The 144,179-nt window shown below is 41.2% G+C and overlaps 1 protein-coding gene across 1 annotated transcript; it reads right to left on the bottom strand.

The window, feature by feature from the left end:
• Positions 1–37,463: 37,463 nt before the first annotated feature.
• ZMYND10 (zinc finger MYND-type containing 10) lies at positions 37,464–142,687 on the bottom strand. Its single transcript, XM_053689001.1, has 12 exons — positions 142,590–142,687; positions 128,345–128,453; positions 103,402–103,518; positions 92,896–92,949; positions 87,770–87,922; positions 82,981–83,069; positions 70,625–70,725; positions 68,661–68,833; positions 62,491–62,616; positions 61,316–61,437; positions 39,330–39,455; positions 37,464–38,041 (listed from the first exon to the last, which is right to left on the bottom strand). Exons 1-12 carry the CDS (start codon positions 142,685–142,687, stop codon positions 37,942–37,944), a joined length of 1,368 nt encoding a protein of 455 aa, XP_053544976.1. The 3' UTR covers positions 37,464–37,941.
• Between the last annotated feature and the right edge of the window lie 1,492 nt (positions 142,688–144,179).

Here is a 144,179-nt window from a genome sequence, read left to right as displayed (position 1 = left end):
ATGATAAAGGTGACCCTTGACTGATGAGACTGGAAGGTGTGAGGATCATTGAGGAAGTGCAGCCTGCATTGGTTTAGAAAGCCCCTGCAATCAGTAGTACCTTCATACTTGTCAGGCAAGGGTATTCGGGGTATACTTCCAGAAGCAGAGGAAGAAGTCACAGCACTAGGAGTAGGAGCTGGTGGTGTAGCAACAAGAGCAGCATCCCTCGCTGCAACTAGTAAGGAGAGTTGGCGGTAACAGCCTCTAGCTTGGAATCCATATTCTGCAACTGTGTGGTATGGGTTCCCAACATCTGCCACCTCATCTGGCTGCATGGCCCAAGTATAATGTAACGCTCGTGGGATACTCCTATATCAGACCAAACTCGGCCAGTAGTCTTGTTATCCCGGTGTCAAGCCGGAATGATAGGGAATATCCCAGAGCAGAAAAAGTTAGTGAGATGAGGAAGGCTGCACTCACCACAGGCAGGGCAGTCCCCAGCAGCAACAGCAGAGCATTCCAAGGATGAACCACTAGAATGGTCAGGCAGGGTCTGGCAACAGCAAAGCAGTCCAAGAATAACAACTAGAATGGTCAGCCAGGCAGAGTTTGGCAACAGTAAAGCAGTCCAAGGGCACACCACTAGAAGGGTTAAGGCAGGTAGAGTAGTCAGACAGGCAGGTTCAGCAACAGTGATCAATCCAGCAGTGTAAGGGTTAAGGCAGGTAGAGTAGTCAGACAGGCAGGTTCAGCAACAGAAATTAATCCAGCAGTTTAAGGGTTAAGGCAGGTAGAGTAGTCAGACAGGCAGGTTCAGCAACAGCAATTAATCCAGCAGTTTAATGGTTAAGGCAGGTAGAGTAGTCAGGCAGGCAGGTTCAGAGATGATATTAAGAAAAAAAAAAGAACAATGTGTCACACCCAGGAGCACACAAAATAACACCTATACTTGGGCAGTGACAGACCATTCTACAAACATTTAAATAGGCGCAGATTCGCGCCACTGAGCTCTGACCCGGCATCCGGAGCGTGCAGGGATGACGTCAATGCTGCATGCATCTGGAGCCGTCACTGCCCCTGACAACGAGCAGGGAAGGAGACGCCGTGCCCCTAGCAACGGCTAGAGTGGCGCGGTGTGACACAAGTAAGCTTTACGTATTGTCTGCATCAGCCATGATGCCAGAAACACTGCTGTTGCCTTTTGAACCTCCCTGGTACCTGAAAAGTAGACAAACAAGCTAGAAGGTTAAAACCTTTAGTAGCCTTAAGATAAAATTTTAAGACTCAGAGCACATCTAAATTATGCAATAGACGTTCCTTACAGATAGCAGGATTTTGGCCTAAAGAAGGAACATTCATTTCCTAGTTAATGTTCTCAGAAGATACAACCTTCAGAAGAAATTCATATTTAGTTCTAAGAACTGCTTTATCCTGATGAAAAAAACAAATGGGGAGGACCAGAAAAAAGGGATGATATAGTTCAGAAACTTGTCTAGCTGAGGAAATGGCTAGAAGAAAGGGAACCTTCCAAGACAACAATTTTTAAGTCCAAATTCACGCTGTCAAATCAGAGATCTGAGATCCTGACGATACAATGGACCTTGAATCAGCAGATCTTCCCTGAGAGGAAGAGTCCAAGGAGAGAAGGATAACATCTGTATGAGATCCCCATACCAAGTTCTGCAGGGCCACGCTTTGAGAATTACTGAAATTGATTCTTGTTTGAGGAAATAGACAGGCCGTTTGAAAATTGGCATTTTTTGAAAGCTAGGATTTTTTTTAGGAAAGATTTTTGTTAAATTAGGTTTTTAATATAGTTTTTTTTTAGATTAGACAAAAGAGCTTTGAATTTTTGCTAGTTAGGTTTTTTATGATAGATTTATTTAACAAGTTTTTTTAGTATAAGTTTTTTTTTTGTTCATTAGGCAAAAGAGGTTTGATCACTTATGCCCTTTTCAGGGTATTTTTTAAGATAGTTCTTTTCTATGGCATGGAGAGTCCATGGCTTCATTCCAATTACTAGTGGGATAATCAACTCCTGGCCAGCAGGAGGAGGCAAAAAGCACACCAGCAGAGCGGTTAAGTGTCACTTTCCTTACCCATAACCCCCAGTCATTCTCTTTGCCTCTGTCAAGGGAGGATGTGCGAAGATGGTGTCTAAAGATATTTAATCCTTTTATGGGTACTTTTCCCTGCAAGCAAGGATTGGGGCTATGTTGTGTCCATGGCAATCTCCATGGCTGAAGGGTTAATAGGGACTTTTCCTATCTGGCTAGAAAATATTATACATTCTTTATTTTCTATGCAAGGATATGGTTATCTAAAGGATAAGACTTAAGATTACAGTATTCAGTATCAGACAGAAACACATGCTTTTATAATGGCGCAGTTTCTTTTCTTGGTCCGATCACGTGACTCTCCGCTCTTCCGTTTTACTCATATGAAGAGTGGAGCGAGTTAGGCAGTGAGTTTTTTGTGGTAGCGATCGCATTGCATATCTCTGTGTCGGATACTAGATTGATCTAACCGGATCTGCTCGAAAACACAGCTTTCCAAGTCTGACAAGTCTGAAGCAAGCAGAGAGTAACATTGCAGTTACTAGTGGAAACTCCGGTCCCGCTTGCGGTAAGACTCCTCAGCTAGGCTGAGGTATAGAGGTGTGAGGAAATTTCTTAAAAAAAAAACCTTTTTTTCTTTTTGCTGCTCTATATACTGTACTGGTTGTAGAAATTTTATATATATTTAAAACATTTGGAAATCAGATCTGTTATTATAGACTCAGACCAAAATACATCTATTTCATTTGACAAATGTTTGCTTTGTCTGGAGGCTCAGGTTGTACCCCCTGTGCAATTTAGCGCCACGTGCTTATCTAAGACTTTTAAATTTAAAGATAAATTACTCCCTTCTGAGCCATATGTCTCCCAGGACAATGCTGTTCATGATATGCCTCAGCTTTCTCCTCAGACGTCCCAAGCCCTGATAGTTTCACATACAGTGCCTTGCGGTTCCTCTCAACCTCCTGGGGATGGTGGATATTTGCCAGGAGATTTTGCTACGCAGATAACTTCTGCGGTGTCTGCAGCTTTATCTGTTTTCACTGCTTCAGGTAAGCGTAAGAGGAAATATAAACATATTTCTGTTAGTAAGGTTTCTGACCCCACTAAATCTGCGCTGGTCAACCTTTCCCAAATGTCTGATGAGGAGGATACTTCAGAAACTTCTGAAGGTAAGATTTCAGATTCTGACATAATGGGGGAAAATTCTACAGAATCTAAAGAAGTTAATTTTAGATTTAAACTTTAACACCTTTGGTTGCTTCTGAAGGAGTTCCTAGCTACTTTGGACGACTCCAAACCTTCTGTCGTTGTCAACCACAAAAAATCAACTAAACTTAATAGAGTTCATGATGTTCCCTCATCCGTGGAAGTTTTTCCTGTTCCAGACCGTATGTCGAAAATTATAGCTCAGTAATGGGATAAGCAAGGATTCCTTTTTCCCTTTCCCCTGTTTTTTAAAAATAGGTTTCCTGTTGCTGACTCCACAGTGACTCGTGGTGCACTGTGCCTAAGGTAGAAGGAGCTATCTCTACTCTAGCCAAAAGAACTACTATTCCTATAGAGGATAGTTGTTCCTTCAAGGATCCCATGGATAAGAAGCTAGAGGCTAACTTAAAAAAGATGTACATCCATCAAGGATTACAGTGGCAACCTGCTGCAAGTATTGCTATGGTTGCGGGAGCAGCATCTTATTGGTGCGATGCCTTGTCTGAGCTGATATCAGAAGAGACTACTATAGAGAAGATCCAATACTGGCCAATACTTTTATCTTTGATGCCAACATGCAGGTGATTAGACTGGAAGCCAAGATGTCTAGCTTTGCTGTTCTAGCTCGCAGAGCTCTATGGTTAAGATCTTGGTCGGCTGATGTAACTTCCAAGTCCAAGCTTCTGTCTTTACCTTATAAGGGTAAGACTTTGTTTGGTCCTGGTCTGGCGGAGATCATTTCTGAAATTACTGGTGGAAAGGGATCTTTCCTACCTCAGGACAAGAAGAATAGACTTAAGGGTCGCCAGAATTCAAATTTTCGTTCCTTTCATAACTTTAAAGGACAGAAATATTCCTCCTCTTCTTCCAAGCCTTGAGGTCCAGTCAGCCTTGGAATAAAGCGAAGCAAACAAAGCCTTCCACTGATTCTAAATCAGCATGAAGGGTCCGCCCCCGATACAACTTTGGATCAAGAGGGGGGCAGGCTTTCTTTTTTTCGGCAGGCTTGGATATGTGATGTCCCAGATACTTGGGCTGTGGACATAGTATCCCAGGGTTACAGAATAGGATTCAAGTTTTGCTTGGATATGCAGATTTCTCCTGTCAAGATTATCTACAAACCCGGTAAAGAGAAAGGCCTTCTTAAACTGCGTAGAAGCCCTATTGTTACTGGGAGTAATTGTTCCAGTTTCGGTAGAGGAACAGGGTCAAGAATTCTATTCAAATCTCTTTGTGGTTCCCAAAAAAAGAGGGAACTTTACGTCCCATCCTAGACCTAAAGTGCCTCAACAAATTCCTCAGGGTTCCGTCCTTCAAGATGGAAACTATTTGTTCCATTCTTCCATTGGTTCAGGAAAGTTAGTTTATGATGACCATAGATCTGAAGGACGCGTATCTTCATGTACCATTCACAGGGATCATCACCAGTTTCGAAGGTTTGCTTTCCTGGACAAGCACTTTCAGTTTGTTGCCCTTTCTTTTGGTCTTGCTACGGCTCCCAGAATATTCACATAGGTTCTGGGGCTCTCTTGGCTGTGGTCAGATCTCAGGGAATAGCTGTGGCAGCTTACCTGGACAACATATTAGTTCAAGCATCATCTTTTCAACTAGCAAGATCTCATACAGACATGTTGTTGTCTATTCTATGTTCCCACAGTTGGAAAGTGAATCTGGAAAAGAGTTCTCTAGTACCAGACACAGGGGTGTGTTTCTTGGGAGCAATTATAGATTCTCTATCCATGAAAAATTTTCTGACGAATGTCAGAAAATCCAAACTTCTTTCTTCCTGCATTTCTCTCCAGTCTTTTGTTCGCCCATCAGTGGCTCAATGCATGGAGGTGATTGGTCTCATGGTAGCTTCCATGGATATCATTCCTTTTGTTTGGTTCCATCTGAGACCTCTGCAGTTATGCATGCTCAGTCAATGGAACGAAGATCACTCAGATCTCTCGCAGAGAATAGACCTGGATCCCCTAAAAAGAGACTCTCTCTCTCGTCATGGATTTCACAGGACCATCTGCCTCAGGGCACATGCTTCCTGAGATCTTCCTGGGTGAATGTGACCATAGACGCAGTTTGGGGCTCATTAAAAGCTCAAGGCCTGTGGACTCGGGAGGAGTCTTCTCTTCCCATAAACATCTTGGAGTTGAGAGCAATCTTTAATCCCTTGACAGCTTGGCCTCAGCTAGCATTGGTCCGGTTTATCAGATTTCAATCAGACAACATCACCTCAGTGGCTTACATCAACCACCAGGGATGAACTCGGAGTTCTTTAGTTATGAAGGAGGTGACTCACATTCTGCAGTGGGTGGAATCTCACGATTGTCTCCTATCTGCCATCCACATTCCAGAGGTGGACAACTGGGAGGCGGATTTTCTGAGCAGACAGTCCTTTCATCCCGGGGAGTGGGCTCTCCCTCCGGAGGTGTTCTCAAAAAAAACCCTCAGGTGGGGTGTTCTAGAGTTGGATCTGATGGTGTCTCGTCAGAATGCCAAGCTTCCAAAGTACAATTTAAGGTCAAGAGATCCTCAGGCCGCTCTGATAGACACTCTGGCGGTTCCTTGGAACTTATCTCTAGCATACCTGTTGCCTACGTTTGCTCTCCTTCCATGAGTCATTACTTGTATCAAACAGGAGAGAGCATCTGTAATTCTAATAGCTCCTGCATGGCCTTGCAGGATCTGGTTCGCGGATCTGGTGAAGATGTCATCCCTTCCACCTTGGAGGTTACCTCTGAGAAGGAACCTTCTACTTCAGAGTCACTTCCTCCATCCAAATCTAGATTCTCTGAAGCTGACTGCTTGGAGATTGAATGTCTAGTTTTGGCTAGACGTGGTTTTTCTGAGGCTGTCATTGATACCATGCTTCAGGTTCGTAAACCTGTTACTCGCAAGAGGTATGGTGTAAATACCTTTATTGGTGCAAATCTAAGGGTTTTGCCTGGAGTCGGGTGAGCATTCCCCGAATTTTATATTTTCTTCAGGATGGCCTGGAGAAAGGTTTGTCAGTCAGTACTCTGAAGGGTCAGATTTCTGCACTGTCTATTCTTTTGCACAAATGTTTGGCAGATTTGCCAGATGTCCAAGCTTTTGTTCAGGCCCTGGTCAGAATCAGGCCTGTGTTTAAACCTGTTGCTCCTCCTTGGAGCCTTAACCTCGTCCTTAAAGTTTTGCAGCAGGCTCCGTTTGAGCCGATGAATTCTGTTGATTTTAAATTGTTATCTTGGAAGGTTTTGTTTCTTCTTGCTATTTCTTCTGCTTGCAGAGTTTCTGAGCTTTCGACTGTGCAGTGTGATTCCCCTTACCTAATTTTTCATGCGGATAAGGCGGTCCTTTGTACTAAGCTGGGTTTCCTCCCTAAGGTAGTGTCGGATCGAAATATTAATCAGGAAATTGTTGTTCCTTCTTTTTGTTGTCTCTAGGTAAGTCAGATTCTTGTGGTCGGTGAGATTTTGAATAGGATTGGCGGTGCCCTCTAACCAGTGACGCCATTCAGTCAAGGCCATCTTAATGGCTAAGAGTTCACGATTACCCACATTGTAGTTCCTCTCAGCAGGAGTAAAGCGTTTAGAGAAAAAGGCTACAGGGTGTGACTTGGAAGTCAAAGGGTTCCTCTGGGTAAGAACTGCTCCAGCCCCTATCTCGGAGGCATTAACCTCTAAAGTGAACTGTAGGTCAGGATCAAGATGGCGGAGCACAGGAGCTGAACAAAAAGCCTTTTTCAGACAAGAGAAGGTGTTTATAACCTCAGGAGGCCAATGTTTACAGTCTTTGTTCTGTTTTGTTAATTCAGTGAGAGGAGCTACTGTTTGAGAAAAGTTTTTTATAAACTTGCGGGTAATAATTGGAGAAACCCAAGAACCTCTGCAATTCCTTTAAAGAGGTAGGTTGAGGCCATTCTAGTACTGCGGTGAGTTTAGCAGGATCCATGGCAAAACCCTCCTTCCAAGTGCCAAGGTGCGATACTCGATGGCATATTGTGCCACAGTTTGTTGCCTTGGCGGAGATCCAGGAGAGAATATTCCACAGCAGAGGTACGGCCAGAAGTCCTAAACACAGAAGATAAACCTGAAATGAACTCACCAGCATCATGCAGGAGTGTAGCGTTTTGTTCCAAAAGGGGAGAGACCCAGGCTAGAGTCTTGTCCTTTAGCAAGGAAATGATAAAGGTGACCCTTGACTGATGAGACTGGAAGGTGTGAGGATCATTGAGGAAGTGCAGCCTGCATTGGTTTAGAAGCATAGGAAGAAGTCACAGCACTAGGAGTAGGAGCTGAAATATTATACATTCTTTATTTTCTATGCAAGGATATGGTTATCTAAAGGATAAGACTTAAGATTACAGTATTCAGTATCAGACAGAAACACATGCTTTTATAATGGCGCAGTTTCTTTTCTTGGTCCGATCACGTGACTCTCCGCTCTTCCGTTTTACTCATATGAAGAGTGGAGCGAGTTAGGCAGTGAGTTTTTTGTGGTAGCGATCGCATTGCATATCTCTGTGTCGGATACTAGATTGATCTAACCGGATCTGCTCGAAAACACAGCTTTCCAAGTCTGACAAGTCTGAAGCAAGCAGAGAGTAACATTGCAGTTACTAGTGGAAACTCCGGTCCCGCTTGCGGTAAGACTCCTCAGCTAGGCTGAGGTATAGAGGTGTGAGGAAATTTCTTAAAAAAAAAACCTTTTTTTTCTTTTTGCTGCTCTATATACTGTACTGGTTGTAGAAATTTTATATATATTTAAAACATTTGGAAATCAGATCTGTTATTATAGACTCAGACCAAAATACATCTATTTCATTTGACAAATGTTTGCTTTGTCTGGAGGCTCAGGTTGTACCCCCTGTGCAATTTAGCGCCACGTGCTTATCTAAGACTTTTAAATTTAAAGATAAATTACTCCCTTCTGAGCCATATGTCTCCCAGGACAATGCTGTTCATGATATGCCTCAGCTTTCTCCTCAGACGTCCCAAGCCCTGATAGTTTCACATACAGTGCCTTGCGGTTCCTCTCAACCTCCTGGGGATGGTGGATATTTGCCAGGAGATTTTGCTACGCAGATAACTTCTGCGGTGTCTGCAGCTTTATCTGTTTTCACTGCTTCAGGTAAGCGTAAGAGGAAATATAAACATATTTCTGTTAGTAAGGTTTCTGACCCCACTAAATCTGCGCTGGTCAACCTTTCCCAAATGTCTGATGAGGAGGATACTTCAGAAACTTCTGAAGGTAAGATTTCAGATTCTGACATAATGGGGGAAAATTCTACAGAATCTAAAGAAGTTAATTTTAGATTTAAACTTTAACACCTTTGGTTGCTTCTGAAGGAGTTCCTAGCTACTTTGGACGACTCCAAACCTTCTGTCGTTGTCAACCACAAAAAATCAACTAAACTTAATAGAGTTCATGATGTTCCCTCATCCGTGGAAGTTTTTCCTGTTCCAGACCGTATGTCGAAAATTATAGCTCAGTAATGGGATAAGCAAGGATTCCTTTTTCCCTTTCCCCTGTTTTTTAAAAATAGGTTTCCTGTTGCTGACTCCACAGTGACTCGTGGTGCACTGTGCCTAAGGTAGAAGGAGCTATCTCTACTCTAGCCAAAAGAACTACTATTCCTATAGAGGATAGTTGTTCCTTCAAGGATCCCATGGATAAGAAGCTAGAGGCTAACTTAAAAAAGATGTACATCCATCAAGGATTACAGTGGCAACCTGCTGCAAGTATTGCTATGGTTGCGGGAGCAGCATCTTATTGGTGCGATGCCTTGTCTGAGCTGATATCAGAAGAGACTACTATAGAGAAGATCCAATACTGGCCAATACTTTTATCTTTGATGCCAACATGCAGGTGATTAGACTGGAAGCCAAGATGTCTAGCTTTGCTGTTCTAGCTCGCAGAGCTCTATGGTTAAGATCTTGGTCGGCTGATGTAACTTCCAAGTCCAAGCTTCTGTCTTTACCTTATAAGGGTAAGACTTTGTTTGGTCCTGGTCTGGCGGAGATCATTTCTGAAATTACTGGTGGAAAGGGATCTTTCCTACCTCAGGACAAGAAGAATAGACTTAAGGGTCGCCAGAATTCAAATTTTCGTTCCTTTCATAACTTTAAAGGACAGAAATATTCCTCCTCTTCTTCCAAGCCTTGAGGTCCAGTCAGCCTTGGAATAAAGCGAAGCAAACAAAGCCTTCCACTGATTCTAAATCAGCATGAAGGGTCCGCCCCCGATACAACTTTGGATCAAGAGGGGGGCAGGCTTTCTTTTTTTCGGCAGGCTTGGATATGTGATGTCCCAGATACTTGGGCTGTGGACATAGTATCCCAGGGTTACAGAATAGGATTCAAGTTTTGCTTGGATATGCAGATTTCTCCTGTCAAGATTATCTACAAACCCGGTAAAGAGAAAGGCCTTCTTAAACTGCGTAGAAGCCCTATTGTTACTGGGAGTAATTGTTCCAGTTTCGGTAGAGGAACAGGGTCAAGAATTCTATTCAAATCTCTTTGTGGTTCCCAAAAAAAGAGGGAACTTTACGTCCCATCCTAGACCTAAAGTGCCTCAACAAATTCCTCAGGGTTCCGTCCTTCAAGATGGAAACTATTTGTTCCATTCTTCCATTGGTTCAGGAAAGTTAGTTTATGATGACCATAGATCTGAAGGACGCGTATCTTCATGTACCATTCACAGGGATCATCACCAGTTTCGAAGGTTTGCTTTCCTGGACAAGCACTTTCAGTTTGTTGCCCTTTCTTTTGGTCTTGCTACGGCTCCCAGAATATTCACATAGGTTCTGGGGCTCTCTTGGCTGTGGTCAGATCTCAGGGAATAGCTGTGGCAGCTTACCTGGACAACATATTAGTTCAAGCATCATCTTTTCAACTAGCAAGATCTCATACAGACATGTTGTTGTCTATTCTATGTTCCCACAGTTGGAAAGTGAATCTGGAAAAGAGTTCTCTAGTACCAGACACAGGGGTGTGTTTCTTGGGAGCAATTATAGATTCTCTATCCATGAAAAATTTTCTGACGAATGTCAGAAAATCCAAACTTCTTTCTTCCTGCATTTCTCTCCAGTCTTTTGTTCGCCCATCAGTGGCTCAATGCATGGAGGTGATTGGTCTCATGGTAGCTTCCATGGATATCATTCCTTTTGTTTGGTTCCATCTGAGACCTCTGCAGTTATGCATGCTCAGTCAATGGAACGAAGATCACTCAGATCTCTCGCAGAGAATAGACCTGGATCCCCTAAAAAGAGACTCTCTCTCTCGTCATGGATTTCACAGGACCATCTGCCTCAGGGCACATGCTTCCTGAGATCTTCCTGGGTGAATGTGACCATAGACGCAGTTTGGGGCTCATTAAAAGCTCAAGGCCTGTGGACTCGGGAGGAGTCTTCTCTTCCCATAAACATCTTGGAGTTGAGAGCAATCTTTAATCCCTTGACAGCTTGGCCTCAGCTAGCATTGGTCCGGTTTATCAGATTTCAATCAGACAACATCACCTCAGTGGCTTACATCAACCACCAGGGATGAACTCGGAGTTCTTTAGTTATGAAGGAGGTGACTCACATTCTGCAGTGGGTGGAATCTCACGATTGTCTCCTATCTGCCATCCACATTCCAGAGGTGGACAACTGGGAGGCGGATTTTCTGAGCAGACAGTCCTTTCATCCCGGGGAGTGGGCTCTCCCTCCGGAGGTGTTCTCAAAAAAAACCCTCAGGTGGGGTGTTCTAGAGTTGGATCTGATGGTGTCTCGTCAGAATGCCAAGCTTCCAAAGTACAATTTAAGGTCAAGAGATCCTCAGGCCGCTCTGATAGACACTCTGGCGGTTCCTTGGAACTTATCTCTAGCATACCTGTTGCCTACGTTTGCTCTCCTTCCATGAGTCATTACTTGTATCAAACAGGAGAGAGCATCTGTAATTCTAATAGCTCCTGCATGGCCTTGCAGGATCTGGTTCGCGGATCTGGTGAAGATGTCATCCCTTCCACCTTGGAGGTTACCTCTGAGAAGGAACCTTCTACTTCAGAGTCACTTCCTCCATCCAAATCTAGATTCTCTGAAGCTGACTGCTTGGAGATTGAATGTCTAGTTTTGGCTAGACGTGGTTTTTCTGAGGCTGTCATTGATACCATGCTTCAGGTTCGTAAACCTGTTACTCGCAAGAGGTATGGTGTAAATACCTTTATTGGTGCAAATCTAAGGGTTTTGCCTGGAGTCGGGTGAGCATTCCCCGAATTTTATATTTTCTTCAGGATGGCCTGGAGAAAGGTTTGTCAGTCAGTACTCTGAAGGGTCAGATTTCTGCACTGTCTATTCTTTTGCACAAATGTTTGGCAGATTTGCCAGATGTCCAAGCTTTTGTTCAGGCCCTGGTCAGAATCAGGCCTGTGTTTAAACCTGTTGCTCCTCCTTGGAGCCTTAACCTCGTCCTTAAAGTTTTGCAGCAGGCTCCGTTTGAGCCGATGAATTCTGTTGATTTTAAATTGTTATCTTGGAAGGTTTTGTTTCTTCTTGCTATTTCTTCTGCTTGCAGAGTTTCTGAGCTTTCGACTGTGCAGTGTGATTCCCCTTACCTAATTTTTCATGCGGATAAGGCGGGTCCTTTGTACTAAGCTGGGTTTCCTCCCTAAGGTAGTGTCGGATCGAAATATTAATCAGGAAATTGTTGTTCCTTCTTTTTGTTGTCTCTAGGTAAGTCAGATTCTTGTGGTCGGTGAGATTTTGAATAGGATTGGCGGTGCCCTCTAACCAGTGACGCCATTCAGTCAAGGCCATCTTAATGGCTAAGAGTTCACGATTACCCACATTGTAGTTCCTCTCAGCAGGAGTAAAGCGTTTAGAGAAAAAGGCTACAGGGTGTGACTTGGAAGTCAAAGGGTTCCTCTGGGTAAGAACTGCTCCAGCCCCTATCTCGGAGGCATTAACCTCTAAAGTGAACTGTAGGTCAGGATCAAGATGGCGGAGCACAGGAGCTGAACAAAAAGCCTTTTTCAGACAAGAGAAGGTGTTTATAACCTCAGGAGGCCAATGTTTACAGTCTTTGTTCTGTTTTGTTAATTCAGTGAGAGGAGCTACTGTTTGAGAAAAGTTTTTTATAAACTTGCGGTAATAATTGGAGAAACCCAAGAACCTCTGCAATTCCTTTAAAGAGGTAGGTTGAGGCCATTCTAGTACTGCGGTGAGTTTAGCAGGATCCATGGCAAAACCCTCCTTCCAAGTGCCAAGGTGCGATACTCGATGGCATATTGTGCCACAGTTTGTTGCCTTGGCGGAGATCCAGGAGAGAATATTCCACAGCAGAGGTACGGCCAGAAGTCCTAAACACAGAAGATAAACCTGAAATGAACTCACCAGCATCATGCAGGAGTGTAGCGTTTTGTTCCAAAAGGGGAGAGACCCAGGCTAGAGTCTTGTCCTTTAGCAAGGAAATGATAAAGGTGACCCTTGACTGATGAGACTGGAAGGTGTGAGGATCATTGAGGAAGTGCAGCCTGCATTGGTTTAGAAGCATAGGAAGAAGTCACAGCACTAGGAGTAGGAGCTGGTGGTGTAGCAACAAGAGCAGCATCCCTCGCTGCAACTAGTAAGGAGAGTTGGCGGTAACAGCCTCTAGCTTGGAATCCATATTCTGCAACTGTGTGGTATGGGTTCCCAACATCTGCCACCTCATCTGGCTGCATGGCCCAAGTATAATGTAACGCTCGTGGGATACTCCTATATCAGACCAAACTCGGCCAGTAGTCTTGTTATCCCGGTGTCAAGCCGGAATGATAGGGAATATCCCAGAGCAGAAAAAGTTAGTGAGATGAGGAAGGCTGCACTCACCACAGGCAGGGCAGTCCCCAGCAGCAACAGCAGAGCATTCCAAGGATGAACCACTAGAATGGTCAGGCAGGGTCTGGCAACAGCAAAGCAGTCCAAGAATAACAACTAGAATGGTCAGCCAGGCAGAGTTTGGCAACAGTAAAGCAGTCCAAGGGCACACCACTAGAAGGGTTAAGGCAGGTAGAGTAGTCAGACAGGCAGGTTCAGCAACAGTGATCAATCCAGCAGTGTAAGGGTTAAGGCAGGTAGAGTAGTCAGACAGGCAGGTTAAGCAACAGAAATTAATCCAGCAGTTTAAGGGTTAAGGCAGGAAGAGTAGTCAGACAGGCAGGTTCAGCAACAGCAATTAATCCAGCAGTTTAATGGTTAAGGCAGGTAGAGTAGTCAAGCAGGCAGGTTCAGAGATGATATTAAGAAAAAAAAAGAACAATGTGTCACACCCAGGAGCACACAAAATAACACCTATACTTGGGCAGTGACAGACCATTCTACAAACATTTAAATAGGCGCAGATTCGCGCCACTGAGCTCTGACCCGGCATCCGGAGCGTGCAGGGATGACGTCAATGCTGCATGCATCCGGAGCCGTCACTGCCCCTGACAACGAGCAGGGAAGGAGACGCCGTGCCCCTAGCAACGGCTAGAGTGGCGCGGTGTGACACAAGTAAGCTTTACGTATTGTCTGCATCAGCCATGATGCCAGAAACACTGCTGTTGCCTTTTGAACCTCCCTGGTACCTGAAAAGTAGACAAACAAGCTAGAAGGCTAAAACCTTTAGTAGCCTTAAGATAAAATTTTAAGACTCAGAGCACATCTAAATTATGCAATAGACGTTCCTTACAGATAGCAGGATTTTGGCCTAAAGAAAGAACATTCATTTCCTAGTTAATGTTCTCAGAAGATACAACCTTCAGAAGAAATTCATATTTAGTTCTAAGAACTGCTTTATCCTGATGAAAAAAACAAAAGGGGAGGACCAGAAAAAAGGGATGATATAGTTCAGAAACTTGTCTAGCTGAGGAAATGGCTAGAAGAAAGGGAACCTTCCAAGACAACAATTTTTAAGTCCAAATTCACGCTGTCAAATCAGAGATCTGAGATCCTGACGATACAATGGACCTTGAATCAGCAGATCTTCCCTGAGAGGAAGAGTCCAAGGAGAGAAGGATAACATCTGTATGAGATCCCCATACCAAGTTCTGCAGGGCCACGCTTTGAGAATTACTGAAATTGATTCTTGTTTGAGGAAATAGACAGGCCGTTTGAAAATTGGCATTTTTTGAAAGCTAGGATTTTTTTTAGGAAAGATTTTTGTTAAATTAGGTTTTTAATATAGTTTTTTTTTAGATTAGACAAAAGAGCTTTGAATTTTTGCTAGTTAGGTTTTTTATGATAGATTTATTTAACAAGTTTTTTTAGTATAAGTTTTTTTTTTGTTCATTAGGCAAAAGAGGTTTGATCACTTATGCCCTTTTCAGGGTATTTTTTAAGATAGTTCTTTTCTATGGCATGGAGAGTCCATGGCTTCATTCCAATTACTAGTGGGATAATCAACTCCTGGCCAGCAGGAGGAGGCAAAGAGCACACCAGCAGAGCTGTTAAGTGTCAGTTTCCTTACCCATAACCCCCAGTCATTCTCTTTGCCTCTGTCAAGGGAGGATGTGCGAAGATGGTGTCTAAAGATATTTAATCCTTTTATGGGTACTTTTCCCTGCAAGCAAGGATTGGGGCTATGTTGTGTCCATGGCAATCTCTTTTGTAAGAGTAATGGTGGCTATTAGCAGTTAGAAAGCGGCAAAGTAGTCTTTGCTTTATTTCTAATGTTATTGCTACCCTTTTATAGAAAGCCAGGGTTGGTTACTCTGTTCTTTCTTTTTCTTTAAGTCCTTGATAGAGAGTGGAGTATCTGTCACACCAAGGAAGCTGTCCCTTCCCTGCAGATGGATCCAAAGGTAAGTGCCTTTGCCTTCTAGGTACTGAAGGACAACCCTTTGGAGGTTAATGCCTCTAGTGGATCAACATCTGGGACAAGTTTTGACCTTATAGATGGGGTTAACAGTTGGGCAGTTTGGCAGGCACGGGTGTATGTGAAACCTTAAGGGGTTAAAAATTTTAACCCTTAAAATAGAGAGACTGGCTGAAGGGTTAATAGGGACTTTTCCTATCTGGCTAGAAAATATTATACATTCTTTATTTTCTATGCAAGGATATGGTTATCTAAAGGATAAGACTTAAGATTACAGTATTCAGTATCGGACAGAAACACATGCTTTTATAATGGCGCAGTTTCTTTTCTTGGTCCGATCACGTGACTCTCCGCTCTTCCGTTTTACTCATATGAAGAGTGGAGCGAGTTAGGCAGTGAGTTTTTTGTGGTAGCGATCGCATTGCATATCTCTGTGTCGGATACTAGATTGATCTAACCGGATCTGCTCAAAAACACAGCTTTCCAAGTCTGACAAGTCTGAAGCAAGCAGAGAGTCACATTGCAGTTACTAGTGGAAACTCCGGTCCCGCTTGCGGTAAGACTCCTCAGCTAGGCTGAGGTATAGAGGTGTGAGGAAATTTCTTAAAAAAAAACCTTTTTTTCTTTTTGCTGCTCTATATACTGTACTGGTTGTAGAAATTTTATATATATTTAAAACATTTGGAAATCAGATCTGTTATTATAGACTCAGACCAAAATACATCTATTTCATTTGACAAATGTTTGCTTTGTCTGGAGGCTCAGGTTGTACCCCCTGTGCAATTTAGCGCCACATGCTTATCTAAGACTTTTAAATTTAAAGATAAATTACTCCCTTCTGAGCCATATGTCTCCCAGGACAATGCTGTTCATGATATGCCTCAGCTTTCTCCTCAGACGTCCCAAGCCCTGATAGTTTCACATACAGTGCCTTGCGGTTCCTCTCAACCTCCTGGGGATGGTGGATATTTGCCAGGAGATTTTGCTACGCAGATAACTTCTGCGGTGTCTGCAGCTTTATCTGTTTTCACTGCTTCGGGTAAGCGTAAGAGGAAATCTAAACATATTTCTGCTATGCTAGTAAGGTTTCTGACCCCACTAAATCTGCGCTGGTCAACCTTGCCCAAATGTCTGATGAGGAGGATACTTCAGTAGCTTCTGAAGGTAAGATTTCAGACTCTGACATAATGGTGGAAAATTCTACAGAATCTAAAGAAGTTAATTTTAGATTTAAACTTCAACACCTTTGGTTGCTTCTGAAGGAGTTCCTAGCTACTTTGGACGCCGCCGAACCTTCTGTCATTGTCAACCCCAAAAAAATCAACTAAACTTAATAGAGTTTATGATGTTCCCTCATCTGTGGAAGTTTTTCCTGTTCCAGACCATATGTCGAAAAATATAGCTCAGGAATGGGATAAGCCAGGGATTCTTTTTTCCCTTTCCCCTGTTTTTAAAAAAAGGTTTCCTGTTGCTGACTCCATTCGTGACTCATGGTGCACTGTGCCTATGGTAGAAGGAGCTATCTCTACTCTAGCCAAAAGAACTACTATTCCTATAGAGGATAGTTGTTCCTTCAAGGATCCCATGGATAAGAAGCTAGAGGCTAACTTAAAAAAGATGTACATCCATCAAGGATTACAGTGGCAACCTGCTGCAAGTATTGCTATGGTTGCGGGAGCAGCATCTTATTGGTGCGATTTCTTGTCTGAGCTAATATCAGTAGAGACTACTATAGAGAAGATCCAAGATATGATCAAGGCTCTTAAACTGGCCAATACTTTTATCTTTGATGCCAACATGCAGGTGATTAGACTGGAAGCCAAGATGTCTAGCTTTGCTGTTCTAGCTCGCAGAGCTCTATGGTTAAGATCTTGGTCGGCTGATGTAACTTCCAAGTCCAAGCTTCTGTCTTTACCTTATAAGGGTAAGACTTAGTTTGGTCCTGGTCTGGCAGAGATAATTTCCGAAATTACGGGTGGAAAGGGATCTTTCCTACCTCAGGACAAGAAGATTAGACCGAAGGGACGCCAGAATTCAAATTTTCGTTCCTTTCATAACTTTAAAGGACAATCAGCATGAAGGGTCCACTCCCGATCCAACTTTGGATCAAGTGGGGGGCAGGCTTTCTCTTTTTCGGCAGGCTTGGATATGCGATGTCCAAGATACTTGGGTTGTGGACATAGTATCCCAGGGTTACAGAATAGGATTCAAGTTTTGCCCCCTAAGGGGCAGATTTCTCCTGTCAAGATTATCTACAAACCCAGTAAAGAGAGAGAGGCCTTCTATAACTGCATAGAGGACCTATTCTTCCTGGGAGTAATTGTTCCAGTTTCGGTAGAGGAACATTGTCAAGGATTCTATTCAAATCTCTTTGTGGTTCCCAAAAAAGAGGGAACTTTCCATCCCATCCTAGACCTAAAGTGCCTCAACAAATTCCTCAGGGTTCCGTCCTTCAAGATGGAAACTATTTGTTCCATTCTTCCATTGGTTCAGGAAAGTAAGTTTATGATGACCATAGATCTGAAGGACGCGTATCTTCATGTACCCATTCATAGGGATCATCACGAGTTTCGAAGGTTTGCTTTCCTGGACAAGCAGTTCCATTTTGTTGCCCTTACTTTTGGTCTTGCTACGGCTCCCAGAATATTCACAAAGGTTCTGGGGCTCTCTTGGCTGTGGTCAGATCTCAGGGAATAGCTGTGGCAGCTTACCTGGACAACATATTAGTTCAAGCGTCATCTTTTCAACTAGCAAGATCTCATACAGACATGTTGTGTTCTATTCTACGTTCCCACAGTTGGAAAGTGAATCTGGAAAAGAGTTCTCTAGTACCAGACACAAGGGTGTGTTTCTTGGGAGCAATTATAGATTCTCTATCCATGAAAAATTTTCTGACGAATGTTAGAAAATCCAAACTTCTTGCTTCCTGCATTTCTCTCCAGTCTTTTGTTCGCCCATCAGTGACTCAATGCATGGAGGTGATTGGTCTCATGGTAGCTTCCATGGATATCATTCCTTTTGCTTGGTTCCATCTGAGACCTCTGCAGTTATGCATGCTCAGTCAATGGAACGAAGATCACTCAGATCTCTCGCAGAGGATAGACCTGGATCCCCTAACAAGAGACTCTCTCTCTCGTCATGGATTTCACAGGACCATCTGCCTCAGGGCACATGCTTCCTGAGACCTTCCTGGGTGAATGTGACTATAGATGCAGTTTGGGGCTCATGAAAAGCTCAAGGCCTGTGGACTCGGGAGGAGTCTTCTCTTCCCATAAACATCTTGGAGTTGAGAGCAATCTTTAATGCCTTGACAGCTTGGCCTCAGCTAGCATTGGTCCGGTTTAGCAGATTCCAATCAAACAACATCACCTCAGTGGTTTACATCAACCACCAGGGATGAACTCTGAGTTCTTTAGCTATGAAGGAGGTGACTCACATTCTGCAGTGGGCGGAATCTCACGATTGTCTCCTATCTGCCATCCACATTCCAGAGGTGGACAACTGGGAGGTGGATTTTCTGAGCAGACAGTCCTTTCATCCCGGGGAGTGGGCTCTCCATCCGGAGGTGTTCTCAAAAAAAACCTCAGGTGGGAGGTTCTAGCGTTGGATCTGATGGTGTCTCGTCAGAATGCCAAGCTTCCAAAGTACGGTTCAAGATCAAGAGATCCTCAGGCCGCTCTGATAGACGCTCTGGCGGTTCCTTGGAACTTCTCTCTAGCATACCTGTTGCCTACGTTTGCTCTCCTTCCACGAGTCATTGCTCGTATCAAACAGGAGAGAGCATCTGTAATTCTAATAGCTCCGGCATGGCCTCGCCGGATCTGGTTCGCGGATCTGGTGAAGATGTCATCTCTTCCACCTTGGAGGTTACCTCTGAGAAGGAACCTTCTACTTCAGAGTCGCTTCCTCCATCCAAATCTAGATTCTCTGAAGCTGACTGCTTGGAGATTGAATGTCTAGTTTTGGCTAGACGTGGTTTGTCTGAGGCGGTCATTGATACCCCACTTCAGGTTCGTAAACCTGTTACTCGCAAGAGGTATGGCGTAAATACCTTTATTGGTGCAAATCTAAGGGTTTCTCCTGGAGTCGTGTGAGGATTCCCCGAATGTTATCTTATCTTCAGGATGGCCTGGAGAAAGGTTTGTCAGTCAGTACTCTGAAGGGTCAGATTTCTGCACTGTCTATTCTTTTGCACAAATGTTTGGCAGATTTGCCAGATGTCCAAGCTTTTGTTCAGGCCCTGGTCAGAATCAGGTCTGTGTTTAAACCTGTTGCTCCTCCTTGGAGCCTTAACCTTGTCCTTAAAGTTTTGCAGCAGGCTCCGTTTGAGCCGATGCATTCTGTTGATTTTAAATTGTTATCTTGGAAGGTTTTGTTTCTTCTTGCTATTTCTTCTGCTTGCAGAGTTTCTGAGCTTTCGGCTCTGCAGTGCAATTCCCCTTACCTAATTTTTCATGCGGATAAGGCGGTCCTTTGTACTAAGCTGGGTTTTCTCCCTAAGGTAGTGTCAGATCGAAATATTAATCAGGAAATTTTTGTTCCTTCTTTTTGTCCCAATCCTTCTTCCCATAAGGAATGTCTTTTGCATAACCTGGATGTTGTGTGTACTCTAAAATTTTACCTTCAAGCAACTAAAGATTTTCGGCAATCTTCTGCCCTGTTTGCTGTTTTCTCTGGTAAACGTAAGGGTCAGAAGGCCACTTCTACTACCCTTTACCTCTGTTTGAGAAGTGTTATCCGGTTAGCTTATGAGACAGCTGAACAGCAGCCTCCTGAGATAATTACGGCTCATTCCATAAACAGAATTTATGCTTACCTGATAAATTTCTTTCTCTTGTGATGTATCGAGTCCACGGATTCATCCATACTTGTGGGATATTCCCCTTCCCTACAGGAAGTGGCAGAGAGAGCACCCACAGAAGAGCTGTCTATATAGCTTGTCCCTTAGCTCCACCCCCCAGTCATTCGACCGAAGGCTAGGAAGAAAAAGGAGAAACTATAGGGTGCAGTGGTGACTGAAGTTTTTTAAATAAAAATATACTACCTGTCTTAAATAGACAGGGCGGGCCGTGGACTCGATACATCACAAGAGAAAGAAATTTATTAGGTAAGCATAAATTCTGTTTTCTCTTGTAAGATGTATCGAGTCCACGGATTCATCCATACTTGTGGGATACCAATACCAAAGCTTTAGGACACGGATGAAGGGAGGGACAAGACAGGTTCCTTAAACTGAAGGCACCACTGCTTGTAGAACCTTTATCTCAAAAATAGCCTCAGAAGAAGCAAAAGAATCGAATTTGTAAAATTTGGAAAAAGTATGAAGCGAAGACCAAGTCGCCGCATTACAAATCTGTTCAACAGAAGCCTCATTTTTAAAAGCCCATGTGGAAGCCACTGCTCTAGTAGAATGAGCAGTAATTCTTTCAGGAGGCTGCTGGCCAGCAGTCTCATACGCCATATGGATAATGCTTTGCAGCCAAAAAGTAAGAGAGGTAGCCGTAGCCTTTTGATCTCTCCGCTTACCAGAATAGACAACAAACAATGAAGATGTTTGACGGAAATCTTTGGTTGCTTGTAAGTAGAACTTTAAAGCACGAGCCACATCAAGATTGTGCAACAGATGTTCCTTCTTTGAAGAAGGATTAGGACACAGCGAAGGAACAACAATTTCCTGATTGATATTCCTATTAGAAACAACCTTAGGAAGGAATCCAGGTTTGGTATGTAAAAACCACCTTATCTGCATGGAAAATAAGATAAGGTGAGTCACACTGTAAAGCAGATAACTCAGAATCTCTTCGAGCCGAAGAGAAAGCTACTAAAAACAAAACTTTCCAAGATAGAAGCTTAATATCTATGGAATGCATAGGTTCAAACGGAACCCCTTGAAGAACTTTAAGAACCAAGTTTAGGCTCCATGGCGGAGAAACAGGTTTAAATACAGGCTTGATCCTGACCAAGGCCTGACTAAACGCTTGAACATCTGGGACATCTGCCAGACGTTTGTGTAAAAGAATAGACAAAGCAGATATTTGTCCCTTTAAGGAACTAGCTGATAATCCCTTCTCCAATCCTTCTTGGAGAAAAGACAAAATTCTAGGAATCCTAATCTTACTCCATGAGTAACCCTTGGATTCACACCAACAAAGATATTTGCGCCAAATCTTATGATAGATTTTCCTGGTGACAGGCTTTCTAGCCTGAATCAGGGTATCACGCTTTGATAGAATCAGGCGTTCAATCTCCAAGCAGTCAGACGCAGAGAAATTAGATTTGGATGCGTGAACGGACCTTGGATTAGAAGGTCCTGCCTCATTGGCAGAGTCCACGGTGGAACAGATGACATGTCCACCAGGTCTGCATACCAAGTCCTGCGTGGCCACGCAGGCGCTATCAGAATCACCCAGATTGAAGGACCAGGGCACTGCTAGAGCATCTATCAGTACCGCCTGGGGATCCTGGGACCTGGACCCGTAACGCGGAAGTTTGGCGTTCTGTCGGGACGCCATCAGATCCAATTCTGGTGTGCCCCATAGCTGAGTCAGCTGGGCAAATACCTCCGGATGGAGCTTCCACTCCCCCAGATGAAAAGTCTGACGACTTAGGAAATGCGCCTCCCAGTTCTCTACCCCTGGTATATGGATTCCTAAGAGATGGCAAGAGTGATCCTCCGCCCATCGGATAATTTTGGTTACCTCCATCATCGCTAGAGAACTCCGTGTTCCTCCTTGATGATTGATATAGGCTACAGTCGTGATGTTGTCCGACTGAAATCTGATGAATTTGGCCGCAGCTAGCTGAGGCAACGCCTGAAGCGCATTGAATATCGCTCTCAGTACTATAATGTTTATCAGGAGGAGAGATTCCTCCCAAGATCATAAGCCCTGTTCTTTCAGGGATTTCCAGACTGCACCCCCAGCCTAGCAGGCTGGCATCTGTCGTTACTATGAGCCACTCTGGCCTGCGGAAACATATTCGCTGAGACAGGTGGTCCTGAGACAACCACCAGAGAAGAGATTCTCTGGTCTCTTGGTCCAGATGCAGTTGAGGAGATAAATCTGCATAATCCCCATTCCACTGTTTAAGCATGCATAGTTGCAGTGGTCTGAGGTGTAGGCGGGCATAAGGAACTATGTCCATTGCCGCTACCATAAGTCCGATTACCTCCATACACTGAGCCACTGATGGCCGAGGAATGGAATGAAGATATCCTTGGGACACAATTTCTAAAGCCCAGGAATCGTGAACATCTCTTGCCCAAGCCTGAGCAAAGAGAGAGAGTCTGCCCCCTACTAGATCTGGTCCCGGATCGGGGGCTACCCCTTCATGCTGTCTTAGAGGCAGCAGCAGGCTTCTTGGCCTGTTTACCTTTGTTCCAAGCCTGGTTAGGTCTCCAGACTGACTTGGATTGGACAGAATTCCCCTCTTGAGCTGCAGGGGAAGCTGAAGCGGGACCACCCTAGAAGTTCCGAAAGGAACGAAAATTATTTTGTTTGGTCCTCATCTTATTTGTTTTATCCTGAGGGAGGGCATGGCCCGAGTAGGGTCTTTCCTTTGAAAGGGATGTTCAACAATTTAGATTTTGATGACACATCAGCAGACCAGGACTTAAGCCATAATGCCCTGCGTGCTAAAATGGCAAAACCTGAATTCTTTGCCGCTAATTTAGCCATTTGGAAAGCAGCATCTGTAATGAAAGAATTAGCCAACTTAAGGGCCTTAATTCTATCCATAATATCCTCTAATGGAGTCTCCACCTGGAGAGCCTCTTCTAGAGCCTCAAACCAGAAAGCAGCTGCAGTAGTTACAGGAACAATGCATGCAATAGGTTGGAGAAGAAAACCTTGATGAACAAAAATTTTCTTTAGGAGACTCTAATTTTTTATCCATAGGATCTTTGAAAGCACAACTGTCTTTGATAGGTATAGTTGTACGCGTAGCAATAGTAGAAATAGCTCCCTCCACCTTAGGAACAGTCTGCCACGAGTCCTGTATGGTGTCAGATATGGGAAAACATTTTCTTAAAAACAGGAGGGGGAGCGAACGGAATACCTGGTCTATCCCACTCCTTAGTAACAATAGTCACAATCCTCTTAGGGACTGGAAAAACATCAGTGTAAACAGGAACCTCTAAGTATCTGTCCATTTTACACAATTTCTCTGGGACCACTATAGGGTCACATTTGTCTAGAGTAGCTAATACCTCCTTGAGCAATAAGCGGAGGTGTTCAAGCTTAAATTTAAAGGCCGTCATATCAGAATCTGTCTGAGGGAGTGTCTTTCCTGAATCAGAAATCTCTCCCTCAGATAACAAATCCCTTACCCCTACTTCAGAACATTGTGAGGGTATATCGGATACGGCTACTAAAGTGTCAGACGGCTCAGCATTTGTTCTTAACCCAGAGCTGACACGCTTTCCTTGTAAACCAGGCAGTTTAGAGAAAACCTCTGTGAGGGTTTTATTCATAACTGGGGCTATGTCTTGTAAAGTGAACAAAATTCATGGATATGATTGCTAGTATTAAATGGGTCACATTTTAATGGGGTTATTTAAGCTTAACTAGAGCTTTTTGTAAGTATTTTAGATTTGTATAGGTTGAACTCGATGGACTTCAGTCTTTTTTCAACCTTATCTACTATGTTACTATGTTAATTAGACGCACTAGAGGTACTTGGTGTCACTTGTGCGGGCGTTACTGGTTGTGACACTTGGGGAGAGCTAGATGCTAAACCCTCATTTCCTTCTAACTGAGAATCATCTATTGCAATATTTTTAAGTGCTAAAATATGCTCTTTATAATTTATAGACATATCAGTGCAAGTGGGACACATTCTAAGAGGGGGTTCCACAATGGCTTCTAAACACATAGAACAAGGATTCTCCTTGGTGTCAGACATGTTAAACAGGCTAGTAATGTAACAAGCAAGCTTGGAAAACACTTTAATCATAAATAACACTTTAAACAATAACGGTACTGTGCCTTTAAGAGAAAAAAAGCTGCACAAAATCTGCAAAACAGTGTAAAAAAGCAGTAAATACAACGAAATTTTTACAGTAGCATCATAAACCCTTAGTAACTTTACACAACTATGAAAATAAACAATTAACCCCTTAGTGTAAAAACCGGATTGAAAAAACTTCAAAACCGGTAAAATAACGTTCAGCACCTTGCCACAGCTCTGCTGTGGCGCCTACCTGCCCTTTAGGAACGATTTGTGGGGGAAACATAATTTATGCTTACCTGATAAATTTATTTCTCTTGTGGTGTATCCAGTCCACGGATCATCCATTACTTGTGGTATATTCTCATTCCCAACAGGAAGTTGCAAGAGGACACCCACAGCAGAGCTCTCTATATAGCTCCTCCCCTCACTGCCATATCCAGTCATTCGACCGAAAACAAACAGAGAAAGGAGAAACCATAGGGTGCAGTGGTGACTGTAGTTTAAAATTAAAAAATACCTGCCTTAAAATGACAGGGCGGGCCGTGGACTGGATACACCACAAGAGAAATAAATTTATCAGGTAAGCATAAATTATGTTTTCTCTTGTAAGGTGTATCCAGTCCACGGATCATCCATTACTTGTGGGATACCAATACCAAAGCTAAAGTACACGGATGAAGGGAGGGACAAGGCAGGTACTTAAATGGAAGGTACCACTGCCTGTAAAACCTTTCTCCCAAAAATAGCCACAGAAGAAGCAAAAGTATCAAATTTGTAGAATTTTGAAAAAGTATGAAGCGAAGACCAAGTCGCCGCCTTGCAAATCTGTTCAACAGAAGCCTCATTTTTAAAGGCCCATGTGGAAGCCACAGCTCTAGTAGAATGAGCTGTAATCTTTTCTGGAGGCTGCTGGCCAGCAGTCTCATAGGCTAAGCGGATTATGCTTTTTAGCCAAAAAGAAAGAGAGGTTGCCGAAGCCTTTTGACCTCTCCTCTGTCCAGAGTAGACAACAAACAAAGCAGATGTTTGACGAAAATCTTTAGTAGCTTCTGAGTAAAACTTTAAAGCACGAACCACGTCCAGATTGTGTAATAGACGTTCCTTCTTTGAAGAAGGATTAGGACACAAAGACGGAACAACAATCTCTTGATTGATATTCTTATTAGATACCATTTTAGGTAAAAACCCAGGTTTGGTACGCAGAACTACATTATCTGCCTGGAAGATCAGATAAGGAGAATCACATTGTAAGGCAGATAACTCGGAAACTCTACGAGCCGAGGAAATAGCTACCAAAAAAAGAACTTTCCAAGATAAAAGTTTGATATCTATGGAATGAAGAGGTTCAAACGGAACCCCCTGAAGAACTTTAAGAACCAAATTTAAACTCCATGGTGGAGCAACAGGTTTAAACACAGGCTTGATCCTAACTAAAGCCTGACCAAATGCCTGAACGTCTGGGACATCCGCCAGACGCTTGTGCAAAAGAATAGATAGCGCAGAAATCTGTCCCTTTAAGGAACTAGCTGACAATCCTTTCTCCAATCCTTCTTGGAGAAAAGACAATATCCTGGGAATCCTGACCTTACTCCATGAGTAGCCCTTGGATTCACACCAATAAAGATATTTCCGCCATATCTTATGATAGATTTTCCTGGTGACAGGTTTCGTGCCTGAATTAAGGTATCAATGACTGACTCGGAGAAACCACGCTTTGATAAAATCAAGCATTCAATCTCCAGGCAGTCAGCCTCAGAGAAATTAGATTTGGATGGTTGAAAGGACCTTGAAGTAGAAGGTCCTGTCTCAGCGGCAGAGTCCATGGTGGAAAGGATAACATGTCCACCAGATCTGCATACAACGTCCTGCGTGGCCACGCAGGCGCTATCAAGATCACCGATGCTCTCTCCTGCTTGATTTTGGCAATCAGACGAGGGAGCAGAGGAAACGGTGGAAACACATAAGCCAGGTTGAAGGACCAAGGCGCTGCTAGAGCATCTATCAGCGTTGCCTTGGGGTCCCTGGACCTGGATCCGTAACAAGGAAGCTTGGCGTTCTGGCGAGACGCCATGAGATCCAGTTCTGGTTTGCCCCAACGATGAACCAATTGTGCAAACACCTCCGGATGGAGTTCCCACTCCCCCGGATGAAAAGTCTGTTGACTTAGAAAATCCGCCTCCCAGTTCTCTACACCTGGGATATGGATAGCTGATAGGTGGCAAGAGTGAATCTCTGCCCAGCGAATTATCTTTGAGACTTCTAACATCGCTAGGGAACTCCTTGTTCCCCCTTGATTGTTGATGTAAGCCACAGTCGTGATGTTGTCCGACTGAAATCTGATGAACCTCATTGTCGCTAGATGAGGCCAAGCCTGAAGAGCATTGAATATCGCTCTTAGTTCCAGAATGTTTATTGGAAGGAGTGACTCCTCCTGAGTCTACGATCCCTGAGCCTTCAGGGAGTTCCAGACTGCACCCCAACCTAGAAGGCTGGCATCTGTCGTCACAATTGTCCAATCTGGCCTGCGAAAGGTCATACCTTTGGACAGATGGACCCGAGATAGCCACCAGAGAAGAGAATCCCTGGTCTCTTGATCCAGATTTAGTAGAGGGGACAAATCTGTGTAATCCCCATTCCACTGACTGAGCATGCAGAGTTGCAGCGGTCTGAGATGTAGGCGTGCAAACGGCACTATGTCCATTGCAGCTACCATTAAGCCGATTACTTCCATGCACTGAGCCACCGAAAGGCGAGGAATGGAATAAAGAACACGGCAGGAATTTAGAAGTTTTGTTAACCTGGACTCCGTCAGGTAAATTTTCATTTCTACAGAATCTATCAGAGTCCCTAGTAAGAAAACTCTTGTAAGGGGGGATAGAGAACTCTTTTCCTTGTTCACCTTCCACCCATGCGACCTCAGAAAAGCCAACACTATGTCCGTATGAGACTTGACAATTTGGAAGTTTGACACCTGAATTAGGATGTCGTCTAAATAAGGGGCCACTGCTATGCCCCGCGGCCTTAGGACCGCCAGAAGCGACCCCAGAACCTTCGTAAAAATTCTTGGGGCTGTAGCTAGCCCAAAGGGAAGAGCTACAAACTGGTAATGCCTGTCTAGAAAGGCAAACCTGAGAAACCGATGATGATCTTTGTGTATCGGAATGTGAAGATAAGCATCCTTTAAATCCACTGTAGTCATGTATTGACCCTCCTGGATCATAGGTAGGATGGTACAAATAGTCTCCATCTTGAATGATGGAACTCTGAGGAATTTGTTTAAGATCTTTAGATCCAAGATTGGTCTGAAGGTTCCCTCTTTTTTAGGGAACTACAAACAGATTTGAGTAAAAACCCTGTCCCTGTTCCTCCTTTGGAACTGGATGGATCACTCCCATAACTAGGAGGTCTTGTACACAGTGTAAGAATGCCTCTCTCTTGATCTGGTTTGCAGATAATTGTGAAAGGTGAAATCTCCTTTTTGGGGGGGAAGCCTTGAAGATATCCCTGGGATATAATTTCCAACGCCCAGGGATCCTGAACATCTCTTGCCCACGCCTGGGTGAAGAGCGAAAGTCTGCCACCTACTAGATCCGTTATCGGATAGGGGGCCGTTCCTTCATGCTGTTCCAGGTCTGGTTAGGTCTCCAGACCGTCTTGGACTGAGCAAAAGTTCCCTCTTGTTTTGCATTAGAGGAAGTTGATGCCGCACTTGCCTTGAAGTTTCGAAAGGCACGAAAATTAGACTGTTTGGCCCTTGATTTGGACCTATCCTGAGGAAGGGCATGACCTTTTCCTCCAGTGATATCAGCAATAATCTCCTTCAAACCAGGCCCGAATAGGGTCTGCCCCTTGAAGGGAATGTTAAGCAGCTTAGACTTTGAAGTAACATCAGCTGACCATGATTTAAGCCATAGCGCTCTGCGCGCCTGGATAGCAAAACCAGAATTCTTAGCCGTTAGTTTAGTCAAATGAACAATGGCATCAGAAACAAAAGAATTGGCTAGCTTAAGTGTTCTAAGCTTGTCAAGTATGTTATCCAATGGAGTCGCTACCTGTAAAGCCTCTTCCAGAGACTCAAACCAGAACGCCGCAGCAGCAGTGACAGGAGCAATGCATGCAAAGGGCTGTAGGATAAAACCTTGTTGAATAAACATTTTCTTAAGGTAACCCTCTAACTTTTTATCCATTGGATCTAAGAAAGCACAACTGTCCTCGACAGGGATAGTAGTACGCTTTGCTAGAGTAGAAACTGCTCCCTCCACCTTAGGAACTGTCTGCCATAAGTCCCGTGTGGTGGCGTCTATTGGAAACATTTTTCTAAAAATAGGAGGGGGAGAGAACGGCACACCTGGTCTATCCCATTCCTTAGTAATAATTTCTGTAAACCTTTTAGGTATTGGAAAAACATCAGTACACACCGGCACTGCATAGTATTTATCCAGTCTACACAATTTCTCTGGCACTGCAATTGTATCACAGTCATTCAGAGCAGCTAAAACCTCCCTGAGTAAAACGCGGAGGTGTTCAAGCTTAAATTTAAATGTAGAAATATCAGAATCAGGTTGCATCATCTTCCCTGAGTCAGAAATATCACCCACAGAAAGAAGCTCTCCTTCTTCAGCTTCTGCATATTGTGAGGCATTATCAGACATAGCTCTTAAAGCGTCAGTATGCTCTGTATTTCGTCTAACTCCAGAGCTATCTCTCTTTCCTCTAAATTCAGGTAGTCTGGCTAATACCGCTGACAGTGTATTATCCATGACTGCCGCCATGTCTTGTAAAGTAAACGCTATGGGCGCCCTAGATGTACTTGGCGCCATTTGAGCGTGAGTCCCTTGAGCGGGAGTCAAAGGATCTGACACGTGGGGAGAGTTAATCGGCATAACTTCCCCCTCGTCAGATTCCTCTGGTGATAAATTTTTTAAAGACAGAATATGATCTTTATTGCTTAAAATGAAATCAGTACATTTGGTACACATTCTAAGAGGGGGCTCCACAATGGCTTTTAAACAAAATGAACAAAGAGTTTCCTCTATGTCAGACATGTTTATACAGACTAGCAACGAGACTAGCAAGCTTGGAAAACATTTTAAATCAAGTTAACAAGCAAATATAATAAACGGTACTGTGCCTTTAAGAGAAACAAATTTTGTCAGAATTTGAAAAACAGTGAAAAAAGGCAGTAAATCAAACGAATTTTTTACAGTGTGTATAATATGCTAACAGAGCATTACACCCACTTGCAAATGGATGATTAACCCCTTAGTTCAAAAACCGGATCAAAAAAACGATATAGACGTTTTTTAACAGTCACACCAACTGCCACAGCCTTGCTGTGGGCCTACCTTACCCAACAAACGATTTTGGAAAGCCTAAGAGTCCTTTAGAGATGTCCTATAGCATTCAGAAGACCCTTGGAGGAAGCTGGATGTCTCAGTCTGTAAAAGTTACTGCGCAAAAAAGCACTAAACTAGGCCCCTCCCACTCATAGTAATACAGTGGAAAGCCTCAGGAAACTGTTTCTAGGCAAATTTAAGCCAGTCATGTGGAAAAAAACTAGGCCCCAATAAAGTTTTATCACCAAAGTATATATAAAAACGTTTAAACATGCCAGCAAACATTTTATATTGTAAATATAAAAGAGTATTACCTCAGAAAGTAAACATGATACCAGCCGCTATTAAATCACTGTATTCAGGCTTACCTTACATAAATTTGGCATCAGCAGCGTTTTCTAGCATTTCACATCTTCTAGAAAAATCTTAACTGCACATACCTCATAGCAGGATAACCTGCACGCCATTCCCCTGCTGAAGTTATCTCTCTCTTCAGTCATGTGTGAGAACAGCAATGGATCTTAGTTACAACCTGCTACGATCATAGAAATCACAGGCAGATTCTTCTATTTTTCTTGTGTGATATAGTGAGCGCTGGGAAGCTTAAAAGGACTGTGAGGTATGGATATGTTAAAAATGGAATGTATTTATTACAGTTAATATACAATGAAAATACAATATAATACATACAAATTAAAAAGCTTCTAAAATTCTTCCTAAAATCTCTATGGATCCATGGGATATAAGTCTTAAGGATATAGTGTTACCTATATCTGTGGTGTTGGAACAAATATTACGTTAGCTCCGACAACAGTCTAAGACCATAGTATTATGGTCTATAAAGTGCAGTTTAAGCACAGATATTTACAAACAGCAGATGTGATGTAAATGGCCAAAATTGGCGTAGTACAATGTCAATAATACAGATCTCAACAATACAGATGCAGTATAAAAGTATAAGTGATAGAAATACAATATAAATAAAAGTGTAGGAGAAATCCAATTGTGTAAAAATGGAAATAAAATTTGTTGAAAAAAATGAAGAAATTTATGTCTCTCAAATAGTTTCTTAAAAAATGTCTCTTTGGAAAATCACAGTGTTCCAAAAAAAATATATATCGGAGTGTTCCACAAAAAATTGCAAAAGTGTTCCACAAAAATTGTAAAAAATTAATCCACAAATAAATATCAAAGTGTTCAAAAAATATGGTGGGTAAGTGCGTTCAAAGAAATCCTAGATGATTAACTTCCAAAATAAACTCCAATAGCTGTGGTAGACGTGAAGGAGATTATAAGAATGCAGAATATAAAAAATATATAAAAAATGTAGAATATAAAAATGCAGAAGAAAAAAAAAAAAAAAGTACAATAATGTGGCGGGTAGGTCCAAAGTCCTCCTCCTAATCTGTGGGTGAAATAAAGTGCAATAGTGTAATAACGTCTAGATGTGGTATAATAAAATCAGAAATTTGCTCACCAGTATGTCGACGCGTTTCGGCCCTCCTAGGCCTTTCTCAAGACAATACTGGTCTGTATGTCTCTGGGAGCTTTATACCCTAATACCATAGGTGATTGGTTCTATTTTGGCGCCAAAAGTCGGAGTCTGCCCTTTCCTGTTTAGCCCAGTGTTACATGGGAAATGTAGTTTTTCTTTTCTTTTTTTTTTTTTTTTGTGTTTTTGTGTTGTCTCTTATGTTTTAAAAGATATCTGTATTTGATTCACTTCATACGTGTTTATTATTTATATCGTATGTGTTATTGTTTGGGGGCATCTCTTATCTTACTAATGTAATGTATATCAGGCGGTGTATCTTATTTTTGATATCCCCACTTCCGGGGTGTTTAACTTACTATCCCTTCCGGTTCTTTTATCTGTAGCTTAACATCCGGTTTCCAAATCCAATCCGAATCCAAATGGATCTTTACATTGGATTGCCTTTTCCCCAAGGGACTAAATCACAAAGAGGATCTGTCACACTTGCTGTCTTTACGAAAAGACTAGACAGCAAATTCTACTCCTTATAGATGATGCATAAAATGAATTTACCATTAAATATCCTTATCAAGCAAAAGCATACCAATAAAAGCATGTGTTTTCACACTAGCTGGATTGCACGCTCTAGATTGATAGAACAGAAGACAGAATCCGCCATATTAGGTCCCCAGATATTCATCCCTTCCTAAGCACCTAGAATACAAAATACAATATACACCGGAGAGGTTCTCTCCCTGAAGTACACCAGCAAAAACCATTCTCTCCTCCATGTACAAATAATTTAAATAAAGACGTCCAAATTACTGCAGACAAGCGACTTTAACTATCAACATTCATTTATGCCAACTCCAATAGGTTTAACAACCTCTTTAAACTAATGCGAGACCTGACCCCCACACGCTTCCTAAAAAGCCTCTTTATTATATGCAAAACCCAATCCTTATTTCATATACTCTTTTACATCCACGGAACAAATTCTAAGTAAACCCCGCATTTTCAACATGTGACTTATTCACACAAATTTCTATATTTGTGATATGTACATATATAACTTTTAGAGAATTTTTAGAGAATTTTCAGAGAACTTTTAACAACTCTAAATGCCCTTGAAGAGATTTTTTACATATTTTACGATTTTTTATGATATTTTACAGTTTTAAATCCCTAGGTATTTGTGAAATACGCACCGATCATAGCACATACAATAATCAGCATCTACACATATACGTTAAGGCTGTTTTGTATATATGCATTAAAGAATCAAACACTGGCTTATATAGACACAATTAGGACAACGATGGACCCCTAACCCATTATATAGTCATGCAGGCCATATAGAAAGGGTCCAGACAAGACTAAGGTTCCAAATTAGATAAACATCCAGCAATAGTACAACCGGATAAGAATAAATACACACTTCCGGTAAAAGCGAAACCGGAATTAGCGAGAGCGAAACCGGAAGTAGCGAAACCGGATGTTAAGCTACAGTTAAAAGAACCGGAAGGGATAGTAAGTTAAACACCCCGGAAGTGGGGATATCAAAAATAAAATACACCGCCTGATATACATTACATTAGTAAGATAAGAGATGCCCCCAAACAATAACACATACGATATAAATAATAAAAACGTATGAAGTGAATCAAATACAGATATCTTTTAAAACATAAGAGACAACACAAAAACAAAAAAAAAAAAGAAAAACTACATTTCCCATGTAACACTGGGCTAAACAGGAAAGGGCAGACCCCGACTTTTGGCGCCAAAATAGAACCAATCACCTATGGTATTAGGGTATAAAGCTCCCAGAGACATACAGACCAGTATTGTCTTGAGAAAGGCCTAGGAGGGCCGAAACGCGTCGACATACTGGTGAGCAAATTTCTGATTTTATTATACCACATCTAGACATTATTACACTATTGCACTTTATTTCACCCACAGATTAGGAGGAGGACTTTGGACCTACCCGCCACATTATTGTACTTTTTTTTTTTTTTTTTTCTTCTGCATTTTTATATTCTACATTTTTTATATATTTTTTATATTCTGCATTCTTATAATCTCCTTCACGTCTACCACAGCTATTGGAGTTTATTTTGGAAGTTAATCATCTAGGATTTCTTTGAACGCACTTACCCACCATATTTTTTGAACACTTTGATATTTATTTGTGGATTAATTTTTTACAATTTTTGTGGAACACTTTTGCAATTTTTTGTGGAACACTCTGATATATATATTTTTTGGAACACTGATTTTCCAAAGAGACATTTTTTAAGAAACTATTTGAGAGACATAAATTTCTTCATTTTTTCAACAAATTTTATTTCCATTTTTACACAATTGGATTTCTCCTACACTTTTATTTATATTGTATTTCTATCACTTATACTTTTATACTGCATCTGTATTGTTGACATCTGTATTATTGACATTGTACTACGCAAATTTTGGCCATTTACATCACATCTGCTGTTTGTAAATATCTGTGCTTAAACTGCACTTTATTGACCATAATACTATGGTCTTAGACTGTTGTCGGAGCTAACGTAATATTTGTTCCAACACCACAGATATAGGTAACACTATATCCTTAAGACTTATATCTCATGGATCCATAGAGATTTTAGGAAGAATTTTAGAAGCTTTTTAATTTGTATGTATTATATTGTATTTTCATTGTATATTAACTGTAATAAATACATTCCATTTTTAACATATCCATACCTCACAGTCCTTTTAAGCTTGCCAGCGCTCTCTATATCACACAATTGTAGTCACATCCCAAGTCCACTAGGGGACTTTTGCCAGTGAGCATAAGGCTGTAAAATACTAGCGCTCGGTCTACCACACACACGTTTTAAGATTCTTCTATTTTTCTGCCTGGAACAAAATAGTACAACTCCGGTACCATTTTGATTGAAGTAAAATAACAGCTACATTTCACCACTTCTCTCTTACTACCTCCATGTTTGTTGAGAGTTGCAAGAGAATGACTGGATATGGCAGTGAGGGGAGGAGCTATATAGACAGCTCTGCTGTGGGTGTCCTCTTGCAACTTCCTGTTGGGAATGAGAATATCCCACAAGTAATGGATGATCCGTGGACTGGATACACCTTACAAGAGAAAAAAACCTCTTTACAGCCCTCAAATACAGCAGGAATCTCTGGAGCAGTAGCTGGATGCTTCTGAGGTAAATAAACTGTGCAACTGAAAATAGGCCCCACCTCACTCGATGTTATGGGGCCTAAAAAACACCACAGAGTGTTTCTTAAACTAGTGGGTTAATAAAACTTAAACAAGCCACAAAGACCCCTTAAAGTCCCTCAAAAAACGTTTTATTTGTAATTAAACCAAAACGTTTTTTCCTATTAGTGTCACCAGTAACTATGAGCCCTTTATGCAAGCTTCAATTCCTCTTTTACTGAATACAGCTTACCTTTCCCTCATGGGGATATTGCCAGCCTTTTCTAGAAATAACACAGTCTGTCTAGAAAAAAAATAGACTGAACATACCTTAATGCAGTTTAGCCTGCAAACTGTTCCCCCAACTGAAGTTTTCCTATACTCTTCAGCCCTTGTGAGAACAGCAGTGGATCTTAGTTATAAAATGCTAAGATCATCATCCTCCTTGCAGAAATCTTCATCCCTTTTCTGCCAGAGAGTAAATAGTACACACCGGTACCATTTAAAATAACAAACTTTTGCTTGAGAAAATAAAAACTAACATTTTTGTCACCACACTCTTCTTTGCCCTTCCTAGCAGTTAAGCAGGCAGAGAGAATGACTGGGGGGTGGAGCTAAGGGAGGAGCTATGTAGACAGCTCTGCTGTGGGTGCTCTCTCTGCCACTTCCTGCAGGGAAGGAGAATATCCCACAAGTATGGATGAATCCGTGGACTCGATACATCTTACAAGAGAAATAAAGCTTCTGTGGATCAAATTTGCAAGGCGGCAATATGGTCCTCTTTGCATACCTTTTCCAAATTCTACAAAATTTGATACTTTTGCCTCGGCTGAGGCTTCTTTTGAGAGAAAAGTTCTTCAAGTGGTGGTGCCTTCTGTTTAGGTCTGCCTGTCTTGTTCTCCCTTCCTTTTCATTCGGTGTCCTCTAGCTTGGGTATTGGTTCCAACTAGTAATTGGAATGTGTGGACTCGTGTGGGTCATGGACTCTCCATGCCAGAGGAAAGAAAACAAAATGTATGCTTATCTGATACATTTCTTTCTCTCTGGGCATGGAGAGTCCACGATCCCGCCCTTATTTAAATTTAATTTTGCAGTTTTTTGTGTAAATCTCAGGCACCTCTATACTCTTGTGTTCTCTTCCTTTTCCATTTCCCTTAGGCCGAATGACTGGGGGTAATGGGTAAGGGAAGTGACACTTAACAGCTTTGCTGGGGTGCCCTTTGCCTCCTCCTGCTGGCCAGGAGTTAAATATCTCACTAGTACTTGGAATGAAGTGGTGGACTCTCCATGCCCAGAAAGAAATTTTTCAGGTAAGCATAACAATTTTTTTTATTATTTTTTTTAAGATTAGGGATTTTAGATTAGGATTTTTTTTAAAGATAGTATTTTTCTTGCAAAAGAGCTCAATCACTTGCCCAACAAATGCAGTTTTCAGAGCAATCTTTAAAGTAGGTTTTAGTATAGTTTTTTAGTGGGGGCTTTTATAAGGGGACTTTAGATTTAGGATAGGGCATTTACTGCTTGAGTTGTTTTATTTTTGGTATTTTTTTTTATTTTTGGTAATGGTAATTGTCACGGATACCAGACAGCTAAGGCTACCCCCAACCCCCCCCCCCCCCTACAACCTCACCCTTGTTGTTTCTCAGTGGTTTTGGGCTCCTCAGAGCAACCACAATCTCTGGAAGCTTTTGTTTGCTTGTTTTGTGGAGAGCAGGTGTATGACCAGGAAAACCCTCCTAGGCTGGCCGGGCTTCTGGAACTCCCGGTCGGCCGCCTCACAACGGACACCCGCCTAACTCCTCTCAGGCTGGCCAGGCTCCTGGAACTCCCGGTCGGCCACAGGACACCCGCTAACTTTACCCCTGGTCACTCCAGCAGCCCTTTGCCTCAGAGCTCTGCTCTTTTGGGGATTGGTAGCCCCTAGGGAGGACAAGAGCTGTGGCAATTATCAGAGGGGAGCTCCTTTGGGTACTGGGGGTTTTGGACACCCCTAACCCCATAAATTCAACGGACTGTAACTCCGGTCCCCAGTATTGAATCATGCTGATTTTTGGACTGTGGCATCTGGGGACTGAGAGCTTTCCTGGAAGTGCCGCCGCTTCACTCCACTGGAGGGGTGGGAAAATTGTGGGATTGTCCTTTGTGTTATCAAGATGAGCTGTGTGTATAAAAGGAGTGCATGTTTTACAATAAAGTCAGTTCTTGTTTAACCTGAAGGCTAGTCTGTCTAGTTATTTGGGTTGGCTTCAGCTAAAATCACTTTCCTGGGCTACATAGCAGCCTGTTCCAGGAAGAGAAAGCATCATCAAGCAGATCTACCCAGTCTGGGTAGCTGGAGTCTGCCACAGGGTGGGACCCTGAGTACTGATGCTGTCGGGCATCAGGGGTGGCTACAGACTGTGGTCACTTGCCAGCTACATAGCTGCAGTCGGCAGGGAGGAAGCAGGACCCGTTTGGCGGAGCTACCCAGTCGGGGTAGCCGGGGTATACGTCACAGTAATGTTTTTATTTTGTCTAACTTAGGGAGTCTTAGGTTGGGGGTCTTGGAGGAGTTAGCTGTTAGGGGTTTAAGTAGTTTAGGGATAGTTTACGATGGGGTGTGTGGCAGTTAGGGGGTTAACAGGTTAGGGGGTAGTTTGAGATGGGGTATTGGCAGTTTAGGGGTTAAGTTTAATAGGGAGTTTATTGCAATATTGGGATAGGGGTATTGTCAGTATAGGGTTTAAGAAGTGTAGGGATTATTGCAGTGGGGTATTGGCAGTTTAGGGGTTATTTTTGTAAGCTGCGGTACGTTAATTTTGTTGTTTTATACATGCAAAAGGAATCCTTTATTTTACAGTAAAATGACTGTTGGCGATGCTGCCTTTAAACAATGATGTCAGCAGCTTGAAAAACATTTTGCCGGCTTTCTCAACATGCTAACAGATCCCTTTTTAATATTTCACAGCATCACTGCACTTTCGGGGCCTTAATCTTGACAGCCTTATCTCTTTTTTATGTTAAACTCGCAATTTCACGGGAATTAAGATTTTTTTTTTTCAATTGAAAAACTCTCAATCAAGAAAATGTCCCATATCCAGTCAGCTATATTATATATACTTTTTAGTTTACATGTGCTTTGTTTTCTTGGTTTGTTTGTTGAAAAGCATATGTATGTAGGTAGGCTCAGGAGCAACAACTGGGAGCTAGATGGTGACTGGTGGCTACACACATATGTCTTTTGTCATTGGCTCACAAGAGGTGATTAGCTAGCTCCCAGTAGTGCATTACTGCTTCTCTGGAGCGGACTTTAACTATGTATGTAACCCACCTGCTGGTATTAAACACATAGTTATATGCAGCAATAGTGCAATAAGGAAATGCTGTAACATGTCATTACTTTATGCACTTCTGTGCCTCTTTAATCAGTCACTTCCTTTATACCTAAATAACAAAGGACTCACTGTAGACAGAAAATTGTTAGAAAATATAACAAACGTTTTAATGATTTTATCATATAAATTACACCTGATCCAAAAAACTGACAAAATAGTAGAATAAATAGGATCTTGTAAACTATAGTGTTTAGGATGATCCATTTTCAGCAGTATAGGGGGATCTAATATAAAGGGTATGTACGATGATCCTATACACAGCAGTATACTGGGAGATCTCATATACAGGATACATAGGATGATCATATACACAGCAGTATACTGTGAAATCTTATATACAGTATATGTAGGATGATACAATATACAGCAGTATACAGAGAGATCCCATATACAGCAGGATACAGAGATCTCATGCACATCACAATACAGAGGGACCTAAACACAGCTGCTTATCACTTTATCAGTGACAGAGTTCATCATATTCAGCAGTTTGGGTCTTGCAGGCAGGTACAGGAGTGAAAGGGTTTGCAATTGTCTGTTAGGCACTATCTCCTTGTCTCTCACACAGAAACTCTTAGTTCTTCCTTTGTCTTTTTCATGGCTTCACATATCAGGTCACAGGACTTCTTGTGCTTCTGCCAGTGCTTTACCTGGCACTCCCTGTGCAGCAAAGGGGAGACATGTAAGGTAAGATGTAAACATATCTAGGCTGGCAGGGTAATCAGGTGAGGTGGCACAGGCTCATTACAGTACAGGAGAGGTTACACTAAAGGCAGCAATTATCACTTGCAGTACCTCTAATCTTACACTAGGGGCAGTAATCATCACTTGTAGTACAACTAACAGTACACTAGGGGCAGTACTTCATAAAAAATGTAAAAGTATATACTGTGCTGATAAAAATCATCTACAGATAACGATTGTGTAGTTTGTTCATTTTAAATTTAACTATCTTAATAAAATAATGGTCTTCCAAATATAGATATAGTAACATAGTCATAAGTAGATCAGATTCAGAAGACATAATATATTCAAATACATGTGGTAACAATAATCTAGGTTATTAGGCAACACAGGTGTCAACTTCCAGATTATTAAAGGGACAGTCTACTTGAAAATGTTTATTGTTTAGAAAGATAGATAATACCTTTGTTACCCATTCCCCAGTTTTGCATAACCAACACGGTTATATTAATATACTTTTTACCTCTGTGATTACCTTGTATCTAAGCCTCTGCAGACTGCCTTCTTATCTCAATTCTTTTGCAAGACCTACATTTTAGCCAGTCAGTTCTGACTCATAAATAACTCCACAGGAGTGAGCATGTTTATCTATTTAGCACAAATGAACTAGCGCTGTCTGGCTGTGAAAAACTGTCAAAATGCTCTGAGATAAGAGGCAGTCTTTAAGGGCTTAGAAATTAGCATATGAGTTTACCTATGTTTAGCTTTCAATAAAGAATACCAAGGGAACAAAGCAAATTTGATGATAAAAGTTAATTGGAAAGTTGTTTAAAATTGCTGCCCTATCTGAATCATGAACGTTTAATTTTGACTAGACTGTGCCTTTTAAGTACAAGTAAAAAAAAAAAACTGACTAACAATCAGCTCTCCCACTGACCCGTCAGTGTTTCGGCTCAGCTTTATCAAAGATGACCGAACAGAAATGGAACTTTCACAATAGTGAAGCCTTGGCGTGAGGAGCAATATTTTATTGATACCACATATGACCTCATGATGCCCAGTATACACATAGACCCACTGTACTTACTAAATAACAGAAAATAAAACCAGAGATTTTCACAAATTGTAGCCCTCAATGCAAAATGTCTGAACTCGTACATGAAAAGAAACTCAACATCACAGTGAGTAAAACTTAAATCTTGATTAGTCACTAACCTCACTCTGAGCAGCACTAACCCATAGAGCTAACACTTACTGCACTCACCTATTACAGTACCACTCACTCTGACACCGAGAGCAGCGTTTTGCAGCTTCTGACCCACATAAACCGCACTTTGGTTTATCTGGTACCAGCGTCTCCATAACATCCATATTGTATGTCTGGGCCCACCTGGTGGAAAAGAGGGAAACATAAAATTTAGGGCAGAGTATGTGACTAAATAGAGCTCACACTATATATCCTATCCTAGAAAAAGTAAAGTTGTGGTTTAGATCAAAAGGTGCCTAAAGTGTAACTTAAAAGAACATAAAAGTCAAAATAAGGTGTTTAAAGTGATGGTAAATCCTAGTGTTTTTGAAACTCTAGGATTTACCAGTGATATAAATAAAGAGGACTTTCAGTCATGAAGTATAAAAAAAAAAAATTCCTTCATTTGCCTGCAAGTTTATGCGGAGCCAATAGCCATGCTTGCCCTTTGGCATTATGCCATATGGCTAGCATGCTATTGGCTAAGAGGTGGAAACGTCACCTCATTGAGAAACTAGCGCTTTGCCATGGGTGGCCGGAGGTGCTCAGCTCGGCATAAACTCACAGGCAAATAAAGGTACTTTCATCATGAAATTTTTTTATACTTCATGAATGAAAGTCCCCTTTATTTAAAGCACTGAAAAGTCATATCCACCAATAAAGTTGTGGGAGTTGTCCCAACATTTTTTTTTTAAATATATTTATTGTACAAAGCCAAAAATAATAAACCATTAATAAAACAAAACATTTTGCGTCACACGCAGGACAATCATGTATATACAAAATAACAATATCAGCATAAACAGAAAAGAAAAAGCACATAGAGCAATTAAATAACCACCGATGCTAAGCAGTAAACATATCTTAAAGTAAAGCATACATGTTTTCATCCTCAGTCCTGGGAATGATTTATGTGACTAAATGAAGCCTGAAAAGAGTGGCTATTTTTTCTACGGGTTCAAGGGTGTGAACCCGAATCAAAACAAAAATAAACAGGAACCAATCAAGACAACACAAAACAACACAACAATGCACCAAATAAAAAAAGACGGAAAGAGGGAAGAAGGAAAAAAAAAGAAAGAAAAAAAGGGGGGGGGGAGGGTGGCAGAGCAAGGTCCGCTAGTTATGGGAACTATACCCCTACAAGGAGTACACTACGTTTAACCTAATAGGTATCTCTATATATAAACACCATACAAAAGTTGCACCCTACTACGTGTGACTTAGAACCTGCTCCAATCAGCTCATATCTGGATGCATTGAAACACTCGCCCCAGTCCTCACAAAAAACATAATTTATGCTTACCTGATAAATTTATTTCTCTTGTGGTGTATCCAGTCCATGGATCATCCATTACTTGTGGGATATTCTCATTCCCAACAGGAAGTTGCAAGAGGACACCCACAGCAGAGCTCTCTATATAGCTCCTCCCCTCACTGCCATATCCAGTCATTCTCTTGCAACTCTCAACAAGCATGGAGGTAGTAAGAGATAAGTGGTGAAATGTAGATGTTATTTTGCTTCAATCAAGAGTTTATTATTTTTAAATAGTACCGGAGTTGTGCTATTTTGTTCCAGGCAGGAAAAAAGAAGAATCTGCCTGGGATTTCTATGATCTTAGCAGGTTGTAACTAAGATCCATTGCTGTTCTCACACATGACTGAAGAGAGAGATAACTTCAGGGGGGGAATGGCGTGCAGGTTATCCTGCTATGAGGTATGTGCAGTTAATATTTTTCTAGAAGATGTGAAGGCTAGAAAATGCTGCTGATACCAAATTTATGTAAGGTAAGCCTGAATACAAGGTAAGCCTGAAGCAAAAGTATCAAATTTGTAGAATTTTGAAAAAGTATGAAGCGAAGACCAAGTCGCCGCCTTGCAAATCTGTTCAACAGAAGCCTCATTTTTAAAGGCCCATGTGGAAACCACAGCTCTAGTAGATTGAGCTGTAATCCTTTCTGGAGGCTGCTGGCCAGCAGTCTCATAGGCTAAGCGGATTATGCTTCTTAGCCAAAAAGAAAGAGAGGTTGCCAAAGCCTTTTGACCTCTCCTCTGTCCAGAGTAGACAACAAACAAAGCAGATGTTTGACGAAAATCTTTAGTACCTTGTAAGTAAAACTTTAAAGCACGAACCACGTCCAGATTGTGTAATAGATGCACCTTCTTTGAAGAAGGATTAGGACACAAAGACGGAACAACAATCTCTTGATTGATATTCTTATTAGATACCACCTTAGGTAAAAACCCAGGTTTGGTACGCAGAACTACCTTATCTGCATGGAAGATCAGAAAAGGAGTATCACATTGTAAGGCAGATTACTCGGAAACTCTACGAGCCGAGGAAATAGCTACCAAAAATAGAACTTTCCAAGATAAAAGTTTGATATCTATGGAATGAAGAGGTTCAAACGGAACCCCCTGAAGAACTTTAAGAACCAAATTTAAGCTCCAAGGTGGAGCAACAGGTTTAAACACAGGCTTGATTCTAACTAAAGACTGACAAAATGCCTGAACGTCTGGGACATCCGCCAGACGCTTGTGCAAAAGAATAGATAGCGCAGAAATCTGTCCCTTTAAGGAACTAGCTGACAATCCTTTCTCCAATCCTTCTTGGAGAAAAGATAATATCCTGGGAATCCTGACCTTACTCCATGAGTAGCCCTTAGATTCACACCAATAAGGATATTTACGCCATATTTTATGATATTTTCCTGGTGACAGGCTTCCGTGCCTGAATTAAGGTATCAATGACTGACTCGGAGAAACCACGCTTTGATAAAATCAAGCGTTCAATCTCCAGGCAGTCAGCCTCAGAGAAATTAGATTTGGATGGTTGAAAGGACCTTGAAGTAGAAGCTCCTGTCTCAGCGGCAGAGTCCATGATGGAAAGGATAACATGTCCACCAGATCTGCATACCAAGTCCTGCGTGGCCACGCAGGCGCTATCAAGATCACCGATGCTCTCTCCTGCTTGATTTTGGCAATCAGACGAGGGAGCAGAGGAAATGGTGGAAACACATAAGCCAGGTTGAAGGACCAAGGCGCTGCTAGAGCATCTATCAGCGTTGCCTTGGGGTCCCTGGACCTGGATCTTTAACAAGGAAGCTTGGCGTTCTGGCGAGACGCCATGAGATCCAGTTCTGGTTCGCCCCAACGAAGAACCAATTGTGCAAACACCTCCGGATGGAGTTCCCACTCCCCCGGATGAAAAGTCTGTCGACTTAGAAAATCCGCCTCCCAGTTCTCTACACCTGGGATATGGATAGCTGATAGGTGGCAAGAGTGAATCTCTGCCCAGCAAATTATCTTTGAGACTTCTAACATCGCTAGGGAACTCCTTGTTCCCCCTTGATGGTTGATGTAAGCCACAGTCATGATGTTGTCCGACTGAAATCTGATGAACCTCATTGTCGCTAGATGAGGCCAAGCCTGAAGAGCATTGAATATTGCTCTTAGTTCCAGAATGTTTATTAGAAGGAGTGACTCCTCCTGAGTCCACGATCCCTGAGCCTTCAGGGAGTTCCAGACTGAATCCCCACCTAGAAGGCTGGCATCTGTTGTTACAATTGTCCAATCTGGCCTGCGAAAGGTCATACCTTTGGACAGATGGACCCGAGATAGCCACCAGAGAAGAGAATCCCTGGTCTCTTGGTCCAGATTCAGTAAAGGGGACAAATCTGTGTAATCCCTGTGATGAGAGCAGGATGTGATGTCACTAGCATGTGGGCGGGGCTTAGGTCCGGTGTCTGTGTCGCAGTTAGTTTAGTACAATCAACCTGTCTGGATGTGTATTGCTATGCTCTGTAATAAAATAGAGTTGTACCATCATTGCTGTGTCCTGCATATGTCCTGCATCTCATGACATGGTGTCAGAAGTTCTGGACTGCGCTTCTGTTTCTGATCGATTGCAATGTCAAAGTTTACCCCACCTGAGCCTTTTGACTTTTCTCAGCCTGCAGCTTGGCCCACATGGCGTCAGCGGTTTCAGCGCTTCAGGATTGCATCCAAACTGAACAAGGAGAGTGGTGAAGTACAAGTTAATTCTCTTTTATATTCTATGGGGAAAGATGTAGAGCCAGTGTTCAATGCTTTTACTTTCCAAGAAGGGGAATAAGTTAACTTTGATATAGTTATGGATAAACTCAGTGCCCACTTTGTGCCCAAAAGAAATGTGATTCATGAGAGAGCTTGTTTTCACAAACGTAATCAGCGTGTGGGAGAATCTGTGGAGTCATTTGTGCGCAGCCTGTATGAATTAGCTGAATTCTGTGAGTTTGGTGTTGCTAAAGAAGAGCAAATCAGAGACAGAATAGTTATTGGAATTGCAGATGCTGAAGTCTCCCTGAAGCTGCAGTTAGAGCCTGATTTAACGTTAGACGGGGCTATTAGGATGGCCCGCCAGAGTGAACTGGTGAAAAAGCAAAGTGCTGATCTGAGGTCTGAGAGTATTGTGGATGAAGTGCAACAGTCTAGGAAAATTACTAGTGAAAGGCACAGTGTGAGCGGTAGATCTAAAGTACTGGAAAGGCCTAGAAGTGGATGGGCGCAACATGGCCGATGCACACGGTGCTACCGGGCTCATGATCAGAGTGCTATATGCCCGGCCAGAGATAAAAGATGCAGAAAATGTAACAGAATAGGCCATTTTGAAGTGGTGTGTAAAACTGAATACATTAAGGAGATGCAGGTGGACAGTGACCAGGAGGGTCAGGAAGTGTCTTTTGTGGGGTCTGTTGTGGAACGGACAAGCTCAGAGGAAGATTGGAAAGTTACTTTTACTGTAATGGGAGCCAAAGTTGATTTTAAGATTGACACAGGAGCAGATATCACTGTAATGTCTTTTGCTGAATTTATGAAACTGCCTCGACAGCCCCAGCTGGCGAAGGTTACTACAAATGTTCATAGTCCTGGTGGCCGCATTGATTGTGTGGGGAAATTTCTTGCCAGCTGTGAGTACAAAGGAAGTTCACCATGTGGGTGCATGTGATCCGAGGTCAGTGTGTTAACAGTTTATTGAGCAGAAAAGCAGCCTGTGACTTGGGCCTCGTGGCCAGAGTGAATGAGATCTCTGAAGATATGTTTGGCGAGTTGGGCCTACTGAGCTGCAAACCTGTCCGTATAGCACTTAAAAGTGACGCAGTCCCGTACAGTATTTCTACTCCTCGTAGAATTCCGTTCCCGCTCATGCCTCAAGTGGAGAAAGAGCTCATGCGCATGAAATCTATGGGGGTTATTGAAGAGGTTGTTGAAGCAACTGATTGGTGTGCCCCCATTGTTCCAGTTGCAAAGAAAAACGGAAAGGTGCGCATCTGTGTGGACCTGAAAAGGTTGAATGAGGCAGTGAAGAGGGAGAGGTTTGTGCTGCCGACATTGGAAGATATAGCCCCGAAGTTGGCTGGGGCGAAGTTCTTTTCCACATTAGACGCTTCTAGCGGCTTTTGGCAGATCCCCCTGGATCCAAAGTGCCGCAAACTGACTACCTTTATCACTCCGGTAGGTCGGTTCTGCTTCTGCAGACTTCCCTTTGGGATATCCTCCGCTCCTGAGATCTTTCAGAGGGAAATGAGTTCTCTCCTGAGTGGCCACGTGGGCACAGCAGTTGTCATGGACGACATTCTAGTGTATGGGTCTACAGTGGAGGAGCATGATCAGCGTTTGAGTTGTGTGCTGCAGGCTATCAAAGAGTCTGGGCTGAAGCTGAATAAAGAAAAATGTCATTTTAGGAAAACTGAATTATGCTACTTTGGGCATATCATCAACGGGGATGGCATCAAGCCGGACCCCGAGAAAATTCGGGCTATCGAACAGATGAAAAGCCCTTCTGATGTACATGAGCTGAGACAGATATTGGGCCTTGTAAATTACGTGGGCAAGTTTCTTCCAGATTTATCTACAGTTTTGCACCCTATCACAGAGTTGCTTAAGAAAGATGTTGCCTGGGTCTGGGGACCCTCACAAGAAAAAGCGTTCCTGCATGCTAAGTCCCTGCTGGGGTCTGCCCCAGTGCTGGGGTTCTACGACCCTTCAAAAAAGACTGTGGTTAGTGCTGATGCAAGCAGTTATGGGTTGGGGGCTGCACTCCTGCAGCTGAATGACAACAAACTACAGCCCATCGCCTACTGTTCCCGCACACTGACGGCTGCGGAGTCAAAATACGCTCAAATTGAGAAAGAGTGCCTGGCTGCAGTTTGGGCCTGTGAGCGCTTTCAGCCTTATCTAGTGGGTTTGGAGAAATTTAGTCTGGAAACTGACCACAAACCGCTAGTCCCTCTTATCAATTCTTATGACATCGACAAAACACCCTTGAGATGCCAGAGACTTTTAATGAGACTGCTCAGGTTCAATGTTCAGGCAGTGCATGTGCCGGGGAAGCAGCTGGTTGTGGCGGATACACTGTCCAGGCTCCCGCTGGCTGCTGCTGAAGAATCCTCCACAGAGTCGGATGTAAAAGTGTATGTTGATTCAGTTCTGGCCTCTAAGTCCATTTCTTCAAGGAAACTGGAAGAGATAAAGAAAGAGACATATTTAGACACAGATCTGCAAGAAGTTATAAGGTACATAAGAGATGGCTGGCCCGAGAGCCGGGCAGCCTGGATGTCTTTAAATGCTTACCAGCCAGAGAGGTCGCAGCTCACGGAGCTGGAGGGGTTGGTGCTGTTCCAAGACCGTATTGTAATTCCTGTCAGCATGAGGAAGGAGATGTTAAACAGGATTCACGATGGCCACTTAGGCATTACAAAGTGCAGAGAAAGAGCAGCTACAGCTGTGTGGTGGCCTGGGATCAGCTCCGACATTGCAAATCATGTGTCTAAATGTGCCTTTTGCCGGGAACGCCGGCCTACTCAGAGAAGGGAGCCCTTAATGTCTACTCCGCTGCCTGCGGGGCCGTGGCAGAAAATAGCTGCTGATTTGTGCGAACTGCACGGGAAAAAGTTTCTTGTTGTTATCGACTACTATTCCAGGTATTTGGAAATAGCACCCCTGAATGATATCACAAGTCAGGCCATTATCATTCGCCTGAAGAGCTTGTTCGCCCGCTGGGGCATTCCAATGGAGCTGGTGAGTGATAATGGCATGCAGTTCGCTTCTACAGAGTTCAGTGCTTTCAGCAGGGAATATGATTTTGTACATTCCACGTCAAGTCCACATTATCCGCAGGCCAACGGAATGGCTGAAAGGGCAGTTCAAACAACAAAATTCATTCTAAAGCAATCTGAACCGTACCTAGCCCTCTTGTCATACAGGGCGACGCCCATTCAAGCCACCGGGTTTAGCCCGGCACAGCTGATGCTAGGATGCCAGATTCGCACCACTTTACCCTCAGTGGGTGTCTTCAAGCCGCCTGGCCCTGTTCCTCGGGACGAAGTCCTTAGGAGGGATGAAGAGGCCAAAAAGGGTTATCGTTTCTTCTACGACAGGAGACATTCTGTCAGGCCTTTACAGGAACTGAAAGCGGGCCAAAGTGTCAGAATTAAACTGGATGATGAGAAGAAATGGAAGACGCCTGCTACGGTAGTGGGCCGCTCTCCAGAACCAAGGTCTTACACAGTCCTTACAGAGGGAGGGACGGTTACACGCCGTAACCGAAGACATCTTCAGCCTGTACCTGAGAGTCTGGAACCGGATACCTCAGTAGCACCGCCGGTGGGATCCCCTGTTCTAAGAGAGGTGCCTTCCCCTCAGCAAGATCATAGCGGGGATATATCTTTGCCTCCAGCAGACTCTTGTTCACCATCTTCTGTATCAGAGGACAGTTCATGCAAAGTTACATCAAGCGGAAGAGTGGTGAGGCTTCCGGCCCGATACAGGGACTGACTTTAGCTAGAACAGTGACCGGAAGTATGGGCAGAATAATCCCATGGTCACTGTGGACTAGGGTAGTCTACCCCGATGTCCAAGTCAGGATGTAATTTATTTGTTCATGTTTTCTAATCTATCTGTTTTTATAATGTTCTAAAACAAAATGTTGTTGTATACCCTGTTGGTGTACCTTGTTATTTAATATATGCGAATGTATGCTTTGCCTTTGAAAAAGGGGAAGATGTGATGAGAGCAGGATGTGATGTCACTAGCATGTGGGCGGGGCTTAGGTCCGGTGTCTGTGTCGCAGTTAGTTTAGTACAATCAACCTGTCTGGATGTGTATTGCTATGCTCTGTAATAAAATAGAGTTGTACCATCATTGCTGTGTCCTGCATATGTCCTGCATCTCATGACAATCCCCATTCCACTGACTGAGCATGCATAGTTGCAGCGGTCTGAGATGTAGGCGTGCAAATGGCACTATGTCCATTGCCGCTACCATTAAGCCGATTACTTCCATGCACTGAGCCACCGAAGGGCAAGGAATGGAATAAAGAACACGGTAGGAATTTAGAAGTTTTGATAACCTGGACTCCGTCAGGTAAATTTTCATTTCTACAGAATCTATCAGAGTCCCTAGGAAGGAAACTCTTGTGAGGGGGGATAGAGAACTCTTTTTCTCGTTCACCTTCCACCCATGCGACCTCAGAAATGCCAACACTATGTCCGTATGAGACTTGGCAATTTGGAAGTTTGACGCCTGAATCAGGATGTCGTCTAAATAAGGTGCCACTGCTATGCCCCATGGTCTTAGGACCGCCAGAAGCGACCCCAGAACCTTCGTAAAAATTATTGGGGCTGTAGCTAACCCAAAGGGAAGAGCTACAAACTGGTAGTGCCTGTCTAGGAAGGCAAACCTGAGAAACCGATGATGATCTTTGTGTATCGGAATGTGCAGATAAGCATCCTTTAAATCCACTGTAGTCATGTATTGACCCTCCTGGATCATAGGTAGGATGGTACGAATAGTCTCCATCTTGAATGATGGAACTCTGAGGAATTTGTTTAAGATCTTTAGATCCAAAATTGGTCTGAAGGTTCCCTCTTTTTTGGGAACCACAAACAGATTTGAGTAAAATCCCTGTCCCTGTTCTTCCTTTGGGACTGGATGGATCACTCCCATAACTAGGAGGTCTTGTACACAGTGTAAGAATGCCTCTCTCTTTATCTGGTTTGCAGATAATGGTGAAAGGTGAAATCTCCCTTTTGGGGGGGAAGCCTTGAAGTCTAGAAGATATCCCTGGGATATAATTTCCAACGCCCAGGGATCCTGGACATCTCTTGCCCACGCCTGGGCGAAGAGCGAAAGTCTGCCCCCTACTAGATCCGTTACCGGATAGGGGGCCGTTCCTTCATGCTATCTTAGAGGCAGCAGCAGGCTTTTTGGCCTGGTTACCCTTGTTCCAGGTCTGGTTAGGTCTCCAGACCGTCTTGGACGGAGCAAAAGTTCCCTCTTGTTTTGCATTAGAGGAAATTGATGCCGCACTTGCCTTGAAGTTTCGAAAGGCACGAAAATTAGACTGTTTGGCCCTTGGTTTGGACCTATCCTGAGGAAGGGCATGACCTTTTCCTCCAGTGATATCAGCAATAATCTCCTTCAAACCAGGCCCGAATAGGGTCTGCCCCTTGAAGGGAATGTTAAGCAGCTTCGATTTTGAAGTAACGTCAGCTGACCATGATTTAAGCCATAGCGCTCTGCGCGCCTGGATAGCAAAACCAGAATTCTTAGCTGTTAGTTTAGTCAAATGAACAATGGCATCAGAAACAAAAGAATTGGCTAGCTTAAGTGCTCTAAGCTTGTCAAGTATGTCATCCGATGGAGTCGCTACCTGTAAAGCCTCTTCCAGAGACTCAAACCAGAACGCCGCAGCAGCAGTGACAGGCGCAATGCATGCAAGGGGCTGTAGGATAAAACCTTGTTGAATAAACATTTTCTTAAGGTAACCTCTAACTTTTCATCCATTGGATCTAAGAAAGCACAACTGTCCTCAACAGGGATAGTAGTACGCTTTGCTATAGTAGAAACTGCTCCCTCCACCTTAGGAACTGTCTGCCATATGTTCCTTGTGGTGGCGTCTATTGGAAACATTTTTCTAAAAACAGGAGGGGGAGAGAACGGCACACCTGGTCTATCCCATTCCTTAGTAATAATTTCTGTAAACCTTTTAGGTATTGGAAAAACATCAGTACACACCGGCACTGCATAGTATTTATCCAGTCTACACAATTTCTCTGGCACTGCAATTGTATCACAGTCATTCAGAGCAGCTAAAACCTCCCTGAGTAACATGCGGAGGTGTTCAAGGTTAAATGTAAATGTAGAAATATCAGAATCAGGTTGCATCATCTTCCCTGAGTCAGAAATATCACCCACAGAAAGAAGCTCTCCTTCTTCAGCTTCTGCATATTGTGAAGCAGTATCAGACATAGTTCTTAAAGCGTCAGTATGCTCTGTATTTCGTCTAACTCCAGAGCTATCTTGCTTTCCTCTAAATACAGGTAGTCTGGCTAATACCGCTGACAGTGTATTATCCATGACTGCCGCCATGTCTTGTAAAGTAAACGCTATGGGTGCCCTGGATGTACTTGGCGCCATTTGAGCGTGAGTCCCTTGAGCGGGAGTCAAAGGATCAGACACGTGGGGAGAGTTAGTCGGCATAACTTCCCCCTCGTCAGATTCCTCTGGTGATAAATTTTTTAAAGACAGAATATGATCTTTATTGCTTAAAGTGAAATCAGTACATTTGGTACACATTCTAAGAGGGGGTTCCACCATGGCTTTTAAACATAATGAACAAGGAGTTTCCTCTATGTCAGACATGTTTATACAGACTAGCAATCAGACTAGCAAGCTTGGAAAACACTTTAAATCAAGTTAACAAGCAAATATAAAAAACGGTACTGTGCCTTTAAGAGAAACAAATTTTGTCAGAATTTGAAAAACAGTGAAAAAAGGCAGTAAATCAAACAAAATTTTTACTGTGTGTATAATAATCTAACAGAGCATTGCACCCACTTGCAAATGGATGATTAACCCCTTAGTTCAAAAACCGGATCAAAAAAATGATATAGACGTTTTTTAACATTCACACCAAACTGCCACAGCCTTGCTGTGGGCCTACCTTCCCCAACAAATGATTTTGGAAGCATAAGAGCCCTTTAGAGATGCCCTGTAGCATTCAGGGAACTCCTGGATGTCTCAGTCTGTAATAGTTAATGCACAAAAAAGCACTAAACTAGGCCCCTCCCACTCATAGTAACACAGTGGAAAGCCTCAGGAAACTGTTTCTAGGCAAATTTAAGCCAGCCATATGGAAAAAAACTAGGCCCCAATAAAGTTTTATCACCAAAGTATATATAAAAACGTTTAAACATGCCAGCAAACGTTTTATATTGTAAATATAAAAGAGTATTACCTCAGAAAGTAAGCATGATACCAGTCGCTATTAAATCACTGTATTCAGGCTTACCTTACATAAATTTGGCATCAGCAGCATTTTCTAGCCTTCACATCTTCTAGAAAAATATTAACTGCACATACCTCATAGCAGGATAACCTGCACGCCATTCCCCCGCTGAAGTTATCTCTCTCTTCATGTGTGAGAACAGCAATGGATCTTAGTTACAACCTGCTAAGATCATAGAAATCCCAGGCAGATTCTTCTTTTTCCTGCCTGGAACAAAATAGCACAACTCCGGTACTATTTAAAAATAATAAACTCTTGATTGAAGCAAAATAACAGCTACATTTCACCACTTATCTCTTACTACCTCCATGCTTGTTGAGAGTTGCAAGAGAATGACTGGATATGGCAGTGAGGGGAGGAGCTATATATAGAGAGCTCTGCTGTGGGTGTCCTCTTGCAACTTCCTGTTGGGAATGAGAATATCCCACATGTAATGGATGATCCGTGGACTGGATACACCTTACAAGAGAAATAGTGCAGTGTTCACTAAAAACAGGAGACTTTTCAGATCCTCTAAAAGAAGCTGTGGTAAAACAACTCCTAAAGAAACCTTTATTAGACCCAGACTGCATGACTAATTACAGACCAGTATCCAACCTCCCATTTCTGGGGAAAATAATTGAAAAAGTAGTGTCAACTCAACTGGAAGCCCATCTATCACGCCTAAACATATTCGATCCTTTCCAGTCAGGCTTCAGATGCCGCCACAGCACTGAAACAGCGCTAGTCCGAGTGCTAAATGATCTCCTCATGGCAAGAGACAAAGGTGATTACTCCATTCTAATCCTCCTGGATCTCTCAGCTGCATTTGACACCATTGACCATAGGATTCTAATAGAGCGCTTGCAATACATCTGTGGTCTAGGAGGCACAGTCCTTAACTGGTTTAAATCTTTCCTCGCTGGTAGATCACAGAGAGTAATATCAGGATCAAGCTCATCAGCACCAACAGAACTGGCCTGCGGAGTTCCACAAGGATCTATCCTGTCTCCCATGCTATTCGCAATTTACTTACTACCACTGAGGGACATCATTAACCGACATGGCCTAAGGTATCATTGTTACGCTGATGATACACAACTCTACTTCTCCTTTGCTCCAGATACTACAGACCCAGCATGCCGCATAAACAGTTGCTTAACAGACCTCATAGAATGGATGAATGCTAGCTGTCACAAAGTTAACCCGGACAAAACAGAGTTACTCTTGGTGAGGGGACCCCGGGCATCAAAAATATCCCACGATCACCCAACTGGCCTGGAGCTTGGAGGCTCTGAACTCGTTAGTTCAGCAAAAGTATGAAACCTCGGAGTGCTGATTGACGCTGGACTATCTTTTAAAAAGCAGATTTCCTCCGTAATAAAATCTGCCTACTTTCATCTGAAAAACATAGCCAGGATACAACACTTAATTCCACCGGATGATATGCCAACATTAATCCATGCATTTGTATCCTCTAGGCTAGATTACTGCAATGCACTTTACTTGGGCCTCCCAAAAAAGAACTCCATCACCTTCAGACAGTACAAAATGCAGCAGCCAGACTATTGACCAATCAAACTCGCTCCTGCCACATAACACCTGTTCTCCACTCCCTGCATTGGCTTCCAATTAAATGGCGAACATATTTTAAAATTCGCCTGCTGACCTTCAAAGCCTTAAACAACCAAGGCCCACAGTACCTGAAAGAGCTCCTGACACCCTACATCCCATCCCGTTCACTTAGGTCAGCCAACACATCCCTTCTCTCAGTGCCAAGAATAAGGACAAACTCAGGCTCCAGAGCATTCTGCCACGCTGCCCCTACTTTCTGGAACTCTTTACCGTGCCCAATCAGAGAGGCACCGTCCTTACAGACTTTTAAAAAAAAGCTAAAGACACACCTCTTTAATCAGGCATTCAGTCCGCTTATCTAACGTTCAGAAACTCCTAACTTTTATGTCTTTTGTTGGTATATTTGTAAAGTGCTTTGAGTCTCACAGGGAGAAAAGCGCTATATAAATCGCAAATTATTATTATTATAATTCCTAATACAAGTGTGGGGTAATACATCTAATATCACCAATTCAGCGAAGCAAATAGAGGAGACAAATGGAGACAAAATCTGCTTCTGTAGTAAGATAGAATAAGAATTATAGGGGCCCAACCAGTCAGAAACTTTTTAATTCTTTTTTCAATAACATGCTGTAAATGGAAAGATTCATATATGATTTGCGCTTGAATTCCCTTTAATATTAGTGCCAGACTAGGAGTGCATTTAGCAGTCCAATTTTTGAATATGTGATATCTGACTATAAGTATAATGGTGTTTACAATTCGAATATAAGAACTAGCACTAGGGTTAATTGTCCCAACTAGTTACTAAGCAATTAATCCATGCAACATGTACTTCATTTTAGTTTCATGCATGTCATTTTTAAACAACTTTCCAATTTACTTCCATTATCAAAAATAATATGTTTATATGCACACTTTCTGAGGCACCAACTCCTACTAAGCATGTGAAAGAATTTACAGTCCATACTTATATGAGTTTCTTTTTTTTAAATAGTTTATTTATGACAAAGACAGAGAAAATATTTCTACAATATTAATTGTCCAATGTAACAAACATGTGACACAATAGAACAAGGTGAAAAAATACGTGCATAGTTAGTTAACAACAATTTTTTCAAATATGTAGATGAATAAATAAGTAAATAAATAATTAAACTGCCCGCACATCAATAAAAATCATAAAAGACCTTAAAGTCGGGCACGTATGTGTATGTAAAAAGTGCCTAAGGTAAATACCTAACTCTTGTCCGTGGACTCATTCTTACGTCTTTGTTGTTTTCTTCTTTAACTCCCAACCCCCTACACACAACTATAACAATCAGACGACAAGACAAAACCAGACAAGACAAAAACAAGACGAAACAAAACAACTAAAGAAAAAAGGAAAAGACTAAAGCGAGAGAAGCAAAAAAAAAAAAAAAAAAAAAAAAAAAAAAAAAAAAAGGAGCCCGTCTCTCTCCTCGCGTCCCCTTCCCCCCCCCCCCCTCCTCCGATAGGTACTCAGTCACTGGTCTCCACCCACTCTCCGGGGAAATGACCTGCCAAGATGTTCATCTGGACAAATTCCGAGTTTCTAAATGGCTTAATAAGCTTTTTTTGCTGTGGTAGAGGCAGGGATCTTACAAAAATCTCCCATTTTTTAAAGAATCCCGCTAGATATTTCTCTTGTGGGTATGGTATGTTAAACTGCTCTGCAATAAATTGGCTACACAGGGCCGTTATAAATTGAGCCATTGTAGGTGCAGCGGATGCTTTCCATGATTTGAAAATTAAGTTACGTGCTGTTAATATAATAGTATTTATAAGGCTATAGTTCTTAATTCTTCCCTGAAATCTTACCAGAAAGAACACTTCTATTGGAGTTATTTTATGGCCCAATTTCAGGACCACCATCATCCAAAATGTGATTTTTCCCCAGTATTGGCTTACTTTAGGGAAGCTCCATAAACAGTGGAATATGTCCGCACCTACAGATGAGCATCTAGAACAGGTTACACTTGTTTTGTACCATTTAGATAGAACCTCAGGAGTAAGATATCTCTGCAAACCAATTTTTATCTGTGATTCCCTCCATGATGTCGGGACCCAGCTCTGTTGTATTATTTTAAAACTCCCTACAATAGTCTGCTCGTTTATATCCGGGAATTGATTACTCCACCTAGTAACCATTTCACTCACTTGTAAGTTGGACACTTTCTGGTTTAAAAATAGGTACAAGGGGGAAACAGCGTATTTACCTGCCGCATAAGCGGAGATCAGAGTCTGCAGCTTGCCCATGGACCAGTTATTCCCATATTTCGTACGAAGCTCCAGGAGAAAGTGTCTAACTTGGAGGTAGGCGTAAAACTCACGCGCTCCTAGATCAAATTTCGTTGCAATTTCTTGAAATAATAGTGGGTGACCCCCTATATCTTGTATTTGCCATACTGTTTGGAGACCCTTAGACTCCCAATCCTTAAATATCTGATTGGAGAGACCGGGACCAAACTCAGGGTTACCAACTATAGGTAAATATTGCGAAACATAAGGTGAGTTACCCACTTCAGAGCATAGCTTTTGCCAAGCCCCGATGACATTCTTAAATGTACCTAAGTAAAATATATTAAATGGAATTGAAGTAAGTGGACAATGCAGCAGAGCCTTCAACTGAAAGGGAGCCACGATCTTAGATTCCCAGATAAACGAGATTTGCTCCTTCCCTGTTAACCAGTCTAGTGCAAATCTAGCTAAGATAGCCAAGTTGTATGTCTGGATATTAGGGAGTGCCAAACCGGCTGATACTTTAGAGTTCATTAACCTATGGGAGGCAATCCTCAGTCTCTTGCCGTTCCACAAAAATTTGGAGCAGGCCTTATTGAATATGGTGATATCTTTCTTGTGCAAAAACCATGGAATATTTTGCAAAATATAAAGAAGCTTTGGGAAGATGACGGATTTAATTAGGGTCACTCTAGCAGATAGAGATATCGGGAGCATGGCCCAGTCCTCAAGCTTTTTTTTACAGGCCTCCATCACCGTCCTATGATTTAACCTATACCAGTCCTCCGAATTGTTGGATAATCGTAAGCCAAGATAGGTGATCTGGGAAACTTCTTGAAAAGGGTGGAAAATGTCCAGTTCGGGTTTCTTGCAAAGCCACATTAATTCCGATTTAGACATAATGATCTTAAACCCAGAAATTTCTCCAAACTCTTGGGTAATACTCTGTAAGATAGGCAGAGAAACCGCAAGATTAGACAGAAAAACCAGCAGGTCATCTGCATAGAGTAAAAGGACCAGCTTCTCCCCTGCCAGAGAGATCCCATCCATTTCTTGCCGTAGTCTAATAGCCAATGGTTCAACACTAAGGTTGAACAGAAAGGGGGAGAGTGGGCAGCCCTGTCTAGTTCCTCTAAATAGGCCAAAACTTTGAGTAGATATATTATTGATGATCACCGCGGAAGAAGGTATGCTATAAATTAAGTGTATGTAGTTGTTAAAAGATCCCGAGAAACCAAATTGATCCAGCGTGGAAAATAAGTGGTCCCAACTTACCCTATCAAAGGCCTTCTCTGCGTCGACCGTTAGGATGGCCTTATCTATGCTTCCATGGAATTCCTTAGCCTTATGTCTGTTCCATAGAAATTCAATCAAGATTAATAGTTTCCTCATATTCCTTACGGGGTTACGCCCCGGCATAAAGCCGGATTGATTCTCATGGACTAGATCGCCCATATAGGGTTTCAGTCGGGCCGATACAATAGCTGCGAGCAGCTTATAGTCGGTATTTAAGACCGAGATAGGCCTGAAAGAGCTTGGTGACTCGGGATCCTTGCCCTTTTTTAGAATCAATGAAATATTTGCCGCGGTGAAAGAGGCAGAGCATTTCGTGTTTTCCAAGAAATAAAAATTAAATAGTCTAATTAATATAGGGATCATCTCAGTTTGTAAAATTCTGTAGTATTCAATAGGGAGAGCGTCTGGTCCGGCAGCTTTATTGGGTTTCGCATTCTTGATTGCCCACTTTATTTCCTCTCCGGTGATAGGCGTGTTAATGGCGTCTCTGGCCTCCGTAGGTAGGCGTGGTACTTTAATCTTACCCCAGAATGCTTCTTTTATGTCAGGTTTAATGGGCTCTTGCCTATATAGATTTTGGAAAAATTCAAAAAATACTTTTTCTATATCAGCATGATTCGTGTATCTCCTAGTTCCTTGTTTAATAGAAGATATTACATGACTGGGTGAAGATTTAACCAGCCTCGCTAGAAATTTGGCCGATCTGCCTATAAAACCCCCATATCTAGCTTTTAATCTAAGTTCTTCCTGTGCGCTAATCTGCTTCATGTGTGTATCTCGCAGTGCCTTAGCTGAAGTGTAGGCTTCCCAATGTTCTCTAGTATGCCTCTGAATATAGACTCGGTATGTGTTCTTAACGCGATTGGCTAACTGTCTGGACACTAGACTGCAGTTTTTTGTCCAGTAACGTGTAAAGGATTTGATCTCACCGCGTATGACGGCCTTAGAGGCCTCCCAGAAAGTCTCAATTGTATCTATATAATGCCCATTATTATTAAAATATTCTGCCCACTTTAGGCGTAGGTGATTCTGAAACTTGATATTGTTGGTCAGATATCTGGGGAAATAAATTTGATTCTTACCAAGAAGTCTCTGGCCAGTAACTAATTTCAGAGCTATAACCGCATGGTCTGAAATAGCTATATCATTGATTCTTGTAACCCAATTCCGAACGAGTAATGGTTCTGAAACTAGAAAGTAATCAAGCTGAGAGAAAGAACGTTGAACATGGGAAACACATGTATAGGCGCGGACATCCGGGTTTTGTACCCGCCACAAATCAACCACGCCTAAGTGGGAGCACATTTTCTGAAAGATCTGTGCTTTCCTACCTCTGCTATCTAATATCTTTTTCCTAGAATTATCAAGGATAGGATCCGCTAATAGATTAAAATCTCCCGCGATAATTAAATTCAACCCTATAAATCTATGCAATTTCACTGTGAGGGCTGACCAGAATTTGTGGTCAGTTTGATTAGGACCATATATATTACAAAATATGTATCTAATATCCCTAACTTCCATTTCCAATATTAAAAATCTGCCATCAGGATCAGATTCAATATTTGTTATTTGATATTCTAGGTTCCGATTTAATAGGATTGCAACCCCCCCGCTTTCTTGAGGTAAATGGGGCTGCCACCACTTCCCCCACCCACTTAGATTTTAATTTGGGTATTTCGGTAGCATTTAAATGTAGTTCTTGTAAAAAAACTATATCTGGGTTAAGTTTCCCCAAATGTTTTATTATAGCTTTTCTTTTAATTGGTGAGTTAATACCACCTATATTCCAAGATAGTAGATTAAAGTTAGTGACACTATTCATCTAAAACCCGAACGAACGTGAGAAGGTGTTAAACTCACACCTCAAAAGCGACATATCTAGAGGAAGAGGGGAAAGAGGGGAAGAGAAAGGAGAGAGAGGGAGAGAGAGACAAAAAAAAAAAAACAACCCACGCACACAACATCCCCCCTCCCCCCCCCCCTCCCAACAAACCCACGAATACCATCTCTACAACTGAACTAAACAAAAGAATCAGCAAATATTTAACAAATGCGTATCTTCTTAGAAGCATATATTCTGGTACAACCATCTGAAGCCTCTATCCACTGGAACTATATAACTCAACCTGGTACCCCGGCTTCCCTGCAGAAAGACTCTGCTTCCATAACATTATTAAGTGTATGTGTGACCCCATCTTTCAAAACTATTAACTTTGCCGGGTAGATCAACCTTATATTGTAGTTGTCTTTCTGCAGTCTCCCATAGAAAAAAGACATGTCTCTTCTCTTGGTTAGTGTCTCCGAAGAGAAATCTTGAAACATAAGTAGCCTATGGGAGCCTAGAGAAAGAGAGCCACATTTCCTGTAATGTTTGAGGTATAATAGTTTGTCTTGGAAGTTCACAAATTTGAAAATTACTGGCCTAGGTCTTGACGCCTCATTATGATCTCGTCGTTGGCCTATCCTATGTACCCTTTCAATCTGAAAGGGAGCAGCAGGAACTGGAATCTGCAAGGCTTGTGGTAGTGTGGTGGTAACAAAGTTCATTAAATCTTGATACTCTGAGGATTCGGGTAGACCGATCACTTTGAGATTATTCCGTCTCGATCGGTCCTCAAGATCCTCGATCTTGGCTTGCAAAGAAGTAATAATCTTACTGTGGGTATTCAAAGTTGGCTCTACTACATTAATTCTGTCTTCCAGATCCGAGATCCTAGTCTCCATTTCATCTAACCTTGATGAAAACTGTCTAACCTCTAAGGTGAGACTAGATATCTCGTTTCTGATCTCCTGTTTAATCATGTCAAATTGTGGTGTCAGGATTTTTGCCACTTCAGCTGCAAATTCTGTTAAATTGATAAGGGGCGGATTAGCAATACTTTTTTCTGAGGGGGAAACAATACTTGAATCCAGATTCCTGCTGCTCCCCTTTTTTTCCTTGGCTTTAGGAGGCATATTGGAAGGAGAGCTTTTTTGGTACATGTATTTGTCCATGAACAGGACGTATCCTTTATTTTACAGGCTTATGCCCTCTTCTATCTGTATAATTTAGACAGATAGGGAAAGCAGACCAGGGTTCACAGGGAAAAAGGGGCAGTACTAGCTTCCCAGGTATAATAATTAACTCAACCCAAAATATGATATTCTCTACTTTTGCACCACAATTGATAAGAATGTAGGATTAAGTTTTGTGGTTCAGCCCTTTAAGGCTAGTCAAATAATGTCTTTCGGTGTATTAGTCTAATAAGACAACTAACCCAGTAAGCTATACCACTATATACCTATACTGATGGATATATGCACACCTAATGGGTAACTTCAATATCCTTGAATACAACGCTGCTAGTTTGGGAGAGAACCTTGCAAAAAAACGAATATTTTAAGTTTAATAAAACATGTGTGTTTATAGTGTCTACAAAAAAAAAAAACTTGAGTGCTACTTATTTGTACAAGGCTGAGTGTGTAACGCTGCCTGCTCTAAAGTGCTATAGTGCTCTAAAAAAACCTTTAATTGTTAACTTTTGTATCTCGTAGGGTGTAATGCTATCTACTCTAAAGTGCTATAGTGCTTTAACTTCATGTGTCCACTGAATATGTCCCAACAATTAACTTTCTAAAAAGCAAGAAAAGGGGGAAGAAAAAGAAAAAAAAAAAAAAAACACTTATTTTAAGGGCAAAAATAATATACTTTGCACAGTGTAATTTAACTTATATGCCCGTAACCTTTAAATGGTACAAACAAATACCCTTATTGAAGGGAACTCCAACAAAACATGCATCACATATATTATAGATAGATATCTACGTTGATAGCTAGCTAGGATAATTATGTGATAAAGCTATGGCTCTCTATCATCAAATCAGGGATTAACAGTTTAGAGGAAGTATATGCAAACAAAACTAGTATTCAGTATGTAACCAAACAGATTCGAGAGAAAGAAAAGCAAAAAAAACAAGTTCTGTAACCTCTTCTCCCTATGCCCTAACCCTTGAAGACTATCAGTAACAAAATTCTTATAACTCTACTAATCCCCACAATACTATACTCGAGGGAGTTAAACACTTCTGTTGGAACCTATAAGCGGTGGAATTTTTATCTAAAAGGAAAAACCAACACGATGGAGTAAAACCACCAATTAAAGTTATACCCCCCACACATTCATGCCCCACATTGGTTTATTCAGACCGCACAGTGGTCAAGTTCGTCCCCTTCACTCCTATTAATCACAGGTTGCCCAGTCAACTGGTGCCCAAATACCGCTCAGTAGCTTCAAGACAAAGCAGGTGCACTGTGTAGAAGTCAGAGTGTCTAAGCAGTCAATAGGGTTATGAAAGAAGGAAAGCGGGCAGAAACAAGTCCCCGCAGAACCAGCGGTGGTAAACAAACAGCTCCTCGCCCTCAAAATCAAAAGATCTCACCCGATACTTGGTTGCTCGACCCTCCACTCCTGAGTGCTGCCGAGAAAAGAGAATCCCTGCTGCAACCAGGGAGATAGCTAACTGTGCGGCAGAGCAGCGAGACTGACCATGTAACCAGCCGCAGTCCCCACGACCGTTACAGCCGCAATTCCTCCTCCTATTTGCGGGCTTGTTGGAGGAAGAGGCCCCGGCCCAGACGCTGCACAGCTACTCACACGCCTCCTCACGATGAGCAGAGTAAGATTGCATCTTATGATTGGCCAGTTCCGGGGGCTCGCTCTTCACGCTGCAATCTTGAACAGCCATCCATCGCCTCTCAACCAGGGAGAGGAGTTCTATCAGCTGTCCTGCTGATCGCTCTCGGAGCTGCGACCCTCTGAGTGTACTCCAATGTCTGTTGCCGCTTGAAGAATGGAAACAATCTCAACCAGGTGAGACTTGGATCCACAACTCTGTTAGGGATACTGCAAAGTACTTTTAGATAATAGGTAAATCACTTTCTAAATGACAGAATCCAGTGGTCTTTTAGCCGGTAAGGGGTGAAGACGGGTACAGTACCCTGTTAGTCCGGTAAGCAGCGATGGAGCCTTAAGTATAAATATGCAGATTTTTAGTCAAGGACTTCTTGTTCCATTCCTTTAAAAAGTCCGTATAGAGATGGTATGCACCAGCCAGCGTGCAAACATTAGGCTGCCGTCATGGACTTCCCATGCAGGATTCAGAATCCTATTACCCAGACCAATACTTGGCCAAGGGAAACAAAGCATGTGTTGGGGTGGACTTAGGCCTCACGCCGAGGCACGGAGCATCCACAGCACCTGTAGCTACCTGCATGCCCCGCCTCCAACAGGAAGTCAATTATATGAGTTTCTGATTGGCTGATGGTAGTCACATGATACAGAGGGTAGGGGAAGTGGAAGTAACTTTGAATATTCAACATTTAAAATTCAGTGTTATTGCATTGTCTTTTTATTCTACTTTTATTGACGCAATTCTGTATTAAATAAATATAAAAAAAAATTGTGTTTATAATTTGTTTAATAATTATAAATGTTCAGTAAGCTAACGGGTGCTGTTGATATCTAATCAGTTATTCAGACAATTCCTTAGATACAATAAAACAAATTGTGCACCCCGTCACCTCTGAGCCTGTGAGCGAAGGTCCTCGTCGCTGGGGGAGAATGCGTGCTTCACCTGGTGTTTGGCCACTGCTTTCCACTTCCCAGAATTCTCTTTAATGATGGAGTCCCAGACCTCTGGTACCTGTGAGGATACAAAGGAAGAAAAAGGGAGGGATGGTGAGATAAAGGCAGCACTGCACAAAAGGTCAGCCAGAAACAGCAGCGTTTATCATCTCTCAAAAAGGGAAGTGATATACCTTACAGGTAAGTACTCTACTACAGCAGAACCATTGCTTTACCATGTGACATATCATGAGGGCAAATATCTCTATCCTTATAGACAGTGTCTTCTCGTTTGTGACCCAGCACCTAAATACAGCACCTCTTCTTTTCTATATCCTATTCTGAAGGAGTTAGCCCCAAAAGAAAGTGCCCATTCTTACCTTGTGCCATGCTCCAAAATGTTTCCCCTTTTCTTCTGAGCGCTAATCTAAAAAAAACAAGCACCCTCTTTCTCTATGCCCTGCCCCTATGGACAATACTTTTTCTTACTCTATGTTTGCCCCTAAGGACATAGCTCCTTCTTACTCAATGCACTGCTATCAAGTAGAATGTCCCCTCTTACTCTAAGCCCTGCTCCTAAGGATAGTGTCCTCTCTTAATCTGCACCATGCTCCAAAGGACATTGCCCACTCTTACGCTTTGCCCTGCACTTAAAAGGCAATGCTTTCTATTACTCTTTGGCCTGCCCGTAAGGGCCTTGTCTCCCTGTGACTTACCCCAAAAGAACAATAAATTGGTCCAGACTCCAAATGTTAAAAAATTGACCTTTATTGCTTCATAACAGGGTCCAAAGTACAAGACAACAATGCTTTGGGCCTACAGACTAGTGATCAGACATGATTAAGGGCTGATTGTAGACCTGAAACATTGTTGTTTTGTGCTTTAGACCGTTGTGAAGCAGTGAAGGTCCCTTTTTTAAACATTTGGAGGCTGGAACAAGTTTCTTCTTTTTTAAGACATTTTGGAAGTGGCTGATCCAGTTGTTGCTGTTTTCCACTGATGAAAATTTGATTGTGCTACTTCTCCCTAAGAACACTGCCCTTTTACTCTGTGCCCTACTCCTGAGGGTGAACCTCTCTCTGATAAACCTTTTTGTTTTGTCTGTTCTACTAGCAGTGCCTCCATCTTGTACCTGCTCCAGAATAAGCTCCTTCTTGGGTGGCGCTGGCTCACTCACTGACAGGTGGCTCAGGAAACGCTGTAGGTCCACTAGATTTGGCAGCTGGTCCACAAGAACTTCAGTGAGAAATGAGCGAAGCTAGTAAGACACACAAATTAACACCAGAATGAATAATCATCTCAGAATACTAGCAGAAAACAGAATTTATGCTTACCTGATAAATTACTTTCTCCAACTGTGTGTCCGGTCCACGGCGTCATCCTTACTTGTGGGATATTCTCTTCCCCAACAGGAAATGGCAAAGAGTCCAAGCAAAGCTGGTCACATGATCCCTCCTAGGCTCCGCCCACCCCAGTCATTCGACCGACGGACAGGAGGAAATATATATAGGAGAAACCATATGATACCGTGGTGACTGTAGTTAGAGAAAATAATTCATCAGACCTGATTAAAAAAAAACCAGGGCGGGCCGTGGATCGGACACACCGTTGGAGAAAGTAATTTATCAGGTAAGCATAAATTCTGTTTTCTCCAACATTGGTGTGTCCGGTCCACGGCGTCATCCTTACTTGTGGGAACCAATACCAAAGCTTTAGGACACGGATGAAGGGAGGGAGCAAATCAGGTCACCTAAACGGAAGGCACCACAGCTTGCAAAACCTTTCTCCCAAAAATAGCCTCCGAAGAAGCAAAAGTATCAAATTTGTAAAATTTGGCAAAAGTGTGCAGTGAAGACCAAGTCGCTGCCTTACATATCTGGTCAACAGAAGCCTCGTTCTTGAAGGCCCATGTGGAAGCCACAGCCCTAGTGGAGTGAGCTGTGATTCTTTCAGGAGGCTGCCGTCCGGCAGTCTCATAAGCCAAACGGATAATGCTTTTAAGCCAAAAGGAAAGAGAGGTAGAAGTCGCTTTTTGACCTCTCCTTTTACCAGAATAAACAACAAACAAGGAAGATGTTTGTCTGAAATCTTTAGTAGCCTCTAAATAGAATTTTAGAGTATGGACTACGTCCAAATTGTGTAACAAACGTTCCTTCTTTGAAACTGGATTCGGACACAAAGAAGGTACAACTATCTCCTGGTTAATATTTTTGTTAGAAACAACTTTCAGAAGAAAACCAGGCTTAGTACGCAAAACCACCTTATCTGCATGGAACACCAGATAGGGTGGAGAACACTGCAGAGCAGATAACTCTGAAACTCTTCTAGCAGAAGAAATTGCAACCAAAAACAAAACTTTCCAAGATAGTAACTTAATATCTATGGAATGTAAAGGTTCAAACGGAACCCCTTGAAGAACTGAAAGAACTAGATTTAGACTCCAGGGAGGAGTCAAAGGTCTGTAAACAGGCTTGATCCTAACCAGAGCCTGAACAAATGCTTGAACATCTGGCACGGCTGCCAGTCTTTTGTGAAGTAAAACAGATAAAGCAGAGATCTGTCCCTTTAGAGAACTTGCAGATAATCCTTTCTCCAAACCTTCTTGTAGAAAGGATAGAATCTTAGGAATTTTTATCTTGTTCCATGGAAATCCTTTGGATTCACACCAAGAGATATATTTTTTCCATATTTTATGGTAAATTTTTCTAGTTACAGGCTTTCTAGCCTGAATCAGAGTATCTATTACAGAATCTGAAAACCCACGCTTTGATAAAATCAAGCATTCAATCTCCAAGCCGTCAGTTGGAGGGAAACCAGATTCGGATGTTCGAATGGACCCTGAACAAGAAGGTCCTGTCTCAAAGGTAGCTTCCATGGTGGAGCCGATGACATATTCACCAGGTCTGCATACCAAGTCCTGCGTGGCCACGCAGGAGCTATCAAGATCACCGAGGCCCTCTCCTGATTGATCCTGGCTACCAGCCTGGGAATGAGAGGAAACGGTGGAAATACATAAGCTAGGTTGAAGGTCCAAGGTGCTACTAGTGCATCTACTAGTCGCCTTGGGATCCCTGGATCTGGACCCGTAGCAAGGAACCTTGAAGTTCTGACGAGACGCCATCAGATCCATGTCTGGAATGCCCCATAATTGAGTTATTTTGGCAAAGATTTCCGGATGGAGTTCCCACTCCCCCGGATGGAATGTCTGACGACTCAGAAAATCCGCTTCCCAATTTTCCACTCCTGGGATGTGGATCGCAGACAAGTGGCAGGAGTGATCCTCCGCCCATTGAATTATCTTGGTCACTTCTTTCATCGCCAGGGAACTCCTTATTCCCCCCTGATGATTGATATATGCAACGGTCGTCATGTTGTCTGATTGAAACCTTATGAATTTGGCCTTTGCTAGTTGAGGCCAAGCTCTGAGAGCATTGAATATCGCTCTCAGTTCCAGAATGTTTATCGGGAGAAGAGACTCTTCCCGAGACCATAGACCCTGAGCTTTCAGGGATTCCCAGACCGCGCCCCAGCCCACTAGACTGGCGTCGGTCGTGACAATGACCCACTCTGGTCTGCGGAAGCTCATTCCCTGTGACAGATTGTCCAGGGTCAGCCACCAACGAAGTGAATCTCTGGTCTTTTGATCTACTTGAATCATCGGAGACAAGTCTGTATAATCCCCATTCCACTGTCTGAGCATGCACAGTTGTAATGGTCTTAGATGAATTCGTGCAAAAGGAACTATGTCCATTGTTGCAACCATCAATCCTATTACATCCATGCACTGCGCTATGGAAGGACGAGGAACAGAATGAAGTACTTGACAAGAGCTTATAAGTTTTGATTTTCTGACCTCTGTCAGAAAAATCCTCATTTCTAAGGAATCTATTATTGTTCCCAAGAAGGGAACTCTTGTTGACGGGGACAGAGAACATTTTTCTTTGTTCACCTTCCATCCGTGAGATCTGAGAAAGGCTAGGACGATGTCCGTATGAGCCTTTGCTTTTGACAGGGACGACGCTTGAATTAGGATGTCGTCCAAGTAAGGTACTACTGCAATGCCCCTTGGTCTTAGAACCGCTAGAAGGGACCCTAGTACCTTTGTGAAAATCCTTGGAGCAGTGGCTAATCCGAATGGAAGTGCCACAAACTGGTAATGCTTGTCCAGAAAAGCGAACCTTAGGAACTGATGATGTTCCTTGCGGATAGGAATATGTAGGTACGCATCCTTTAAATCCACGGTAGTCATAAATTGACTTTCCTGGATGGTGGGTAGGATCGTTCAAATAGTTTCCATTTTGAACGATGGTACCCTGAGAAATTTGTTTAGGATCTTCAGATCCAAAATTGGTTTGAATGTTCCCTCTTTTTTGGGAACTACGAACAGATTGGAATAAAATCCCATTCCTTGTTCTCTTATTGGAACTGGATGTATCACTCCCATCTTTAGCAGGTCTTCTACACAATGTAAGAATGCCTGTCTCTTTATTTGGTTTGAGGATAAGTGAGACCTGTGGAACCTTCCCCTTGGGGGTAGTTCCTTGAATTCCAGGAGATAACCTTGAGAAACTATTTCTAGCGCCCAAGGATCCTGAACATCTCTTGCCCAAGCCTAAGCAAAGAGAGAGAGTCTGCCCCCCACTAGATCCGGTCCCGGATCGGGGGCTATCCCTTCATGCTGTTTTGGTAGCAGTGGTAGGCTTCTTGGCCTGCTTACCCTTGTTCCAGCCTTGCATTGGTTTCCAGGCTGGTTTGGGCTGTGAGGCATTACCCTCTTGCTTAGAGGATGCAGAATTAGAGGCTGGTCCGTTTCTGCGAAAGGGACGAAAATTAGGCTTATTTTTAGCCTTAAAAGACCTATCCTGTGGGAGGGCGTGGCCCTTTCCCCCAGTGATGTCTGAAATAATCTCTTTCAAATCTGGTCCAAATAATGTTTTACCTTTGAAAGGAATGTTAAGCAATTTTGTCTTGGAAGACACATCCGCTGACCAAGACTTTAGCCAAAGCGCTCTGCGCGCCACGATAGCAAACCCTGAATTTTTCGCCGCTAATCTAGCTAATTGCAAAGCGGCATCTAAAACAAAAGAGTTAGCCAATTTAAGTGCGTGAACTCTGTCCATAACCTCCTCATATGAAGATTCTCTACTGAGCGACTTTTCTAGTTCCTCGAACCAGAAACACGCTGCCGTAGTGACAGGAACAATGCATGAAATTGGTTGTAGAAGGTAACCTTGCTGTACAAAAATCTTTTTAAGCAAACCCTCTAATTTTTTATCCATAGGATCTTTGAAAGCACAACTATCTTCGATAGGAATAGTAGTGCGTTTGTTTAGAGTAGAAACCGCCCCCTCGACCTTGGGGACTGTCTGCCATAAGTCCTTTCTGGGGTCGACTATAGGAAATAATTTCTTAAATATAGGGGGGGGAACAAAAGGTATGCCGGGCTTTTCCCACTCTTTATTTACTATGTCCGCCACCCGCTTGGGTATAGGAAAAGCGTCGGGGGGCACCGGAACCTCTAGGAACTTGTCCATCTTACATAATTTCTCTGGAATGACCAAATTGTCACAATCATCCAGAGTAGATAATACCTCCTTAAGCAGTGCGCGGAGATGTTCTAATTTAAATTTAAATGTCACAACATCAGGTTCAGCTTGATGAGAAATTTTTCCTGAATCTGAAATTTCTCCCTCAGACAAAACCTCCCTCATGGCCCCTTCAGATTGGTGTGAGGGTATGACAGAACAATTATCATCAGCGTCCTCTTGCTCTTCAGTGTTTAAAACAGAGCAATCGTGCTTACTCTGATAAGTAGGCATTTTGGATAAAAGATTTGCTATGGAGTTATCCATTACAGCCGTTAATTGTTGCATGGTAATAAGTATTGGCGCACTAGATGTACTAGGGGCCTCCTGCATGGGCAAAACTGGTGTAGACACAGTAGGAGATGATGTAGTATCATGTTTACTCCCCTCATTTGAGGAATCATCTTGGGCAATATCATTATTTGTGGCAGTACTGTCCTTACTTTGTTTGGACGCTATGGCACAATTATCACATAAATTTAAATGGGGAGACACATTGGCTTTCATACATATAGAACATAGCTTATCTGAAGGTACAGACATGTTAAACAGGCTTAAACTTGTCAACAATGCACAAAAAACGTTTTAAAATAAAACCGTTACTGTCACTTTAAATTTCAAACAGAAATCACTTTATTACTGAATATGTGAAAAAGTATGAAGGAATTGTTCAAAAATTACCACAGTAATTTCACCACAGTGTCTTAGAGCCTTAAAAGTATTGCACACCAAATTTCAGAGCTTTAACCCTTAAAATAACGGAACCGGAGCCGTTTTTCAATTCTTTGCTAAGACCCAACCAAGCCCTGAGGGGAATACGATACCAAATGACGCCTTCTAAAAGCTTTTTCAGAGATTCTTAGATCCTCACACATGCATCTGCATGCCCTGCTCTCAAAAAACAACTGCGCATTAATGGCGCGAAAATGAGGCTCAGTCAATGACTAGAAAGGCCCCCTGACTGAAAAAGGTGTCCAATACAGTGCCTGCCGTTTTATAAACGTTCCCCAAGATTATAAATGTCAATAGTTAGCCTAAATTTGAATAATATGCACAAATAAAGCAATCGATTTAGCCCATAAAAATGTCTACCAGTTTTTTAGCCCATAATAAGCCCTTTATTCTGTTTGTTTTTGACTAAGAAAATGGCTTACCGGTCCCCATCAGGGGAAATGACAGCCTTCCAGCATTACACAGTCTTGTTAGAAATATGGCTAGTCATACCTTAAGCAGAAAAGTCTGCTAACTGTTTCCCCCAACTGAAGTTACTTCATCTCAACAGTCCTATGTGGAAACAGCAATCGATTTTAGTTACTGTCTGCTAAAATCATCTTCCTCTTACAAACAGAAATCTTCATCCTTTTCTGTTTCAGAGTAAATAGTACATACCAGCACTATTTTAAAATAACAAACACTTGATAGAAGAATAAAAACTACATTTAAACACCAAAAAACTCTTAACCATCTCCGTGGAGATGTTGCCTGTGCAACGGCAAAGAGAATGACTGGGGTGGGCGGAGCCTAGGAGGGATCACGTGACCAGCTTTGCTGGGACTCTTTGCCATTTCCTGTTGGGGAAGAGAATATCCCACAAGTAAGGATGACGCCGTGGACCGGACACACCAATGTTGGAGAAAGGAGAATTATTTCATAGACCTCTTGTCAACTCGTGGTCAAGTAGGTACCCCTCCCCTGAGGTTCACAGTGACTTTGTTACCTTTAGTAGTTGACCCTTGGTAAAGCTGTTGATGTTGTATTTTTGCTGGCACTCTGGCCTCAGTAAAAGGTTATATAGAGCGATCCAGGCTTGACCATCCAGCTTAGTCATCTTCATCTGATCCTCAGCAGGAACTGAGTACCAGCGACCATTCTCATACTTTTGGAGCTGACCTTGATATCCGAGAATGAGGAGAATGAAAAAAAAGAGTGGAATTAGGAACAAAATAAACAAGATGTGATTTGACCACACATATAGAATGAGAGAAGTTGAAAGGGAAGAGAATTGTTAGAAGCTGATATACACATAGAACTTAAAGGGACAGTCTACTTTAAAATGTTTATTGCTTAAGAAGATAGATAATCTCATTGTTACCCATTCCCCAGTTTTGCATAACCAACACGGTTATATTAATACACTTTTTACCTCTGTGATTACCTTGTATCTAAGCCTCTGCAGACTGCCCTTTTATTTAAGTGCTTTTGACAGACTTAAATTTTAGCCAATCAGTGCTGACACATAAGTACCACCAAAAGAGTGAGCACAATGTTTTTAGTCAGTATCATGTAAGCTTTTATCTCCCCCCTAAGGAATGCTTTTGCAGCCTCCCAAAAGACCTCCAGTCTATCTACATAGTTTTATTATTAATACTATATTCTCTCCATTTATTTTTAAGCCAATTATGAAATGAGACATTATTTATCAGATGTTTTGGAAAATAGAAATTGTTCATGACTTTTTGACCTATCTGGGCACCTATTACTAACGATAGGGGGGAGTGATCTGAAAGTACTATGTCATGTATATCTGACTTGGTATCATCTCTTAGGAGGGAGTCCGAAACTATAAAAAAGTCAATCCTTGAGAAGGATCTATATACCCTAGACTTGCATGTATATAATTTGCTATCCGGGTGTTGGATACACCATATATCATGTAATTTTACATTTTTACATATTTGAGAAAAGATCTTAGATTTCTGGGGGGCCGGGCAACTCTGTTTAGGTGAAAGTCTGTCTAGTATAGAGCTTGGTGTAAGATTAAAATCACCAGCTAATATTGTATTTTGTTGTGCACAAAGACACAATTTGGCGATGATATTTTCCCAAAAGAAGTGGTCTGTAGTATTAGGGCCATATACATTACATATTTATAGTTGACTTTCGCCACTTCAATTGAGAGAATTATCCATCTATCATTTGCATCTTTACGAGATTCCCGTATATATTATACTCAAAATTTTTATTAAATAAAAACGCAACACACAATGTTATCTATATAGCACACATGAACTACCGCTCCCTAGTTGTGAAAAACTGTCAAAGAGATAAGAGGTTGCCTTCAAGGGCTTAGCCTACCTTGGTTTAGCTTTCAACAAAGAATACCAACATAAACAAAGCAAATTTGATGACAAACGTAAATTGGAAAATTGTTTAAAATTACATGCCCTATCTGAATCATGAAAGTTTAATTTTGACTAGACTGTCCCTAATATGTAGAAAAACCTGCAGCGAAAGTTATAAAAAAAAATATAGATAGGCATTAGAATGCTGAAACTTTAGTAACAAAATAAAAAGCACATTATGACCTTTTTCATTACTGTCCTTTGGGTGCACCAAGTTTTATTACTCAGAATCTAGCAGACACTGTCTCATGTATTGGCCGCATTCATACTTTTTGCTGCAGGAATTTGTATTGTAAACTCCAATTTTATAGCTTTCTATGTAAAGAAGTGTATAATGTTTAACCAAGTTGATAGCCAGGGGGGACAGAAACATATTGTTTAGCAATTACTGCAGCGCTCTTTGTCAGGCAAGGGGTTAAACAATGTTCTTTAAAACATGCGAGACAAAATTATTAACAAAAATAAAAAGGAGTATCACAAACTGGTTTCCCGTACAAATCTGGGTGTACAAGTCAGAGATCGCCCTCTTCAGGGCAATGTATAAAAGCACAGCAGGTACCTTTGTGGCGGCGGCTCCAGGGGCAGTGCTCCAGCAGTTCTACAAGCAGGCAGGGCAGATTATGGGTGTTTAGTAGTCGGTTGGTAACACTGATAGGGAAGCTGTGGAAATATTTTAAATAATAAGCATGTTTAGGAAAATAATCTCACCAGTGGGTAAAGATGTATATAATACTGTGCAGACTAGTAACATTTCCCTCTTTACTGATAAGTTATTTAGCCTGACTACTAAGCCTCAGTATATGGTTTATCAACTGTATATCGCTGATGCCCCTTCTTTTCACGTGGGCCTAATAATGTAACCACTAACATTATCACTCACTGTTGCCACTCAACAAGCTAATATTTTGCTTAAAAGGATATTAAACACCTCTTGCTTTTGTCTAAAAATTGAGCCTTGTTCCCAAGGCTGGATTGGCCTAACAGGACACCGGGAGATTTCAAGGTGGGCCGCAGCTGCTGGGGCTGGTCAGATACAATTTAAAGGGGTGCTGCTGCTGGTGAGATGATGCAGCTGTATAATATTTATCTTCTTTTCTTCGCAGAGCTATATATATTTCCTTGTAAATTTTATTTCCTAGACCAGGGTTCTTTAAACCATGGGTCAGGACCCATTACTGGGTTGCAACACCATTTTTACTGGCTTGCGACTTGCGTGTACGTTGTAGGAGAGCATGTGTGTTGTGTGTGTTATAGGAGAGGGTGTGTGGTAGTTGTGTGTTATAGGAGAGGGTGTGTGTGTTATAGGAGAGGGTGTGTGGTGGTTGTGTGTTGTAGGAGAGTGTGTGTGGTGTTTGTGTGTTGTAGGAGAGCGTTTGTGGTGTGAGTGTTGTATGAGAGCGTGTGTGTGTGCATTGTATGAGAGTGTGTGTGAATTGTATGATAGTGGGTGCGTACTGTATGAGAGCGTGTAATATGTGTATTGCATGAGAATGTGTGTGTGTGTGTTGTATGAGAGAGTTTGTGGTGTGTATGTTGTATGAGAACGTGTGGTGCATGTGGTGTGTGTATGTTGTATGAGAACATGCGGTGCGTGTATGTTGTATGATAGCGTGTGGTGCGTGTATGTTGTTTGACAGCATGTGGTGCACGTGTTGGCCGTGTGTGTATGTTGTATGAGAGCGTGTGGGGTGAGTGTGTGTGGTGTATGCATTGTATGAGATTATGTGTGTTGTATGAGAGTGTGCGTGGGGTGTGTGTTGTATGAGTGTGTGTGTGTTATTACCTTTTAAAACAATTACAAGTTTAACTACAAATCAGAAATAAAGTATGCATTCATTTTAGTCACTTTGCCAAAAATTGCAGCTTACTTCAGAAATTTTCAGACCAAGCATATAAATAGGGTCATAACAGGTACGTGGTATCATGGAACTGGGTCTTGGGAAAAAAGTTTACAGAAACCTTGTCCTAGACCATGTACCATTTTAGGAACCCTCATTTGAATGGTTTCTAGTGTATTTTCAAGTTACACTGTGAGAGAGTGACACACTGCTTTGAGCGTCTTCTCCGGATCACGGTATGGAGAATTATTTTCACAGTGTGAATAAGAGTCATGGCTAAAATTTGATTTTTTTTACGTGCCTATATAACAACATTTTATTTTTTCATTATATACTAATATAATTTATTTCTGAACAAAATATTGGGGGAAGGAGTATCAAAGTAATCCACCTTAAAAAAAAGGGGCGTGTACATTCTACGGACTGATCTTCAAATTTTTCCAGGGCTGCTTTTAATTCCCAATCAGTTCAGAAAAGAAGATCCTGTAATCTACAAATGGCTGCAAACCATATAATTAGTAGATGACAGATTTTGTACGAAAAACAAGAGGTGTTTAAGGTCCCTTTAAAGAAACATGAAGCCCGTACTGTAATGGATAAGTGGGCAAATAAGGGTCTGTATAGGGTAGCAGATTGGCTGGAAGGGGGTAAATCCAAGACATTCACACAAATTCAGGAACAAATAGCCCCACTAAAACTTTTATGGTTCCAGTATCTTCAGGTTAATTCAGCTATTCAACAATATCTAAAATCAAATAGATCCAACACACTCACGGCCACAGAAAACTTAATACGATCGACACATAGACCCAAAAAGACAATTTCCAGACTGTACCTAGAGATTCAAGCACTAAACAATGCTACTAAACCCACAATAGCCACGACATGGGAAGCTGACCTAGATATCAACAAACACAAAGACGCATGGGATGAAACATTTCACTCAGCCTGCTCGGGCCTTTTAAGTGCAAACGTACGGGAAAACACTATTAAAACTATGTATAGATGGTACTTAACCCCGATCAGAACTCAACACATGTCCCTCACCAACAATAGACTCTGTTACAGAGGATGTGGGGAAATCGGTTCATACCGCCATATGTGGTGGGACTGCAATATAATCCAGCCCACATGGGCTCATCTATCCTCCCTTCTGGGTACGATCCTAGAGGAGAGGATCCAACTCAGTCCAGCACAAGCACTCCTCCACGAACCCCTGCCCCGATTTAATAAACACATAAACACCTTCATTAAGATCACCTGTAGGGTGACTAGAATAAGTATAGCAAAATACTGGAAAACGGATGCCCCCCCATGGGAGGAAGTGAGGAACAAAATTTTGTTAAGCCACCGTATGTACGAGTCTGCATCACACATCCTAGATACGCAAACACAATTTGAGAAAGTCTGGTTCTACTGGACATTAAACAGGAACTTAGCTACATAATTACTTTTCTTGAGATCTCACAGACACACAAAACACAGTAACTACATTGATCAGGAGGGGGGGGAGCCCAGATGTCCTAATCTAACCTTGTCTTATCCTTTCTAGCCTTCTGTCTTACGCTTTACTCTCCGTGAATTTACCCGATATAACTTCGGATTACTTGATTAGAATCATAAACAAAAACAATGGGTATAACTACACCCTATATCTATCACCTTTCATTTCTTCATCTTTCTTCTTATCCTACCTCTTATTCCTTTTTCTTGACACAAGAACTTACAGTTATCTGGTCTTAATATTATATCTTCTCAAGATGGTTTGGCCTTATTCTCTAACTATTAGTATCAAGGGTTGAGGGGGACCTGATACCCTAGGCAACTCTTACAATGATATCTGCATTGGCCAATCCGTTTTCCTGTTATTGTTGAATTATGAAGACCTTTGTTGTATTCATTTCAATTGATTTCTGTCTTGTCTTTTATTTGTAAAATCAATAAAAATAATTTAAACATAAAGAAACATGAAGCAAGTATTTTTTTTTAAACATGCATAGTATATATCAGTGATGGCGAATATTGGCACTCCAGATGTTCCAGAACTGCATTTCCAACGATGCTCAATGACTTCAGAGTGCCTAAGCATTCTGGGAAATTTAGTTCTAAAAATATCTGGGGTGCCAACCGTCGCCATCACCGGTATATATTAAACATTAACCCCTTAACGACTGAGGACGTGCAGGGTACGTCCTCAGAAAAAAGGCAGTTAACGCCTGAGAACGTACCCTGCACGTCCTCGGTGTGGAAAGCAGCTGGAAGCGATCCTGCTCGCTTGCAGCTGCTTTCCGGTTATTGCAGTGATGCCTCGATATGGAGGCATCCTGCAATAACCTTTTTAAGCCATCCGGTGCAGAGAGAGCCACTCTGTGGCCCTCTCTGCACCGGAGATCGGTGGCTTGCGGCGTTGGTGGGTGGGAGCCGGACCGGGAGGCGGGTGGCGGCCATCGATGGCCCTGCTGATGTGGAGGGGGGCGGGATCGTGGGCGGGGGTGACCGGGGGCGCGCACGGACGCGCGCGCGTGCACGGGAGGGCGGGGGCGGGCGCGTGCACGGGGAGGGAGCGGGTGGGAACCGCTACACTACAGAAAATCTTTAATAAAAAATGTTAAAAAACAGTCTTAGAAGTAAAAAAAAAATGATAAGCAAGGTGGTGGGAGTTTGTCTGTGTGGGGGGGAAGCTACACTACAGAAAAAAAAAAAAAAATTAAAAAAAAGCACTTTTTTTTTTGCAAACTGGGTACTGGCAGACAGCTGCCAGTACCCAAGATGGCCCCCAATAAGGCAGAGGGGAGGGTTAGAGAGCGGTTTTGGGGGGGATCAGGGAGGTTGGGGGCTAAGGGGGGGATCCTACACTGTAGCATATGTAAATATGCTAAAAAAAAAAATTAAAAAACCCTTTTATTTTAGTACTGGCAGACTTTCTGCCAGTACTTAAGATGGCGGGGACAATTGTGGGGTGGGGGAGGGAAGGGAGCTGTTTGGGAGGGATCAGGGGGTGGGATGTGTCAGGTGGGAGGCTGATCTCTACACTAAAGCTAAAATTAACCCTGCAAACTCCCTACAAACTCCCTAATTAACCCCTTCACTGCTAGCCATAATATACGTGTGAGGCGCAGCAGGATTTAGCAGCCTTCTAATTACCAGAAAGCAACGCCAAAGTCATATATGTCTGCTATTTCTGAACAAAGGGGATCCCAGACAAGCATTTACAACCATTTGTGCCATAATTGCACAAGCTGTTTGTAAATGATTTCAGTGAGAAACCTAAAATTGTGAAAAATTTAACGTTTTTTTTTTAATTTGATCGCATTTGGTGGTGAAATGGTGGCATGAAATATACCAAAATGTGCCTAGATCAATACTTGGGGTTGTCTACTACACTACACTAAAGCTAAAATTAACCCTACAAGCTCCCTAAAAACTCCCTAATTAACCCCTTAACTGATGGGCATAATACACTTGTGGTGCGCAGTGGCATTTAGCGGCCTTCTAATTACCAAAAAGCAACGCCAAAGCCATATATGTCTGCTATTTCTGAACAAAGGGGATCCCAGAGAAGAATTTACAACCATTTATGCCATAATTGCATAAGTTGTTTGTAAATAATTTCAGTGAGAAACCGAAAGTTTGTGAAAATATTTGTGAAAAAGTGAACGATTTTTTGTATTTGATCGCATTTGGCGGTGAAATGGTGGTATGAAATATACCAAAATTGGCCTAGATCAATACTTTGGGATGTCTACTAAAAAAAAATATATACATGTCAAGGGATATTCAGGGATTCCTGAAAGATATTAGTGTTCTAATGTAACTAGCGCTAATTTTGGAAAAAAATGGTTTGGAAATAGCAAGTGCTACTTGTATTTATTGCCCTATAACTTGCAAAAAAAGCAAAGAACGTGTAAACATTGGGTATTTCTAAACTCAGGACAAAATTTAGAAACTATTTAGCATGGGTGTTTTTTGGGGGTTGTAGATATGTAACAGATTTTGGGGGTCAAAGTTAGAAAAAGTGTGTTTTTTTTCCATTTTTCCTCATATTTTATAATTTTTTTTATAGTAAATTATAAGATATGATGAAAATAATGGTATCTTTAGAAAGTCCATTTAAAGGCGAGAAAAACGGTATATAATATGTGTGGGTACAGTAAATGAGTAAGAGGAAAATTACAGCTAAACACAAACACCGCAAAAATGTAAAAATAGCCTTGGTCCCAAACGGACAGAAAATGGAAAAGTGCTGTGGTCATTAAGGGGTTAAAAGTCAGAATCAGAAATGAATCACTGCACTGCAAACGGTCTGCATACAAAAACAAAATTTATGCTTACCTGATAAATTAATTTCTCCTGTAGTGTGGTCAGTCCACGGGTCATCATTACTTCTGGGATATTATCTCCTCCCCTACAGGAAGTGCAAGAGGATTCACCCAGCAGAGCTGCTATATAGCTCCTCCCCTCTACGTCACCTCCAGTCATTCGACCAAAGGACCAATGAGAAGCCCAAGGGTGTAGTGGTGACTGGAGTATAATCCAAAAATTTTTTTAGCCTGCCATAAAAAACAGGGCGGGCCGTGGACTGACCACACTACAGGAGAAATGAATTTATCAGGTAAGCATAAATTTTGTTTTCTCCTGTTAAGTGTGGTCAGTCCACGGGTCATCATTACTTCTGGGATACCAATACCAAAGCAAAAAGTACACGGATGACGGGAGGGACAGGCAGGCTCTTTATACGGAGGGAACCACTGCCTGAAGAACCTTTCTCCCAAAAACAGCCTCCGAAGAAGCAAAAGTGTCAAATTTGTAAAATTTGGAAAAAGTATGAAGAGAAGACCAAGTTGCAGCCTTGCAAATCTGTTCAACAGAAGCCTCATTCTTAAAGGCCCAAGTGGAAGCCACAGCTCTAGTAGAATGAGCTGTAATTCTTTCAGGAGGCTGCTGTCCAGCAGTCTCATAGGCTAATCGTATTATGCTACGAAGCCAAAAAGAGAGAGAGAGGTAGCCGAAGCTTTTTGACCTCTCCTCTGGCCAGAATAAACGACAAACAGGGAAGACGTTTGACGAAACTCCTTAGTTGCCTGTAGATAAAATTTCAGGGCACGGACTACATCTAGATTGTGTAGCAGACGTTCCTTCTTCGAGGAAGGATTAGGACACAAAGATGGAACAACAATCTCTTGATTGATATTCCTGTTAGTGACCACCTTAGGTAGGAACCCAGGTTTAGTACGCAGAACTACCTTGTCTGAATGAAAAATCAGATAAGGAGAATCACAATGTAAGGCAGATAACTCAGAGACTCTTCGAGCCGAGGAAATAGCCATTAAAAACAGAACTTTCCAAGATAACAACTTGATATCAATGGAATGAAGGGGTTCAAACGGAACACCCTGTAAAACATAAAGAACTAAGTTCAAACTCCATGGCGGAGCAACAGTTTTAAACACAGGCTTGATCCTAGCTAAAGCCTGACAAAAAGCTTGAACGTCCGGAACTTCTAACAGACGTTTGTGTAAAAGAATGGACAGAGCTGAAATCTGTCCCTTTAAAGAACTAGCGGATAACCCCTTTTCTAAACCTTCTTGTAGAAAAGACAATATCCTTGGAATCCTAACCTTACTCCATGAGTAACTCTTGGATTCGCACCAATATAAGTATTTACGCCATATTTTATGGCAAATCCTTCTGGTAACAGGCTTCCTAGCCTGTATTAAGGTATCAATAACTGGCTCAGAAAACCCACGTTTTGATAAAATCAAGCGTTCAATTTCCAAGCAGTCAGCTTCAGAGAAGTTAGATTTTGATGTTTGAATGGACCCTGGATCAGAAGGTCCTGTTTCAGAGGTAGAGACCAAGGCGGACAGGATGACATGTCCACTAGATCTGCATACCAGGTCCTGCGTGGCCATGCAGGTGCTATTAGAATCACTGATGCTCTCTCCTGTTTGATTCTGGCAATCAATCGAGGAAGCATCGGGAAGGGTGGAAACACATAAGCCATCCCGAAGGTCCAAGGTGCTGTCAAAGCATCTATCAGAACCGCTCCCGGATCCCTGGATCTGGACCCGTAGCGAGGAAGCTTGGCGTTCTGACGAGACGCCATGAGATCTATCTCTGGTTTGCCCCAACGTCGAAGTATTTGGGCAAAGACCTCCGGATGAAGTTCCCACTCCCCCGGATGAAAAGTCTGACGACTTAAGAAATCCGCCTCCCAGTTCTCCACTCCCGGGATGTGGATTGCAGACAGGTGGCAAGAGTGAGACTCTGCCCAGCGAATTATCTTTGATACTTCCATCATTGCTAGGGAGCTTCTTGTCCCTCCCTGATGGTTGATGTAAGCTACAGTCGTGATGTTGTCCGACTGAAACCTGATGAACCCCCGAGTTGTTAACTGGGGCCAAGCCAGAAGGGCATTGAGAACTGCTCTCAATTCCAGAATGTTTATTGGAAGGAGACTCTCCTCCTGATTCCATAGTCCCTGAGCCTTCAGAGAATTCCAGACAGCGCCCCATCCTAGTAGGCTGGCGTCTGTTGTTACAATTGTCCAGTTTGGCCTGCTGAATGGCATCCCCCTGGACAGGTGTGGCCGATAAAGCCACCATAGAAGAGAATTTCTGGTCTCTTGATTCAGATTCAGAGTGGGGGACAAATCTGAGTAATCCCCATTCCACTGACTTAGCATGCACAATTGCAGCGGTCTGAGATGTAGGCGTGCAAAAGGTACTACGTCCATTGCCGCTACCATTAAGCCGATCACCTCCATGCATTGAGCTACTGACGGGTGTTGAATGGAATGAAGGACACGGCATGCATTTTGAAGCTTTGTTAACCTGTCTTCTGTCAGGTAAATCTTCATTTCTACAGAATCTATCAGAGTCCCCAAGAAGGGAACTCTTGTGAGTGGAAAAAGAGAACTCTTCTTTTCGTTCACCTTCCATCCATGCGACCTTAGAAATGCCAGTACTAACTCTGTATGAGACTTGGCAGTTTGAAAGCTTGAAGCTTGTATCAGAATGTCGTCTAGGTACGGAGCTACCGAAATTCCTCGCGGTCTTAGTACCGCCAGAAGAGTACCCAGAACCTTTGTGAAGATTCTTGGAGCCGTAGCCAGTCCGAATGGAAGAGCTACAAACTGGTAATGCCTGTCTAGAAAGGCAAACCTTAGATACCGGTAATGATTTCTGTGAATCGGTATGTGAAGGTAAGCATCCTTTAAATCCACTGTGGTCATGTACTGACCCTCTTGGATCATGGGCAAAATTGTTCGAATCGTTTCCATCTTGAACGATGGAACTCTTAGGAATTTGTTTAGGATCTTTAAATCCAAGATTGGCCTGAAAGTTCCCTCTTTTTTGGGAACTACAAACAGATTTGAGTAAAACCCTTGTCCTTGTTCCGACCGCGGAACTGGATGGATCACTCCCATTAATAAAAGATCTTGTACGCAGCGTAGGAACGCTTCTTTCTTTATTTGGTTTGTTGATAACCTTGACAGATGAAATCTCCCTCTTGGGGGAGAGGATTTGAAGTCCAGAAGGTATCCCTGAGATATGATCTCTAACGCCCAGGGATCCTGAACATCTCTTGCCCAAGCCTGGGCGAAGAGAGAAAGTCTGCCCCCTACTAGATCCGGTCCCGGATCGGGGGCCCTCGATTCATGCTGTCTTAGGGGCAGCAGCAGGTTTCCTGGCCTGCTTGCCCTTGTTCCAGGACTGGTTAGGTTTCCAGCCTTGTCTGTAGCGAGCAACAGCTCCTTCCTGTTTTGGTGCAGAGGAGGTTGATGCTGTTCCTGCTTTGAAATTACGAAAGGAACGAAAATTAGACTGTCTAGCCCTAGGTTTGGCTTTGTCCTGAGGCAGGGCATGGCCTTTACCTCCTGTAATGTCAGCGATAATCTCCTTCAACCCGGGCCCGAATAAGGTTTGCCCTTTGAAAGGTATATTAAGCAATTTAGATTTAGAAGTAACATCAGCTTTCCAGGATTTTAGCCACAGTGCTCTGCGTGCCTGAATGGCAAATCCGGAATTCTTAGCCGTAAGTTTAGTTAAATGTACTACGGCATCTGAAATAAATGAGTTAGCTAACTTAAGGGCTTTAAGTTTGTCTGTAATCTCATCTAGTGTAGATGATTGAAGTGTCTCTTCCAGAGACTCAAACCAAAATGCTGCTGCAGCCGTGACAGGCGCAATACATGCAAGAGGTTGCAATATAAAACCTTGTTGAACAAACATTTTCTTAAGGTAACCCTCTAACTTTTTTATCCATTGGATCTGAAAAGGCACAGCTATCCTCCACCGGGATAGTGGTACGCTTAGCTAAAGTAGAAACTGCTCCCTCCACCTTAGGGACCGTTTGCCATAAGTCCCGTGTGGTGGCGTCTATTGGAAACATTTTTCTAAATATCGGAGGGGGTGAGAACGGCACACCGGGTCTATCCCACTCCTTAGTAACAATTTCAGTAAGTCTCTTAGGTATAGGAAAAACATCAGTACTCGCCGGTACCGCAAAATATTTATCCAACCTACACATTTTCTCTGGTATTGCAACTGTGTTACAATCATTCAGAGCCGCTAACACCTCCCCTAGTAATACACAGAGGTTTTCCAGCTTAAATTTAAAATTTGAAATATCTGAATCCAATCTATTTGGATCAGAACCATCACCCACAGAATTAAGTTCTCCGTCCTCATGTTCTGCCGCCTGTGACGCAGTGTCTGACATGGCCCTAATATTATCAGCGCACTCTGTTCTCACCCCAGAGTGATCACGCTTGCCTCTAAGTTCTGGTAATTTAGCCAAAACTTCAGTCATAACAGTAGCCATATCCTGTAATGTGATTTGAAATGGCCGCCCAGATGTACTCGGCGCTACAATATCACGCACCTCCCGAGCGGGAGATGCAGGTACTGACACGTGAGGCGAGTTAGTCGGCATAACTCTCCCCTCGTTGTCTGGTGAAATATGTTCAATTTGTACAGATTGACTTTTATTTAAAGTAGCATCAATACAGTTAGTACATAAACTTCTATTGGGCTCCACTTTGGCATTAGCACATATAGCACATGTATCTTCCTCTGAATCAGACATGTTTAACACACTAGCAATTAACTAGCAACTTGGAAATGCTTTTTCAAGTAATTTACAATAATATGAAAACGAACTGTGCCTATAAGAAGCACAGAAAAAATTATGACAGTTGAAAATAATTAAGTTATAGCATCAATCTTTGTCAGAAATATACAATTTTAGCAAAGGATTGTTCCCATTAGCAAAGGATAACTAACCCAGGCAGCAGAAAAAATACACAAATAAACGTTTTTTATCACAGTCAACTACAATCTTCACAGCTCTGCTGTGATGATTACCTCCCTCAAAAAAAGGCTTTGGAGATCCCTGAGTTCTGTAGAGATGAACCGGATCATGCAGGAAGAAAATGAACCTCTGACTGAGTTTTTTGATGCGTAGTAAAAGCGCCAAAAATGGCCCCTCCCCCTCACACATAACAGTGAGAGAGATCAGTGAACTGCTTTAATTTAAACAAAAACTATTGCCAAGTGGAAAAAATAGTGCCCAAAACATTTTTTCACCCAGTACCTCAGAGAAATAAACGTTTTTACATGCCAGCAAAAAAACGTTTAACCTCAATAAATTAATTTTTATTTAAAACCTATTGCAAGTCCCTGCAAATTAGGTTAAGTCTATGCATACAGTATAAATCCAGTGAAGTACCATTCCCCAGAATACTGAAGTGTAAAATATACATACATGACAGCCTGATACCAGCTACATCTACTGCATTTAAGGCTGAGTTTACATTATAACGGTATGGCAGGATTTTCTCATCAATTCCATGTCAGAAAATAACAAACTGCTACATACCTCTTTGCAGATTAATCTGCCCGCTGTCCCCTGATCTGAAGTTTACCTCTCCTCAGATGGCCGAGAAACAGCAATATGATCTTAACTACTCCGGCTAAAATCATAGAAAAAAACTCCGGTAGATTCTTCTTCAAATTCTACCAGAGAATAAATAACACACTCCGGTGCTATTATAAAATAACAAACTTTTGATTGAAGGTAATAAACTAATTAAATCACCACAGTCCTCTCACACATCCTATCTATTCGTTGGGTGCAAGAGAATGACTGGAGGTGACGTAGAGGGGAGGAGCTATATAGCAGCTCTGCTGGGTGAATCCTCTTGCACTTCCTGTAGGGGAGGAGATAATATCCCAGAAGTAATGATGACCCGTGGACTGACCACACTTAACAGGAGAAAGACGTTTTTAAAATAATTTAAAAATGTAACGCCCTGACTAGGGTTGCCACCTCGGCCATGTTTTCCTTGACACTTATGAGTTAAACATGTTTCAGGGTGTGCAGAGGGGAACATGCATTGCGCCCCTGGATAGCACACAAATAGTGACACTGAGCAGCACTATTCATGTTCCCCTCTGCATACCCTTAAGCATGTGTAACTCATATGTGTCCAGGAAAACATGGCCAAGGTGGCAACCCTAGCCCTGACACCAGCTTCTCACCACCTCATGAGCACGTTCACCTCAGCTGGGGAACTCCTCCCTGGGTGTCCTTGAATTTAGCTCTTTATGAGAATTAGAAGTACCCACCTGAGTCACTTAAAAGGACATGAAACCCCATATTTTTCTTTCATGATTCAGATGGAGAATACAGTTTTAAAAAACTTTCCAATTTACTTCTATTATCTAATTTGCTCCATTCTCTTGGCATCCTTTGTTGAAGGAGCAGCAATGCACTACTGGGAGATAGCGGAGCACATATGTTGTCCCAATGACAAGAGGCTTGTATGTGCAGCCACCAATCAGCAGCTAGTTACCAGTAATACATTGCTGCTCCTAAGCCTTCCTATGTATGTTTTTCAACAAAGGATACCAAGAGAACGAATCAAAACGGATAATAAAAGTCAATTGAAAAGTTGTTTTAAACTGTATGCTCTATCTGAATCATGAAATAAACTCAGTGTTGTCCCTTTAAAGTGATGCTCAGCTTCCCAACCCCAGACACACTTTTGCAGACGCTCATGGGGACCTCTTACCAGTCCGTGTGATCAGTGATGTATCGCAGGACTGACAGACACTTCAAAGCAATGTCAAACTCCAGGGACTCGGACTGCAGCTTCAGCTCCTGAAACAAAAGCACAAGCGTCACAGAATACTGGGAGATGGAATTGCAAAACTTTAACCTAATCAGTGCCAGAGGGGCCTGTAACTTTGTTTTTCCTTATAAAAAGTTAACCTGACAGTGGCCCTTAGTATCTGGGATAGTGTGGAGTAAGATTTATTTTCTGGTTGTGCATATAAAAGTGTGAAAAGAAAATGTTCTAATGTTTTAGAGCATTTTACTATTGTGATATTGATTGCATATATCTGCAATGGGGTTAAATGCATAGATAAAATCAGCTCCAGAGCAGAAATGCCCTACTAGGAGCTAGCTGAATACATATGGTGAGCCAATGACAAGAGGAATGTGTACATAGCCTTCAATCACCTGCTAGCTCCCAGTAGTGCATTGCAGCTCCTAAGTCTACCTAGGTATGCTTTTCAAGAAAGGAAAAAAGGAAAGCAAAGCAAATTTAAATAACAGAAGTAAATTGAAAAGTGGTGTATCCAATGAAAGTTTAATTTTGACTCTTAGGTGGCACTAAAAAACATTTTGCAAGTACACTGTCCTTGGGCTACGACCATATTGTACTCATTACAGTTTTATTTGGCTGCCATTTTAGCAGATGGGCTTGTCGGTCCATTCGGACCAAGTCTATGAAATGTCCAGCATGCTACTCCATATAAAGAGGATCACCGTACATATTACAGCTGAACGGTGAACAGAAGAGGAAGTATGAGTAGGAAGAGCATATATAAGTGATTAGAAGTCCGATTATACACCCGTTTATATATAAACTGCCTCCAATGTCCCCTCCCCATGAAGCAGACAGGTGGCAGTGTGTATATAAAATACATGACAAGGTCACATGGGCAGGATACAGAATATTTAGAAGATAATCTCCATTCTGGGCACATAGTGTTAAAAAGGTTTCTCACCGCTGCTCTAAGCATTAGAGCGTTTTATTTTACACTAGTATGTTACTTTGAAATGTTTTTTTACAACGATACCTGCGCTGTTGTGCTTTTCAAAGACTTTATGGTGAAATGGCTACTTAATAAGGGGGGGTCATTTATTTAACCACAATAAACATACAACTTTGTTCTCTTGGTATCCTTTGTAGCAGGTAGGTAGGCTCAGGGGCATGTCTGAAGAACTATACAATCTCTCCTCTAACTGATCATCCTAACCACCTTGACTTGCTGCTGCAACTACAATCCGTGTGAGAAGCTACCCACAACCTTATGTATTGCATTGTATACCCTTTATCTTTGCACCCAGAGCTATGGAGTTTTGTGGTGCTAAACAAACAAATAAATACATTTAAAAAAAATGGGTACTGGTGACGTCACTAGTACTCACTGCACATGCACAACGAGGGTTGGTGACATCACTAGTACTCACTGCACATGCACAATAAGTGTTGGTGACATCACTAGTACTCACTGCACATGCACAACGAGGGTTGGTGACATCACTAGTACTCACTGCACATGCACAATAAGTGTTGGTGACATCACTAGTACTCACTGCACATGCACAATAAGTGTTGGTGACATCACTAGTACTCACTGCACATGCACAATAAGTGTTGGTGACATCACTAGTACTCACTGCACATGCACAATAAGTGTTGGTGACATCACTAGTACTCACTGCACATGCACAATGAGGTTGGGTGACATCACTAGTACTCACTGCACATGCACAATAAGTGTTGGTGACATCACTAGTACTCACTGCACATGCACAACGAGGGTTGGTGACATCACTAGTACTCACTGCACATGCACAATACGTGTTGGTGACATCACTAGTACTCACTGCACATGCACAACGAGGGTTGGTGACATCACTAGTACTCACTGCACATGCACAATAAGTGTTGGTGACATCACTAGTACTCACTGCACATGCACAACGAGGGTTGGTGACATCACTAGTACTCACTGCACATGCACATTGAGTGTTGGTGACATCACTAGTATTCACTGCACATGCATAATAAGTGTTGGTGACATCACTAGTACTCACTGCACATGCACAATAAGTGTTGGTGACATCACTAGTACTCACTGCACATGCACAACGAGGGTTGGTGACATCACTAGTACTCACTGCACATGCACAATAAGTGTTGGTGACATCACTAGTACTCACTGCACATGCACAACGAGGGTTGGTGACATCACTAGTACTCACTGCACATGCACATTGAGTGTTGGTGACATCACTAGTATTCACTGCACATGCACAATAAGTGTTGGTGACATCACTAGTACTCACTGCACATGCACAATAAGTGTTGGTGACATCACTAGTACTCACTGCACATGCACAACGAGGGTTGGTGACATCACTAGTACTCACTGCACATGCACAATAAGTGTTGGTGACATCACTAGTACTCACTGCACATGCACATTGAGTGTTGGTGACATCACTAGTATTCACTGCACATGCACAATAAGTGTTGGTGACATCACTAGTACTCACTGCACATGCACATTGAGTGTTGGTGACATCACTAGTATTCACTGCACATGCACAATAAGTGTTGGTGACATCACTAGTACTCACTGCACATGCATAATAAGTGTTGGTGACATCACTAGTACTCACTGCACATGCACATTGAGTGTTGGTGACATCACTAGTATTCACTGCACATGCACAATAAGTGTTGGTGACATCACTAGTACTCACTGCACATGCACAATAAGTGTTGGTGACATCACTAGTACTCACTGCACATGCACATTGAGTGTTGGTGACATCACTAGTATTCACTGCACATGCACAATAAGTGTTGGTGACATCACTAGTACTCACTGCACATGCACAATAAGTGTTGGTGACATCACTAGTACTCACTGCACATGCACAACGAGGGTTGGTGACATCACTAGTACTCACTGCACATGCACAATAAGTGTTGGTGACATCACTAGTACTCACTGCACATGCACATTGAGTGTTGGTGACATCACTAGTATTCACTGCACATGCACAATAAGTGTTGGTGACATCACTAGTACTCACTGCACATGCACATTGAGTGTTGGTGACATCACTAGTATTCACTGCACATGCACAATAAGTGTTGGTGACATCACTAGTACTCACTGCACATGCACATTGAGTGTTGGTGACATCACTAGTATTCACTGCACATGCACAATAAGTGTTGGTGACATCACTAGTACTCACTGCACATGCACAATAAGTGTTGGTGACATCACTAGTACTCACTGCACATGCACATTGAGTGTTGGTGACATCACTAGTATTCACTGCACATGCACAATAAGTGTTGGTGACATCACTAGTACTCACTGCACATGCACAATAAGTGTTGGTGACATCACTAGTACTCACTGCACATGCACAACGAGGGTTGGTGACATCACTAGTACTCACTGCACATGCACAATAAGTGTTGGTGACATCACTAGTACTCACTGCGCATGCACAACAAGGGTTGGTGACATCACTAGTACTCAATGCACATGCACAATAAGTGTTGGTGACATCACTAGTACTCACTGCACATGCACATTGAATGTTGGTGACATCACTAGTACTCACTGCACATGCACAATAAGTATTGGTGACATTACTAGTACCCACTGCACATGCACAATGAGTGTTGGTGACATTACTAGTACTCACTGCGCATGCACAATAAGTGTTGGTGACATCACTAGTACTCACTGCACATGCACAATAAGTGTTGGTGACATTACTAGTACCCACTGCACATGCACAATGAGTGTTGGTGACATTACTAGTACTCACTGCACATGCACAATAAGTGTTGGTGACATCACTAGTACTCACTGCACATGCACAATGGTGCATACTCTTGTACAGGGAATTTAATTGAAAGTGGACAAGCTAGGGGACATTTCATAGCACTTAAACAGTGATTTTGTTTGCCTGAAAATAACATTAAAGATGTTTCACATTAAAGGGACATGAAAAACAGTAAGAAAACTTGCTTGCATCTAAAAAAATCTTTAACCTCAGCAAAGGGGCTAAACACATAGTCAGCTCCAGAGCAGAAATCTACTACTGGGAGCTAGCAGAACACATCTGGTGGGTCAATGACAAAAGGCATAAATGAGTAGCCACCAATAACAACAATATTTTTTTAAAGTGACTATTAAAAACCTAATATATATATATATACTCCCAGTAAGCTGTGTCTAAAACTCACGCAAAGTCTCCAATATATATATTCTTAAAACTGAACAGTAATGTTACCCCTTAGTTGCCAGTAACATACAGGTCTTATTTTGTTTTAACGAAGAGTGGTGATTTAACTCTTTGTGGCAGTGATTTCATTTCGTGTCAGTAGAGTTAGTTATGACATTTTGCACTTGTACAGTATAAAACATTGTTTTTATTATCTTTTTGTCAATTAACTTTGTTTTATTTCTATAGGCAGTGTTTATTGCCTGTTTTTCTCTGTTTTCTTCATTCCACTGCAGACAACTTACCCTTTTACCAATATGGTAATCGACATTACTATAAAGGGTCGAGGTATGATCAGGTTTTATTAAACTGTAACTTCCACTCAGGGGACTTATAAAAGAGACATTAAGGTGTCTATTGTTTTGTATAGCAGGTTGATAAACGAGACTCCTGGTAAACCCCAATTTGTTATAAGAATTAAAGGCTGAAAAGCGAGATCTCTGATTGGTTAGTTCAATGTCCTTTACCTCCATTGAGGATGTTTCTTCAGTAAACTTGGGCAGCATTCTGTCCTGTCCTGTTGTCTCCCCAGTGGAGCTTTGAGACACTAGTATAGTCAGTTTACGATGGCAGTAATCAATCAGGTCCAACGCCAGCTCCTCGGCTGACTCACAGACGTCCTGCAACGCAGACAACCTTGGTCACTTTCTAGGTTTCCTTTCTTAATCTTACTGACCACAAAAAGGTAGGGCATGCAGTTTTAAACAACTTTACAATTTACTTTTATCACCAAATTAGTTTTGTTCTTTTGGTTTCTTTGTTGAATGCTAAAACTAGGTAAGCTTATATGCCAATTTGTAAGCCTTGAAGGCCACATCTTTTCTCAGAGCATTTTGACAGCTTTTTTACAGTTAGACAGTGCAAGTTCATGTGTGCCATATAGATAACAATGTGCTCACATCTGTGGAGTTACCTAGGAATCGGCACTGATTGGCTAAAATGTATGTTTGTCAAAAAAACTGAGATAAGGGGCAGTCTGCAGAGGCTTAGATACAAGGTAATCACAGAGGTAAAAAGTATATTAACATAAATGTGTTGTTTATGCTAAACTGGGGAATGGGTAATAAAGGGATTATCTATCTTTTTAATCAATAAATATTTTCAATTAGACTGTCCCTTTAAAGTCTGGATAGAATGAGGTGTAAAGGAGAGTGGAGAGGAGAAAGGGGGTACGTATGAAGACACATAAGGGATATAGATATCGAGGAGGAAGCTACACAGAGAGAACTATCACAGAAGGGAAGGTCAGAAGACAGAGCTGTTGAACGAGAGGAAAATGGTGACTAGAAAAAGATGGGAAAGGATGGAAATAAAAAGAAACCAGAAATGGTGAGAGAAGGGAGGGGAGTAATAAGTATTTGGGAGATGGAACAAGAGGGAGAAAGAGAGTTTATGTGTCTAATAGGTGCTGGTGGCTAAACCTGGGTGAAAACTACATTTAAAGGGACAGTCAACAACAGAATTTTTGTTGTTTTTAAAGATAGATAATCCGTTAATTACCCATTCCCCAGTTTTTGTTAACCAACACAGTTATAATACACGTGTTACCTCTGTAATTACCTTGTATCTAAGCCTCTGCAGACTGCCTCCTTATTTCAGTTCATTTGACAGACTTGTATTTTAGCCAATCAGTGCTCACTCCTCGGTAAATTCACGTGCATGAGCCCAATGTTATCTATATGAAACACAGGAACTAACGCCCTCTAGTGGTCAAAATTCATTTAGCTTAGAGGCGGCCTTCAAGGTCTAAGAAATTAACATATGAACCTTCTAGGTTAAGTTTTTAACTAAGAATACCAATAGCACAAAGCAAAAATGGTGATAAAAATAAATTGGAAAGTTGTTTAAAATTACATGCCTTTTTTAAATCATGAAACTGTGTTTAACCCCTGCAAATGCATTAAACACAAAGTTAAAGTCAGCTGCAGAGCAGTATGCACTACTGGGAGCTAGCTGAACATAGTGAGCAAATGACAAGAGGCATATTTATGTAGCCACCAATCACCAGTTAGCTCCTAGTTGTGGATTTGCAGTTTTGCAGCACCTTTTGTCTGGATGACTATTATACAACAACACAGGTACATACAGGCCCCATATGTTAGTAACATTTTCCTTTGAACAAGAACCAAAATGTGCATATGGCTTAGTGAAAGTGAGGCTACACACATTTTTCTTTTATTTAAAGGGACATATTACACATATTTTCTCTCATGTATATGAACAAGCAACATTTAAAGTAAAAGCTGCTTAGATAGAAGAAGAAACTTAGACTTCGCTCTTTCTAAATGTGGGTGGACACTGGACAGGTTCCCTGGCTTGTCCACCTACTTGTCAATAAATAGGATCCATTGTGTGGAAAAGTAAATAAAGATTAGCATAGGAAGTAAAGAGAGTGGATAAGGAACTACTAGAGATAAATAGGTTAAAGAGGTGAGGGAGAGAAGAAAGCAGTCAAGTTGTTAAATGGGCATGATATATTAAAGGGACATAAACCCCAAACATTTTCTTTCATGACTCAAATAGAGAATACAGTTTTAAACAAGTTTCCAATTTACTTCTATTATCAAATGTGCTTCGTTCTTGTGTTTTTCTTTGTTGAAGAGATATCTAGATAGGTAACGTGCACATGCCTGAAGCACTACATGACCGGAAATAGTGCTCTTGCTAGTGTGTAGCATTGTTGCAAATCTCCTAAACTTAACTTCCTGCTTTTCAACAAAGGATAACAAGAAAATGAAGAAAATTTGATAATAGAAGTAAATTTGAAAGTTGTTTAAAATTGTATTCTCTATCTGAATTCTAAAAGAAAAGTGTTGGAGTTTATGTCCCTTTAAATGTATTGTATCACTTGGTGCACACTTGTTATAATGTAGAACAGCCTGTAAATACAAATAGACATGTTAGTTATATAAAACATGCAAATATCATAATTACTGTGGCATCAGCCAGCAACCCTACTCCTTTAAAAAAAAAAAAAATAGTCTGAGGATAAGGAAGCCAATCAGAAGATGTATTGCTTGTGCTCCTCAATGCTCATTGGCTCAGGGAAGTGCTGTTACAAACTTCATCGCTCTCAATTAAAATCTAGGACCACAATTCCATTCACTCCGATGGTTTGGGCAATATAAAGCTTCTGATTGGTTAAAATAGCCACAGTTCAGGGTCCCAAAGCCTGTAGTGTTTCTATTGCACTAAAAGGGACAACCTAAGGCAAAAATAAAATGTTATATTTTAAGCATTTTTTTTAAACCCATCTCCCTTTTTTTAGTATGTGCTTAACCCCAAGAAAACCCCCCATTAAAGTTGAGCAACTAATGCGCTCCTATGCTTTAATTGGCTCAGATGACAGATCCTTGTCAGAAGCACTAATGCATTGCTTCTGGGCAGAACAATTACTATGCATTCAGCTGTGTTGAAGAGTTTAAAAACACAATGAAAAAAATTAAATTTAAGTAGAAAAACATAATTTATGCTTACCAGATAAATTCCTTTCCTTCCGGATATGGAGAGTCCACGGCTTCTTTCCTTACTGTTGGGAAATACAACACCTGGCCACCAGGTGAAGGCAAAGACACCCCAGCCAAAGGCTTAAATATCCCGCCCACTTCCTCATTACCCCAGTCATTCTGCCGAGGGAACAAGGAAAAGTAGTAGAAATATTAGAGTATAAATGGTGCCAGAAGAATAAGATAAATAATAGGGGGCCGCGCTTAGACATGAAAAAATGGACGGGGCCATGGACTCCCTATCTGTAAGGAAAGGAATTTATCTGGTTAGCATAAATTATGTTTTCCTTCCTAAGATAGGGAGAGTCCACGGCTTCATGCCTTACTGTTGGGAAAACTATACTCAAGCTCCAGAGGACACTGAATGAATAACGGGAGGGAACAAAAAGGAAGAGGAGGACCCTATTCTGAGGGCACCACAGCCTGCAAAACTTTTCTATCGAAAGCTGATTCAGCCCAAGCAAAAACATCAAACTTGTAAAATTTTATTATTTTGAATAAAAGTATGTAAGGAGGACCAGGTAGCCGCCGTACAAATCTGATCCATAGAGGCCTCGTTCTTAAAGGCCCAAGAGGAAGCCACTGCTCTAGTGGAATGAGCCGTTATCCTCTCAGGAGGACGATGTCCCGCTGTCTCGTAAGCTAAGCGGATGACACTCCTTAACCAAAAAGATAGGGAAGTCGAAGTAGCCTTCTGCCCCTTGCGTTTCCCTGAATAGACAACAAACAAAGAGTTAGATTGTCTAAACTCCTTAGTAGCCTGAAGATAGAAAAAACGCTTACTTCACCATTTGGATGTGGTTCGCGCCTTGAAGTTCTGTTACATACTCCCAATGGATGGGGCACTCACCACCGCCTAGACACAGACAGAGGAAACGCTCTCCTCAGGTGGAATTCTCAGCTTGAATGTAGGAAATGAACATAGACCACATGCTATGAAAAGTACAGCAAGTTAATAGGAGCTGTGCAACACTTTCAAAAACAGAAGTGAAACCTGTTTGTTACAGCCAAAAACACAGTCTATGAGCCCAGAAAAAAAAATCACACAAAGCAGCATGTAAATAAATAATACACTGATGAATTAATCCCAACTGTTTAATAAACACCCCTCAGAGGATATTAACCCTGGATCCTATCAAGGTATAAAGGAGCCACACTGTGACCCTGTTATAACTCCAGGATCCATGGTGTGGAACAGAACATAGCCTCTCAAGTGTGACAGTCTTATAGCAGCACTCCTGACATGGACTTGAGTGAGAAAAAGCAGGCAGTGAAACTTGTCAACACTGATTGCTTAGGAGCCAGGTGTTGTATTTCCCAACAGTAAGAAATGGAGCCGTGGACTCTCCCTATCTTAGGAAGGAAATAATAAAATAAAACATTGTATTTTTACGTTTAAAGGGACATGAAACCCAATGTTTTTTTTTCAGGCTTAAGACAGAGAATACAAATTAAAACAACTTTCTAATTTGCTTCTATAATCAAATTTTCTTTGATCTCTTGGTATCATTTGTTGAAAAAAGCTCAGGAGCATGCATGTGTCTAGACTAATAAAAGTTATCAACCCCTATTCCGCCGTTTCCCAACATCGCCGCCACTATAATAAAGTTATTAACCCCTATGCCCCCGCACCCCAACATCGCAGACACTATAATAAAGCTATAAACCCCTATTCCGCCGCTCCCAACATTGCGGCTACTAAATAAAGTTATTAACCCCTAAACCTCTGGCCTAGAGCACTATAGAGCACTATATTGGAGCAGTTTTGCAAGAACGTTATCCATATTCAAGAGCACTAGATGGCAGCACTATTTCCTGCCATATAGTGCTCCAGATGCCTACCTAGGTATCTCTGCAACAAAAATACCATTAGAACAAAGCAAATTTGATAATAGAAGTAAATTGGAAACTTTTTTAAAATTGCATTCTCTGAATCACAAAACAAAATGTTTGGGTTTCACGTCCCTTTAAAGAATACATTTGTGGGATAATTACAACAAACACTTTAACACAATATCTGTAAAATAATTGTACTACTGCTTTAATTATTTATGATTATGGCCCACAGCGCTGGGGGTTGGTCTCACCGTGTGGTAGAAGATGGTTTCCAAGAGGTTAATAATTGTGGCCTCATGGTGAATCTGAAAGGACACAACAACAGGTCATTATTCAGTTATAGAATCTCAGTCATCAGAAAACTAACAAAAGAGAAATCACAGTTTACAATTTTTAGCTATAGTTTTATTTCCTCCAATAAAATTATATTTTTTTTTTAATTTAAAGCAGACATCCTCAAACTTGGCCAACCAGAGGTTTTGAAACTGCATTTCCCATGATGCTCAGCCAGCATATCAGCTGGCTGAGCATCATGGGAAATGTAGTTCCAAAACCTCTGGAGGCCTTCATTGCCCTAAAGAAATCAGCTCTTTTACCTGTAAAAAAAATACAAAGACCCCCCCAACATTAAACCCACCACCCAACCAGCCCCCCAAAATAAAAAAATCAGCCAATAGAATTTTAGTAGCTCTCATCCTATTGGCTGATTTGAACAGCCAATAGGATTTCAGTAGCTCTCATCCTATTGGCTGATTTGAATTTCAAAAATCAAATCAGCCAATAGGAATCCAAGGGACACCATTTTGAAAAGGCTCCCTTGCATTGAAGATTCAGTGTACGGCGGTGACCGTATGAAGAGGACGCTCTGTGCTGGATATCATCAAGGATGGACCCGCTCCGCGCTACTGGGATGAAGATAGAAGACACTGCCGGGATGAAGATAGAAGACGCCGCCTGGATGAAGATAGAAGACACTACTGGATGGATGAAGACCTCGCCGCCTGGATGACGACTTCTCGCCCCCTGGATGTCCGGACTTCAGAAACTATGAGTGGATCTTCGGGGTTAGTGTGAGCTTTTTTTAAAATATTTTTGGGTGTTTAGATTAGGGTTTGGGCTTTATGTAAAAAAGCTAAATGCCCTTTTAAGGGCAATGCCCATACAAATACCCTTTTTTGTTAAAGTTAGGTATTTTATTTTGGGGGGTTGGTTGGGTGGTGGGTTTTACTGTTGGGGGGGTCTTTTATTTTTTTTACAGGTAAAAGAGCGGATTTCTTTAGGGCAATGCCCTACAAAAGGCCCTTTTAAGGGCTGTTGGTCGTTTATTGTAGGCTAGGGTTTTTTTTTATTTTGGGGGGGCTTTTTTATATTTTTATAGAGCTATTAGATTAGGTGTAGTTGTTTTTATTTTGGATAATAATCGGCTAGATTTAGAGTTCTGCGTTAGGGTTAAAAAGCAGCATTAAGGGGTCCTAATGCTGCTTTTTAACGCCCGCTGGTATTTAGAGTCAGGAAGGAAAAGGTCTACTGCTCACTTTCTTTCCGTGACTCAAGGCTACCGCAAATACCCTTACGTCAATTGCGTATCCCATCGTTTCAATGGGATTTGCCTAACGCCGGTATTACGAGTCTTGGAAGAAGTGAGCGGTACAGCCTCTACCGCCAAGACTCCTACCGCAAAAAAGTCAGTAGTTTAGAGTTTTATGGGCTAACGCCGGAACATAAAGCACTTAACTACTGTGCTATAAAGTACACTAACACCCATAAACTACCTATGAACCCCTAAACCGAGGCCCCCCCACATCGCAAACCCTATAATAAAGATTTTTAACCCCTAATCTTCCGACCGGACATCGCCGCCACCTACATTATCCCTATGAACCCCTAATCTGCTGCCCCTAACATCGCCAACACCTATATTATATTTATTACTCCCTAATCTGCCCCCCCCAACGTCGCCGCCACCTACCTACACTTATTAACCCCTAATCTGCCGACCGGACATCGCCGTCACTATAATAAACGTAATAACCCCTAAACCGACCCACTCCCGCCTCGCAAACACTATAATAAATTTTATTAACCCCTAATCTGCCCTCCCTAACATCGCCGCCACCTACCTACAATTATTAACCCCTAATCTCCCACCCCCCACGTCGCCGCTACTATAATAAAATTATTAACCCCTAAACCTAAGTCTAACCCTAACCCTAAAACCCCCCTAACTTAAATATAATTTAAATTAAACGAACTTAATTTACTATCACTAAATAAATTATTCCTATTTAAAACTAAATACTTACCTATAAAATAAACCCTAATATAGCTACAATATAACTAATAGTTACATTGTAGCTATTTTAGGATTTATATTTATTTTACAGGCAACTTTGTATTTATTTTAACTAGGTACAATAGCTATTAAATAGTTATTAACTATTTAATAGCTACCTAGTTAAAATAATTGCAAAATTACCTGTAAAATAAATCCTAACCTAAGTTACAAATACACCTAACACTACACTATCATTAAACTAATTAAATAAATTACCTACAATTATCTAAACTAAAATACAATTAAATAAACTAAACTACAGTATAATACAAAAAAAAAAACCCCCCACTAAATTACAGAAAATAAAAAAAAAATTACAAGAAGTTTAAACTAATTACACCTAATCTAAGCTCCCTAATAAAATAAAAAAGCCTCTCAAAATAATAAAATGCCCTACCCTATCCTAAATTACAAAGTAATCAGCTCTTTTACCAGCCCTTAAAAGGGCTTTTTGCGGGGCATTGCCCCAAAGTAATCAGCTCTTTTACCTGTAAATAAAAATACAATACCCCCCCCAACATTACAACCCACCACCCACATACCCCTACTCTAAAACCCACCCAAACCCCCCTTAAAAAAACCTAACACTAACCCCCTGAAGATCTCCCTACCTTGAGTTGTCTTCACTCAGCCAAGCCGAATTCTTCATTCAAGCGGAGCAGAAGAGGTCCTCCATCCGGTTGAAGTCTTCATCCAAGCGGGGCAGAAGAAGTCTTCCATCCGATTGAAGTCTTCATTCAAGCGGAATCTTCTATCTTCATCCCTCCGGAGCAGAGCGGCAGCATCCTGAAGACCTCCGACGCGGAACATCCATCCTGGCCGACGACTTCCCGACGAATGACGGTTCCTTTAAATGATGTCATCCAAGATGGCGTCCCTCGAATTCCGATTGGCTGATAGGATTCTATCAGCCAATCGGAATTAAGGTAGGAAAAATCTGATTGGCTGATTCAATCAGCCAATCAGATTGAAGTTCAATCTGATTGGCTGATCCAATCAGATTGACCTCGCATTCTATTGGCTGTTTTTAATGTGTAATTTAGTTTTTTTAATTGGTAGTTATTTTAATTTTAGTATAATAGTTATGTTCGGTTAATTGTTAGTTTAAACTTAGTTTGTTTTGTTTTTTCACAGGTAAGTTTTTATTTATTTTAAGATAGGGATATTGTAATTTTAATTTAAAGTTAGGGGGTTGTTAGATTTAAGGGTTAATAGTTTAATTTTTTTGCGATGTGAGGGGGCTTGCAGTTTAGGGGTTAATAGTTTAATTTAGTTTTTGGGATGTGGGGGGCTGGCGGTTTAGGGGTTAATAGGTTTATTTAGTGGCGGTGATGTGGGAGGCCAGAGGTTTAGGGGTTAATAACTTTATTTAGTGGAGGCGATGTTGGGGAGCGGCGGAATAGGGGTTAATAGCTTTATTATAGTGGCGGCGACGTTGGGGTACGGGGAATAGGGGTTAATAGCTTTATTATAGTGGCGGCAATCTCGGGGAGCGGCGGAATGGGGGTTAATAACTTTTATTAGTGGCAGCGATGTCAGGAGAGGCAGATTAGGGGTTAATAACTTTATTTAGGTGTCGGCGATGACGGGGGCGGCGGATTAGGAGTGTTTAGACTTTTGGTTTATGTCAGGGTGTTAGGTTTAAAAGTAACTTTTTTCCCCTTATGGAGCTTTTTATTCCGCACTTCAGGTGTTAATTTTTTTCTAATACTCTCTCCCCATTGCTGTCTATGGGGAAAGCATGCACAAGCACGTCAAAGCAGCCCGTGTTTTTTGTGCGGTATGGGGCTTATCGCAACCATATCACACTCACAAGGCGGCTTTTCAGAAACTTGTAATGGCAGCACTATTGAGGGTAGAATAACACAACTTTTGTTGCGTCCGTTTCGCACCCTCTATAGCCTAAAACTCGTAATTTTTTAATGCATTCACACTCTGTTTTCTGCATCTGTTTTTAAACAGCCACTACATCCAACAACTTGTCTTATTTAGATAAACCAATCATGAATGGTTTCTGGAATAGATACACCTAGCCACAGTCATTTTGTTAGTAAAAGTTCCCTTGTTTTGTTGTATCTTATCACCTATGCTAAGCCCAGATATAGGCAGATATGCAACAATACTGTTGCTTTGAAAATCTGCGCTGTGCACTTCCAGTTCTCAGAATTAGGAAACCCACAATTCAAAAGACATGAAAACCAAATAATTCAGGCAGAGAATACAATTTAAAAAAAGTGTTTCCAACTTATTTCTATTTAGTAGATATGTAGTACGTGCAGGCAAGAGCGCACTACTGTTTCTCTGCTTCAGTGGGTTATTTAGTAGATATGTAACACATGCAGGCAAGAGCGCACTCCTGTTTCTCTGCTTCAGTGGGTTATTTAGTAGTTTTGTAAAACATGCAGGCAAGAGCGCTTCCTGTTTCTCTGCTTCAGTGAGTTATTTAGTAGATATGTAACACATGCAGGCAAGAGCGCTTCCTGTTTCTCTGCTTCAGTGAGTTATTTAGTAGATATGTAACACATGCAGGCAAGAGCGCTTCCTGTTTCTCTGCTTCAGTGAGTTATTTAGTAGATATGTAACACATGCAGGCAAGAGCGCACTCCTGTTTCTCTGCTTCAGTGGGTTATTTAGTAGATATGTAACGCATGCAGGCAAGAGCGCACTCCTGTTTCTCTGCTTCAGTGGGTTATTTAGTAGATATGTAACACATGCAGGCAAGAGCGCACTCCTGTTTCTCTGCTTCAGTGAGTTATTTAGTAGATATGTAACACATGCAGGCAAGAGCGCACTCCTGTTTCTCTACTTCAGTGGGTTATTTAGTAGATATGTAGCACGTGCAGGCAAGAGCGCACTCCTGTTTTTCTGCTTCAGTGGGTTATTTAGTAGATATGTAGCACGTGCAGGCAAGAGCACACTCCTGTTTCTCTGCTTTAGTGGGTTATTTAGTAGATATGTAGCACGTGCAGGCAAGAGCACACTTCTGTTTCTCTGCTTCAGTGGGTTATTTAGTAGATATGTAACACGTGCAGGCAAGAGCACACTCCTGTTTCTCTGCTTCAGTGGGTTATTTAGTAGATATGTAGCATGTGCAGGCAAGAGCGCACTCCTGTTTCTTTGCTTCAGTGGGTTATTTAGTAGATAGGTAACACATGCAGGCAAGAGCACACTCCTGTTTCTCTGCTTCAGTGGGTTATTTAGTAGATATGTAACGCATGCAGGCAAGAGCGCACTCCTGTTTCTCTGCTTCAGTGAGTTATTTAGTAGATAGGTAACACATGCAGGCAAGAGCGCACTCCTGTTTCTCTGCTTCAGTGGGTTATTTAGTAGATATGTAACACATGCAGGTAAGAGCACACTCCTGTTTCTCTGCTTCAGTGAGTTATTTAGTAGATATGTAACACGTGCAGGCAAAAGCACACTACTGTTTCTCTGCTTCAGTGGGTTATTTAGTAGATATGTAGCACGTGCAGGCAAGAGCACACTCCTGTTTCTCTGCTTCAGTGGGTTATTTAGTAGATATGTAGCACGTGCAGGCAAGAGCGCACTCCTTTTTCTCTGCTTCAGTGGGTTATTTAGTAGATATGTAGCACGTGCAGGCAAGAGCGCACTCCTGTTTCTCTGCTTCAGTGGGTTATTTAGTAGATATGTAGCACGTTCAGGCTAGAGCACATTCCTGTTACTCTGCTTCAGTGGGTTATTTAGTAGATATGTAGCACGTGCAGGCAAGAGCACACTCCTGTTTCTCTGCTTCAGTGGGTTATTTAGTAGATATGTAGCATGTGCAGGCAACAGCGCACTCCTGTTTCTTTGCTTTAGTGGGTTATTTAGCAGATATGTAGCACGTGCAGGCAACAACGCACTCCTGTTTCTTTGCTTTAGTGGGTTATTTAGCAGATATGTAGAACATGCAGGCAAGAGCACACTCCTGTTTCTCTGCTTCAGTGGGTTATTTAGTAGATATGTAGCATGTGCAGGCAACAGCGCACTCCTGTTTCTTTGCTTCAGTGGGTTATTTAGCAGATATGTAGAACATGCAGGCAAGAGTGCACTCCTGTTATAATATGCAATTATTTTGTGCTTTGAATAGCTTAAGTAACATTTATAAATAACAAAAAATGCTATAACATTGTGACATATTACACTGCCCCCACCTGGCTACTTCATAATGCTACATAGCTGTCAATAGTTTCTGTAGAGAACATGGCAGGACTTCCAATTCGGACCTCTGTCTCCATTACTGGAGTTCGATAATGCTGTGTCAACAGAGCGCACTCCTGTTTCTCTGCTTCAGTGGGTTATTTAGTAGATATGTAGCACGTGCAGGCAAGAGCACACTCCTGTTTCTCTGCTTCAGTGGGTTATTTAGTAGATATGTAGCACGTGCAGGCAAGAGCACACTCCTGTTTCTCTGCTTCAGTGGGTTATTTAGTAGATATGTAGCACGTGCAGGCAAGAGCGCACTCCTTTTTCTCTGCTTCAGTGGGTTATTTAGTAGATATGTAGCACGTGCAGGCAAGAGCGCACTCCTGTTTCTCTGCTTCAGTGGGTTATTTAGTAGATATGTAGCACATGCAGGCAAGAGCACACTCCTGTTTCTCTGCTTCAGTGGGTTATTTAGTAGATATGTAGCACGTGCAGGCAAGAGCACACTCCTGTTTCTCTGCTTCAGTGGGTTATTTAGTAGATATGTAACACATGCAGGCAAGAGCACATTCCTGTTACTCTGCTTCAGTGGGTTATTTAGTAGATATGTAGCACGTGCAGGCAAGAGCACACTCCTGTTTCTCTGCTTCAGTGGGTTATTTAGTAGATATGTAGCACGTGCAGGCAAGAGCACACTCCTGTTTCTCTGCTTCAGTGGGTTATTTAGTAGATATGTAGCACGTGCAGGCAAGAGCGCACTACTGTTTCTCTGCTTCAGTGGGTTATTTAGTAGATATGTAGCACATGCAGGCAAGAGCGCACTCCTGTTTCTCTGCTTCAGTGGGTTATTTAGTAGATATGTAGCACGTGCAGGCAAGAGCGCACTACTGTTTCTCTGCTTCAGTGGGTTATTTAGTAGATATGTAGCACATGCAGGCAAGAGCGCACTCCTGTTTCTCTGATTCAGTGGGTTATTTAGTAGATATGTAGCACGTGCAGGCAAGAGTGCACGCCTGTTTCTCTGCTTCAGTGGGTTATTTAGTAGATATGTAGCACGTGCAGGCAAGAGCTGACTCCTGTTTCTCTGCTTCAGTGGGTTATTTAGTAGATATGTAGCATGTGCAGGCAAGAGCGCACTCCTGTTTCTCTGCTTCAGTGGGTTATTTAGTAGATATGTAACACATGCAGGAAAGAGCACATTCCTGTTACTCTGCTTCAGTGGGTTATTTAGTAGATATGTAGCACGTGCAGGCAAGAGCACACTCCTGTTTCTCTGCTTCAGTGGGTTATTTAGTAGATATGTAGCACGTGCAGGCAAGAGCGCACTCCTTTTTCTCTGCTTCAGTGGGTGTGATATCCCTTTAAATCTAAACCCTGCATTAGCACTTCCTTCCTATTTAAGGAAGTGCTTACCCATTAATCAGGGCCTGAAAATTGAAGTTGTTTCTCACTTCTCCTTACTCCTCTGAGGAGCTACTACCACATTGTGCATTTGTTGCATAACCTTCAGGTCTTTTACATCGCCTTCGATACCCGCTGGGTATCTACTTTTGCCTCTATCCTGACCGGGACCATCTTCCGGATTCATCCGCCAAACGGAACTTCTTTCACCACGCCGAAGTCGCGCTCACACCAAACAGACGCTGAACCTAAGAGCTGCAACTTACCTCTCAACCTTTATATCCAAAAGGCATTACCGCTCCCCACGCTTCATACCACCGCTACTGTTAAGATAAGTACCGCTCTCCACGCTACAATTTATTCATTCATAAAGGTTAAACCTTAGACACCATTGTTTGTTATTGGAGATTCCTATAACCTTTATTGTGATTCTCATCTGACTCAGTAGATTGCGGTTTGGTATTCAAGCTAGTATGTCTGGACTGTGTATATATTTTATTGCATGAAAGTGTGAGTGCGTGAAGAAATTACCTTTACTTTATCAAGCAGTCTAATCCTTTGCTTTGCTTTATCTGCTTTAATCAGCATTTACTGTTGCATAATTTTGTAACACATATGACTCTCTCTGAACTTAAAACTCAGTTACTCATAATATTTCCTGAATATTTATATATTCATACCTTAGTGAAGTTCCATAATATTCTATCAATTACAAAATTAATGACTCACCTTAAATAAGTAAGTTTAATAAATCATTTTCTCTTGCTTATTTTAAGAAAAGAGCAACAAAACCTTTATTTTTCCATATTTAAATCATTACACTATTAGATAACTTTTGGTTATCACAGTGGGTTATTTAGTAGATATGTAGCACGTGCAGGCAAGAGCGCACTACTGTTTCTCTGCTTCAGTGGGTTATTTAGTAGATATGTAGCACATGCAGGCAAGAGTGCACTCCTGTTTCTCTGCTTCAGTGGGTTATTTAGTAGATATGTAGCACGTGCAGGCAAGAGCTGACTCCTGTTTCTCTGCTTCAGTGGGTTATTTAGTAGATATGTAGCATGTGCAGGCAAGAGCGCACTCCTGTTTCTCTGCTTCAGTGGGTTATTTAGTAGATATGTAGCACGTGCAGGCAAGAGCGCACTCCTGTTTCTTTGCTTCAGTGGGTTATTTAGTAGATATGTAGCACGTGCAGGCAAGAGCGCACTCCTGTTTCTTTGCTTCAGTGGGTTATTTAGTAGATATGTAGAACATGCAGGCAAGAGCGCACTCCTGTTTCTTTGCTTTAGTGGGTTATTTAGCAGATATGTAGCACGTGCAGGCAACAGCGCACTCCTGTTTCTTTGCTTTAGTGGGTTATTTAGCAGATATGTAGAACATGCAGGCAAGAGCGCACTCCTGTTTCTTTGCTTTAGTGGGTTATTTAGCAGATATGTAGCACGTGCAGGCAACAGCGCACTCCTGTTTCTTTGCTTTAGTGGGTTATTTAGCAGATATGTAGAACATGCAGGCAACAGCGCACTCCTGTTTCTTTGCTTTAGTGGGTTATTTAGCAGATATGTAGAACATGCAGGCAACAGCGCACTCCTGTTTCTCTGCTTTAGTGGGTTATTTAGCAGATATGTAGAACATGCAGGCAAGAGCGCACTCCTGTTTCTTTGCTTTAGTGGGTTATTTAGTAGATATGTAGCATGTGCAGGCAACAGCGCACTCCTGTTTCTTTGCTTTAGTGGGTTATTTAGCAGATATGTAGAGCATGCAGGCAAGAGTGCACTCCTGTTTCTTTGCTTTAGTGGGTTATTTAGTAGATATGTAGCATGTGCAGGCAACAGCGCACTCCTGTTTCTTTGCTTTAGTTGGTTATTTAGCAGATATGTAGAACATGCAGGCAAGAGCGCACTCCTGTTTCTTTGCTTTAGTGGGTTATTTAGCAGATATGTAGCACGTGCAGGCAACAACGCACTCCTGTTTCTTTGCTTTAGTGGGTTATTTAGCAGATATGTAGAACATGCAGGCAAGAGTGCACTCCTGTTATAATATGAAATTATTTTGTGCTTTGAATAGCTTAAGTAACATTTATAAATAACAAAAAAATGCTATAACATTGTGACATATTACACTGCCCCCACCTGGCTACTTCATAATGCTACATAGCTGTCAATAGTTTCTGTAGAGAACATGGCAGGGCTTCCAATTCGGACCTCTGTCTCCATTACTGGAGTTCGATAATGCTGTGTCAATGAGTTTCGTAGTCCCATTGATAGAATTTACCTTTTTGGGGCTTTTTATATTTAAGCAGATTTAGGATATATCTTCAGTAATGTAGATGTGCTTATTGCAGCGTGTTGTAGACAGAGGTTCAATTTGTCCTCACACCGCAGTCAGCTGATCCCCATCTTGAAGGGACAGTCTACTCCAGAATTTTAATGGTTTAAAAAGATAGATAATCCCTTTATTACCTATTCCAGCACGTTTATATTCATATACTTTTTACTTCTGTGATTACCTTGTATCTAAGCTTCTGCAGACTGTCCTCTTATTGCAGTTCTTTTGACAGACTTGCATTTTAGCCAAACAGTGCCCTCTCATAAGTAACTCCACGGGCATGTGCACAATGTTATCTATATGGCACGCATGAACTAATGCCCTCTAGCTGTGAAAAACTGCCAAATGCACTGAGATAAGAGGTGGCCTTCAAGTGCTTAGAAATTAGCATATGAGCCTACCTAGGTTTAGCTTTCAGCAAAGAATACCAAGAGAACAAAGCAAATGTGATGATAAAAGTTAATTGGAAAGTTGTATAAAATTGATGCCCTATCTGAATTATAAAAGTTTAATTTTGACTAGACTGTCCCTTTAAGGCTGCAACACTTACCACCATGTAGAGAGGGAAGGTACTCTTGGGCTTGAAGTCCTGCAGTTGGCACAGTATGGGGAACACCTTAAGCTTCCATATCTCTATGCTGATCAGTTCATGGATTAATGTTGGGATCTGAGAGAACAAAACAAGAGATTGAAGTGTGAGTGATGCACATATACTAGGAAGCCTTAAAAGGGACATGAAACTCAAATATTTTCTTTTCCATTTTCAATCTTGTTTTATTTTCTTAGTATCCTTTGTTGAGGGAACAGAAATGCACTACTGGGAGCTAGCTGAACACATCAGTATGACCATGACAAGAGGTATATATGTGCAGCCATAAATCATTAGATAGCTTCCAGCTCCTAGGTACGCTTTTCAACAAAGGACACAGAAAGAACAACGCAAATTGGATAACAAAGTAAATTGGAAAGTTGTTTAAAATTGTATGGTCTGTCTGAGCCATGTAGGAACATTTTTTCATGTTTCATGTGCCTTTAAGTGGACAATCACAAGCCCTCAGTTTACGCCGGGGTTAGGTTCCAGGAGGAATGGTTGTAAATCGAAACCGTTGTAAATTAAAACCCAGTTTATAATGTAAGTCAATGGGAAGTGAGGGAGTTAGGTTCCAGGCCCCTCTCAAAATTGTCATAAGTAACACCTAATACATTATTTTTAAAGCTTTGAAATGAAGACTTTAAATGCTAAACAGCATTATAAACCTAATAATATAGATTGTATCATCATCAAACTAAGTTTAATGAACAAAAACATTTGCTAACAGCACCTAATTAAATAATCACACAACAGACTGCATTATCATCAAACTAAGTTTAATGAACAAAAATGTTTTTTTTTTACTTGCATTTTTCTGCAATCAGTTATCTGCATTTTTAGCATATTAGATAATATTGGGTCTGCACCTATTCTATGCATTTCAATCTGCAGTGATTAATAAGCAGTTAGGCACCCTCACCTCAAGCAGCTGGACAGGAAGATAATAGGGAAGTGGCTGCTAGAGCTTGTTGCTCGATAGGTCTGGTCTGCTCTGTGTACACAGATCAATTTAAGGCTGTTAGGTTGCATAACTTTGCTGCAAAACAATCGGACAGCTCCACCTACTGGCTATTTTAATTAGTGCACTGCTTTCCAAAGCTTTTCAATAGCAGTCACATGACTGAAAAAAAAGGTTGTTATTCTGAAACAGCGCAAATTGAACCGGCGTAAATCGAGGGCCACCTGTATAGGGAAAAGGGGCATGCTGCTTAGAAGTCTGTATCTCAGGCATCTAAGCACCTACAGACCCCCTTTCCAACAGTGTAAGTCTTGGGGATCTGAAAAAGAAAAAAAAAAAAAAAGTAAAAAAAATATATATATATTTCAAAAAATAAAAAAAATCCTTAAATCAGCTTAGCACCCAGGTGGGAAAGTGCTTAGCGCTCAAAGGGTTAGGCACAATCAGTTGTAGATGAACTTTTATACAAAGTGAGGTACAGTTGGAGAGGCTCTCAAGCTTACAATCTATAGAAAGTACATGGGGAAAAGTAGTAGAGGAGACTTAAAGTAAGTTGTATGTGTACTTGAACAAATAAGTTTTTATGAAGTTTTTGAGACTAGAGGGAAGTCTGAGTGAGACAAGGAGTTCTATATGATAGGTGCAGTTCTAGAAAAGTCTTGCACCCTGTAACTCAAGGGACAGTCGATACCAAAAAAAAAAAAAAACTTTTGTGGTTCAAATAGGGCATGTCATTTTAAACAACTTTCTAATTTACTTTTATCACATTATATTTATCATATGCTAATTTCTTAGATCTTGAAGTCCGCTTCTAATCTGAATGCATTTTGACAGTTTTTCACCACTATAGGGCATTAGTTCATGTGTTTCATATAGATAACATTGAGCTCACACATGTGAAGTAACCTAGGAGTGAGCACTGATTGGCTAAAATGCAAATCTGTCGAAAGAGCTGAAATTATGGGTCAGTTTTCAGAGGCTTAGATACAAGGTAATCACAGAAGTAAAAAGTGTATTTATAAAACTGTGTTGGTTATGCAAAACTGGGGAATGGGTTTATAAAGGGATTATCTATCTTTTTAAACAACAAAAATTCTGGTGTTGACTGTCCCTTTAAGTGATGCACATTTGCAGTTTAGTGATGTTGCCGGCTTTTACACAGCTGTATTTTGCACTTCGGGTTATTACACACACAATACAGAGTGGGGTTTTTACAGTTTTTCTACATAGTTTGAAAGTTACATAACGTATATAAAAAGGTCACACGAATTATAAAATGCAAAGAAGTCACTGCAAAAACGTAAAACCTCCGCTCTATATTGTGTGTGCTAACCCGAAGTGCAAAATACAGCTGTGACAAAGTCAGCAACCTCACTGATCTGTGAATGCTCTGTCACAGGGTTCAAGAATATATAAGCTCCAAGATGGCGGCGCACGGTATGAAGATGTGGAGCTTGGCCAACTCGCACCAGTAAAGGGTTAATATAAAATAATAGCTGTAGGCCCAGAAGGTAAAACCATAGCAGTGACCCTGCTACTAGAGTTGTGGCTAGCAGTTTAATGCACTTCAAGTCATGCTTTACAAGGAGTGGTCAGCGAGTCAGGCTTTACAAGGGGTGGACCGCAAATCAGGCTTTACAAGGGGTGGTCCGCTAGTCAGGTTTTACAAGGGGTTGTCCGCGAGTCAGGCTTTACAAGGGGTTGTCCGCGAGTCAGGCTTTACAAGGAGTGGTCCGCTAATCAAGCTTTACAAGGAGTGGTCCGCGAGTCAAGCTTTACAAGGAGTGGTCCGCGAGTCAAGCTTTACAAGGAGTGGTCCGCGAGTCAACCTTTACAAGGAGTGGTCCGCGAGTCAGACTTTACAAGGAGTGGTCCGCGAGTCAAGCTTTACAAGGAGTGGTCCGCGAGTCAAGCTTTACAAGGAGTGGTCCGATAGTCAAGCTTTACAAGGAGTGGTCCGCAAGTCAGGCTTTACAAGGAGTGGTCTGTGAGTCAGGCTTTACACGGGGTGGACCGCGAGTCAGGCTTTACAAAAGGTGGTCCGCGAGTTAGGCTTTACAAGGAGTGGTCTGCGAGTCAAGCTTTACAAGGAGTGGTCCGATAGTCAAGCTTTACAAGGAGTGGTCCACAAGTCAGGCTTTACAAGCAGTGGTCTGTGAGTCAGGCTTTACAAGGGGTGGACCGCGAGTCAGGCTTTACAAGGGGTGGTCCACAAGTCAGGCTTTACAAGCAGTGGTCTGTAAGTCAGGCTTTACAAGGGGTGGACCGCGAGTCAGGCTTTACAAGGAGTGGCCTGAGAGTCAGGCTTTACAAGAGGTGGTCCGAGAGTCAGGCTTTACAAGAGGTGGTCCGAGAGTCAGGCTTTACAAGGAGTGACCCACGAGTCAGGCTTTACAAGGAGTGGCCTGAGAGTCAGGCTTTACAAGGAGTGACCCACGAGTCAGGCTTTACAAGGAGTGGCCTGAGAGTCAGGCTTTACAAGAAGTGGCCTGCAAGTCAGGCTTTAAAAGGAGTGGTCCGTGATTGAGGCTTTACAAGGAATGGTCCGTGAGTCAGACTTTACAAGGAATGGTCCGTGAGTCAGGCATTACTAATAAACAATAGTTTAAAAAATGATAAAGGGACATGAAACTCAAATATTTTCTTTCATAATTCAGATTGAGCATGTGATTTTAAATAACTTTCCAATTTACTTATTTTGTCTAATTTGTTTTGTTCTCTTGGTATCCTTTGTTGAAAATGATACCTAGGTAGGTTGAGGAACTGCTGATTGGTAGCTGCACGTATATGCCTGATAATATTGGCTCACTCAATACGTTCAGCTAGCTCCCAGTAGTGCGTTGCAGCTTCAACAAAGGATAGCAAGAAAATTAAGCAAATTAGATAATAGAAGAAAATTGGAAAGTTGTTTAAAATTATATTTTCATTCTAAATCATGAAAGGCATTTTTTGGTTTCATGTATACTATGAGGAAAGGCAGCACAGCTGGAGTACAGGAAAATGCCAGCAGCCTCGGGGGGACTAAAAGCAGACTGGTTAAAATTAAATAGGGCAAAGACCCTCCCAGCTTCCCACAAACTAATGATACAAAAGTGGGGGAAGGTGAAGTACTGGAAAACCAAGTGTGTTCACAATCCCACTAAAAATATAAAATACAAGTAAAGCCCAGATTCTGTAAAGCCCCCTCTCAATAACGACAGTGGAATTGCCCTAATAAAAAAAAGATACTTAAAGGGACATGAAACCCAAAAATGTTCTTTCATGATTTAGACAGATAATACAATTTTAAACAACTTTCTAATTTACTTCTATTATCTAATTTGTTTCATTCTCTTTGTATCATTTGTTGAATGAGCAGCAATGCACTAATGGTTTCTAACTGAACACATGGATGAGCCAATGACAATCTGTATATATATGCATCCACCAATCAGCAGCGAGAATCTAGATTCTTTGCTGCTTCTGAGCTTGCCTAGATAAAAATTTCAGCAAAGGATAACAAGAGAAGGAAGCAAATGAAATAATAGCAGTAATTTGGAAAGTTGTTTAAAATTGCTAACATTCTTGCAAAACTGCTGCCATATAGTGCTCCAGAAATGGTCAGGCTCCTAAGCTTACATCCCTGCTTTTCAACAAATGATACCAAGAAAATATAGATACATTGTTAAAGGGACAGTCTACACCAGAATTTTTATTGTTTTAAAAGATAGATAATCCCTTTATTACCCATTTCCCAGTTTTGCATAACCAACACAGTTATAAAATGTAATTTAACCTCTGTGATTATCTTGTATCTAAGCCTCTGCAAACTGCCCCTTTTTTCAGTTCTTTTGACAGACTTGCAGTTTAGCCAATCAGTGCCTGCTCCCAGATAACTTCTTGTGCACGAGTATTTATCTATATGAAATACGTGAACTAACACCCTCTAGTGGTGAAAAACTGTTAAAATGCAATCTGAAAGAGGTGGGCTTCAAGGTCTAAGAAATTAGCATATGAACCTCCTAGGTTAAGCTTTCAACTAAGAATACCAAGAGAACAAAGCAAAATTGGTGATAAAAGTAAATTGGAAAATTGTTTAAAATTACATGTTCTATCTGAATCATGAAAGTTTATTTTGGCCTAGACTGTCCCTTTAATAGAAGTAAAATAGAGAGTTGTTTAAAATTGCATATTTTGTCTGAATCATAATAGAAAAAGCCTGGGTTTCATATCCCTTTGATTCACAAATATAAAACATGTAAAATAGAATGAAACGGCATTAGAGATGTGCATTACTCACATACAGCTGGCAGCCAAATGCGTTTCGTCATACTCGACTTAATCATTGACTGTTAATGAATGTCTACACTTTTCTAGCTTATTACATTACAAACACATATAAAAAAATAATTCAATACAGAATGACTCTCTACAACTATAACTGAATGGGGCCGATATATCAAGGGCCGAATGGCCCCTGATGTCCATGTTTCCGTGCGAGCCTTCAGGCTCGCCGGAAACAGCAGTTATGAAGCTATACAATCGGGTTGATTGACACTCCTGCTAGCGGCCGATTGGCTGTGAATCTGCAGGGGGCGGCATTGCACAAGCAGTTCTGGTGAACAGCTTGTGCAATGTTAAATGCCGACAGCGTATGCTGTGGGCATTCAGCGATGTCTGTCGGACACGATACGCTAAAGAAGCTTACTCTGGAACCGGGGGTTTCGGACACCCCCCACACCAGACTGTTCCAATACCTTTGCCAGGCTGCCGCTCTGGTCCCCAGTAACGGATCATGACGCTTTTTGGACTGGGGCATCTGGGGACCAGGAGCTCTCTAACGACACCCTGGAATGGCCACCGCTCCCATGGTATCACCCCGAAACCACAACCTAGCTATTGTGGGGTCTCTATGTGACTATGGCTCCTATGGAGGCACCAGCCTGTCTGGAGGGGCAGGATCAGATAAGGCTCTTATTAAGATGATAATGTGTATATAAGCTGTGTGGTTTTCCCAATAAAGTCTGTTCGTGTTTCACCTTATACTGGTCTTGTCTGGTTATTAGGGTGGGCTCTTGTTATAATTAGCTTCTCCGCTCTATAGCTACAAGATCCAGGTACAGGAAGGACCCTTTTGGTGGAGCTACCCAGTCGGGGTAGCCGGAGTCCATCACAAAAGCAAATTAAATAATAGAAGTAAATTGGAAAGTGGTTTAAATGATATGCTCTATCTGAATCATGAAATACATTTTTGGGGTTTCATGACCGTTTAACAGAACAAAGAAACTTGTCAACGATAGAATCTTTACATTTTAAAAACATTAGGGATTAAAGGGACATGAAATCCAATTTATTATTTTTTTCACGATACAGATGGAGCTTGTGATTTTAACCCCTTAATGACAACTGACGTACCAGGTACGTCCTGCAAAAACTTGCAGTTAGTGACAATGGACGTACCTGGTACGTCAGTTGTCTAAGAGAGTGCTGGAAGCGATCGCAATCGCTTCCAGCAGCTCTCAGGGTATTGCAGTGATGCCTCGATATTGAGGCATCCTGCAATACCCTTTAAAAAGCATCCGATGCAGAGAGAGCCACTCTGTGGCCCTCTCTGCACCGGTAGCGATGGGGCCGTTCGTTGGTGGGTGGGAGCTTACAGGGAGGAGGGTGGGCGGCCCATCGCTACCCGGCATCCGGTTCCTTCAAGTGCATTGTGCACGCCGGATGCCGGGAGCGTGCAGGGGGGCCTGTGTGTGCGCGCGCTCGTGTGTGTGTGCGCGCGCGCGCGCAGCAATCACTGCCACCAATGAATTTTGTTAAGAGGGAGGGGGGCAGCAAACTGTAATTTTTTTTTAATAATAATAGGATCTGGTAGGGTTAGGGGGGTGGGGGTACTGGGGGGGGCAGCTACACTACAGAAAAAATGAAAAAAAAAAACATTTAAAAATAAAAAAAAAACACTTTATTTTTTGGGGAAAACTGGGTACTGACAGACAGCTGCCAGTACCCAAGATGGTGGCAATTAGGTAGGTGGGGAGGGTTAGAGAGGTGTTTGGGGGGGATCAGGGAGGTTGGGGGTTAAGGCAGGGGTCCATCACAGCTGAATAATTAAAAAAAAAAAAAAAAAAAAAAAAAACACCTTTTATTTTAGTACTGGCAGACTTTCTGCCAGTACTTAAGATGGCGGGGACAATTGTGGGGTGGGGGAGGGAAGAGAGCTGTCTGGGAGGGATCAGGGGGTGGGATGTGTCAGGTGGGAGGCTAATCTCTACACTAAAGCTAAAATTAACCCTGCAAGCTCTCTACAAGCTACCTAATTAACCCCTTCACTGCTGGGCTTAATACAAGTGTGGTGCGCAGCAGCATTTAGCGGCCTCCTAATTGCCAAAAAGCAACGCCAAAGCCATATATGTCTGCTATTTCTGAACAAAGGAGATCCCAGAGAAGCATTTACAACCATTTGTGCCATAATTGCACAAGCTGTTTGTAAATAATTTAAGTGAGAAACCTAAAATTGTGAAAAATTTCACTTTTTTTTTTATTTGCTCGCATTTGGCGGTGAAATGGTGGCATGAAATATACCAAAATGGGCCTAGATCAATACTTTGGGTTGTCTACTACACTACACTAAAGCTAAAATTAACCCTTCAAGGTCCCTACAAGATCCCTAATTAACCCCTTCACTGCTGGGCATAATACACGTGTGGTGCGCAGCTGCATTTAGCGGCCTTCTAATTACCAAAAAGCAACGCCAAAGCCATATATGTCTGCTATTTCTGAACAAAGGGGATCCCAGAGAAGCATTTACAACCATTTGTGCCATAATTGCACAAACTGTTTGTAAATAATTTCAGTGAGAAACCTAAAGTTTGTGACAAAATTTGTGAAAAAGTGAACAATTTTTTTTATTTGCTCGCATTTGGCAGTGAAATGGTGGCATGAAATATACCAAAATGGGCATAAATCAATACTTTGGGTTGTCTTCTAAAAAAAAATATATACATGTCAAGGGATATTCAGGGATTCCGGACAGATATCAGTGTTCCAATGTAACTAGCGCTAATTTTGAAAAAAAAAGTGGTTTGGAAATAGCAAAGTTCTACTTGTACTTATTGCCCTATAACTTGCAAAAAAAGCAAACAACATGTAACCATTGGGTATTTCTAAACTCAGGACAAAATTTAGAAACTATTTAGCATGGGTGTTTTTTGGTGGTTGTAGATGTGTAACAGATTTTGGAGGTCAAAGTTAGAAAAAGTGTGTTTTTTTCCATTTTTTCCTCATATTATATATATTTTTTATATTAAATTATAAGATGTGATGAAAAAAATGGTATCTTTAGAAAGTCCATTTAATGGCGAGAAAAACGGTATATAATATGTGTGGGTACAGTAAATGTGTAAGAGGAAAATTACAGCTAAACACAAACACTGCAGAAATTTAAAAATAGCCATTGTCATTAAGGGTAAGAAAACTGAAAAATGGTCCGGTCATTAAGAGGTTAAACAACTTTTCAAAGTACTGTTATTATCAATCTTGTTTCATTCAATTGGAATCCTTTATTGAAGGAGAAGCAGTGCAATACTGGGAGCTAGTTGAACAAGCCCGGAAACCAATGATAACAATGAGTACCCAGGTATTCTTTTCAACAAAAGACACTAAAAGAACAATGCAAATTAGACCCTGAAGTAAATTGGAATGTTGTTTAAAATCACATGCTCTATCTAAATTATGAAACAAACAATTTGGGTTTTATTTCCCTTTAAAGGACAAAAGTTCAAAAAGAAAATGCTGTAATTTGTTGTTGTTGTTATTATTGCACTGTGTCTTGCATAAAACTATAGTCTCAGTCCTAATATAATGGCCAATTTCTGCAACTGCCCACAAAATGTAATTCTTACAGAGATACAGGTCCAGCTTTCCAAAGATACAATGTTTTCAAGCAAAATAAATGTTACCATGGCAATCATATTTTCTCAGATTGTAGTAGCACTTTAAAGGGACAATAAACCCCAAAAAATTATTTAATTATTTAGATAGAGAATACAATTTAAAAAAACGTTTCCAATTTACTTCTATTATCAAATTTGTTTTGTTCTAATGTTATTATTTGTTGAAGGGATACCTAGGTAGGTAGCGTGCGCATGCCTGAAGCACTACATGGCAGGAAATAGTGTTGCCATCTAGTGCTCCTGCTAATGTATAACATTGTTGCAAAACTGCTTCCATAAAGTTTTGTGGACACGTGCACACTCATGAGCTTACATCCCAGCTATTCAACAAAGGATAACAAAAAAACAAAGAAAATTTGATAACAGAAGTAAATTGGAAAGTTGTTTAAAATTGTATGTTCTATCTGAATCATGAAAGAAAAAAAAAATGAGTTTTATGTCCCTTTAAGAGCTTAAAACAAACTCTTACACTTAAAGGGACATGAAACCCAAAAATGATCTTTTATGATTCAGATAGAGAATACCATTTTAAACAACTGTCCAATTTACTTCTATTATCTAATGTGCTTCATTCTTTAGATATGCTTTGTTGAAGAAATAGCAATGCACATGGGTGAGTCAATCACGTGAGGCATCTATGTGCAGCCACCAATCGGAAGCTACGGAGCCTATTTAAATATGCTTTTCAACAAAGGATATCAAGAATGAAGCAAATCAGATATTAGAAGTAAATTGGAAAGTTGATTAAAATTGTATGTTCTTTCTAAATCATGAAAGTAAGGAAACTTGCGTTTCATGTCCCTTTAAAGGTTATCCTGCACACTCTTCCCATATGCAGTAAGAATCTGGCACTCTTCTCCACCAGCTCTATACTTCCAACAATCCAAGCCACACAGGAAGAGTGCTAATATCTGTATTTTTCAACCACAGGGGCCTTCTAGATCTAGAATCACAATTATGAGCAATCTATTTCGTCTTCTAACCCATCCTTTCTCAAGCATAGGAAGGAAGCCAAAACATGTTGACCCCAGAGGGCCTCCGTAGTTAGAAAGTAAAGATATTGCAACTCCTCCCTTTAGGCGACACAATGACATTTTAAAAGGGATATTTTTTTTAATACTTTTTTATAGACATATTAGTTTATTTAAATAAACATTTGTAAGGCCCTTTAAAAAGGGACAATGTACACTAGATTTTTCATTTGCATAAATGTTCTGTAGATGATCCGTTTATATAGCCCATCTGGGAGTGTTTTTGTAACAATGTATAGTTTTATTTATTTTTAAATAACATTGTGCTGATTTTCAGACTCCTAACCAAGCCCCAAAGTTTTAGATGTATACTGATGTCTACAGACTCCTAATTGTGTAATGGGTCTCTTCATATGCAGGGAGAGGGGGAGTGTCTGCATCTCCCTGCTGCCCCAGCCCCCTTTAGTGGGTGTCCCAGCCAAACCTCATCAATAGTGCTAAACTGAGAGCTTCTAAGTCAGTTTTTAAAAGGTTTTACACTGGATTTTTATATCAGTATCTGTGCATATTCTGCTTTATAGTGGTGTCTACTACATGCAGTTATATGAAAATTGGTGTATACTGTCCCTTTCATTTCTACTATTAAAGGGATAGAAAGGTAAAAAATGAAATGTGTTTGGGTGCACTTTGCAATATACTACCATTAGCAAACATGCTTCTAGTACAAGGTATTCCTGTTTTTTTCTACAGCATATGCACATATCCTGTGAGGGCTGTGCACCAGCATGCAGACACTACACTTTCTCAGAGAGCCAGCAGTGGTTTGTATGACACAGTTTACGTATTCAGAGGCAATAAACACCACTGCCAGCTGTTTGAATACTGGTGCACAGGCCCTCACAGCATATCTGCATATGCTGATAAAACCAGTAATAACGTTTACTAGAACCATTTTTGCTAATGACAGTATATTGCAAAAATGTTTATATTTCAAATTGAAATGCTCCTATGTACATTTACATTTTGATCTTTCTATCCCTTTAAGCAGAGTTAAAGGTACATTAACTTTCGAGCATGTGATTTTTCCACTAGCGACCCACCAATCCTTTGTGTTTTTAACTCTTGCAAAGCAGTTAAACGCATAGTTAAATGGACATGAAACCCAATATTTTTATTTTTATTATTTTTCATGACTCAAATAGAGCATGTGATTATAAAAAAAACTTTCCAATTTACTTCTTTTATACAATTTTCCTCATTATCTTGGTACCCTTTTTTGAAAAAGCAGCAATGCACTGCTGGGAGCTATCTGAAGACATCTGGTGAACCAATGAAAAGAGGCATTTTTGTGCAGACACCTATCAGCAGCTAGCTCCCAGTAATGCATTGCTGCTCCTGAGCCTACCTAGATATGCTTTTCAACTAAGGATACCAAGAGAAGGGAACAATTTAGATAATAGAAGCAAATTGGAAAGTTGTTTAAAATAGCTTGTCCTGTCTGAATCATGAAAGAAAAATGTTGGGTTTCATGTCCCTTTAACCCTTTCAGTGCTAATGACGGCTCTGAGCCGTCACAGAGTTTCTCACTCTGGTGCTAATGAAGGCTCAGAGCCGTCATGAGCACTCTCCCACCTTGAGGGAGATCTGGGGGCTCCTTGCTGCTCCTACCCCGGCGATCGTGCCTGTAGAGTGACAGGCATCGCCGGGGGTTCACGTGATGCGCGGTGACGTCACGCACAATTACGTGATGACGTCACCGCGCAACTTTATTTATACGTAACAATGTTAAGTATAGGAGGAGGGGGCATGCTGCTTAGAAGCCTATATCTCAGGCATCTAAGCAGCTACAGACCCCCAAGACCCATTGTTGGAAAGGTAATCGCCTAACCTTTCCAACAGTGTAAGTCTTGGGGGTCTGTAAAAAAAAAATAAAAAAGTTAAAAAAATTGCAAAAATAATAATAATAAAAAAAATATTAGCACCCAGGTGGGAAGTGGCTTAGCAGCCAAAGGGTTAAAGACCGCTCGGGAATTGCAGAGCACTTCTGGTACCAAGTGGAAACTTCAGCAGCGTTAGTCGCACAACCCAGTTGTGCAAATCTATTAGTTTATTAGTTTATAACCCCTTGCAATCACATTAACCAAATGTTTATCATACAGCTGTTAAGTGTTATTTATTTTTAACGCATGAACTGGCCCTTAGGTATAGCTTACATGACCCAACTTGACATTCCACTGCCATCATTTATTATTATTCTGTGAATACCAGAACTCCATCTATTACACTTCTCACATCTATAGGGTTAATGTTGTGAAATATCATTTTAATGAGGTTTTTACCATGTGTTTGTTATATAATTATCCATAAAAGTGCTGTGTGCCTATCCATTACAGTCAATGATTAAATCAAGTATGACGAAATGCTTCTGGAAGCCACCTGTGAGAAATGTTTTTCTATACTGCTATTTCATATTGCTTTTATTTTTTTTTGTATTTGTGAATAAAGTTTCCTATTTTGTATTATGAATATTCCACTTAACTAATGGAGAAGGGGGATTTGCTTCTATTTCTAGTTAAATATATATGTTCAAACAAAGTCATGAGTCTGTATTTTGTGTAACACACTTGTGACACACTCAAAATATTCCTGTCTTGTTGCCCTGTTGACTGAGCAGATGCGGATACCAGCAAGGGCACTAGAAATATATACCTGTTGACAAGAAAAACACTAATCAAGGATTTTCTAAACATACTTCTATTTTCAAATACAGGTAGCCCTCAGTTTACGCCGGGGTTAGGTTCCAGAAAGAATGGTTGTAAATCAAAACCGTTGTAAATTGAAACCCAGTTTATAATGTAAGTCAATGGGAAGTGAGGGAGATAGGTTCTAGGCCCCTCTCAAAATTGTCATAAGTAACACCTAATATATTATTTTTAAAGCTTTGAAATGAAGACTTTAAATGCTAAACAGCATTATAGACCTAATAAAATAATCACACAACACAGAATTTATAATTAAACTAAGTTAAATGAACAAAAACATTTGCTAAACAGCATTATAAACATAATAAAATAATCACACAACACAGACTTCACTTGCATTTTTCTGCAAACAGTTCTTTCTATGCATTCCAATCTCAACTGATTTATAGACAGGAAGATCTTGTTCCTTTGAAATCTGCTCGATAGCTCAGGTCTGGTTAAACTGATTAATTTCAGCTTGCTTGGCTTTGTTGCAACACAAGCGGATAGCTCCACCTACTGGCTATTTTAGAAACATAGAAACATAGATATTGACGGCAGATAAGAACCATAGGCCCAGCAAGTCTGCCCGACCTTACCTAACAGTATAAACTTATCTAGTTCGTAGGATAGCCTTATGCTTGTCCCATGCATTTTTAAAGTCCCCCACACTGTGTTTGTTGCTACTACCTCTTGAGGAAGTTTATTCCATAAATCAATCACTCTTTCTGTAAAGAAGTGCTTCCTCAAATTACTCCTGAATCTACTACCCTTTAGCTTGAGCTCATGACCCCTTGTTCTTGAATTTTCCATTTTATGTAAAATACCCACAGCCTCAGTTTTACTAAACCCATTAATGTACTTGAAAGTTGCTATCATATCACCTCTTTCCCTTCTCTCCTCTAAGCTATACATATTTAGGTCCTTGAGCCTATCCTGGTAAGTTTTATTTTTTAGACCATGTACCATTTTGGTAGCCCTCCTTTGCACAGATTCAAGTTTGTTAATATCCTTCTGAAGATATGGCCTCCACTGCACACAATACTCAAGATGAGGCCTAATTAATGATCTATAAAGTGGCATAAGAACCTTACTATTTCTGCTGCAAATACCTCTACCAATACATCCAAGCATTCTGCTAGCCTTACTCACTGCATTACTACATTGTTTACTAAGTTTTAAATCATCTGAAATAATAATTCCCAAGTCCTGTTCCTCATCTGTTAACAGTCAGTAAAGTGTCATTAAGTCTGTAATTAACAATTGGATTTTTCTTCCCTAAATGCATTATTTTACACTTTGCTGTGTTAAACTTTAGATCCCAGTCGTTTGTCCAATCCTTGTATATCACTTCTCATTTTGTCTACCCCCCTGGAACATCCACTCTGTTACAAATTTTTGTATCATCTGCAAAGAGACATACTTTCCCCTGTAGCCCTTTGCTGATATCGCAGATAAATATGTTAAACAAAACAGGCCCCAGAACTGACCCCTGAGGAACACCACTAGTAACAGCCCCCTCTGCTGAATGAACTCCATTTACTAAGACACTTTGTTTTCTGTCCTTAAGCCAGCATTCCACCCAGTTCACAATTTTTGAATCTAGACCAAGGAGATATAGTTTGTGAATTAGTTTATTGTGTGGGACGGTGTCAAATGCTTTGCTGAAATCTAGATATGCTACATCAACTGCTCCACCCTTGTCTAATACTAAATAGTTTTTTAGGTATTCTCCCATTAATGAAAAATCTGCCGTCCTAAAGTCTAAAACTTTTGTTTTAGTCTGGGTGGACAGTTCCTGCATATGAATGCTAAACCAAACAGATTGATGATCACTGGATCCTAAGTTCTCACCTTCAGACACATCTGAAATTGTATCACTGTTTGTAAGTATTAGATCTAATATAGCTTCCTTACGAGTTGGTTCCTTGACTAATTGCTCAAGTGATTCCCCTAGCAGAGATTCAAGAATATACCTGCTTCTAGCTGATCTAGCAGAAGGAATCTTCCAGTCTATATCTGGCAAATTAAAGTCCCCCAGTACTATAACCTTACCCTTCATGGTCATTTTGGTTATTTCTTCTAATAACAGTTTGTCCAGTTTTTCATCCTGCAATGGAGGCCTATATACAACCTCTATTCTAAACACATTTTTATCTCCAATTTCCAAAGTCACCCAAATACTTTCCACCTCATCATTTGTTCCTACAATTTCAGTAACCTTTATATTTTCATTTACATACAGAGCAACTCCTCCACCTTTCTTTCCTACTCTGTTCTTTTTAAATAATCTGTATCCAGGTATGACTATGTCCCAGTCATGCAAATCATTGTACCATGTTTCTGTTATAGCTACTAAATCCAAGTTGTCCCTAGTCATTATTGAAATGAGTTCAGGTAATTTATTTCCTAAGCTGCGAGCATTTGTGCTCATGGCACGAAGAATTTTTCTACTAGAATTTCTAGAATTGTTACTTGGACTAACAGTTTTGGCATGCTGTGGGGGGCAGGTGGATATATTAATGCTACCCCCCTTTATTAGTTTAAATGATTTCTAATAAAGCATTTGAACTCCTCTCCCAGATACTTTGTTCCTTTAACATCCAAATGCAAGTCATCTCTCCTAAATAACCTAGTATCTTTCCAAACAGAGCAATAATGGCCAATAAAACCAAATCCTTGTTCCCTGCACCACTTATCTAACCAAGAATTAAATGTTGTTATCCGCTCCATCTTTCCTGCTTCCTGGCCATACACAGGTAAAATAGCAGAAAATGATAGAGTTGATGCTACAGTCTCTAAATGATTACCTAGGTCACAAAACTCTTTCTGAACAGCAGCAACATGATTACTAGCCAGATCATTTGTTCCTAAATGAACAATCACATCTAACTCACTTCCCTTTCCTGCTGCCTTAACAATTCTCAAAATACGATTCTTATCCCTGTGAACAGTAGCTTCTGGAAGACATCTAACCTCCCTTGCTTCTCCTTTACTTTTACCTAAATACACATTCCTCAAAATAGAGTCACCCACTAACAGTATTTTCCTCAAACACATCTGCAGTTCTTTCCTGTGTTATGTTACCTGGAGAATCAGGTACCAATAGATGTAAATTACCTGTTACAGCAATCTCCTCATCACAAGTGTGTTCGGCAAGAGCAGCATAGGAGTTTTGCAATGGCAGAGGTTGTGGGCAATGCTTCTGGTCTACTGTTCTAATTCTTCCAGAGCCTACAGTGATTCTTTCTGAGGCAGCTTTGTAGAGGTAACAGGTATTTTACTTACCTTAGCTTGAAGTTTAGCTATTTCTTCCCTTAAGAGGGAAAACTGCTTACAAACAGGACAGCCCCTAAATCTCCAAAAAGTAGCACGATTAAAAAGTGCAAAACACCCATTGCACTGTATCTGAGACATTTTAAACTATGCAACACTTTAACAATAAGAAAAATATAAGTATTCTTTACTATTGAATAACCCTGAATAACTCCTGAAATAACTCAAATATCCTTATTTATTTGATCCTTTTTTAGCTTGATCCCTTTGCTAAGAAGCAGAGCTAAATGTTTAGCATAATAATACATGCACTGCTTCTCAATGCTTTTCAATAGCAGTCACATGACTGGAAAAAAAGGTTGTTATTCTTAAACGGTGTAAATTGAACCGTTGTAAACCTAGGGCCACCTGTATACTTCTTTGAACAAAATGTATCATCACTGCAGATGGACAGGTTCACAAATAGTGAACATGACTACCTGCAATTGTCAATAGCAATGCTGCACCGCATGGCAAAATGTAACATTGTGCAAGAGGTTTCTTGTGCAATGCCGTCCCCTGCTCCGGCGTAGCCGATTACGCAAGAGCAAGGCATGCAAAAGAAGCAGTTTCTGATTTTTAAATATGTGGCTGCTTGCTCACAGCTCCACATAGCGAAAAAAGCGTTATAATCTACCCTTTAGTCTTGGTACACTATTTGAAAAGCATATGTAGGTAGGCTCAGGAGAGTGCATGTTCCTGGAGCACTATATGGTAGCAGTGATGCATCAATGTTTGAAGCAATATTATACAGTCTTGAGCACTAGATGGCAGCAGTGTTTGCAGTAATGTATAACATTGTTGGAAAACTACTGTTATATAGTGTTCCAAATACCTACATACTCCTGGACCTACCTAGGTCTGCTCTTCAACAATATATCATAAGCCATTTGGAAAGTTGTATCTCTTTTTTTCATATTGTTTCCTGTATCTGAATGATGACAATGTCATTTTGAGTTTCATGTCCCTTTCAATTTAAAAGGAAACTAATACTACAGTATTAGTTGTGTATTTCATTCTACTGTTCATAAGCAGACAAGTACTTCCTGCTAATGTTTTATTGGCGGATACATTCTATTATGCTGCTCATTGGCTAACAGGTACAATGAGTATTGTAGTAGCCCCCCCATACCTGTCCTCACTCATCAACAAATATACTCCAGCCCGTCCCCTAAGATCCAACAACGATCTACTCCTTGCCTCTTCTACCATCACCTCCTCTCATGCTAGACTACAGGACTTCTCTCGTGCGGCACCAACCCTCTGGAACGCACTTCCTTGTGCTGTCAGACTTTCCCCCAACCTCTCCTCCTTTAAACGCTCCCTAAAGACCTTCTTGTTCAGGGAAGCCTATAACCAAATCAGTAACTAATGAATTCCACTTGCCTATTAGTTACCCTCATCTAACTTCACACTAACATCATTCCCACCTTTGCAGTCCCCACCTCCTGTTTCTCACCCTCCTACCCATTTAGATTGTAAGTTCCCACGGGAACAGGGCTCCCAATTCCTCCTGTATTTGTTTGTTAAATTTTGTCTGGTGTCTCATATTGTACTGTCCTTTTAACTTTGTTACCTATGAACAGTGCTGCGGAATCTGTGGGCGCTTTATAAATAAAGAATAATAATAATAATAATAATCGGTCAAAGGGTATCAATAGGAAGTACCTATCAACCAATAAGCATGAAGTACACAACCGAAACCACTATATTAGCTCAAATTTAAATGTAACCCTATATCACCATTTGTATCATATTTTATACATCTAGTTTTTAGACCTCTGCAATAAATGTTCTCATGAAAAAGCAGATGCATAATATCTGATACATGTATTTTGCCCTCTGGTGGATTATCTGGGCATTACATGCAGTACAGTCCCGTTAACCCCTTAATGACCGAGGACGTGCAGGGTACGTCCTCAAAAAAAAGGCAGTTAATGCCTGAGGACGTACCCTGCACGTCCTCGGTGTGGAAAGCAGCTGGAAGCGATCTTGCTCGCTTCCAGCTGCTTTCCGGTTATTGCAGTGATGCCTCGATATGGAGGCATCCTGCAATAACCTTACACGGCCATCCGATGCAGAGAGAGCCACTCTGTGGCCCTCTCTGCACCGGACATCGATGGCCGGTATCGTTGGTGGGTGGGAGCCGACTTGGGAGGCGGGTGGGCGGCCATCGGTGTTCCCTGTGTCGTCAAGGGGGGCGGGATCGGGGGCGGGCCGTTAGGGGGCGCGCACGGGCGCGCGCGCGTGCACGGAGGGTGGCGGGCGGGCGCGTGCACGGGGCGGGAGCGGGTGGGAACCGCTACACTATGGAAAAAATTTTTGGTAACAAATGGCCAAATCTTGTTTGTGCAAAAGCACAAAAAGAGATCATGGAGGGGTGGGGGGTTGGTTTTGTGTGTGGGGAAGCTACACTGCAGAAAAAATTAATAAAAACTAAAAAAAAAACATTTTTTCTGCTAAACTGGGTACTGGCAGACAGCTGCCAGTACCCAAAATGGCGCAGATTAAGTTAGAGTGGGAGGGTTATAGAGCTGTTTGGGGGGGATCAGTGAGGTTGGGGGCTAAGGGGGGGATAGTACACAGCAGCATATGTAAATATGCTTTTTTTAAAAAAAAACAAAAAAAAACATAGCTTTTATTTTAGTACTGGCAGACTTTCTGCCAGTACTTAAGATGGCGGGGACAATTGTGGAGTGGGGGAGGGAAGAGAGCTGTTTGGGAGGGATCAGGGGGTCTGATGTTTCAGGTGGGAGGCTGAGCTCTACACTAAATGTGATATTAACCCTGCAAGCTCCCTACAAGCTACCTAATTAACCCCTTCACTGCTAGCCATAATACACGTGTGATGCGCAGCGGCATTTAGCGGCCTTCTAAATACCAAAAAGCAACGCCAAAGCCATATATGTCTGCTATTTCTGAACAAAGGGGATCCCAGAGAAGCATTTACAACCATTTGTGCCATAACTGCACAAGCTGTTTGTAAATGATTTCAGTGAGAAACCTAAAATTGTGAAAAATTTAACGTTTTTTTTAATTTGATCGCATTTGGCGGTGAAATGGTGGCATGAAATATACCAAAATGGGCCTAGATCAATACTTGGGGTTGTCTACTACACTACACTAAAGCTAAAATTACCCCAAAAAGCTCCCTACATGCTCCCTAATTAACCCCTTCACTGCTGGGCATAATACACGTGTGGTGCGCAGTGGCATTTAGTGGCATTCTAATTACCAAAAAGCAACACCAAAGCCATATAAGTCTGCTATTTCTGAACAAAGGGGATCCCAGAGAAGAATTTACAACCATTTATGCCATAATTGCACAAGCTGTTTGTAAATAATTTCAGTGAGAAACCTAAAGTTTGTGAAAAAATTTGTGAAAAAGTGAACAATTTTTTTTGTTTTAACGCATTTGGCGGTGAAATGGTGGCATGAAATATACCAAAATGGGCCTAGATCAATACTTTGGGTTGTCTACTAAAAAAAAATATATACATGTCAATGGATATTCAGAGATTCCTGAAAGATATCAGGGTTCTAATGTAACTAGCGCTAATTTTGAAAAAAAGGGGTTTGGAAATAGCAAAGTGCTACTTGTATTTATGGCCCTATAACTTGCAAAAAAAGTAAAGAACATGTAAACATTGGGTATTTCTAAACTCAGGACAAAATTTAGAAACTATTTAGCATAGGTGTTTTTTGGTGGTTGTAGATATGTAACAGATTTTGGGGGTCAAAGTTAGAAAAAGTGTATTTTTTTTCAATTTTTCCTCATATTTTATAATTTTTTTTATAGTAAATTATAAGATATGATGAAAATAATGGTATCTTTAGAAAGTCCATTTAATGGCGAGAAAAACGGTATATAATATGTGTGGGTACAGTAAATGAGTAAGAGGAAAATTACAGCTAAACACAAACACTGCAAAAATGTAAAAATAGCCTTGGTCCCAAACGGACAGAAAATGGAAAAGTGCTGCGGTCATTAAGGGGTTAAAGGGACACTCAAGTCAAAATTACATTTTCATGATTCAGATAGAGCATTCAATTTTAAACAACTTTACAATTTACTTCTATTAACAAAATGTGCAAAGTCGTTTTATATTTACACTTTTTGAGTCACAAGCTCCTACTGAGCATGTGCAAGAATTGACAGAATAAACGTATATGTATTTGTGATTGGCTGATGGCTGTCACATGATACCGGAGGAGTGAAAATAGACATAACTGAAATTTGCCTGAAAAAAAAATCTAATACGAATTTGAAGTTCAGACTAAACGCTATTGCTTTGTCTTGTTATCATGTATTTGTTGATTATGCAACTGGTCATTTAAATACGTAGTCAAAATTGACTCTCTTCATGAAATATCCGATGCGCATTTTCAGGGCGAAGACTTGCGGTAAAAATAAAATTTCTTTTGTTAGTAATATTTCAAAGTAACCTTTTCCTGGATTTGGACAAGTTAAAAATGTTAAAAATACCAAAATATATAATAAAACCGTGTTGAAAATGTGTGTATCAAATAGGATACAGCCGGAATATAAGATTAATGCTTTGTAAATTCAAATGTTTTTGTTTCTAAGAAACACAATTTGGGATGAAAAAAAAAAAATCATAAACACCTGGTGTATCAAATATGATAAAAAGTGTATATATTTGTAATTTACCAAAAAAAAAAACACAAAAAAAAAGAATGTGCCCAAATTTCCCAATATCTAAAACTGAATATTAAAACTTTATTTTGGTTCCTCACTGATGGACAATAAGATACTGTCCTTTAAATAACAGGAAGCCCCAAAAAATTATTTTATGATTGGGATAGAAGATACAATTTTAAACAACTTTTCAATTTACTTCTATTATCAACTTCATGTTTCATTCTCTTGTTATCCTTTGTGGAAGGAACATCATTGCCCTACTGGGAGCTAGCTAAACACATCGGTAAGCCAATGACAACAGGCAATATGTGCAGCCACCAATCAGCAGCTAGTTCCAAGTTTCTGAGCCTACCAAGAAAACGTCTTGTTAGCCAATCACAAGAGACAAATATCTACAGGCACCAATCAGCAGCTAGCTCCCACTAGTGTAGGATATGTGTGTATTCTTTTTCAACAAGGGATACAAAGAGAACAAAGCACATTTGAAAATAGAAGTTAATTAAAAAGTGTCTTAAAATGACCTGCTCTATCTGAATCATGCAAGTTTAATTTTGATTTCCCTGTTTTCCCCTCTCCTTCCTAATTTCTCTTTCTTCTTTTTCTTGTTTAATTGATTATTGAATACATTGCTTGTATTTGTATTGTACTTAATGTTATAGTTAGACTTATTTAATTTTATCTAGAATTATATGGTGAATATTGGAGATTTGTCTGTGACTAAATTTCTTTCCTTATTACTGTACCTATTGTTAAAAATTGTTTCTATAAACTTAATAAAAACAAAAAAAAAAACAACAACAACATTATTTTGGACAATTCTCTGTGTTCCTGCAAGCGAACAATCTAAAACTACCCAGTTACATTTTACTGGCTATTACCTTAAAGGGGCATGAAACCCAAAATACTTCTTTCGTGATTCAGATAGAACATATATTTTAAATCTAATTTCCAATTTACTTCTATTATCAATTTTGCTTAGTTCTCTTTGTAGTCTTTTGTTGAAGGAGCAGTATTGTACTTCTGGGAGCTAGCTGAACACATTGGTAAGCCAATGACAACAGGTAATATGTGCAGCTACCAATCAGCCTACATAGGAAGGATACCAAGAAAACTAAGCAAATTAGTGAATGGAAGTAGGTTAGAAAGTTGTTCAATAGTGTATTATTATACTTTATTTACAAAGCGCTAACATATTCCGCAGCACTGTCCATGAGTACTATTCATTTAGATAAGACAATGATATAAAATTTCTAAGAGACAAGACAAAATTTACAAACACATACAGGAGGACCCTATTCCCGTGGGAACTTACAATCTAGAAGGGTAGGAGGTTGAGAAGCAGGAGATGAGGACTGCAAGAATGAGAAAGATGTTAAAGGGACATGAAACCCAAACATTTTATTTCATGATTCAGATAGAGAATACAATTTTAAACACCTTTACAATTCACTTCTATTATTTAATTTGCTTCTGTCTCTTGTTATCATTTGCTGAAAGGTTTATCTAGGCAAGTTCATGAGCAGCAGAGAAACTAGGTTCTAGCTGTTGATTGGTGGCTGCTGCATATATTGAATGTGATTGGCTCACCCATGTGTTCAGTTAGAAACCATTAGTGCATTGCTGCTCCTTCAACAAATTATACCAAGAAAATGAAACAGATTAGATAATAGAAGTAAATTAGAAAGTTGTTTAAAATTGTATTCTCTATCTGAATCATGAAAGAAAAAATTATTATTGAGTTGGGTGGTCGGCTTTTCTGAACAAAAAAGTCTTCAGGGAGCATTTAAAAGAATATACTAGAAAATTAGAAACTGGCACTACACTGTGATTAGGTAAGAAAAAGAATCTTGTGTAAAGATTCCGGTGCTGCCCCTTTAAATCATTAGTACAACAACGGAGGGGAGAGGAAAGATAGGGGCTAATATAGCACTCATTCTTACAATGACTAATATGGAGTTAGTTTAAAAAAACTGTAGTTTAATTTAGAGCTGCAACAACTAATCATCATAATCGATAATAATCGATTATGAAAATAGTTGTCAACGAATCTCATAATTAATCGATTAGTTGGTTTGCAATTAGTTGGTCTGTGCACAACACCAGCTGCTTCACTCCACTGAGCTCCTGCACATGGTATTGTGTTTTATGGTTAGGCCCTTAGCCGAAAGGACATCTACAGACATTTACTTTTCACTTTTTCAGGACACTATAAGTTTACAACTACCCCTGGCTTATGTGCAACCCATAGTCATAGTCATCATTTGGAATGTTTATATTAAATCTGGCGATTTGGAACTATGCTTTTCATGATATAGCGCCAAGCTTGTTGTTTACACCTTGCCCCTAGATTGAAGGAAGTTATTTAAATTGATGTGCACTATTATCTGTATGAACAATTATTAGCGTATTGCTTGCTATTGATGATTATAAGTACTGTATAAATAAATGTGTAAGGCTTTGTCCTGTTATTGATATACAGTCCTTAGTGCTTCTGATTTTGTTTTTTATTGTTTTTTTATATTTTTAATAAATTGTGATAATATGTATCAGATTCAACCTTTATAAGTAAATATTCGTTATTTTTAGAGCGGACTAGATATTTCCCCTAACCTTATAGCTGGTTATTTACCATTGCATATAGATATTCAAGATATTTTTATGTTAGAATGAAGTCAAGGGTTACTTTATTGAGAGGTCCCTTGCCAAGGTAGAAAACACTTAGCATTGGTGAAGCGCTAACAAAGATAAATATCTCACTTTGGTGAAATTGGCAAAACCCTACTTAATACACCTCAACAGCCTTTTCTCTGCTGCAGGAAATATAGCTGCAAACAGAGAACCAGCCTTAGCCAGAAGCATGTGGACATGTTGAGATTTTTGCATTTCAATGCAAAGTTTCTGAAAGAGTGAATAACAGAATGTTATTAACAGTGATAGCCTAACTCTTTCTAGTTCTACCTCTTTTCAAACAGTTTGTGGTTTTGTTTTGTTTAATTATAAAACTGTGCTCTGCTGCTTAAAAATTGAAGAAACAGTTGTGTTAATGTAAAGTTTTAGTCTGAAGTTTATATTTGTAACACTCATTATGTGGATTTTATTTAAAACATAGAAAATTATTATTGATTCTCTTTTTATCCGATTAGTCGATTAATCGAAAAAAAAATCGGCCGATTAATTGATTATGAAAATAATCGTTAGTTGCAGCCCTACTTTAATTATATATAGTTCAAATGGGGTAAACACCCCTAAAGTTTACCAAAACCCAATACGAAACACCAATGCAACTAAAAACAAACCGCCAGTCACTTCTCTGTTTCCTGGCCGATAGCTGGAAACATCGGCATCAGGTGGCTGAAGTGACTGAGCGGTATAGTCGAAAGTATTCCAACAAACGCATTTCGGCTAGGACCTAGCCTTTCTCAATGTTATACTTGGCACAGTTAGTTTGTGTAAACCGAGGCGCTCATATGCGCGGTCTTATGTATCCGTTTGTAATATGCTGTAAGCCAATCACATCATGCCCTAGGAGGACGCCCACATATCATCCAATCACTTAGCATGGAAGAAGACGCCCACTATTAGGATTGCTCTGTGTGACTGACAAAAAATTGTCAAACGTATCACGCATATTCATTGGTTAAAGGACAGCATATAGCATTTAAAAGAAGAAAGATTAGGGGAAAGCCTGACAGCACGAGGGAGAGTGTTCCAGAGGGTAGGTGCTGCACGAGCCCTGCAGTCTAGCATGGGAAGAAGTGATAGTAGCAGATGCAAGGAGCAGGTCATTATTGGATCTTAGTGGGCGGGCTGGAGTATACTTCTTGTTTAGATAGAGGATAAGTAGTGGGGAGCGGCGTTGGTGAGAGCTTTGTATGAAAGGGTGAGAATTTTGAATTTAATTCTGCTGTGAATGGGGAGCCAATGAAGGGACTTGCAGAGAGGTGCAGCAGATACAGAGTGACGGGAAAGGTAGATCAGCCTGGCAGAGGCATTTAGGATGGACTGAAGGGGGAAGAGGCGGGAAAGTGGAAGGCTAGTAAGTAGGTTATTGCAGAAGTCAAGTCGGGAAATAACAAGGGAGTGGATTATTTGCTTTGTGGTGTTAGCGCTCAGAAAAGTGCGAATCTGTTAGTGCTCAGAAAAGGGGGATTGAGTGTATGCTCTATCTGAATCATAAAAGAAATATTTTTGGTTTCATGTCCCTTTAAAGGAACACAAAACCGTACATTCTCATTCTCATGCAGCATTTAAATGACTTGCTTTAGCGTGTGTGTCGTGTCTTCTGTTGTGCCGACCTGGGTGCAGAGTCCGTATTCTCTTACCTTTCCATGGCTGACCAGTAACTCCTTGACAATTTCCTCCTGCCCAGCTGATGCGTTAAGAATCGCCTGCATGTTCAGCTTCTCAATGTATTCATGTTGTTTGAACCACCTAAAGGACAAGATAAAACTGTCACGATTCCGAAAGGGCAAGCAATTTTAAACAACTTTCAAATGTACTTTTTTTTTTTTTTTTTTAATTTTTATTGATGAATAATAATCTCAATTACAAAGATAACATAGTGAATGTTTTTGGAGCACGCAGGCTCCTTCAAGATATATAAACAGGAAATTAAACCAATATCGACATTTCAGGTTGGGATATATTCATAGAATGGAAAATGAGCGTGATATAGCTCTTATCAGAGGGGGTAGGTTATTTGGGGTAGGGGGGGGGGGCTGGGGAGGAGAGGAAAGGTGGCAGTGGTGTTAAGGGTAAAGATATAGATTTTATATGTAGGGTATATAACAGAGGTCATCTAGTGCGTGTTTGTACCAATGTTTGGGGACCAATCTGTATTATGACAAGTTTGCCAGTCTGCCCACACTAGTTCAAACAGGTCCGAATTATTTAGGGAGTAGAAGATAGGTTTCTCCATATTGTAGATATATGCCATATAGTTTAAGATGCATGGCCATTTTGGAGGCGTCTCGGTTTTCCATGACTTGGCTATAGTCGCTTTAGTAGCTGTTAGTAAATAGAGTGCTAGGTATGCTTGATGCTTAGGTAATTTAGCAGTGTCTATGTGTAAAAGGGCATTGGAAGGGGTTACAGGAAGTGTTATACCTAGTCTTGCTAGTGTACGGAAACAGGTAGTCCACAGAGGTCTCAGCTTAGGGCATTCCCACCATATGTGTAAGGAATCTCCTTTTTTACCGCAATTACGCCAGCATAGAGGAGATGCAGAGTCAAACATTTTGTTTAGCTTCACAGGAGTGAGGTACCAATGCGTTAAGAGTTTATAATAAGTTTCGAAGAGTGTAACACAGTGTAGCGCTTTTTTGGTGAGGGAGATTACATGCTGCCATGTCTGTGGGGGTACGGTCAAATTCAGAACCGACTCCCATTTGAGTAAGTGAGAGAGCTTGTTCTCGGAGTCTGAGTTTCCTAATAAGGTGTAGTGTATTGATAGGGGCCTATGTAGTTTATTACCTTGTTGCCAAGTCATTTCCCAGAGTGTTCGGGGTCGGTGCAATTCGGGTTGGAAACCCCAGATAAGAAGAAAGCTCTTTAATCTTGTATATTCAAATGTCATATGCCTGGGTAGGTTGAAGCCAACCTGTATTTCTGAGAGTGTCATGAAGCGCGGGGTTGGTGAAGTGACCCAAATGTCAGCTACTGACTGTATTCCGATTCGCGTCCAGCTATGAGGGTGAGAGTCAGGTAGACCTCGTAGGAGACCCGTCATGGGAGTGATAGGTGAAGGGTGTGGGGCGATATGTGGATAATGTCTCAGCTTATCCCACATAGCGAGGCATTCTTGTATTATGGTGTTACTAATGTCTGTGGTCCGTCGTAAGTGGGCAGGAATCCAAATCAAGTCCGGTAAGAATATGTGGTTTGGGAGAGAGGCTTGCTCTATGGTTTTCCATTTACTAGGGGAGTCCTTCGCACCCCATTGCGAGATGTGAGTGAGCATGGCTCCTTCATAATATCTTGTTATCGAAGGGGAGGCTATACCTCCTCTACTAAGGGGGCTTTGGAGGATTTTATGCGCTACTCTAGGGGGTTTATGCTGCCATATATATTTTGTAAATTCACTCTGAAATTGGTGGAGGAGATACCCCGGGATACGGAAAGGAAGACATCTGAATAGATAAGTAATTTTGGGTAGAAAGGACATCTTAAGGGCCGTTAGTCTGCCTATCCATGATATGTAAGTGTAATCCCATTTGTCTTTCAGAGTTCGCAGTTCGGCTAAAAGGGGCAAATAGTTGTCTTTAATCATCTGAGGGATATTGTTCGAAATCTTGACTCCTAAGTGGGAGATAAAGTTGTTGGCGCATTGTACTCTATATTGGGTCTTTAGGGTGTCAGCTGTGTCTTGGGAGAAACCCCATGTGAAAATTTCTGTCTTATCTAAGTTTAATTTGTAAAGGGACATGTATCCAAAGGAGTCTAATATTTCCATCAGTCTCGGGAGTGAAGATAGAGGGTCTGAGGAGAATATCGTGATGTCGTCCGCGAAGAGCGCTATTTTATGAATAGTGCCATGTAGACGAACGCCATCAATTTTTTTATCTTGTCTCATTTGCTCTGCTAATGGCTCGATTGCCAGGGCAAAGAGAAGAGGTGAGAGTGGACACCCTCTAAGGGTGACCCTTGTCTGGTGCCATTAGAGATTGAGAAGGGGGGCGAGACAAAGCCTAGTCCTCTAACTACTGCCGAGGGGGTAGAGTAAAGAGCCTGTATCGCTTTGATAATTTGATCTGGGAAACCAAAGGTTTTGAGGACTTCCCATAAGTAGGACCACCGAACGCGGTCAAAAGCCTTCTCTGCTTCTAAAGAGATTACAGAGAATGGCCTATTAAGTCTGGTGGATTCAGTGCAGATGTTTAAGAGACGCCTAGTGTTGTCAGGACCTTCGCGATGGGGAATGAATCCTACTTGGTCTAAGTTTATAAGTTGCGGGAGTAATTTAGAGATGCGTGTAGCAAGTAATTTGGCATAAATTTTAACATCTAGATTGATCAGGGAAATTGGTCTGTAATTGGAGCATAAGGATGGGTCTTTTTGTGGCTTAGGAATAGTTATCACCGTGGCTTCCAAGAATTCCTTACTGAAACTTCCCTGTTCTCTAGCGTGATTAAAGAATCTTAGGAGTAGCGGGGTGAGCTCATTTGTGTAAGTTTTGTAGAAGGCTGCTGAGTAGCCATCTGGGCCTGGGGCTTTAAACGATTTTAAATATGTTATTACGTGTTTAATTTCCCTAGGGGTAAAGGGAGATATAAGCTTTTCTTGATCATCAGGCGACAGTGAGGGGAGATTTAAGTTGCGGAGGAAAGAGCAAATATTGCCGGCAGGAGTTAGTTTGTGGCTTGCTTTTTTTTTCTAAATTATATAGATTTGAGTAGAATTTCTCAAAGCATGCGCCAATGTCTGAAGGTTTACGGTAGGTCTGGTTTCCAAAATGGATTTGGTTAATTCTTGAGGTACTCGCTCTGTTTTTGAGTTTATTAGCTAGTAATGTATCTGCTTTATTACTCTTGTGGTAAGTAATCTGTTTCAATTTGAATAAATTAGCTTGGGTGCGTTTCAGTTCTAGCTGGTTAATATGATTTTTGATTTTTATAATTTGAGCCATGGCGCTGTCTGAGGGTGTGTGTCTGTTGAGGAGTTCTAGTCGGCGTAGTTCGATATGAGATTTAGAGAGGGGTAAGCCAGATAGTTTTTTAAGGTATGCTTGTCTCTTGAGTATAAGACCTCTAAGGGTGGCCTTTGCCGCACCCCAGAGTGTGTTGTCTCTAACCTGATTATTATCATTAGTTTGGCAGTAAAATGTGATGTCTTTTCTAAGAGTTTCTTTGAATGCAGCATCCTGCAAGATATCATGTGGGAGGCGCCATGAAGGCCTCGCATTTTGTCGTTCCGTTGAACGGAAAGTTACTGAGACTAGGTCATGATCAGACCATGGGCACAGGGAGATGTTAGAGTGTTTGACTTGGTCAAGGGTTTCTGCTGAGCAGAAGACATAGTCGAGTCTGGAGTACGTTTTGTGAGGGAATGAGAAGTGAGTGTAGTCTCTGTCTCTAGTGTGGAGTGATCACCAAATATCATAGTAGCAGAAATGGGTAATAAGTTGTCTGAACTTTTGGGAGAGTTGAGCAGAAGGGGTAGCGTGTTTTGTGCGGGTGATTCTTTTCCTGTCTAGCTCCGGGTCCCAAGTCATATTAAAGTCCCCCGCTAGGATGACTCTGCCTATTTTTATCCGGTCAACTGTGTGTAGGATCCGTTTGAGGTATCTGGGTTGGTGTGAGTTAGGGAGATAGATAGAGACTAAAGTGTGGTCAGTATGGTCCAGCTTGCATGTTAGGATAAGAAATCTAGATTGTGGGTCTTTTAGAACTTGGATTGGTTCATATGCTACTCTTTTGTGAATTAAGATTGCTGTGCCTCTGGCTTTCTTTGAGAAGGAGGTGTATTCAAGAACAGTATAGTCTTTAGATATCGTGTAAGTAGGGTTATCTAGCGTCCAATGTGTCTCCTGAAGGAAGGCTACATCGGGGTTATGGAATTTGAGCGATCTAGCTAACAAGCTACGTTTGTGTGGAGAGTTTAGGCCTCTTACATTATGGGTTAGTATTTTAAGGGGGGGCATAGGGATATATAGGGAGTGGATCAGGTCTTTTAATAAGAGTTAACTTAGATGGGGTAGGTGGGGGGAGGGGAATAGGTAATAGGTATAGGGGAATAGAATTAGCGAAAATAGTTCGCTGCGATGGAGCCCTAGCGTGGGCTGCCTATGGGGGGGGAGAGAAGCAAAGAGAAGCAGGGGTCAGTAGTGTGAGCCCTGCTCCGCAGTAATCACTATAATCTAAATTACAATTACAAGTGTGCAATTCTTAAATTAATAAACCAACATTGACATAGTGAACAAACATATAACTTAATTGTACCAGTTATTAGTAAACTTTTTAAACTTTAACTTAACCTCAGTCATAATCTGTTAGAAACAGGTCGAACTTCCAGGTTTAGTGGAATCCAGGTAAGTACCTATAGGGGTCACCAGACACATTTTTATGGTGGATTAGTTTTAGGTTTCTTAGCTCTTTGTTCTTTGATAGACCATTCAGGAGCCGAGGCTCTCAGCTTTGGGTAAGTAGGTTGTATTGGTGGAGGTTGTTCCGGGTGTAGGCCCCAAGCGGCCAGGAGGGTCATACCTTGAGGTATGGAGGTGATTGTGTGGCTCTGATTATTTCTGGTGACCACTAGGTTTGTAGGATGACCCCACCTGTACTTAATATTAGCTTTCCTTAGAGTTAAAGTAATTTGTTGGAAGGTTTTGCGGTATTGCAGTGTATGAGTCGAAAGGTCAGGCAAAAGCTGAATGTCTCTAAATTTTTCTGGCATAGGCGGCCTTTTGAAAGCTGCTTGCATGAGTTTGTCTTTATATATGTAGCTATGGAAGCAGACGATTACATCTCTTGGCTTGTCGGCAGGAGCAGATCGCGATCTTAAGGCTCTGTGGGCTCTTTCCATTGTATCAGTGAGCCCCTCTGGAGTACCCACGAGTACTACAAACAGCTCACTTAGAAAAGATTGAAGGTGAGTATTTTCTACAGTTTCTGGGATGCCCCGAAACCGAATATTATTCCTGCGAGATCTGTCTTCGATGTCTGCCATTTTAAATTCAAGTTGAATCATCTGGTCTGCTAGGGTTTCAGAATAGGTGAGTAGGTTTGTCTGATCTACCGCTAGATCATCCTGTTTCCGCTCAAGTGCTTCAACCCTCTCACCAATCTCCGAAATTTCTTTTTTCAATTCCGCTGAGGATCGTTGAATTTCCTGAGTGATGGAGCGTGTCTGGCTGGCCAGCATATGTTGCAGGGTAGCCTTAGTAATGTAGTGATGCGAAGGCGCTTCTGAGCGCACACTGGAATGAGATTCAGCATCCAGCGATTCAGGATCACTTAACTCCTCGTTAGTGACAAGGTTAAGTCCTTTGCCTGATTGTGTAAAGTGGTCATAAACAGTCTTTTGAGAGCTGGTGGGGGTTTTCCCCTGTCGTCTCGACCCCTGAGGCATTGTGATGAGACTGTTAGGTATATCTGTAAATGAAAGATTAGTACCAACCTTCAATTGCAAAGTACTCCTAGGGTAATCTTAAGAGAATAAAGTACCGTGTAGCTAAGTTTACTAGTTCTGATATGTATTACTGGACTGCGGAGCAGGGATCAGCAGCACCCTTTATATTTATGACATTTTGTTACAACATCACATAATAGATAGGAATTGAACCTCCCGGGCCCAACGTACAAATTCAAGTAAATAAGTCTCTGGCACCTCAGGGGATAATAGGATACGACTGTGTAGAAGGGAAAAAGGAGGAGGGAAGTGACCAGCCCAGACTAACTGGACCGGAAAGGGAGAGGTGCCAGGGAGCGTTAACAATCAGTGCGGGTCAAGAGGATACTGAGTGGAGGTTAATAAAATATCTTCCTATTAATTCGTTAGACTGTTAGGTCAAGGGTATAGGTGAAGGTGGTGTTCTTCAGGATACAATGTTTCGGAAGATGTGCTTCAATGATGAAAGTGCGTTGTGGGGTGATCAGATTATGTGTGGTGATTGTGCGGGCTATTGCGTTTTAATGTGCGTAAGGCTAAGGGAGCGTGTCAATATATGTGTCTATGTGTATGGACCTTGGGGAGTAGGTGTTAGTTTCACTGTTTACTGTTGTGTTGTGTCACTACAAGATCCCAGTTGTGCAAGTACTTTTGAAGGGAGAGTCTGGATGGTAATGTAGTGAGTTTACTTATCCCCCAATAATTTTATGGGATCAGGGGAGATATGTGCAGGTAGGTATAATAGCTTTGGGTAGATATGTGGGCTGGTCTAAGGCTCAAAAACCTTTAATAAGAGTGCAGAGCTTTTTGACTGAGCTGTTGGTGTGTCACAGACCTGAAAAGTTGCACTAACCCTTTATATTATAATATACTGAGAAACCTGTGGGAAAAAAAAGGCGTATAGTTAAGGCAACAATGTGAAATCACACTCCACCTCAGGTTATGAGCCTGAGGACAATAAGGCTGTCGCAGCAGCTGGTATGAATGAAAACAGACTAATATGAAAATGTCTAAACAGCAGGTGCTGTGCAAGATCCCACCACACAGTAAAGCAAAACGGTTGTGTGAAATATCAGAGGTACGTAGTAGGTACTTTGTTTTAGGATGTGGCTGCAGAGCCAGTTCTCAGGCCTTATAGGTATAGGTATATCACAACCCCTTGGGCCTCAGTAAGTGAGGTGAGGCAAGGGTAGATTACACTCTCAAGTGCTGGAGGTAAGTGGCCTATTCTACACAGCCACTGCAGGATTTATTGTAGGTCCCAGGCAGTAAGGGGTCAGTGATCCATCATATAGAGCTGGGGCTGCTTCTGCAGATGGGGTATGGCTGATATATACAGTTAAAGTTATTTAGGAAGTTCCGTGTTGTAGGTTTCCTATTGCAGTTTGTTCCTGCTAAGTTTAATCACTCATAGCTGGCCCTAGGGAACCAGCCGTTACAAAAGTCCACAGCTATGTTTCAGGGGTATGTCTAATGTCACCTCTAGTGTTCAGCTGAGCAGTTATGCAAGGGAGTAAAGGGGTTTTATCCGTAAGGGCCTTGGTACCAGACTATGTAGGGATCGAAAGTTAGCGGTGTGCTGTCTGTACCTCTGGGTCTGAGAGAACTGTATAGAAAGTCAGGTATACTGACAGGCTCTTACCCGGTTCTTGAAGCTGGTGCTCTAGTGAAACTGTCAACCCGGGTCCAGTGGAGGAGGAAGAGGCCTCAAGATGGCGGGTGTTCGCGCCCTTTTTCTTCCCTATGCTGTGCAGAAAAAAAAGACTTGGTCTGGTCGTCACTGTGCCGCTGGGTCCTCGCAAATCTGACACTCTCCTTATGTCAGGCTGCAATCTGCCGTGTGCTGAGGGGTAGCTATCTCACCGCCGAGATCTCCGCGGTCGCTACAGGCTGTCGGGTAGGGATCCTCCACAAAATCTGATGGCGGCTGGTCGCTCCGGAGCGGGTCCCCGGCCCTCCGGAGCGAAGGTAGTTGGTGGCGACCGGGATCAGGTATCCGATAGTGCAAAAGGTGGCAGGTACTCCGGAGCGGAGCCCCGACCCTCCGGAGTAAGGAGACAGCTGTGGCCACAAATGAGGGGCTGTTATGGGGTCCACTGGCTTCCGGTGATATCCTCTTGGGTGGCGGTGTTAGCAGGAAGGTTAGATGAGGATGACCCGGTAGGCTCGGATGATAAATGTGAAGCCTATAGGGAAACACCAACACACACTGGGTATAGTTAGTTTTTTGGCCTGCACTCTCCGCAGCAGTAAGCAGGTCTGCACGCCACACTGTAGGTGTCCCAATCTGAGCTGTCTATCAACGTTGGTGGAGTAGGTGAAAAAGGGCACCCTGCTGTGAGAGAATGTTCACCTGCTAAAGCCGACAACTTAAACACATAATATAAGTCAAAATCTACACTTTATGTGCCTCTTTCAAGTATTTAGTTTATGGAGCTCAATGTGCACACGTTTAGTCAGGTCAGTGGCTAGCTCCGCCCCCCCTTTCAAATGTACTTTTATCATCAAATTTGCTTTGTTTTCTTGGTATTCTTTGTTGAAAGCTAAACCTAGGTAGGTTCATAAACTAATTTCTAAACTGTTGAAGGCCAGGTCTCATCTAGTGTTTTTCACAGTTAGACAATGCTAGATCATGTGTGCCATATATATAACACTGTGCTCACTTCTGTGGAGTTACCTAGGAGTCAGCACTGATTGGCTAAAATGCAAGTTTGTCAAAATAACTGAAATAAGGGGCAGTCTGCCGAGGCTTAGATACAAGGTAATCACAGAGGTAAAAAGTATATTATTATAAATGTGTTGGCTGTGCAAAACTGGGGATCGGGTAATAAAGGGATTATCTATCTTTTTAAACAATAACAATTCTGGGGTAGATTGTCCCTTTAAAGCTTCATTAAAGTAAAAATTAGAGGGACATTAAAGCTCACATTTTCCTACCATGTTTCAGAGAGAGAATCAAATGTTAATCAATTTTCCAATTTACTGATATTATCAAATTTGCTTCATTTTCCTGATATCCTTTGTTGAAGGAACAGCAGTGCACTACTGGGAGCTTGTATACACATTGGGTGAGCCAATGACAGGAGGAATATATATGTAGCCACCAATCATCTCCCAGTAGTGCATTGCTGCTCCTGAGGCTATCTAGATATGATTTGCAACAATAGATACCAAGAGAATGAAGCAAATTAGATTATTCAAGTCCATTAAAATTATGCTTAAAATGTTTTCCCTGAATCAAGAAAGTTTAAAGGGACCGTAAACTTAAAATTACATTTCAATAAACGAGGTTGTAAACAATATTTATTTATTTTTATAAACATTGTAGCCAAAAGAAGAAGAGTTTATCCTCATATAAATAATGTCCTTTGGGTATATTTGCATACATTTATTATGCACATAGGGTAGTCACCCAGCCAGTATTTTACCGACATGCCTGGTATTTTTAGGGTTAAGGTCAAAGGTGGAAATAAAAAATAAATAAATATATATATAAAGATGCTCTTATGCAGTTAGAATCTAATTAAAAACCAATGATCATTTAAAATCAGTCCGAGTAGCTTTAGTTTCCAATTTATGTGGTATAATTATTTATGCAAATGTATGCTAATTAGCATGGCCTTTATTATTATTTTTTCCAGAAAAACTGGCAGCTACCCCTGCATATAGGGGATCCCATGAGCCTCTACTCCAATAAATGCGCATTTTTTCACGCCAGGTGGTCGCCATTACTACAGTGATCACCTGGCTTTAAAAACCATATATGGGGGCTTTAATTTAAAAAGGACTTCTGGGTTTTAAAACAAGGAGTTTGGGGGGTCTCTAGTCCTGTTTGATGACCTTAAATAAGTGCCTAGAGACCCCCAAACTGCGAAAAGAGATTTTTTTTTTTTTTTTAAATGCTTAGACGTATACCCCCAAATCACACACTGTTTTAAAGAGCAAATGGTGAGTTTAAGGGATGTTAAGAGGACTTGATGCATCCCTGGATTCCCCCGGAGATGCTCGATCTGCTTAGCCACCTTGTAGCAGGCCTTAAAGGGACAGTCTAGGCAAAATTAAACTTCCATCAATTAAGATAGGGCATGTAATTTTAAAAAAACTTTCCAATTTACTTTTATCATAAAATTTGTTTTGTTCTCTTGGTATATTTAGTTTAAAGGGGCAGTAAACCAACAAAATAATGTTATATAATTCTGCACATAGTGCAGAATTATATAACATCAGCTTAGCGCCAGCTTTCTACCTAAAAGGATTTCAAAGAAAATATCCTACGAAAATGACTTTGACAGTACGCCGCTCCTGGCTCTACTGAGCGGGTCTGTCTATTCACAGCCGGCTCGATCGCGCCATTAAACTCAATGTAGCTTGTTCCAGATTCTGGTAGCGTTCTGTAAAAGTCATTTTCGTAGAAAATCTTCTTTAAATCCTTTCAGGTAGAAAGCTGGCGCTAAGCTGAAGTTATATAGTTCTGCACTATGTGCAGAATTATATAACATTATTTTGTGGGTTTACTGGCCCTTTAAAACTAAACCTAGATAGGCTCATATGCTAATTTCTAAGCCCTTGAAGGCCGCCTCTAATCTCAGTGTGTTTTGACAATTCTTCGCAGCTAGAGGGTGTTAGTTCATGTGTGCAATATAGATAACATTGTGCTCATGCACATGGAGTCAGCACTGATTGGCTAAAATGCAAGTATGTCAAAAGAACTGAAATAAGGGGGCAGTCTGCAGAGGCTTAGAAACAAGGTAATTACAGAAGTAAAAAGTATATTAATATAACTGTGTTAGTTATGCAAAACTGGGTAATTGGTAATAAAGGGACTATCTATCTTTTTAAGTGCAGTGGGGCTACAATCTGCTCTGCCCCCCCAACCTCCAGAAAACAACACGTGGTCGTCATTCTCATTGAATGCATTGTGTGCATGAAGACCAGGTGTCATCATCCGACTTAAATGGTTAACATCCACTAATATTCCCCACATTTTACAACCAAAAAAAAAAAAACAAGGAAAAAGTTAATTAATTTCAATATATATTAAGGAAAATATTAATGATATAACTACTCTGTATCTGATATGATTCTATACACAGTTTATCTGGTACAATTTCCCTTTGACACACGTAGGTATGGCAGTGCTCCACTCTATACATTCTTGGGTACTTTACTTTTAATTGGAGATTAACGTCAAAACTGAATTTATCATAGAATTTATAAATATGCATGGATAAATAGCGATTTAATATACTTTCATTATAAATTTTGGCCACTTTTCTTGTATCTGAACTCTGAAAACTGTGGGTTTCCAATGCCCCAAAGAACTTGCCGTGCATCCTGCAGGGGTCTGATCTTACAGTATTTTACCCAGTATTTGGTTAATCCATGCAGGAGTTCATTTATACGTGTCCCTAATTGGCTTCAACAAATTAATAAGACCAACTTACTCAAGAAGCTTTTCAAGAGATGAATCCCTGGACTGCAAAGTAACAGAAATTCTTCAACAAAATGACTGCTGTAAATGTTTCTATAACATGACAAAAAGCAAGGTGGCACACGGGTTAAAGGCTATACCTTTATTACGAGCAACGTTTCGAGGCACCTGCCCCTTTCTCAAGCTTCTTTTTGGTGTTGCACCGGAAATTTATGACTCAGGTATACTGGCTGATTAAACGAAACGGTGATAGTGCGGATCTCACTGTCCTGATTGAATGTTTATATAACATTTATTTTTTTGTATACTTTTGCAAAAATAATCTTTAATTGCTGATTAATTATATGTATATATACACAAATGAACTTAAAGATGCATAATAATGAAACAATAAACCCCACTGCAAATGGGTTAAATACATAGTTAAAGTGCCACCCGGGAGCTGCAAAACACTGCTGGTCCCAAGCAGAAACTACAAGTTACCCAATTAGCAGTAGTTGGACGACCCAGCTGTTAAGTACTGTGTCCCATAAGGAAGGTATTTATTCATATGGAAAAAAACAGTACTCTAACAAAAAAAAATATTGTAGTCATGCAGCACAATTAATTCACTCACACATGTATCATTAAAGGGACAGTCATGTTAAAATTAAACTTTTATGATTCAGATAGGCCATGCAATTTTAAACAACTTTCCAATTTACATTTATCATCAATTTTGCTTTGATCTCTTAGTATTCTTTGTTGTAAGCTAAACCTAGGTAGGCTCATATGCTTCTAAGCCCTTGCAGGCCGCCTCTTATTTAGTGCATTTTGACAGTTTTTCACAGTTTATCTTGAAAAAAGGAACTCCCGCCTTGGCAGATTTAATAAAAGAAAGACCTTTATTATACCTTGGTCCACGCAAAAACAACAACGTTTCAGACCTGTGCTAGGTCCTTAGTCATGTCAGACATGACTAAGGACCTAGCAGAGGTCTGAAACGTTTTTGTGTGGACCAATGTATAATAAAGGTCTTTCTTTTATTAAATCTGCCAAGGCGGGAGTTCATTTTTTTCAAGATTTACTGATACGTAGGGGTGGCTGACTCCTTGCTCCTGTGCCTAATTGTTTTGGTTGCTGTTCCCCACATCTTTGCTTCAGTTTTTCACAGTTTGGCAGTGCTAGTTGATGTGTGCCATATAGAAAACATTGTGCTCACTCCCATGGAGTTATTTATGAGTCAGCGCTAATTGGCTAAAAATGCATGTCTGCCAAAAGAACTGAGATAAGGGGGAGGTCTGCAGAGGCTTAGATACAAGGTAATCACAGAGGTAAAAGTGTATTAATATAACAGTGTTGGTTGTGCAAAACTGGGGAATGGGTAAAAGGGATTATCTATCTTTTTAAACAATAAAATGTTTCAAGTGAACTGTCCCTTTAAGTAAAGCTGTCACTAAAGAGTTAAACTGAAGAGAAGCGAACACTTCTTGCTTTAAAACACAGCCCCAAAGGCATTACTTCTTTTCACTTTCTGCGATGAGATTTTTTTTAATGAAAATTTTTCTGCAGCTCCTTTTGAAATTAAATTAAATTTATAATTAGGCAGTTACACTAAAACAGCAGCTCAATAGCAATGTGTTTATTAACTGGAGAGTAAAGCACTTTTAAAGTCTTATAATATACTGCAGCAGTTGAAAACTGAATAGCAAATTAGCGGAAGAGAAGAAAAAAAAAAAGGTACATTGCTCACAAAAACATCTTACATTCGGGAGTCACAGCTTTGCATACTGTGGAGTAGCCATCAATGTCCAGCCATTTTGCAGCACTGCACTGTATTTGATTGTTCTCTTCAAACAGTGCTTCACTCTGGCTGCAGTTTTAAGGAAAAACTTACACAGTGCAGCCAGAGCACAGTGCCATTTGAAGAGAACAGTCTGAGGTGGAGCAGCACTGCAAATCACAAGTGATTACAGTCCCTACACGTGTCCTGTTCTTTCTGCAGACATGCTGCATTTTCTGCAATGACATCTTAGATCACAGCATGTTCTACATTGGAGAACACAGCAAAGACATTTAAAGGGACAGTCTACTTAAAAAAAAAATATTATTGTTTAAAGGGATAATCCCTTTATTACCCATTTCACAGTTTTGCATAACCAACACTTTATAATATAATGTTTACCTCTATGATTACCTGTATCTAAGCCCCTGCAGACTACCCCTTATTTCAGTGCTTTTTACAATCTTGCATTTTAGCCAATCATTCTCCACAGGAGTGAGCCTGGTGTTATCTATATAGCACACACAAACTAGCACTATATAGCAGTGTGCAAGATTTTAAAAAGCACTGAGATAAGAGGCGGATGCAGGGGCTTAGAAACAGGCAAACTTAGATGTTATAAAGTATATTAATATAAAAATGTTAGTTATGCAATGCTGGGGGATGGGTAGTAAAGGTGTTATCTATTTTTTTTAACAATACAAAAAGTAGACTGTCCCTTTAAATGTTGCTAGACAGCATATGAATTTACTATGCATACAATGTTTGTCATGCCCTTTAATGTAAATTTTATTTAATTGCATGATGGCTGATGCGGTAGTTACTATGTTTCTCTTGGTTGAAGACCTTTTCCTTTCCCTGCCTGCGGTCATTCTTTAATTTACAATATGCCTTAAAGGGACAGGAAACAACAACATTTTCATTCATAATTCAGATAGCACATACAATCTCAACCAACTTTCCAATTTACCTCTATTATTAAATTTGCTTCTTTATCTTGTTATTCATTGCAGAAGTAACATCATTGCACTACTGGCAGGTAGCTGAACACATCTAATTATTAGCCAATCACAAGAGACAAATGTGTGCAGGCACCAATCAGCAGATAGCTCCCACTAGTGTAGGATATGTGTGTATTCGTTTTAAACAAGGGATACTAATAGAACAAAGCATATTTTACAGTGTCTTAAAATTACATGCTCTATCTGAATCATTCGAGTTTAATTTTGACTTTCCTATCCCTTTAATGCATGATTCGTCGGATTCTCACCCGCCAGACCCCGTGTCCCGTAACGGGAAGGTTTGAAGACTTTTCACCATGCCCTCCGCCTCTCCATACAGCACAACCTGCACCGGTGAGTCCTCCATCTTCCTCAGTTAAACTGACACTCTGGGATTCTTTACAGTTTAGCCGTTACCATAGAAACGAAACACACAGCTTAGTGCGCATGCGCAGCGTCACGAATCACCACGACAACAATCATCATCCAAATGAGCATGCGCAGTGTTTTCCCTTTGTTCCTTCCTTTCGCATGTGCGGAGGCGTTTTCCCGAGAATGAGCTGTGATTTGCGAAATAACCGTAAGTCAGCCATGTTGCTACACCTTAGTGAGCAGTCTGTGTAACAACCGGAAGTGTCCTCCTTTCTTTTTATTTACGCATCTTCCTGTTTTGTTATGACCCAATAGTGAAAGCACTGGCAGTGGTGTGTTACACAATGACGGTTATTGCTGTGTTTTAGGTAACAAGACTACATTATAGATAGTAGAGTAGCTCATATATATATTTTTTTTACCGGAATTAACTAAAATTTAGAAGACTTTTGTTTTTTATTAAAGATATAGGGACATTACATTCATTTTTAATATATGCACAGTTCATGTCAGCAATAAAAAACATCATTGCAAAAGATTTGCATAAAATATATATTTTAAACCCATTTAAAAATGCATTGATTTGCAGTTCAGGCAACTACCCCTTTAGGGACATTATACACTCGTTTTTTCTTTGCATAAATGTTTTGTAGATGATCTATTTATATAGCCCATACATTTGTTTTTTTTAATTTTTAAAAATGGATAATTTTGCTTATTTTTAATTAACATTGCTCTGATTTTCATACTCCTAACCAAGCCCCAAAGTTTTAGGAGAATACCGATGTATGCCTACTTCAGCTTGCTTCTGTTTGTGTAAAGGGTCTTTTCATATGCAAAGGAGGGGGAGTGTCTGATATTTCCCACTTGGAGTAGGTGTTCCAGTAACTCTTTAAATAAACAGAGCTAAACTGGAAGCTTCTAAGTAAGTTTTTAAACAGTTTAATACTGGATTTTTATATCAGTATCTGTGCATATTATTCTTTATAGTAGTGTCTATTATATGCAGTTATATGAAAATTTTTGTATACTGTCCCTTATCTCCCCTGCTGTGACCATGTAGGGACAGATACAAAGGAGTTCTCAGCAGGGATCTCTATGTAGTGGGTTGCAGGGTCATGAATATGAATTTTGCAGGATAAACTCTGGCCACTGGTTGCAATTATTGGGGGAAAAATATTTCAGAGTTGAAAGCAAAAGAAGGCAAAAATAATAATAAAGGTAAACTGCAATATTTATTACAACTTAAAAGGTTATTGCAAATTAAAAATATTATTACTTTGTAGTCAAAACAGGTGTACTTTATCTTTCTACCCAACAATCACATTTAATAAGTAAATAAACATAACTAAAGTAACTAGCGCCAGAAATAGGCTCTTTCCATTTTTAGGAAACAGCCAACATTGCAATTAATATAAACTTCCACATAAACTAAGCTATTATTTATTTAGGATATCTTTTAAATGGATAACCTCAGCATTTAGAAT

The sequence above is a fragment of the Bombina bombina genome, chromosome 7 (genome assembly GCF_027579735.1).
Source record: "Bombina bombina isolate aBomBom1 chromosome 7, aBomBom1.pri, whole genome shotgun sequence".
NCBI classification, from domain to species: Eukaryota; Metazoa; Chordata; class Amphibia; order Anura; family Bombinatoridae; genus Bombina; species Bombina bombina.
The sequence above is the reverse complement of the archived record's forward strand: the minus strand, read 5'-3'. Positions and strand labels throughout refer to the sequence as shown.

Excerpts from the sequence above, each read along its gene's own strand:
- ZMYND10 (XM_053689001.1), bottom strand. The coding sequence starts at position 142,687 with ATGGAGGACTCACCGGTGCAGGTTGTGCTGTATGGAGAGGCGGAGGGC. Across the intron at positions 70,726-82,980 it reads ATCACTGATCACACGGACTG|CTTCCCTATCAGTGTTACCA; the intron begins GTAAGAGGTCCC and ends ATATTTCCACAG. Across the intron at positions 61,438-62,490 it reads AGGAGCTTATTCTGGAGCAG|GTACCAGAGGTCTGGGACTC; the intron begins GTACAAGATGGA and ends GTATCCTCACAG.